General features: G+C 48.3%; 2 protein-coding genes across 4 annotated transcripts; both read left to right on the forward strand.

Moving 5' to 3' along the window:
* The first annotated feature begins 17,485 nt into the window (after positions 1-17,485).
* On the forward strand, positions 17,486-112,994 carry PPARGC1B (PPARG coactivator 1 beta). Its single transcript, XM_074960599.1, has 12 exons — positions 17,486-17,632; positions 80,723-80,896; positions 87,054-87,266; positions 89,323-89,439; positions 93,506-94,688; positions 95,699-95,735; positions 96,430-96,494; positions 97,558-98,353; positions 99,781-99,856; positions 100,654-100,775; positions 101,179-101,330; positions 106,196-112,994. Exons 1-12 carry the CDS (start codon positions 17,549-17,551, stop codon positions 106,297-106,299), a joined length of 3,123 nt encoding a protein of 1,040 aa, XP_074816700.1. The 5' UTR covers positions 17,486-17,548; the 3' UTR covers positions 106,300-112,994.
* A 13,607-nt stretch (positions 112,995-126,601) lies between these two features.
* On the forward strand, positions 126,602-138,586 carry LOC141992044 (E3 ubiquitin/ISG15 ligase TRIM25-like). 3 transcript variants are annotated; one of them, XM_074960600.1, is made up of 9 exons: positions 126,602-127,360; positions 128,499-128,594; positions 129,498-129,731; positions 129,831-129,853; positions 131,241-131,377; positions 131,788-131,818; positions 136,206-136,243; positions 137,692-137,789; positions 138,243-138,582. In XM_074960600.1, exons 1-8 carry the CDS (start codon positions 126,737-126,739, stop codon positions 137,760-137,762), a joined length of 1,254 nt encoding a protein of 417 aa, XP_074816701.1. In that variant the 5' UTR covers positions 126,602-126,736; the 3' UTR covers positions 137,763-137,789; positions 138,243-138,582. The 3 variants fall into 3 exon arrangements, with proteins under 3 accessions (XP_074816701.1, XP_074816703.1, XP_074816702.1); XM_074960602.1 differs by lacking the exon at positions 128,499-128,594 and having other exon boundaries at positions 138,243-138,586; XM_074960601.1 differs by lacking the exons at positions 136,206-136,243; positions 137,692-137,789; positions 138,243-138,582 and adding an exon at positions 131,892-132,921.
* The last annotated feature ends 4,412 nt before the right edge of the window (positions 138,587-142,998 follow it).

Consider the following 142,998-nt stretch of genomic DNA (forward strand, 5'->3'; position numbering starts at 1 on the left):
CTGGAGATGCAGCAAAGACAGATGGTAGAGACATTTATGGCTATGAGCCAAATTCTATAGTCTTAACTGGCCTTTTTCCAGACTGCAGCTCTGTATGCATTCCTCCTTTGACCATTATTCCATGGGTCTCCTTTTAATTGGTTCTTCTGTGTGAGCCCAGATGGGTATGAATGGCAATAATCTTCAGGCCAGTTTACTGGGACACAAGCAGAGTACTAACAAGCAGTATATGCAGTCCCTGGACTTTGGTAATAACCTATATGTAGCTTCACCGTACTGTGCACATACGCAAAGCCCTATGCAGTGTACAGGCGTAGAGGGATACTCCAAGTGTATCACAACTTATTTGTCAGCACTTGGCATTCTAGCCAAAGACCTTCAGGCACAGCTGAGCAAACCCTCCACAACCCTCTGAAACAAAGGGAGGTAACTTCTAAGCACTGTGTAAATGTACGAACAGTGATGGGAGAACCATTACAATTTCAGAGGTTCCTTTAGGAAAAACACCTCATCATTTGGAATCTTACCTAAGGCCTTCTCTACTCTGGGGGTTTGGCCACTGGCATAGTTACACTGCTGTAGCTGTACCAGTGAAAGCCTTCATGTAGATGCACTGCATTGTATAAACCCTGACTTGAACAGGGGCAATTTACCCCAGTTAATGGTTTACCCCAGTTCTCTGCGCTAAGGATTTGCATTGCTGCAGCTACATCAGGGTAACTGCACTGGTAGCTAAAACCAGAATGCAGACAAGGCCTACATCTTCAAATCTGAACCTCTGGGTTGAAATTCACATAAGAACATCTGCTCTCTGCTTCTGGAGGGATGAGCAGTACAAGAAGAGCTGCCTTTCTTGGAGAGTGCTACATGTCTGTGCCAGAGAGAACCAACAAGAAAAATAAATTTAAAAGGCTAACCAAACATTTTGGAATTTAAGAAAAAAATGGTTCTTGTTTGTTTTAAGGACTGTATGGATGATGGATGTTCCTTATTTTGTTATTAATATGTATTCTTTGTCAAGCATTAACAATGTAAAATCTACTGAGGAAGAGATGGTCTATGGTCCAAAGAGTTTACAATCTGTTTGCTCCAGCAGAGCAGAAACTGCCATTTCTCCAACAGTGCCTTTCCCCCTCTTATTCTGGTGTCTGTAATGCTCTTCTTTGGTGGTAAGCTATTTTGAGCAAACCCAGTTTATCACAGCCTTAAGTTTTCTTTGTATCACCATCCATGGGTTGCTAATAGCAAAATTTCTATACCGTACACTCTATATTCCTATACCGTAGCTTGTAAGAATAGGTCTCACACAGTGGTGTTGCTTCTCTAGATCCTGTTTTTTGCATCTGTGCGTGTTGTGTGTGTGGGGGGCGGGGGAGGATATATATGAAAAAAGCAAGAGAGAGAGAGAGATCAGATTTGAAAAAGTTAGATGCACAAATGTGCGTGCAATTCCATGTCTAATTTATTCACAGAATTACCCCCAAATAAATATGAAAATTGGGTATTTGATTTTATGCAAAACACGATTGGCTTTGTCCATGGAAATGCTTGATCTGTGCCACAGTTGTGGTAAGTGTGCATGCAAATAGATATGCAATTGTCTGCCTAACTTTTTGACAATCAGGTCTACAGTGTAGAGAGGAGAGAGGAATAGATAAAGATATGTGCACAATGTTGTAGTGATGTGAGCTTGCTTCTGTAATAACATATTGCATGCAGAGGAGTCACCCACAGCAATGCTACTAGCTCCAGTGGTATCCAGCACATTATGTTGTGCTGAACATTATGATGTGGTTATTAGGAAGTTAGCCCATGTCATCCTTTGTACTAAACAGTAAATATTTATACCTACACACACATTATATATATAAGGGGTTTCTTTGGAAGGAGTCAGACAAACAGTGAATAGGGAAGGATTTGGGAATCCAGACAAGGTGGGTGGGTGAGGAAAAAATGATAATCTCTTGCAGTTTTTTAGTCACCTGGACAGGGTTTTTCTTGCAGTGTAGACATACCCTGCGACTTTGGCTGTCATGACCAGTGGCCTCCTTTTCAACTATGCAAGCTCTAGCCTACAAAAGTGCTCATGATACTGGGGTCTGGAGTGGTCTGGAGCGTAGAGAAGGCACAAGCGAATGGGATGGTAGGTAATAGCGGCCCTGGGACCCAAGCCCATCACTAAGGGAGGGATGGTATGTTCAGAGACCCTACTTAGAAGCCTGCTGTGCCAATAACGGCAATGTGGGTACCGGTCATTCAGAATGATTATTCTAGGTCAGCATAGTGATGGGGCAGGACTTTTAAGAGCAAATATAAAGAAAAGGGAAGCGAGGATCTAAAGTTGGGGCTAATGAGAGTCTTAGGCTCTTTGCTAAATGGGATACGGGCTAGCAACTGATAGCTCTGGGACCTGAGCCATAAGGAAATGGGATGGCGCCTAGGGATGGCATTGCCAACAATTGCAGTTTAAAGAACATGAAGTCCTTGTTCCACAGAGAGCTGGATCCCACCACTGCTTCCTTCATTTGTCTTACCCGTTCAGCACTTGCTGACACTGAGGAGGAAGCAGGGGTCTGTTCCATGAGATAATGATGCCTCTTCAGAGGGGGACAGATAAACAGAGGGAGGTGAAGGAAAACAGTGATCTCAGTACTCAGATAAAAACCAACCCAACCCCCCAAGGAGAGGTGCATGGAATTTCTGTGCTCTGGGGCCACGGTGATCAGAGAAGAGTGGGGACTGGGAGACAGTTCTTTGGGGTCCAAATTTTGGCCACAAATAAGCATCCCAAGCCCTAGAGAACACAATTAAAACCTGAAAGCAGATAAACAGCAGCTATCTCTATTGATAAGGACTGAGTTAAGTTTAGGCATGGAGAACTGGTGCACACTGGCGTGAAGATAGCACCATGCACACTCAGATATCGACATGCATGGAGACATCTGCATGCATGAGAAGATACCTGTGCACCCACCAGGCTGTCAGTGCACCCAAGGGTATTGGTGCAGAGAGAAATGTCAGCATACATGGAAAAATGGGAGCATGCACAGGGATCTCTATATGCACAAGCCTCATTTATACATTCACATATACACTGGGAAAACTTCCCCCTCCCTGTCCGCCCTTGGTGACTTCATCCTATTTGGCTGAGTGCTAGTCTCCACCCAGGGCAGGTCCCACCCGAGCCACCCGGAGAGGAAGCTCAGCATTTCGTAGCCTCTCACCCCACCAGGGCACTTTGCCTGTGGTTCAAATTGGCTGTGAAATGCTTTAGGTCATTCTCCAAATGGCCGTGTGTGCCCCTGCTGTGGACACCTGCACTAGAAATGCTGAGCCAGCCATGCAAGCTGCTTGCGCCTCCTGTGACTGATTATGAACTGGGCTATTATTATTTGCTATTATTTGTGGAACACTCAGTGGGGAGCTCAGCGCTCAACATGATTCAAAGGAGGACAAGGGCCTGGCCCTGAGCAATTAGTTTTGGAGTCCGATCTGAGAAGGTCTTCAGTGCCTCTTGAGAGCCCTCAACTCCCATTGAGTCCAGTGGGGTCTGAGGGGACTCAGTGTCTTGCTGTGTCAGGCCCAAAGGACCAGGTACTGCTCCTGTTGAAATCAAGGGTAAAACTCCCCCTGGCTTCAATGGGAGCAGAATATATCCAGAAAAAGGGTGGGAGGCACTTTTTTTCTGAGCTGCTCTAGCGCCTGTGGGATTTGAGTTTTATTCCTCCCCGGGCTGAGATAGCACGTTTATTTGCCTTCCAAACTGTCTGGCTCTCTGATGGCACCAGCGGGCCCATGCTGTGAGCAGGAATGCGGAGACAAGATCTATATGGGTTATCAAAGGGAAGGAGATTCCTGCTCAGGTGGGAGGGGCTCAGACTTTGCTGCATTGCCTGTCACTCAGCATGGTTCTCAGTAAGACGAGGACAAGCAGGTCAGCCCAGGGGGTTCCCAGGTCTCAGCACTGCCTGAATGAGTTGGCCTCATGCATTTAGGGACAGCTGAGTTGAAGCTGCTGATCCTCTGTTGCAGACAAATACAAAATACATGAGAGTGACAAATGGAAAGGTGATGTGGTTGCTGTTGCATGACATGACATTATTAACCACTGAGACCAGCCAGGTAAGCAATCTTATTGTAGGAGAAGCTAAGGGATGCCGCTTGGAAGGGACCTGCAGCAGGATCAAATGAGCAAGGCAGCATTACTAAGTTACAGCAAGATGACATCAATACAATATGACAGACACCGTAAGTCAAGTGTAACAGCCTGCAGTGGTACAGTAAAGCAGGGTAAGCAGAGTTTGTCCAGAGTGAGTGAGAGAGAGAGCTAGTGTAATGTATGCCGGGAGATTGCTGTGTTTGGTCACTAAAAGTAAATAGCTTTCTAGTTTTATCCACCTAGATCTCCTTCAAAGGAACAAATTGCTTTAAAGGGGTAGGAGGTCAGTGATCTAAAGCAGAAATGAAAGGGAAAGATCAGTGCCTTGGAGTCAGGCAAGGACGCAGAAAACTGCACAGATAAAGATGCGGCTGTTCAGTACCATTACAGCCCTGTAATTAGGGTAACATAAACCTCCCGATTTCTTCTCAGATTTAAAGAAACAGGCTGGAGTGAGCTGCATACTTTGATGGCCTGCATCCCTGGGACATTGCCCCTAGAAACAAGGGGAGCTTGTCTCCACTTACAAATCATGGAGAAGAATCAGCTGATGTCTGACTACTCTGATAGGGTAAATAAGATGGGAGGTATTGGTGCCTGGAAAACTAAAAGGGGACAGGGCAGGCATCTTGCTCTCAGGTACAGGGCAATTGGAGTTACCCCTCTCCAGGAATGACTGGCATCAAGAGAAAGGTGTGGTCTAGGGCCCAGCATTATGGCTATCCATTTATGCTGTCATATGAAACAAGCTTTGATTTCTACTGGCCTCCTCAGCATAACTGGCTTTCTAACTTGGCCTTTACCCTATCAGGAACTAGGGCTTCTTACCAACTGGGAGCTGTGTGAGATTTCCAGAAGAACCTGCCCCCAAAGCTTACTGAGAGCACATGGAGGGCATGACTGTACTGTAGTGGGAAAAGAAACACACCACGCATGGGGAAATATTCAAAAACGGGGCCAAATTCTGCAATGTGCTCACCACCTTCAACTCCCACGGACTTCATAGGGAACGGGGGGCTCAGCATTTTGCAAAATTGGGCCCTTTATTAACAACTTTGCATTGTCCCCTCACATATACATATCATCACCTACAACCCCAAGATGCGTGTATGCCCTGGTGTACCAGGCCAATGCTAGCAGACAGACTCATTAAGCAAGACCAGCCTTGCTTCAGCCATTGTTTGTTTCTTCATGCACACATCTGCGAGTCACTCAAATGCCATAAGTTGCCATTGAAAGAAATCAGTGGCCTCAGTGTAATCTCTCAGGCCAGATGGGTGGCTATTAACATGAGCTGTCACATACGAGCCAACTTCACTAGCCTTCTCCCCTGAAAACTCCATCATCCTGTGAACTTCTGCCTCAGGAACTCCCCATCTATTTTAATAGCTCAATAAAACCCTCTCTTAACTTTCTTGCCTCAGATTCTCCCCATTTCTTTTCTCTGTACATATATTATTTTAATGCTATAAACAACGTGTTGAGATACATTTTTGAGAAAGTCACTATGAAAAATTAGGTGACCTGTACTGTATGGCAGTGCTGTCCTGTAGTGTATTGTATTTGTGGCTGCAGGCTCTTCTGCCTTTGTTTTGGTCTTTCGAATCGATGGGTTTTGCCTCAAACCACAACCTCCAAGAGCTAAATTTCTAACATCCCACTAGATCATCCAGATGGAATCAAACATTAGGCCAGGTCTACACTGGGAGCGCTACGCAGATAGTGCTGTGCTGGTGTATTCTACTGGCAAAGCGCTCCGAGGGTGGACATGGTTTATTCTGGCAAAACTGTGCTTTTGCCAATATAATTTATTTCAGGTATACTGAAAACAAAGCCGCTTTGCCAATATAACTGCATCTATACAAGGGACTTTTACTGGCTTGTTGGTCACGGGTCATGCTTCTTCAGACCCCTGTTGGACATAAGTATGCCAGCAGAAGTTTGTGGTGTAGACCTGGCCTAACTGTTAAAGATAAAATGATAGCTTCAAAACAATTCAGCCACTCAAGAATCCCCAGTGCAAACAAGTGCTTAGACACAGGGCCTGGAAACAGCTGGCACGCACCTATACACCGGACTGTCACCTCTCTGAAGGGACTATCTTGTTCTCCAGATTTTTCATTTGTTTAAAAAAGCTAGTCTCTAGCTAATATGGTTGTGGAGAAAACCTCCAAAATATGAACGTAGGCGATGTCTACACTCCGGATGCTACAGCAGCACAGCTCCAAGTCCTGTCTACAAGAGTCTGCAGAGAACTTGGAACAATAGCACTGAGAGGTGTGAGCTGTCCCATTCTTTTTGCTGAGAGGTTAGCTCAGATGCTCCTTGGTGAGCATTTAACTACCAGTATTTTTGACTGCAGTGTTGCTGTAGCTGTGTTGGTCCTAAGATATGAGAGAGACAGGTGGGTGAGGTAAGTAATGTCTTTTACAGGACCAACTTCTGTTGGTGAAAGAGCCAAGCTTTCAAGCTTACATAGAGTTCCTCTTCAGCTCTGAGAAAGGTCCTTAGAGTGTCACACCTAAATACAAGATGGGACAGATTGTTTAGCCTAAGGAGTTAACATGTTGTAAGAGACCATTTAAGGTGAAGTGGGTGGGTAGTTAACACCTTCTGCATTCATACGAAAAAGAGGGTTAGTGGGTTACAGATTGTTGTAATGAGCCATAAATCTAGCTTCTTTATTAAGTCCATGATTTTTAGGGCTTGTCTCCACTTGAAAACCAAAGTGGTACAGCTACACCGCTGTAGCACTTCAGAGTAGGTACTCTTTACAGCAACCGGAGGGATTCTTCTGTTGGCGTAGGTAATCCACCTCCAGAGAGGCAGTAGCTAGGTCAACAGAAAAATTCTTCTGTCAGTCTAGTGCTGTCTACACTGGGGATTAGGTCCGTTTAACTATGAAGCTCAGTGGTATGGATTTTTCACTCCGCTGAGCAATGTAGCTGAGTTGACCTAACTTTTTAATGTAGACCAGGCCTCAGTGTCTAACAAAGTTGTGAATTTAATTTCCCAGGCTCATCTTTTGAAGGTGTTGTGCAGGTTTCCGTTGAGGACGAGGACCAAGAGGTCAGATATGGAGTGATTGTTTTGTGAAAAGTGTTTGCCCTGAGTGATACAGTGTTATCATTTTTCAGCATGAGTTCATTCGAGAGGGCGGTGATTGTCTTGTTTCACCCACAAAGTTGTTATTGGGGCATTTAGTGCACTGGATGAGGTACACTACATGTTGTAATAGGCATGTGTAAGACCCATGGATTTTGAAAGGTGTATTGCAAGTTGTATTAAGCATCATACAGGTCAGTGGAGATATGTCTGCAGATTTTGAATCTATTGTTGTGGCAGGGTCTGGTGATGCTTTGAATTGGTGGTGTAACACTGGCAGACCAGGTTCCAGCTCAGGCTAAAGGCCCAGGGAGCCTCACTGAACACTGAGCAGGAGACCAGTCTGGCTCACGCGTGGGTTAGTATAGTTAAAATAGATATGAGTGTTGTTAGAATGTGTTTAGACTTTATGGAATGCTCGTAGGATGCTGCATGTGTTAATCCTACTTATAATATCTGTATCCATTGGTTGAAAGTTATATTGAGTGTTTGCATTGTAAACCTCCATAATTATGTAACTCAGAAGTTCTCGAACTGTGGTCCATGGATCACCAGTGGTCCGCGAGCTCCATTCAGGTGGTCTGCGGATAGTTCCCTCTAAGGTGCAGAGCCGCACATGACAGAATGAAGGGCCACCCCTCTAATTAATGGAGTTGCGCAGGCATGCCTGGACCCTGGGAAGACGCACATGTAAGGTGAGGTGGTGGCCTTGGGGGAAATAGGGGGTAGGCGGGAGGGGGCAGTGGGGTGAGAAGAGAGGGTGGGGGGAATTTGGGATGTGCAGGGCTGCGGCGGCCAGAGAAAGAGGTGACTTTCCCCAGCTCCAGGGCTGTGGCTGCCAGGGAGAGACGGCCCTCCTTCCCAGCCTCAGCTCTGTGGCTGCTGTGGTGGGGGAGAGACGCCTCTCCTTCCCAGCCCCAGCGCGGGGGCTGCTGCGGTGGGGGAGAGAGGGAGAGACCCCCCCGCTTCTTCCCAGCATCAGCTCGGGGGCTTCCACAGCAGGGGAGAGAAGGAGAGACACCCTCCTTCCCAGCCCCAGCTCGGGGACTGCTGCAGCAGGGGAGAGGGCACATCCATCGCATTAGAAAGGTAAGACTACTGATATTAAAATACGAGTTGTGTGCTTTTATTTGTAAAACAAAAAAAATTATTATTAATTTTTTTATATATATAGTGCTTTTATCCAAAGGGCTTTACAATAGTTTGCTAATGATACAAACAACATTTGGAAAGATCATTTAGTGGTCTGCTGAGACGCTCAGCAATTTTCAAGTGGTCTGTGGGGAAAAAAAAGTTTGAGAACCACTTATGTAACCCACCACACAGGAAAAGAAGTGTTAATTAAGTGCTCATCCTGCACACAAGATGGCCCATTGAAGGCAAATGAGGCATTGTGTAGCATCAAAGGACAGAGACCTTATTGGCTGCATTCCTAACTCCCTCCAGGAAGGGGAGGCCTGCGCATGAACTCATACCCTCAGCTTGCATTCTGAGGTTGAGGGGATAAAAATCCCTGACAAGGAGAAACTGGAATCTTTATGCTGTCTGGACTCTGAGGGGCAAAGTTTCCTAAACGTAAGCAAGAGGTTGTATGCTGCTGGCATGGGTTAGCCATAAAGAACAATAGAGCTGCTTATTAGAGAAGCTTATATTATCTTTTTAAATCTGAAAGTGCAATTCATTTGTGTGTGTGTTTCCTGTTTTAACCTTCTAGATAACTCTCTTCTCTCTTTTCCTAGTTAATACATCTTTAGTTAGTTTACTACAGAAATTGCTACAGGAGTTGTCTTTGGTTTGAGATCTGAGTACAAATGACCTGGAGTATGTGACTGGTCCTTTGGGACTGGGAGTAACCTGAATATTGCTGTGATTTTTGGTGTAAGGTGATCATCTATCACATAGTCCAGCTTGCCTGGGTGGCAAGATAGTCTGGGATGCCCAAGAGAACTGTCTGTGACTTCATGGTAAGACTGTTCTAGTGCTTTAGGAGTTCACACTTGTTTCTGGGTTGGTCAAATCTAATTAAAGAACATACCACCAGCTTGGGATGTCTGCCCTGCTTTTTGACAGTCTGCCCTGAGGTTGGCACTCTCGGTTGTGAGCCACTCCAGACAGCGTGGCAGGTGGGTCCTGGTCTGTGGGGAGCTTGCTTCTGATGATGAGCTTGGCAAGGCTGGGGGGTTGTTTAAAGGCCAGAAAAGGGTGGTTGGCAAAGATTTCTTTCAGGATGTGTTCCCCATCATGTATGGATTATAATTGTTTAATGCTAACCTCTAAGGGTTCCAATGTGGGGTGGTAGGTGACAACGATGGGTGTGCAGTGGGAGATTTTTTTTTCCTTTATAGAAGCAGGTCATCTCAGGGTATATGGGTGGCCTGTTCCATGATGAGATCTACTTCTCTGGTGGAATGTCTTAGGTGAAAGCAGTTTCAAGTGTGTTAAAATGTATATCCTGGACTTTCTCCTCAGAGCATAGTCTGTGGTATCTGAATGTCTGGCTGTAGATAACAGATTTCTTGGTGTGTTTGGAAAGGTTACTGGATCTGTGAAGATAAGTGTGGTGATCTGTGGGTTTCTTGTAAATTGTTGTCTGTAGTGTTCCATTGTTGAAGCTGATTGTGGTACCCAGGAGGTTGATGCTGGTGTGGGAGAGAGGTTGATGAATGGGTGGTGGTTGTTGAAGTTGTAGAAATCTATGAGGGAATATAGGTCATGTGTCCAGATGATGAAAATGTCATCGATATATCTTAGGCATATCACTGGTTTCATGGTATATTTGTTTAGAAATTCTTTATCCAGGTGACTCATGAAGAGGTTGGCATATCGGGGAGACATCCTAGTATCCATGGCTGTTCCCATGGTTTGGGCAAAGTGTTTGTTGTTGAATGTAAAATTGTTATGGGTGAGGATGAAATGGATGAGTTTGGCAATGTGTTTGGGGTGGATATCTAAGTGTTGTCCATTGTCTTGTAGATATTTGAGGCAGGCAGCTAGGCTGTCATTGTGAGGGATGTTGGTGTATAGGGAGGTGCCATGGTGCCAAGGATGGTGTTCTGAGGAAGGTTGTTAATATTGAAGATTTTCTGGAGGAAGTTGATTGTATCCTGCAGGAAACTGGCCTTTTGCGTGGTAAGTGGTTTGAGGACGGTTTCTATGAGTCCCAGTATTCTTCAGTAAGAGTTCCATGGCCAGATATTATGGTTCTGCCTGGGTTCCCTTTTTTAAGAATCTAGGAAAGTCCCTGAGTGAATTGTGATGTGGTGTCTTTGAGTTCTTTATAGTAGGTGGTGTCAGAGAATTGTCTGTTGGCCTCCTTGACCTAGTCATCAAAGTTGAAGACCACAATGGTGTCCCCTTTATCTGCTGGTTTGATCACTATCTGGTGCTTGGATTGTACAGCAGTCTTCTAAGTGGTGGCAAGATTGTGGTGGATGTGATGTTTGTTAAGGATTTTCACACTCATTTTTTTTCCTGAAGCAATCAATATAATGAGGAAGTGTGTGGTTTTGTCCACTGTGATGTGTCCAGTCAGAGATTGTTTTTTTCTTATGACTAACAGTAAGGCCATGGTGGTAGTTGTGGGTGGTGCGTCTCTGTTGTGAAAGAATTCTTTTCAATGGAGTAGGCAAGATAATTCTTCTATATCTCCACATTAGTATGGTATCAGTTTCTGTGGTGAGGCAGAAGTTCAGTCCCTGGGAGAGTACAGATAATTCAGTTCTGGTTAGTTGTGGTCTTGATAAGTTGATGATGTTGGGGTGCCATTTAGTGTCCGTGTGATGGATCCTGGTGTCATGGTTTCTTCCGGAGGTGGTGTTCTGTGGGTTGCAGAGTTGTAGTTGGTTCCACTTCATATTTTTGTGTTGGATGCCTGTCATCAGTTTTTTTTTAATAGTTTTTTTGGGTTTCTTGCATGATCTGCAGGTAGGTTTCCTGATTTTTTCCTTCCAGTGTGTGGGAGTATGTAATGATTTCTTGTTTACAGTGGTCCCTTATGGAGTATGTGAGGTGCAGGAGATGGTTCCTCAATTTTTCTGAAGTCCCCACAACACACCTTTCAAGATTTATAGGTCCTACTCCTGCATGTCAGAACATGAGGTGTTCCTCATCCAGATCACTAAATGCCCCAGTAACCGCCATGTGGGTGAAACCTGACAATCACTATGTTCTCAAATGAACTCACACAGAAAAATTATAAAAGACAAAACCACCATATCACCCATGGGTGAACACTTTTCAGAAAATGATCACTCCATATCTGACCTCTCAGTCCTCGTCCTCAACGGAAACCTGAACAATACTTCAAAAGATGAGACTGGGAACTTAAATTCATAACTTGTTAGACACTAAAAATCATGGGCTTTATAAAGACACTGGATTTATGGCTCATTAACAATGATCTATAACCCACTAACCCTCTTTTTTACTACGACTGCAGAGGTGCTAACTGCCCATGTCAGCTTGGATGGTCTCTTACAACATGCTAAACCCTTATGTTACACAATTTGTTCCAACTTGTATTTAGCTGTGACACTCTGAGGGCCATTTCCAGACCAGAAGAGCTCTGTGCAGCTTGAAAGCTTGTCTCTTCCACCAACAGAAATTGGCCCAATAAAAGATATTATCTTACCCGTCTTGTCTCTATAACTTTGTTGACTGTTTCATTCTTCACCTATAGAGGAGATCGAGGATCACAGACTTGGACAATTTATTGGATCAACGGGATGGGGAGGGGGGATGACAGGAAGGTGGTGGTACTCTTGTTCACTCTTAGTAGGTGGCGTTTGAGCTAGCTCCATCCCTTTGTTTTTCCGACGCAGGAAGGAAAGCCGGAGCCCAGCCCAAGATGTCTAGCAGAGCCCATGGGCATTAACCCACCAAGGGGGAGCCAAGAGAACATATAGTATTATAATATGGACATCTGCATTTGAATGTCCCTGCATTTCACTGCATGCTGACTCAATGATTACAACATTTTCTATTTTACAAGTATCAGAAGCATCTGAGATATGAAACCAAAGCCAGAGAGTTCACACAGAATTTTGGGTGTTTCCCACTCAACTGATTTCCATTGGCTCTCTTCTTTACGTCCCACATTTGGCCTTTGGTAGGGCAACGGTATATATAAACTCTGTGTCCTCTCCTGACCAGTGGCCTAATGACATTAGTTGCTCCCTGTGTCCTGCTGTTTTGAAAGGGCATTTGCAGCCTTTTCCTGTCACACTTTAGATTGGTAATATTATACCCAGCCTCTCTGGGCCAAGCATCACATTGCAGCAGCTGGCTGTAAAGCTGGTTAAACTCTTGGAGATCACACTGGTTATAATCCATGACTCACACAGACACATATAATTGTGAACGAGGAAGATGCTCTGAATATTTTTTTTACCTTAAAATTCAGTGGGCTCCTGGGTCAGTATGGCCTGCAGGACCACTTGGCATGTTCCATGTAGAGCAAAGAATATATATATCACTGAATCTTGAGGCATCAGAAGTTCGCATGAGATGGACCCAGAGACATAACAGCTTCTTGCCCCTTTGTTTTGGATAACCCAGGAAATTTCACTGCTTTTCAGGAGAAAAAAATCTCTTTACAATACACTACTTATCCTGTTGCCTCTAGTACTTCTTCTATGTCTGCCAGGCATTCCATTATAACACTTCATTTCTCTGGGGTTTACAACTCATTCATAACAAACTGGTTTTGCCTGAAGCATGAATAAAAGGGAAAAGTTTGTTTTTAATTAACAAAACATTTTGTTTTATACATGAGTTTGGCTGTGCTTTCTTCAGTTACGTAAATGCACAAACAAGAGGTCTGACCACTGTCAACTACTTTTCTTTCCTTGTATAACTCAAATGTTTTTATTTAAAAAAGAGACGTGGCAACCAATTAGCTTGTAATGTTGTTGTATAACCACTCGACATACATAATAAGTATATATAATACCACATTATATATGATTAACTCTTTTGCCTCAACATGACATGCAAATGGCACATCCTAAACCCCAGGAGTTGAGTATTTTTAATGCAGCCATGTGGTTTATTTCTAAGGGGAGGAAAACAACAATCATAACTATAATAACTGGCTCTTCTCTACTGCTCTCCATCTGAAGATCTCAAAGCACTTTGCAAACTTCCGTTAATTAATTCTCATAATGATCCTGTGAGGTAGGGAAGTATCATTATTCCCATGTTACAGGTGGAAAAAATGAGGCATAGAACAGTAAATGACTTGTCCAGAATCACAGCTTTAATCACTTGCAGAGCTGGGAATGCAGAAGCTCTGACTCCCAGTCATGTAATCTAACGCATACTTCCTCATTCAGGAATCAATCCAGCTCTCATTCAAATCAATGGAAAGACTTCACGTGGAGAGATTTAACTTAAAAAGAAATCCACTCAGCATATGCTTTATCTAGCTTTCCTTCTATGGATTCTTCTATGCATTTACACCAGAACACTAGTTATGTATTAGATGTCCTTATGGGCTAGAAGTTTAAAAAATGTAGATATCTGTGTTTTAGCCCATGTCTGATCAATCATGCTAACTGTACACTTTCATGTTTAAAAAAAAAATCACACCCACACCCATACACACACAGAGTGTTAAATATAAAACTATGGTCTGGCTTTAAATCAACAATTTGAGGGAAATTCAAATGCAAGGTTGAAACTATAATTAGCTTATTCTTTGTGTCTAGGTATTGGAGCATACATAGAATATAAAAATCATACTTGGACTTGGTTCCCACTGTTGTGCATCAAATTCCTTCGTAAATCACATGTAACTTGTGAAGGCTTCCAGAACTGCTCTCCTCACTGGCCACGCTTGCCCTGTGGTGTCATTCTGTATATATAGGATTTAGGGGTGATGGTGGTAGCACAGTCCAGTTCATAGAGCACAGGACTAGGAGCTGAGAGACCTGAGTCTGTCAGCAACTCTCCATGTGACCTTGAATTTCAATTTTCCTCTCTGTGTCTTTTCCCATCTTTAAAATGAGGACATCCCTTCCTTTGTGAAACCCTTTGAGATCTATGCATGAAAAGTGCTACAGAAGTGCCAACCATTATTATGCTCTCTCAGACAGAAGTGGCTCCATCCTGCTCCCTGCCCAGCTGCCAGGGAGAGTGGCCGAATGTGTGTGTGGGGAGGCGCAGGGAGAGAAGGACAGAGTGCTGTGGCCCCAGGCTGGGCACAGGGCGGGAGGGGTCACTGGGCAGGGGAGGCACATGGGGTGGTCATGTGTCCTCCCCTTTAGCTTGCTTGTGCCCCCCCAGTATGGGGAGTCACCAGTCATCTATGCTACCCACCACCTCTTTATTGGTGTGTTGACATAGTTTTTTGTTTGTAGGCCACTCAGACTAACTTGTACTATTTTGTAAAATGACCATTGCCAAATGCTTCTTTTTCTTGATTTTAGTACATGGAATAGTGCCTAAAGCATGTGCTCTACAGAGAACTAAACAGTGGTGGGAAATAGTCCTTCCTTTGAAACAGCAGTGTGAAGACAAAGTTCAACAGCTACAAATTTTTATTGTTGATGGCCTCAAACAACAATAAATTTATATTGATCCATTTAGAGAAATACAACCATGATGCACTCCACCTAGATCAGTACATATCCCTTATTTGCATAATCAGCTTTATGTACATAAGTATCATATGGTCTCATCTGAGCACTTTGATAGGATTTGGGGATCTGGGCCCAATAGTTTGCATGTGCTGCAACTCTGATCAATTTCACATCGGTTAATTTAGCTGCCTGCACTGCCAGGCAGTGCTTTTCCCCCCTTGTAATCTTTGTGGCTATGTGAAGTTAGAATGTTCATGAGATTTTAGTCCAGTGATAAATTATTTCTGAAAGAGCTTTTAGTATGGGCAGCAAAATGTAAGCCAGAAAACTGTGCCTGCAACATGAAACCATTCACTGACAGAGAGAACACCACACATGCAATGCAGCACTGAGTTAGTGGCGACCTTTCAGTCCTCTTCATTCTTCACTTTGGGTCACTATGTACTCTGGTTATTGAGTGTATTCAGGGGCTAGTCACATGGCTATGAACATTGCTGAGGGCCCCGTGCAAGCAATTCTAATGACGATAAGCCTTTATATGCCAACAAGGTGCAACCCTCAGGCTCCTGGCACACTGCCAATGTAGTCTGAGGTGCTGTAAAGTTTGGTCTCTCCAGTTTAAAGGACCAATCCTGCCAACATTTTTACTGTTGGGCATAATGTTTATTACCATGAATAGGCTGACTGAAGTCAGAAGGACTTCTCACAGCAGTCAGTGCTACAGCCAGTAATAAAGGATTTCAAAAGTTGGAGTATGTCATTAAAGCAGCACAATATCCCAGTATAGTTAAAGCAGCACAATCTACCAAGTGCAGATGCAATAAAATCAGTATAAATGTGGCTTATACCAGTAGAGTTTATTCCTGTACAGAAGGAAAATAACCTCTACTTACTGCTATAAGGCACCTTTATACATATAAATTTATCCACACTAGGGTTGTACCCGTATAACTTTTTTGGTAAAAAAAAAAATCACATCACAAGCAACACAATTATCTCAGTACAAACACGGTGCATAGAGCAGGCCTTAGTAAATAGCTGGCCTTATCTCTTTGAATTGATTGTATTCTGTTTTCTGACCTGAAGCGGCATGTAACTAATGGACATTTTTATTCTTTTTTCTGCTTTTGTCCTGTTTCTGTCGAACATATCGATTGAGAGAAGGTGAGGGGAGTTGCTTTTCTATCTGCCGGAGACCTCAGGGCTCAGCTCAGCCCAGCCAGCTTTTGCAGTGAACTTTATGGAATAAGATAAACGTAAAAAAGCACAACTGGAGTGTCATCCGTTTGCTGTCGCACCAAAATGCAGCGGTGAGGGGACAGCATTGCCTTATGTCATTGATGTGAGATTCAAATAAGGGGATTTGCTCATCCCTGGAGAGCTCTCTTTAACATTATTGGGGGTTATCTTCAGTGTTATTCACAACCCGGCCAGGGCCCAAAGGTGTGACACAGGCCCCAACGTTAGAGCAGCTCTAGGAGGAGTTGGAAATTACATGATTTAGGCTGGTGTTGTGCCCAGATGGTTTGATTTTGGGGCTGCCTTCCTCCCACCCCATAGGAAGTGTTTTGCCCCTTGCCCTGGCTGCTCAGGAAGAGCTGTTCTGAGTGTTCTCCACCCCAGAACCCCACGGGTTCTCTCAGTGGGAGCTATCCTGCGCCCCAGAGGGAAGAGCTCTGCCCCCTGCAATGAGAAATGCTCTGCTGCCTGGCTTCCACACAGGGCTTGGCTTTGGCTCTGGTGGATTGCAGGGCTGTCACAGCAAGGGAATGGGGAGTGAGGTGAAGCAGGGCCCCTCCTAAGGAAGTTTCAGAGTAACAGCCGTGTTAGTCTGTATTTGCAAAAAGAAAAGGAGTACTTGTGGCACCTTAGAGACTAACCAATTTATTTGAGCATAAGCTTTCGTGGGCAACAGCTCACTTCACAGTATGCATCCGATGAAGTGAGCTGTAGCTCACGAAAGTTTATTCTCAAATAAATTGGTTAGTCTCTAAGGTGCCACAAGTACTCCTTTTCTTCCTCCTAAGGAAGGAGCCGATGGGAGGTGCTGTGGGGCTAAGTACCTGAATGGGGGATGCTCTGCGGTGGGGGCAGGACTGGCCCCTTGCGGGAGGCTCTTGAGGAAGGGATGCCCCTTTTGGGGGTGCTCTTGGGGAGGCTGTCGGGGGGTCCTATCCCCTGGGGGGGGATCTCGAGGGGGGAGGGTCCCTTGGGTGAACAATTACCAACCCTCCAAGATTGTCCTGGAGTCTCTCGGAATTAAAGATTAATCTTTAATTAAAGATGATATCACGTGATGAAACCTCCAAGAATAAGTCCAACCAAAATTGGCACCCCTACTTGGGGGAGGTGCTCTGTGGAGGGCTGCGCCTTGCCGGGGGAGGGGGGGGGTCCTGCCCCCTTGGGGACGCACAGAACAGGGACAGGCCAGGAACCACAGGACCCGGCCCCTCCCCGGGCTCTGAGGCGGCGGGGAGGGCCATTCCCACAGGCGGGCCGGCTAAGATCCCCTCCTCCCCGCCCTGCAGCCAGTGCCGGGTCCTCCCCGCCCTGCAGCCAGTGCCGGCTTCTGCAGCCGGCCGGGTCGTGGCTCCTCCCCGCGGTGCGGCCCGGCTCCGCCCCGCCGGCTTCCCGGCTCCGCGCTGCTTTAGGCTCGCCGCATGCTTGGTGCCGCCGCTGCCGGAGCCTGAGCCGGAGCTGGAAGATGGCGGAGCCGGCGCCAGACTGCAGCGCGCTCCTGGACGAGGAGCTCTCCTCCTTCGTGTTCAGCTATCTCACTGACAGCCAGGTACCAGGGCAGGGAGCCCGGCCCAGGCACCGGGGAGCCGCGGAGCAGGGAGCCCTGCACCCCGTGCACTGCGGGCAGGGAGCCCGGATCCCCCATGCACCGGGGAGCCCTGCATCCCATGCACCGGGATCAGGGGAGCCGCGAGGTGCAGGGAGCCCGGATCCCCCATGCACCGGGTACAGGGAGCCCTACTTTCCATGCACCAGACAGGGAAATCCGGGGGTGCAGAAGCCCCGCTCCCCCTCATGGACTGAGGACCGGGGAGTCTGGGGTGCAGAAACACCGGTTTCTCCATGTACCACGGATGGGGCAGTCCTGGTTCCTCGCATACAGCAGAGAGGGCGAGGGAAGTCTGCGGGTGCAGGAAGCCCTGACTTCCACTCTACGCCAGGGAGGGGGAGGTTGGGGGTGCAGGGACTCGTGATCCCTCCGTGCACCAGGCAGGCAGAGGGGGATCCGGGGGCTGCACGCTGCTGCTGCAGTCCCAGTGGGAGAAGAATGGGAGGCTGCAGCCGGCAGCCCTGACTGACGGGGGTGCGCGTGCAAAGCCCCCCGCGCAGCAGTGGGGGACCTGGCACCGGGGAGGCTGCTGCGCTGCGCTCCCGAGGAGGCTCGAGCCCTGGTTCGGGGGAAAGCTCGCAGCGCCCGAGCACTTTCAGCACCACTCACACGTGGACTCCTGGGTGCTGCTGCCAGGCACCTTCCCCATGCACAGCAGCCCGGCCGGGCTGGACACACGGGGGGAGGGGACGATCAAGGCACAAGGGCCCTACCTGGGCTCAATTAGTCCGTCTTTGCAGGGTTATTGTGTGTGATGGGGGGGGACGACGGGCAGTCTGAGGAAGTGCAATTGTTGGGGGAGGGGGTGACAGCGCCGGGGGGATCCGGTTGTGTGGGAGGAAGTGATAGTGTGTGTGTGTGTGTGGGGGGGAATGCTGGGAAGGAACAGTCTAGTCACAGTGGTTCTCAAACTTTTGCATTGGTGGCCCCTTTCACACAGCAAGCCTCTGAGTGCAACCCCACGTCTTATAAATTAAAAACACATTTTTTTATATTTGACACTATGATAAATGCTGGAGGTGAAGCGGGGTTTGGGGTGGAGGCTGACCGCCCACCACCACCGCTTAATAACCTCACGACCCCCAGAGTGGTCACGACCCCCAGTTTGAGAACCCCTGTGGGTGCAGAGTTCCTTAAAGTTGTCGGGTTAATGTATCGATTCCTGCTCACCCCCCATCTTCCCAAGTGTGTTTCCTTTCTTCTTCTTCAGACAAGTGGGGGAGGAAGGGGTGAGAGGGGAATTGGTTGTTGCCTGGGTTGGCTTCTCCCATCCCAACAAACAGCCTGGCCTGAATGCTAGGGCTGGCATTTGGTAGATGGATTAAACGTTGTGGTTGCCCCTGCTCGGTCCTCTAGAGATATGGTGGTAATGGGGTTGTGTGGTGTGGGGGCAGATAAGAATTGGACTGTGTGGATGAGTCATGCCGTGTGTCAGTTACATGTATGCAGGCTGAGATCTGGGGGATGCAGTGAGAGGGGTCTTACTGTTGCAAATAAGCGACTTAAAAACCTGGATCAGCTCCTTTTTGGACGGAGCTGGATATTAAAATCAGCTTGAGTCTCCTTGGCAGCTTCTGCATGATCACGAGAGGGTGCGTGCTAGATATATCAGAGGCTGCATGCTTTTCCATTTTGGGGGGTGGTGGAAAGGGGCTAAACAATAAACATTGCAATAGCTGAAACTGTGACTGATCTGGAGCACAACCACGCATTTTGCAGCCAGATTTATGTGCCCGGAGCCTGTTGCAAATCTAAAGAGTTTTGTATAGTTACTTATAACCCTCCCCCCAACACACCCTCAGTCTCATAACCACAGATTACAAAACAGCTTTGATTGTGGATCTGCCACATAAATGCCAGCCCTTCTTCTCTCACTGGTTTATTTGTTTTGACTGCAGGAGATGGGGAAGAATTGCTGTTTGGATTCATAACAAATAATAGTTGAAGACTTAGTATATCTCATTTGCCCCCGGTGCATGTGCCAGACAGAACTCGGCTGGTCTTGCCACAAGCTAGATTGATGTGGTCTCTGTGCCTCCCGAAGCGTACACCAGCACTGGAGATTTCCAGTTTGGCATGGGACATGGGGCAGTGGGGATGTGTGTGTGGCAACTTTCATTATTAACTGCAAGTTTGATTACAGATGAAGGGTCAGAAAAGGTGAGAAGTGGGGGGAGGACATTTTGTAAACGGAGTTTGTATTTTCTGGTTGGAAGGATTTATTATTACCAGAGGAATTAGTGATGAGGAACCTCTGGAGAATATGAGATTGTATAGATAGATGTCATTCTACAAAAACAAAGTATTTCAGAAAGGTTACAATCTGTAAAAGTCTGGTTTCTCTCTATGCAGGTGAAAGGTCTTGGGTACGAGACCCAGTAATAAAATGCATCTTTTCTGCTTGTTTAACCTGAAATAAATAATTATATTATATGCTGTGCATGCACTTTGACAGCTGAAGGAATTTAAAATGCAAAAACAATCTAAAAATGCTATTCCAATAAGAATCTTTCCCCCCTTCTTTTTTATATCCTGATGCAGACATTTTTGAGAGTTTGTATGTTTGCTGCAACACCACCATATCGTGAATATTTTCTGCAAAGTTTGGAACTGTGAAATGGCTTGTGATGAAATAAGAGTGTTTTTTCCCTGACATTTCTTGACATAATATTTGCTGAGTTTGCATCTCTCTCTCATATATAACATACACAGTAGTTTAGTAGTAGCACTATGTACATACATAGTGTTGTAGCTAATCTGTCATCTGTTGTGTGTGTAATGTGAACAGCAGCAAATAGATCTTTGCAGACTGCGCAGGCTTCCTCAGAAGTGTTATGCAGTCTGTGTTGGTTATAGGGTATGTATGGAAGGTGCTTTTGTTAATTTCATTTCGCTTCTCTCCCCCACATGTATAGAAGGGTTAAAGTCCCAGCATGTGATTTGTTTGAGAAATGATTGAAGTTGTAAGTGTGTGTCGTGCTTGTACCTTAACCTCTGATGAAACTGCAGTGAAGGCTCTGGTCACATGCTTTGCTTATAACTATAAAAGGGAGGCGGTTCCTAGGCTCGCCTCTGACGTCTCTCCCCATTACTACTGTACTAGCCTGTGCTTACAACTGGCTTACTGAGTTCTCAATGAAGCCTGAAAGCTGCTCCTGCAAAGTCCCCAGTGTTCTAGCACATGATCAGATTATCCAAAGAGGCTAAAATGTCAGGAGGCCATGAGATCATGAATATTATCCGTTTCCTTCATGGAAATCCTGAAGGACTCCAGCTCTCCTCCATCATCCCCCCTTTTCCTTTCTTTTGCAGCAGTATTGCAGAAATTCACAGCAAGGTGCACAAAAGCGGTAGGTGATTAGTGGCCCAGCCCAGCTAAACAGACAAAATCCCTGAGAGGCGCAGTGCAAGTTTAACATGGTTATTTGCATCAGTCTCTTAATTATTCAGGATTGTACTGAGGGTGCATGCTAACCTCTATTTACATATGGAAGGTAATGATTATTCTCATGATAACTGCATTGCTACACAAAGAGAATAAAGGGTTTTCTTTTTATGTTTTGCTTTTCTTACCACAATGGGCTTATTTTGAAAGTGACCTGAAATGTATGATTTATAGGCCAATTTAATGCGTTCTGTGCTGCTCATTTAATCTTAAAAGGATAAAGACAATTGCAGCTAATTTGTTGAGGGTATCAGGTGTTGGAAGGGACCAGGCATAGTGGACGAAACCAGTCGGGTTATGGAATCTTTTCTGATTCTCTGGAATAACAAGGCTCAGTCTGACTTTTCCATTTTTGACTTGTTTAAAAATTAGCATCGGAAAAAATAACACAGGCTGCTGCTTGGAGACGTTTAAAGATCACATGAACTGAAATACCTTATTCCCTATTTAGCTTCTCTGCACCTTGTTAACAGCTTAATTCATTAATGGGTGCCAAAGCACTTTGAGGTCCTCAGTTGAAAAGCAGTATAGCAACTTAATTATTATTGTTAATCATTAAGCAGTTTGCTCTTCTCCAGCTATTTCTCATAGCTCGAACCCATGTTCTACTTCTTGTGTGCTCCTCTTCTCAGTCTTGCTCAATAGCTGTTCATCAAAACTTTTTGTCTTGAGGCCTGGAGTAATTAGGCCAAGCCAAAGATGACCCTTCTTTGCACTTGTGTCAAGCATACCTTTTGTTGGACTGCATGCGGGTATGTTCCCTTGTAGTGTGAGTCAGTGAAAAGAGGTGGGAAGAAGGGTCTGAGAATAGTAGCCATGTACAAGTCTAGAGAGGTGTTGCGATGATTACTGAATCTGAGTTTATCGAAGAGCAGACTGATACATCCAAAGCAGAACACAGACATTTTGGGAAGGTGGCCACTGCTTGGAGTTGCAGCAACAGCTTATATCTCAGTGCTGAATGTGAAAAATCCAGAGTACAGCTTGCTGCTGAATTTGTCATTTTCAGTGATGAGGTACTAACTGCTAGGAGCAGAGGCAGAGAATTCCCACTGGCAGCTCGGGTGGGACTGGTCCCTTTTCAGAACCTATGCACAGGTCAGCCCATTTTCAAGCCTTGCTTTTCTGTCAATTTGTGTTTAGTATTCATAGTAGGAATGCACTGATTGCATCCTGGTGTGGGTTTGGGGTTTTGTCTGTGTTGTAGCACAGACAACCAGCACATTCCTTTCCTTGTTTCATCCTGTGATTCAAAGGCATCTACCCCACAGGTGAATAATTAAGGTCTTAACCTGCTGTCTCTAGCAAAGGGAACTTTTATCCCACATCATAGGTGCGGGAACTAGGAGTGCTGGGGGTGCTGCCACACCCCCTTGCTTGAGGTGGTTTCCATTACATACAGAATTTACGGTTTAGTTCAGTGGTTCTCATCAGCACCCCCACTATAAAAATTGTTCCAGCATGCCTGCCCACATTAACCTTTCCAGTGTCAAAAGCCTCTTTATAGTAAGAAATTTTACTTCCTCTAGGGTTTGGTTTGACAACCTGACGGGGTAAAAATGCACTGACATCCTCCCCCCCCCCCACCAAACTCCCCAGCTGATTTCCAAAAGAACCTCTTCTTCTTTCCCTTAAAGAGACTGGCTTTAAACCGCTGGGCCTCGAACCTGACATTGCTGTGTTGCTGAGTTGCATGATAGCACTGTATGGCATAGTCTCTGCCATGCACATATTCCCCTTTCCTTGGCCCAATAAGTGACTCCTGCTATTTTGAGCTAATTGGAGGGTTAGGCTGGAAGCGAGTTGCTGTGCTTTTTATGCGACTGTTCTACTGTCTAGCAGGCATCCATCTTTTGTGTTTCTCACAGTGGAAGACACTGAGGTTTCATACATTGCCCTTTGGTTTCCTTCAGTTAAATTAGGGACTGGCCCAAGAGCATTCTGTCATGTGGCAGTTCGGCATTCATGTTCCAGGCTAGCAGAGACAGAAGGCAGGGAAGGAGCATTCCATGACACTTAACAGTGACCTTCTTCTGGGCAACACACAGACTAGGATTAATGGGCTCACCAGTGGGCAGGATTCACCCCACCTTGGCTGGAGGGAGGGTGGCTCTGACATGAGGGCATTATGACTTGTGTTGGTGAAATGGGGGAATTGCAGAAGACCCTGATCTTTAGCAGGACCTCTAGAGTGTGTTGTTTTTGCTTCACTCAGTAAACCAAGATATATGCTCATTTGGCTTTCCCCTCTGCTCTGGACCAGTCTTCAATGAGTGTAAAGAACTGAAACTAACTCAGAGTCCCATGGTCCTTTGGAAGGCAGGGGGCAGAGTGCAGGAGCTCTGATGGGAGTGTCTGTGTGCAAAGTGCCACTGCAGTGAAACTTGTATTTTCACCGCGGTGCCACTTTCAGGTTGTGAATTTAGTGCCAGATTGACAGCCCGCGAGGCCAAATCCCTCTGTTCCCCACAGAGCAGGTACAGCAGCCGGGCACGTGTTCCCTAGAAGGACTGCCTTTAGGGTAGAGACCACAGCTCATGCAGTTCTTGGCTTCTCTCTGAGACTGCCAACCAAGGAGCCAGACGTGATGAGGTATGGATGCCTGTCTACAGAAATCCACCAGACTCCTTTCATGTGCTCCACAGAACAGGCCTCTGTCGGTAAATGCTTTTGGTCAGAGGAATCCCCTTTTCAGCTTCCGCTTCCATGGCGTAGCTGCGCTCCATGGCAACACTGTAGAGGCTTATGTTTCTCGTGATGGTTTGGCAGAATAAAGTGATTTGTACAGAGAGAGATGGCTTCTAAACCCTGTGAACTGCAGATTGCCAGGGAGCCAGCCTTGGAGCTGGCTTTTTGAACAGCACAGCTGTCTATGGCACACAGCCTTGACAACACAACACATTTCTCTTCTCCTTGGCCACAGAGTACTCAGTGGAACATGTGATGCGTGTTCCACAGGGTTGTATTTTGGATGGTGCGGTGCTGCATGTATTGGGGAGAAGGTCCCTAAAATGGGGTCTGGTGAACCAGCTTCTGTGGTCTCAACAACCATATCGTAAATGGCATTATAGTCACCACACTTTTCCTTGCAAGTTTAAATGAATAGGAAGGACATTCCCCATCTCCTAGCCCAGGCTGCATGCTAGACAAATACCAGGTTGTAGAGGCTTAGAAGAGGGAGAGAGATTTTAAAAAAATCGTTGAAGTTGTAGTGATAAAGACCGCTAACAGGCTAAAGTTAATGGGCCAAATCATCAACGGGTGTAAAGTGGCCTAGTTTCATTGAAGCCGTGCCCATTAGCACCAGCTGTGGATGTGATGCCAGACATTTCCTGAGTTTGTCACTATGTACTGGCCGGCTGGTTTGCTTGTTCACATTTCTCTCAGCCTGGACTACGAAAAGACACAAATGACTGTTTGTTTATTTTGGATGAAGTGAGCTGTGGCTCACGAAAGCTCATGCTCAGATAAATTGGTTAGTCTCTAAGGTGCCACAAGTCCTCCTTTTCTTTTTGTTTATTGTTTGTGTTGCGGTAGCATCCAGGATGTGGCAGGTATTTTATGCACGCACGCCCACCGCTATGTCTATATCGCCTTGTCCTGCAAGTGCTTATGGTCTTGTCGGCTCCGCTCTTGCTCCTTGGCCTTTCACTTTGGGGCTCGCATGCACCAGGTTACAATGATTTAAAAACAACAGCTTATTTACCTTAGAGTTGAAAAAGGGAAATCAAACCCTGCAAACATTTCTGCGGACCTTAGTTTCTGTAGAAGCTGAACAGGGTCAGGGCTTCCCCCACACTCCCCCGTGCTTGCTTTGGAATACCAGCATGTATGCAAGCAGCTGTGGGAGCATGAACTTGGTCGTAGCCCCCGGGGCCAGGTGTGCTGGGTGGACCGTCACCTTCCACTGTGGCTAGCACTTGGTTAGCATTTACTGGGTGGAAGTGCTAGGGTGCGGCTTGGCAGTGCTTCATTTATCCTCTCCCTGTTCTTTCCCCCTTGTCCCAAGATGGGGCAGAAGTTTGCCGCTAACACTTCTTTTGTGCTTTCCACTTTCAAAATGTTCAGTGTTATAACCCAAGTGGCAGATCACTGCTTTGTGTGTGTGTGTGTGTGTGTGTGTGGGGGGGGGGGTTGCAAGTCCACGTCTGAGGTATGGAGCGAATGAAGGAGCAGTGAGAGACAGGGACTGCTGGTGCATCTCTAGCAGCTCTTTGAATCCCTTTCTGTGTCTCCAGATTCCCCTCCCAGGCAGTCAGAGCCAGAATCTTTCCCAGCCTTGGGAAGGGAAGCTAGAGTGGTTGAACATGATGCATATTTCCCTTCACACTGGAACAAGAGGCCCCTTGCTATTGTTGTGTGGAGCAGCAGAGAGGTAGAGGAGTCCCAGATGGCTGTGGCTGCTCATCTCCCATCACAATGTAAGTGGGAGAGACTCTGGGGCATTGGGAACACTGATGTGACGCTTCCCCTGTGTTCCTCCTGGGACCCAACGACATATTCTTTACACAGCTGTTTTCCTTTGCTGCTGAGGGGAGCAATAAAAGGCAGCTTAGGATGAAAGCAGTGCCTCCAGCTCTTGCAATAAAATCATTGTGGGGAATTATATTTTGATTAGACGGACTTGCTAAATTCTCTCTCTGTCGTGCTCCTAAGCTGTGAACTTGCTCCCAGCAGCAGTACTGAGCCTGCTGGAAGAAAAAGCCCCTTTCTGGTGAGAAAGCCTTTGCTGGTCAGGCAGCTCAGTTCTTGTTTCAGTTTGTGGAGTTCATTGCTGCTGCAGCTTCCAAATTTGTTATTCAGAAAGAGCTGCAAGTAACCTATTAATCCCAGGCAGGGTGGCCATGCATTCACCAGGCTAAGAGCCACCTTCACCTCCCCTGAGGAGCCCTAGTTTCCCTGCAGTTCAAGGGCAAGGAAATCCTGAAACTGACAGGACTCTCCAGGGGACCAGAATACCCTTGCCAAGCCACAGGATCGAAGGTCCCTGTGTGTATCAAGCTGGTGTGGTCAGAGCAGTGTGCAGAGGAACACCATTGCTGAGATACATGCACACACCAGGAAGCCTATCACCATCAAATCAGGTTTCTTTTCAATCCCTGTATGGTGGTGTTTGCAAGTTTGCAAGTTGTCTGAGCATAGCCTCCTGCTGCCCTGAGTCTGGGCCTGTTTCTGCTTTCATTTCTTCCGGTGTAAATGAGGCGTAACTCCACTAAAGTCAGTGGAGCTACACGGGTTAAGTGAGCTCAGGATCAGACCCTCCATGAGCTGCTGTTGGGAAGAGGAAGTGTTGCTTGCTGTCGTTGCATCTGGGCGGTTTTTTAACCTAGTTGAGTGCTTGGTGGTAGAAATTACTTGTCATGTTTGCATTATGAAAGTGAAAACGTAGCACTGAAATGTTGCAATAGGTGTTGCAGAGGCAGGATGCCATAGTGACTGCGCTTTTTGCATGCACAGGAGAGAATATCCAGGGCAGTATAATTGTCCATTACTGGACCAGCTGGATTGGTTTCAAGCAAACAGTGATTACTATTTCATCTAGCCACGTATACAATAAGGTAACAGTAATAATCAGGCTATACAGTATCCAGCTCCCATGACGCCCACTGAAGGCAAATGCTGAGGGAGCCTTGGTTTTACATCTCCTTGGGAAGATAGCGCTTCTGCTAGGATTAAGAAAGAGCATTTCAAGGTGGACCCTGTAGACTCAGTAGGCTGCCTCTTTATTGAAGACAGCACTGCAATTTGCTCCATGTTATGCAGAGGAGATGTGGTTCTTTGGCTTTGGGCAAGTTGACAGTGCAACCCTAATTTGGACAGTTTGATTGTCCTAAGTACATGCATTGGCAAAGCAATGGAAAATGTGCCATTTCCTTAAGGCAATGCTGTTACCCTTCAACGAGGAAACCCACTACTGAGAGCAACATCTTTAGCCCTGGTTAATCATTTCGGTCTCTGAGCCCTGCATAGCCATCCGGGTTTCCATCACCACTTCCTCAGGGGACTCTCAGGCCACATCCACAGCAGGGGAGAGGGATTGCGTAGTGACTTGTGCTCTACCAGCTGACAGAGCCCTTTCCTGCTTCATGAATGCTCTTCACCTGGCATCCAGTGAGGCTTTGGTGAACTATGTTCCAGTCTGTTCTCCATGTTCCCTGAATTCTTGGGAATTGAACAGGCTGGATACTAACAGGCTGGGTTCTCCTTGTTTAAAGAGCTTTGTTTTTGTTAATTAAGAAAGCTTTGCTTTGTTTCTCATGGGGTGTGTGTGTGAATTTAGTGCTGGGGAAAGGTGCTGCATTGATAGACCTGTTGACTGAAGGCACGTCTTTATCGACCAGAGCAGGTATCATACAGACAGTACCGGTGAAAACTCCCTACACTGTCCCACCAATTTGACTGTAAGCTCCCCTGCCCAGAGACCTTAGTTCCCTATTTGTTTGTAAGGCACCTAGCACACAGTGGGTGTTAAATACATAATGTTAATTAAGAAATGATCAACATCACCCTCAGCTAATATATGCATGTATTTACTTTTTTGGAGGATACTGTTGGCCATATGTTCAAAAGAGCCCATTTTCCCCATTGGTACCTAAATAAGGTGGGAAGATGTTCAGAGGTACTCAGCATCCAGAATTGGAGTACTGAGCTCTTTTGAAAATAATAGAAACACAAAATCATAGAATCCCAGGACTGGAAGGGACATTGAGAAGTCATCTAGTCCAGTCCTCTGCACTCAAGGCAGGACTAAGTATTATCAAGAACATCACTGACAGATGTTTGTCTAACCTGCTCTTAAAAAAATCTCCAATGATGGGGATTCCACAACCTCTCTAGGCAATTTATTCCAGTGCTTAACCACCCTGACAGTTAAGAAGTTTTTCCTAATGCCCAACCTAAGCCACCCTTGCTGCAATTTAAGCCCATTGTTTCTTGTCCTATCCTCAGAGGTTAAGGAGAATAATTTTTCTCGTACCTCCTTGTAACACATTTTACATACTTGAAAACTGTTATCCTGTCCCCTCTCAGTCTTCTCTTCTCCAGACTAAACAAATCCAATTTTTTCAATCTTTCCTCATAGGTCATGTTTTCTAGACCTTTAATCATTCTTGTTGCTCTTCTCTGGACTTTCTCCAATTTATCCACATCTTTCCTGAAATGTGGCACCAGAGCTGGACACAATACTCCAGTTTCAGAGTAGCAGCCGTGTTAGTCTGTATTCGCAAAAAGAAAAGGAGTACTTGTAGCACCTTAGAAACTAACCAATTTATTTGAGCATAAGCTTTCATGAGATACAGCTCACGATTGCTTATGCTCAAATAAATTGGTTAGTCTCTAAGGTGCCGCAAGTACTCCTTTTCTTTTTGCGAATACTCCAGTTGAGGCCTAATCAGTGCGGAGTAGCGCAGAAGAACGCCTTCTCGTGTCTTGCTTACAACACTCCTACTAATATATCCCAGAATGATGCGTGCTTTTTTTGCAACAGTGTTACTGTTGACTCATATTTAGCTTGTGATCTACTATGACCCCCAGATCCCTTTCTGCAGTACTCTTTCCTAATCCATTTTGTATGAGTGCAACTGATTGTTCCTTCCTAAGTGGAGTACTTTGCATTTGTCCGTATTGAATTTCATCCTGTTAACTTCAGACCATTTCTCCAGTTTGTCCAGATCATTTTGAATTATAATCCTACCCTCCAAAACACTTGCAACCCCTTGCAATCCCAGCTTGGTATCGTCTGCAAACTTTATGAGTGCACTCTCTATGCCATTATCTAAATCACTGATGAAGATATTGAACAGAACCAGACCCAGAACTGATCCCTGCGGGACCCCACTCATTATGTCCTTCCAGCATGACTGTGAACCACTCATAACTATGCTCTGGGAACCATTTCCCAACTAGTTATGCACCTACCTTATAGTAGCTCTATTTAAGTTGTATTTCCCTGGTTTGTTTATGAGCAGATCATGCAAGACAGTATCAGAAGCCTTATTAAAGTCAAGATATACCACATCTACCGCTTTCCCCCCATCTAAAAGGCTTGTTACTCTGTCAAAGAAAGCTGTTAGGTTGGTTTGACACGATTTGTTCTTGACAAATCCATGCTGGCTGTTACTTATCAGCTTATTAGCTTCTAGGTGTTTGCAAATTGATTGCTTAATTATTTGCTCCATTATCTTTCCGGGTACTGAAGTTAAGCTCACTGGTCTGTAATTTCTGGGCAGTTTGTTGAGCTGTGTAAAGGGGAGCTGGGCAATTTTGAAAAATCGGGTCCTGTGTTATTTCCATGCTTCGGGATTATTCTCATTGCTATTACCAGCAACATCCAGCATCCTAAATGGGGGCAGCAGATAAAAAGCTGCCTTAAAGGGGAATTGTGGATTTATTTTTCAAATATCTAAATATAATTTGAGGCAAGAGTGCAAGTTTGGCCAACTGTTTTGTTAATATTTTATAGGCCAATGGGGATGAAATAATCATATTCAGAAATACACAAGGCAAAATTGTGCTGTAGGATTAAATAACTTCACTTCCCTGCACCTCTGCAAGTTCTGTGCTTCAGCGGGGCTCTAATGGGAACGGTGGCTGTGACATCTCAGGATGATGAATTCCAGGGCATCAGAGCGGAGCCAGCAGGCGTGACATTTGGGGGTGGAAAGGGAAACAATAGTGAAGGCGAATGCCCTTTGTTGCCCTGGTATTTGTGGCACTGAGCACATTAAAAATACATTTAGCTCATTTAATGAAAAAATGTGCAGTATGCCCTTTAAAACTGTGGGATGGAAAGAGTCTTGACGTGTGTGATTTCTATTCGTCAGAGATGGCTTCATAACATCTTGTTTGTGGCCCTTGGTTTACTGCACCACTTGGCTGAATTAGTTGAGTGGCCAGTGGAAGGAACTGGAATGCACTGTCAGACATATCAGAAAGGCAGGTCTATGGGAGCATCTGGAGTTCCAGTCCTATCTGAGACACGGTCATCCAGTGGAACATGGGATCGGTCGCTCCCGTTCCTTGAGTCTTGGTCACTCCATCTGGAAGGAGAGCGTAAAAGTGGACGCAGCCTGAAGAAATAGATTGAACTCTGGTCTTTTCTGCCAGCTGGGCCATTAGGGTGGCCTGCAGGCTCCATTCTTATTTCAGGTTAACAAGTCTATATGCACCCCACATGCAGCTCCTGAGATACATACTTGGGCCAAATTCTGCCCTCAGATACACATGGAGAGCTCCTGTTGTCTTCAGTGGGAGTCACAAACAAGAAAGAACCTGAGCGCAGGATTTGACTGCATGTGTAGGTCAGTGTTGTACAGTCATCTCCCCAAATTGCACTGCAATATGCAGTTTCTCTCTTATATTATCTGGGGATTCTGCTATAGCAACATGCAGATGTAAAATCCTTTTGAAGTGTGAACCAAATGTCAGTGGAAAGATAACTCCCCATAGTTGTGTAGTGTGGTCTCTGATTTAACCTGTGATCTCTCTGATCTGATTTACGACTGGGCTGGGCATCATGATTATATGGGCTTGACCCTTCCTGTGGTGGCATCCTCCATTTGTGTATATCTGTGTTGCTGTCCTAAGAACATTGGGTATGATGAACAGTGTGTGCTGCATGATGAGTCTCTGTACCCATCTATTTATAACTGTATAGACAGAGACACCCACACGTGCCCCCTCCTTTCCAGAGCTGATATTCAAACCCAGGCATTCCTGCCATAGGCTCTGTCGCTCAGCTGAGCTGTTTGAAGTGCTAACTGATCTGACTTGTGATCCAGTCTCTGACTGGAACATGCATAGGATGTGGCTGCTATATCTTTTCCACAGGGATGTGGAAGGTCCCTTAGCTACTTGACTTGTTATGCTCAGTGAATTTCTTATTGTTTCCTTTTCAAGGCACGCCTTACTAAAGGAAAAAATACGCCCAGAATTCTGCTGCTGGGTGGCTTGCTGACCCTCTGAGGAGCTGCAGTATATACATGGCATTGCCCACAGCACATGCTTCCCGAGCACTGGGCTTCTGCTGTTTGTATCCAGACTCGTTTTTTATCATTAGCCAATGATTTACATTAGACAGTCCCATGTTTAGTTTTTAGAGTCAGCAGTGCCAGTTAGCCCTATGTTGCTGGACCCAGGAATGGTGCTGACAGCTGCTGTCATGCATGTGTGTGTACAGAATGGCTGAAGGCTTAGAGTGAATACCGATCTGGAGCTCTGCCATGGGAAGGGCTGCCTCTGCTGCTTTCGCTCAATCGCCGGGCACCAACCCATTCCCAGTGGACCAGGAACGAAGACCTGCTGTGCCAGTGAGCTTCCTGCCTGTTGAATCCACGGTCCGAGGGAAAGGCCTACCCAGAGCATGAGTTTTGGAGTCAGTGTGATGCCCCACATGGTCAGCTTGTGTTGTGACCTGGTCTAAAGAGTACATAATGTGTGGCGGATATGCCATACGCCATATAAGAGTTCAGTGTGTTACCTTTTGTTTCAATCCACATCTTTGCTTGTGTGCGCACTCCTTTAGCAATGCAAGATACTGACTGTAATAGACATCTGCCAAGGCTCTGCTGTCTTCGCCACTACCTACCTGTCCATCTGTCTGTCTGTCTTGGCACAGAGGCAGAGAAAGCAACGACTGCAATGCATTAAATGAGGTATTATGCTGTAGTGTTGGGATCCATCATGCGTATAATGTAATAAATAGGGTCATAAGCCTTTTACGAAGTCTATTTCCACTCTTGAATCCAGGATTTAATGCATGGCTGCTTAGAGAGGCTGAGGATTTCAGAGGTCAGCAGGGCTAATTGCAATGCTGTAGTAAAAGGGAAGACTGCAGAATACTGCACATGCGAGTAAACCGCTCTGGCAAAAGAACTTAATGAAGGGTGCTAACTGGCTGCGTGATCGTCCAAACAAACAGGCATAAGTACACAGTGTTACCAGTGTTTTGGGAAAACAGTGGAGAGGGTTGTATGGGAGAGAAGGGGCCTCTCAAAATTGCCTCTCAGCTGGGTTCAGGTGACTTTGCAGGATCTGTGGGGGCCTGTGCCAATTTCCTGAGTCATGTGCTGAGAGCAGAATGTAGTGCATTTGATTTCCCCTGTCCTCCGGCACACATGTCTCTGAATATCAGTTGGATACAGCATTGCTGGGATTCTTGACCTTAGGTTTCCAGGAGAACCTGAATGCCTCCTAAGGAGCTCTTCAGTGGCTGATGATGGCAAAAATCAGGGACTCATGGAGGGACCGTCTGCTCCACTCTGCCATGTACTCTGCATCCTTTGTGTGGAAAAGGTGCTGGTTGGGCAGCCCTGGAGACCAAAGGCCTGCATTGATCTAGGGACGAGGCCCAGCCTGGGCTGTGTAGGTGCCTCATGAATGTCCCTCAGCCCAACCTAGATGGGCTTCTCTAGATCTGCCATGGCCCATCCCGTTCTTGGGCTTCCTGCCAAGCCTGTCTGCATAAAGGCCAGTTAGTGCCAGGCATGAAGTGAACTCCTGTCTGAGTGCTCAGACACCATTGTGCAGAACAGGGAACTAGACAGAGAGAGAGTAGGAACTGAACTGAAACCCACTGACTCATTGCTCATATATCATCATCATTGTTATTATCTAGGCAGGGACAACAGGGTGACATGGTCCCTGCCCTGAGGAGCTCATTGTTCAAGTGGAGATCACACAAATGCAGGAATGAGGTGGATGAGCAGTGCAATGCACCAAGCGGCTGATTAGCTCCATGGTGTTGTCAATGGGGGCATTGCCATTGTTTTCCTGAGAGTCGGGCTGGGGACATGTGGCTTGTTGGAAGAGAAACTGGCCGGAGTTTTTACACAGAACTATGTGAAGCCCTGGAAGTGGCTTAAATCCTTGGAGGTAGGGTGTGGAGCAGTAGAGCCACATGACTGTGCTGTGTATACTTAGGGGCCCTTCCCAGGGGGCAGGGGGCAGGGCAGAGAGATGTACCTCCCCCAGCAGGGGCATGGTGCTCACCTTGTTCAGCAGAGAAGCAGAGCTGCCAGTGAGTGTGTTAATTTACACTAGGTGGTGCCCAAACTTTGCCACATCGCGAACTTGCCAGGAGTTGGTGGGCTGTGCCTAGTCAGCATAAATTGGAGCAAATGTTAGCCACTCTCAGACTCACTAAGGAGGTATGGTCCATGCGTGCTGCAGGTCCCAGTGTGCAGTGCAGCAAGGCTGTTTGGAGTGTTGCATGCTGGGGGATCACTTATGCAGCCTACACTTTGGCATCTCCCTTCATTAGAGAGTAATTGAGGTTGGGAGACTGGAGCAGTGGGGTCCCTCACTCGCAGGGGAGTTGCCTGCCAGTAGAGCTGTCAGGGCATCCTCACTCTTTCTGAGAGTTTTATCCATCTGAGCAGTTCCCCGTGGAGGGTAACTAATGGCAGTGGGTAGCTCCGTGGAGCTAGCTTAGCATGTGGCCAACTGAGCACAGCCTTGGGTCAGCTCCATCACTTCCCTTCAGGATGAAGGATAATGCCAGCTCCTTTCAGTTACTTTCCTTGCCGATCCTGTCATCTCCATCCCGAGCAGGAGCAGTGATGTAGTCATGGTAACCAGCAGGGTTGCAGTCTCACTGTGCAGCTCCTGTGCATGATAGACCAGTAATCTAGAAATATTGTAATGGAGAACTGCTCGTTGGTGGGGAGCTGATCAGAACCCTCCACCAGTTACAGTGATCAGCCATTTGTAACTGGGGAAGCAGCCTTGTCTGGTGGTTCTACTGGAAATTAGGGCTCTTGGGTTCCACTCCCATCTTTGTCCGTGACTTGTTGTGTAGCCTTGGGCAAGTCATTTCACCTCCCCGTGCCTCAATTTCCCCATTTATGTCACAAGGATAATGCACAGATTCATAGACTAGATTATAATGCCAGAGGGGACCATTGTGACAATCTAACCTGACCTCCTATATAACACCAGCCATTGAACTGCCCTGAATTAATCTCTGTTTAAACTAGAACAGATCTTTCAGAAAAACGTCCAATCTGATCTAAAAATTGCCAGTGATGGAGAATCCACCACAACCCTTGGTAAGTTGTTCCAATGGTTAATTACACTCACTTAAAAATGTGTGCCTTATATTTCCTCATTTCCAGTCTGAATTTGTCTAGCTTCAACTTCCAATAATGACACTTACCCCTACCCACCCACAGAGAACTGCAGTGAGGCCTGATCTATTAGCATTTGCCAAGCAGTGCGAGATCCTCATAGAAAGCTGCTATAGAAATGCAAAGTATTACTATTAATAGAGTCCTTTTGCAAAGTTATCTTTAGCAACCCTGTTCCCACCTTCATTCGTAAGAGCAGTGAGACAGGCCTGATTCTTCTGTCCTACGCTGGTGTAAATCAGGAGGAACTCCACTGAAGTCAATGGGATTTGCATTGGTGTGGGTGAGATCTTCCATCCCATCCCACTCGCCAGACAGGGTTCACACTTCAATATCTTGCCAGCATATTTTGGTGCTTAATAAAAGTTCTGACAAATCTTCTTTCCCTGTAGTGGGAACAGACTGGTTTTTTTTCTGGTTGTTTTACCTACTGATGATTAACCTCTTGACTCTCTTCGAGCTCCCCTCCCCTTTCCTCCCATCCCATGCAGCCTCTGCCCTGACTCAGACCTAGTGGGGAGAAACTGCCAAGGACTTTCTCCTCTGAGTGTCTCTGAGGAAGTCCAGCATGTCATCTTGATCAAAGGAAGGAGCAGTGTCTGAACTGCTGGGAAGGATCCGGCAGATTTGATTGGCTGGGCTGGGATATGCCTTCTCCATCTTTATTTCAGGGGGTCTGTGATGTTAGGGTTCAGACCTTGGCTGGCCCTTCCCCAGACTGTCTGCCTTGAGGACCCTCACTGTAGGACAGCCAGAGCATAGGCTGTGCGTGCCTACAATGTGGCCTGGGGGTAGCCAGATGTACACTCCACAGAGAGTGTTTCCAGCCTGCCAGATCAGGACGGAGCATTGTGTGCAGCACTTAGCATCTCCACTGGCTGCACTTCCGTTGCAGAAGTGCAGGTGATTGCAGTATGCTCCCTTGTATGCACATGGCCCCTGAATTACTGCTGCAGTTCTCAGCTGGGCAAAGTCTCAAGGCCCCTTCTTGCTTGACTCTGCAGTGAGATCAAAAGAACTGGTGAGGCAATGAAGCTGACCCACAGAGAACATGCCAATTCCCACTCCCACAGCTCAGTAGAACTAGTGCCCAATTTTACAAGCCCCAGCAGACTGAGAGGATGCAGCAGGAGGAGGAGAAAGGATGGGGGTCACAAGGGGAAACGTACTGAATGGGAAGAGCTGTACGTCCCAGGAGAAGAGTGAACTCTGTGGATAGAACCTTTTTTCAGTTCATAAGCTGCTTCTCAGTCATGCAGGGTCGCAGCCTCTCCCTGGAATTCTCTTAGCAGCTTAATAATCGTTTTGATCTTGCTTTCCTTTTGTATTTTAAGCGTGATATCATGGGTCAACCTGAGCACAGGCTGCACCTTAGTGGGTGTGTATTGGCAGAGGTGCATGCACCAGTGAGGGTGGGTGGGTGTGTGTGCATCAGTCACTGAATTCGAGTGTCAGATCAGACTGACAAGGTCTGAGCTGTGATGTCCACTTGTGTTTTCTCCTGTTTGGAACGTCAGTCGGTCAACTGGTTTTAAGAAACAGCAGCGTGTGTTGCACTCTTGCTGTGCATAGGCGCGCGCGCACACACACACACACACACACACACACACACACACACACACACACACACACACACACACACACACACACACACACACACACACACACACACACACACACTGACCAGTTTTCAAACATGGAGGCCTCAGGAGAACCCCCGTGTGATGGATTTGGACACTCACACCGGCCCTCCACCCCAGAGGCAGTGCTGATTTGTAAAGCTCTCAGGGTGAATATTGAGAAAGCCCATTTGTGTGCAGGCCAGTGTAAATTAATTGAAGGAATGCATGCGGAGCAGGCTTGTTTCCTCCTGTCCATTCCTGGCCAGGCCTCTCCCCACCCTGCCCCCACTGTTCTGGCCCTTTCAGCCACATGACGGACTGGAGTGTTGCATGTGCCTGTCACAACATATACCAAACACAGTCTGACTTGATGCCCCATCATTTTCATGATCACATGGTAGAAATGGCACAGGCAGGTGGTTGGATGTTGCCCTGATTCTGGGTAGGTGGGTCTGATGTAACAGCACCTCCTGCTACAGGGAGTGGGACAAGAGGTGGTTGGAGCATGTGACATTCTCTATCCCTTTGGCCCCGTGGGCACATAGTGTGCTGCCATCCTCATCCCCTGACCCCCTTTTTCTTGGTTCTGACCTGTGGATGTAACATGGGCACGTGTTAGCAGCAGTACAAACTTTTTGAGGAGGTTTTGGCAGCCAGGGCAGAGGGCTGAGTGCTTACCCTAGAGGGGCACCTTCTTGAGGATACCTCTTCTCCCCATTCCCCCCTTTCCTACAGAAGTCAAGTGTCTTCCAGCCTCCCCTGCGAACACAATTTCTCCTCCTTTCTCCAGCAGTATTTCCTTCCCCTAATTAAAAACTGAACTGGGGGCTCTTCTTCCCCTGTGGCTGCTGGCATTTGAAGAGAACCACCTTAACCATTAAACAGTTAACCGTCTGTGTGAGACAGAGGGTCCATCTAGCCCAGGATCCTGTCTTCCGACAGTGGCCAATGCCAGGTGCCCCAGAGGGAATGAACAGAACAGGTAATCATCAAATGATCCATCCCCTGTCACCCATTCCCAGCTTCTGGCAAAAGAGACCCCATTGCACACAGCAGTTCAACCCCACTGGAAAGGTGGGAGTTGTGGATCTGTGCAATGGGAGTTGTGGGATGGTGGGTCTGTGCAATGGGTTGTGTATCCCAGACCCACTATCAGCATCCCAGACTTCCCTGCAGGGGCCACCCACCTGTAGCTTCTAACACTGAGAGTTGCATTTGCATGTGGAGTTGCTTGTACATCTGTGTGTGTGTGTGTGTGTGTGTATGTTTGTTTGTGAGTCCCAGTAGGGGTGTGCATTAGGGATGTAAATACCATTTAAAAAGCTAACCATTTAAATTGTTAAAATATATTTTGTTTAGTCAGTTAACTGTTTAAGTGGCTGGGGCCCATCCGGCCGGCACAGCTAGGGCTGGAGCTGCTCTGGCTGGGCCTGCTCTGGCCGGACGGTGCTGCTTTGGCTGGGCGCCGTGGCTGGGCCCGCTGGCCCAGGGGTTAACGGTTAAGGTGGTTAGCTGGTAAGACTGTGCTCACCAGTTAACCGGTTAACATTTTACATCCGTAGTGTGCATGGAGGTGCGTATATGTTTGTGAGCATGTTTGGAGGGGTGCATGAATGTGTTATTGCTTTGCTAGTTGTAGTTTGCAGCCTAATATATTGGACGGCTCAGGGAACTCTCTCTTCCAAGACTTAATGTGCTGCCTGCTTTCCCTCCCACAGAGCTATGCAGCTGCCCTGCCATCCTGTTAGATTTTTAGTCCAGCCTGACAAGCCCTTGATTTGGCTTCCCGATGAGGGTAGCCCAGGCAGATAGCCTGACAGGCACTGAAGCCTCCAGGGTTTTCCCTAGATCCAAGCAAGACACATGGATTGGAGCACATGGGCGCACCCAGGTGAGGAAGGGCCATGGAATCAGGTCTCGGAGCAAAGGGCAGACTGCACGTGGGAAGAGCGGAGAACTTGGAGAAGATGTGAATTCTACTCCTCCAGAGCCCACCATCTACCTCTTCCCAGTTCGGCATGCCGTTGCATGTACTGACTATGTTGGGATACACCCTCCCCATCCCTGTGGGAGATGACAGCTCCATCAGTTACACACTCAGCTCACGCCTTACACCGAGGTGAGATGCCCCAAGCCCCCATGGTGGGAAGGGCCTTTAGCTAATGTCCCTGTTGTGGAAGGAAAGCACTGTTTGGCTGTGGTGTGGAGGCCTTAGACACAGAACCTGTGGGGTGAACCCAGGGTCTTGTTCCAAGGCAGCATGTGGGTGGGGCAGAGACCACAGTGCTACTGCCACACGAGGTTGGATGCCAGGAGAGCGTAACCATGATAAGCTGATTGCTGGAGGTTCCCTGTGAAGAGAAGCTGGAGCGCTAGGGGTGGGAGGGAGGGAACCGGAGTCTGGGTGTGGTGCTGTAAGCAGAGTCCTCCTCTGGGGATGGGAACCTCACAGAGATGATGCTGCTAGGATGGGAAGGCTCCTGGCATCCTCTCTCTAAGGCTCTGTCTGACTGACTGTCTCTCACTCATAAAGCTCCCAGGTTGGTACAGAACCAGCAGCAACGTGGATTCACTTTGAGGTTCCCGGTGCATTAGCACTCAGTGTGGTCTCTCAGCTGCCTTGGGCTTAAACTGTCTTCAGTCTTGCGACCTCCTCTCAAACTATCCAAGAAGGTCACTCTGGCTCCTGAGAATGGGGTCATGAAGCTGATAGTATAGGAGGAATCCAGGCTCCAGAAAGGTAGCTGGTTACGGTGCCTGCTGCTCTTCTTTTCATATGAGAAGTGTGTGTGGGGAAAGAATAGGGGGACAAGTACACTAAACTCTGTCCTGGCTGTGTGGAGACTGGCCACCTTGCACACAGGTTCTATGCACTGCTGCCGTCATCCTCCTGAACATGCTGTGACACACAGAACATCCTACCCTGCCCATTTGCAGGAGAAGGATTTTCTTAGAAGTGATGCAGCAGACACTGTCTCTGCTCTGCTGTCCATGCCTTTGTTGAATGCTGGAGCGGTTCCTCTGGTGGTTCCACAGCAGGGAGTCTTGCCCACTGTTGGGGAGGTTGGATGTATTGCAGCCTCCCTGTTAATTAAGGCACCTCATTTGTCTCTACATCACCCTCTTTCAGCCCTAGTTGTGAGTTCTCTGGCTATTGCACTCAGACCCTTGCATGCTGTGCTGCTCAGTGCAGCTCACCTCATCTGTCTCAAGGGCACAGCCCAGGGAAGGGCAGCAGCCCAGACTGGTGGCACCCAGGGGTCGGATTCCCACCGGGGGGGATACATTACAAAGATGAGGACTAGCAGAGTAATTGGAGACGGAAGAGTGGCCTGTAATCTAAAAGGTGAGATGGAGCCAATCCATGGGGCTCATGTTTACCCTGGGTCATAGAGAGACAGAAATAAGGAAGCAACACTACACTGATATGTGTAACCCTGTGGCGCTAGAGACAAATCTGTCCTCTCCACCTTTGCACCCCCCAGCTGTTGCTCCCTCCCCCAAGCAGAATGGACCCTTCCAGTCTCCATCAACCTTGCTGGATCAGTCCCCCAGTCACTCACCTCTCCATTGTCAGCAGGGACTGTGCTCCTTTCCCACCGGCTGCTGGCTCAGCCTCCCCAGCTCTATACCAGTAGCTTCCTGTCTCTGCCTCCCATTGGTTCCCAGCCTGAGGGGAAGGTTGGGAATCGCAGGGAGTTGTGCAGAGAAGGTGAGTCCTATCAGGAGGATAGGCCTTTGGAAACAGCCAGCCTCTTGGTGACATACACCTGGAAGTTAACTGTTTTCCTAGGGTTAAAAAAGGGTGTAAGGAATTGGCTCTGGAACTTACTGTCACAGGACATTTGAGGCTAATAGTTTAGTGAGGTTCAAAAAAAGGTTAGAAACACGTCCAGATAAGAACAGCACTGGCAATGACACTAGCTAGGCTGAAATCACAAGGACTGTCCATTCTCATGCTTCATGATTCTGGTTGCCAGCTTTGGCCCAGAAGGAATACCACCCTGGCAGAATATTGCACATTTAGACACATAACGTGGGGAGGAGTGTGTTACACTTCCAGCTCTGTAGCATTCAGTCCTGGCCGCTATTGAACAGACATCAGATAGAAGGAACATTGGTCTGTGCTGGTGTGGACTTGATGGACCATTGTCCTGCTTCTGCATGGCAGGAGATGGGATACTGGATGGACAGGGCACTGGTTAGCTCCAATACATATTGGATGGAAAGTTGATCTGCTGTGATTTGGCAGGAGATAGAAAGGGGGATTGGGCTTCTCCCACTTCCTATGTTCCTAACCTAGGTCACCCCACTGACATCATTGGACCCTGTTTTGATGTATGTTGACCTACAATCGAATCAGTGACCTTCTGAGATACCGAAAGGAGACGGCCCAGGTCTGTTTGAAAGCTGGGATATTCAGGGATTGCTGGGGTTCCTCCATGCTGTTTGAGTGCTGCCTATTTTCACAGGGCTCTTTGCTGGTCTGTTCAGTGGGGATATCACAGATGTCTTTCCCAGTGCACTGGGCTGAGTACTCAGCACCCACCAGATTTTGTTGGGACAGGGCTGGGATGCCAGGGCCCGCCCTGCATGGAGCGATGGCCCTGCCACAGCCCAGACTGGCAGTTAGCACGTGCAGTCACTCCCAGCAGTATCAGAGGGAGTGTTGCTGGCATCGTAGCAGGTGATTGCACAATCACACACTTCTTTTTTTCTTCCTTTTGGCTGGAAGTGCTGGAGGGTGTGTATATGTGAAGGCAGGTTTGGACAAGGTCAGGCAGGCACTGAACTGCTAGTCATGTGAGGCCACTTGCAATCTTGTTACAACCGACTAACACTTTGGTAATGTTCATTACAACACCAAATGCCTGTACTCTCACCCAGAACTAGTTGCTCCGTTAACCCATGCCAGGACATTAAAGCATAGCAACGGTTGAAAGACAAGGGGAAGGTATGGCTTTTTGGGCTATTGGATGGCCTCTTCTGCTGGGCTATAGTCCGTCACTCCATTGAATGGTAGTCCAGGTATCCTAGTCTGATCTTGAGAGGGCAGAGCTCTGCTCCTAAAGTTGTTTTCTGTGGGACTAATGTCTTGCAGTTCCTGTTGATAGTACCATTTATACAGGGTTTGTTATGTTCAAAGCACTTCCATGGCAATACCCACTAAATGGTCTTAACTCCCCAGGAGGTAGGTCAGTATTGCGCCAGTGTTGCCGGTGGGGCAGGGTGAGTTACACAGAGGAGAAGGCATTTGGCGAAGGTGTGGAGGGTAGTTGGCTTTGGTGCTGGAGTGAAGACTTGAGAGCAGAGCTGTGCAAATAATTGATTTTTTGGTTCACTGACAATTCTGAAAAATTGAAGGAAAAAAAAAAAAAGGTTTCGGATTGACCTGAAAACAAAATTTTTCAAAAATTCTTTCAGGTTGAACAAACATTTCACTTTGATTTTGAGCATTTTAAAAAGGTTTTAAAATTATTTTAAATACAATTGAAGGAAATTTCAACATGAAAAGTCATTTTGAATAGGAATATCCAAACATTTAGGCTTTTTTTTTTTTTTTTTTTTTTTTTAAAGATGAACAATTCAGCAAAAGAAACAGGAATCCATGAAATGTTTTGGTGTTGCTGAATCTGCATTTTTTCTAAAAAAGATTGTCAGTTGAAAATGTTTGCCCACTCTGTCTGGGAGTTCCTGAACCCCTGCGTTGTACTGAGACTCTGAATTTATTTAGCGCCCCTCATTTGAAGGAGCCAGCCATGCATTGGAGACTGGCACCTAAACAATATATGGGGTTCACCACAGCCAGCACTGATATGCAGCCACTCCTGGGATCGAATGCAGCAGCCCTGCTGCATGGCAGTTGAGGCAGAAAGTGAAGAGGAATCCTGCCTAGCAGGAGAATGTAGGTGAGCAAGATGTAGGCACCCAGGTTAGAAGTTTGTTGAGGCGGCTCTCCCCCAGCTACACCGGTGTGACCACTGGAACAGGGTTACACATGAGAGCTAGAATTATCCCAAGGATATGTGCTGACTTTCCTTTGGGAAGCAGCCCATAAATGCTGGAACTAGGAGTGCTGGGGATGTGGCCGCATCCCCTGGCTTGAAGTGGTTTCCATTATATACAGGGTTCACAGTTTGATTCAATGGTTCCCAGCCGCCGCCCCATTATACAAATTGTTCCAGCACCCCTGAAGCAACCTGTTGTATGACTGCACTGTTACCCTTTACCCTGTTCATCCTCCTCTGCATGCCCATCCAGTCTGCCTTCAGGAACTGTCTCTTGCTTCTGAGCGGTCAGATGTGGAGAATGCTCCTGGCTGTTCACCCAGGAAGGCTCCAGATGTTGACGCTGACGGAATGAATGTTGTTGGGGGTCCTTGCCGGTATAATTTAAATGGAGCCAGGCGGCTTTTCAGGGTGTAACTGACACCGGGAGTTACAGATGGCAAAAGCCCACGTACACTCTCTCCTGGGTGACCCTGGAGCAGCGTGAACCCTGGAGGGTTAATTCTCCTGCTGCAGCTACACAGCCATCTTAGCACAGCTGGGGCCTTAGCCAGTCCGTCCCTGTTCCCGCTCCTTTTACAGTATGGGCTTGCTGGCGAAGGAAGCCCCGTAATCTCCTCTGTCCTGCTTCTTTCCTTCTTTGGTCGTCCTCCCTGCTCTGTGCACCACCACCCGCTCCCTCCCTCGTTCTTTCCAGAGCCCATGTCTATGTCTGTTGCCTCACATTGAAGCAGACAGAAAACTAGCAAGAGCAGAAATGGTCCCTGACATCTGGTTGTCTACAGTGAAGCCTGGCGGGTCCCCTCATGTTGATTGTGGCCAGTATGGAGGCAGTTTTGCAGAGGTTTCTCGTGTATCAATCCTCAATCAGTCTCTGGCAGAATTCAAGATGGATGCCAACCGGCTTTCCAGGCTTATAGTGCTTAGCACTTAGAAAGCCCTTCACAGCTGCAAAGCCCTTTACAGCCATTTACTAATTCATCCTCCTGGTGGGAGGTCAGGATCATTAGCCTCATGGTATGGATAGGGAAACTGAGGCACGACAAATGAAAGTGAAGCATTCAGGGTCATAGAGTGAGTCAGTGGCTGAGCTACTCATGTGGTGTCTCCAACACTTGTGGATCAGGATCAGAACTTGGAGCATTCCAGCTCCCACTCCCATTCCTTGTCCACTCTCTCATGCTGGTCTCTTGACTGGGCATGCTCCCTGCCGGGGATCTTCCTTGAACGGAGAGGAGATATTCCTTGATTGTTAACGGTGGCAATGTCTTTCAGGCCAGCAGCCAATAATATGTGAGACTGATACAGACAGAGATACTCCACTGGAGCAGCATCAGTGAGCCTTGAGCATAGATTCGTATATTCCAAGGCCAGACGGGATCACTAGGATCATGTAGTCTGACCTCCTGTATCACACAGGCCATAAAACTTCTCAAAATAATTCCTAGAGCAGATTCTTAGGGAAAAAAAAATCATATCTTGCCAGTGATGGAGAATCCACCATAACGCTTGGTAAATTGCTCTAGTGGTAATTACTCTCACTGTTAAAAATTTACACCGTATTTCCAGTCTGAATTTATCTAGCTTCAACTTCAAGCCATTGGATCGTGTTATACCTTTGTCAGCTAGATGCAAGAGCCCATTATCAAATATATGTTCCCTATGCAAGTACTTACAGACTGTAATCAAGTCACTCCTTAACCTTTTCTTTGTTAAACTAAATAGATTGAGCTCCTTGAGTCTGTCACTGTAAGGCATGTTTTCTAATAATTTAATGCTTCTCACGACTCTTCTCTGAACCCTCTCCAATTTATCAACATCTGTCTTGAACTGTGGACACCAGAACTGGGCACAGTATTCCAGCAGCCAAATACAGAGGTGAAATATCCTCTCTGCTCCTATTCGAAATTCCATTTATGCCTCCAAGGAACGCATTAGTCCTTTTGGCCACAGTGTCGCATGGGGAGGTGGAACGGAGCTGACCAGAGCTGTAAACATTGTTTGTCCTTGGACTGACATCTAGAGCCAGTTGAAACTCAGAATTTCTGGTTCATGGGAAATTTCGACATATTGAAATGTGTTTTTGAAATTTATCCAAATTAGACGCTTTATGTCAAAGTATCAAACTATTTCATTACAACACAAAAAGAGACACTTTGATCTAGAAAAGAAGATGAATGTTTCAATAAGTACCAACTGCCTTTAATTATTTTTAAAATAAAAATAATAGAATATTTCAACTAGTATATTGTGTTATATTATGGCAGGAGCCTCACATTATGCACCACAACTACTGGCATATTATAAAGCAATGTACAAATAATTAAAATAATATAAAAATTGAAAAACAATAAAATATTGGAATTTCCCCGAAACTAATGATTTTTATGAATTTCGAAATATTTTTTTGGGCAGGAATGTTTATAGAAATCAAAAGACATTTTCCTAAATTTTTCAGTGTGTGTGAAAATGGCATATTGCATTAAAAAAAATAATCTATTTTGATGAAACATTTCCAGCTGGCTCTGCCTGCAGCACGTTGTCCAGCAGCAGGGCTGCAGCCCAGTGAGAGTCGCCCCGGAACGCCTGGCCCTGGGCTGGCCCGAGCATGACACTAATGCGGAGGTGAAACCAGTATAAACACTGACGGTGAGCAAAGCCTGAGTCACTTTGCAGGGGGTCAGTCCAAGCCCAGCAGCTCCACAGAGCAGGCCTCTGGGCAGCGGTGCGGGGAGAGGCGGAAGGTGTCCTTTCAGCTAGGATGAAGCAGAGCTCAGGCTTCAGCCTGCAAATGTCACTGTCTGAAATAAACAAAGGTCAAGATGAGCTCTCAACATGAAAACAGTTTCTCTGGGTGGGGTTAAGCCCCCCACAGCCCCAGCCTAGGGGAATTAGTGCCAAGGCTTAGAGGTGTCCCAGCACAGGAAGGTCCGAATCACAGACCCTTCCTGGGACTGCACCATGAGCCTGGAGCTGTGTTCTCTCTATCTGCCCCCTCTTTCCCCTTTCCCCCTTCTGCCGCCCTGATTCTTCCCCAGCACTCCTCCACGTCTCCCCAGACAGCTGGATCCCTGAGTGTCCCCGGGATGTTTACTTGCTGACCGACCGTGGGAGAGTTTCTGGAGCATGCGCTGCTGCTGCTTGAGCTGCCGAAGGAGGAGTGGAAATGCCGGACGGGTGGCCATGCAGCTGCACTCCGATTCCAGTCCCGTTCCCATCCTGGCCTCGCTGGTCCCAGTGTGCTACCCATTTCTGAGCCTTTTCCTGGACAAACCTGCATGCCTTGAGGGTCAGAAGCAGGAAGGAAGGGAGCCTACGGGTGGGTAGGGGGAGTTAGGACCCCAGGGGGTGGGTGTGGGGAAAGTGGCTGTGGGGTGAGCACAGGAATATAAGCTCATGGCTCAGACCCTGCCTGTCTCTTTTAAGGGAGCCAAATCTCCCTTTCTCATCCCCTCCTGCTCCGAGCGTCTCCCTCAGTCACTGCCAAGCCTGGCTAGGCTCCTGCCAACTCTTATTTTAGTGCATTGTTTCTCCCTGGCTGGTGTCTCAGTGGACTTACCCAAATACACTGCCACAAGGGTTTCTCTCCCCGTAAATGAGTGGAAATTGGGGCAAAGGCCTCAGGGGGAGGAGGGGAGGGAATGCTGGCCACATTCCCGGTTGCAGTGCCTGGGTCCTGTGTGCTGATCCTTCCCATACCCTTATTGCTACCCCAGCACCATTCAGTTGTGGGACCTAGTAGCCGCCTGTGAGGCCAGGTGTGTTAGTTTGTGTGTGAGGGGTGCAGGGCCCCTGGCTGCCCTGGCCATGGAGCTGGGCTCAGAGAAGGCTTTTTTGTCCTGGGTTGGGTGTGCTGTTGTGATCACGTGTCCACATGCGTGTGCCTGCTCATGTGTGATTTACTGCATGGGCCATAGATTTAAACACTTCTCTCTGTGTGACAGAGCTTTACAAGAGAAGGCTAGTGAGGGAGGCATTGTCTGGTGGTCTGAGCGTGGGATGGCGAAGGAGTAACTCTCCTGAGATACAGCCCTGTCTGTGTTAGAGATCCTTCTGAACCCATGGGCCCATCACTGCTTTGTGCCTCAGTTATCCCCCTCTAAAACCACAAAGACACTGCCATCCCAGAGCTGGCTGAGAAATGGGGGGAGGAATTTTTGTGGCCCCCCCCCCCTTTTTTTTTTTAAATCCACTCCCTTCCTCACCCTCATATTTTAAAAAAGCAATTTAGTATTTTGAAATGTTGTTAAAATTTGAAAAATGAAGAGCTGGGTGGTAGAAACGCAGGGAGGAAATTCAGGAAAAAGAAATCATCCTTCAACATTTTTTCCTTTTTTAAAAAAAAGTCTAAAATTAGAAATTTCAGCTGAATTTCAAAACTGGAAAATTGGTGCCCGTCTGTGCAGTCTCTGTGCCATGCAGGGGTGTTCTGAGCATGAGATAGGCGTATTGTTTGTCAGTGCTGATGGTATTTTCAGCCTTGTGCAATGCACAGAAGCACAGACAGTCTCCACCTCTAGACACTGACAGTGTAAAAGGTGGATGCGCAGAAGAAGGGACTTGCTGGGAAACTAGATTGTATATCACTTTGGACACATAAAGGGATCTCTTCCATCACCATTGTAATGTAGCCGCCTCGGCGGTGGAGTGTGGCACCTGTAAAACAGTGAACAGCAACACTACACAACAGTATAGGCTGGAAAGAGAAGCAGAATTCTGCATCCTGCTGACATCCAAGGGGACTGTTGGGAGGCAGAATGGAATCATGTACCTGTGTGATCCTTGGGAGGGGTGAGAGGGTGGGCCAGACTGGGAGGGGACAGGGCAGATGATCCTTGGCTGGTACAATGGTTCCTATGGTACAACTGCAGCCATTATCCAGCGACCTGAATGTCTCCCATTTGGGCCAGGATCAGTGAAACAGAACGTAGCTTAAGCCATCTTTCCTCCCGCTCTCCTTAGCTTAGCTAGATCAATCAATGTCGCATAGGGGTGTGAAAAATTCACACCCTGGGGCACTGAAGTTAAATCCACCAAACCCTGGAGTAGACATGCGGGTGGGTCAGACTTTTAGCGGGTGCAGTTACCTTCTTTTCCCATGGCCATTGTGAACACTGCGTGGAGTGGAACGTGGCCATTGTGAACATTGTGTGGAGTGGAACATGGCCCCGGCGCCGGGGCGTTTCAGAGAGAGAACATTCTGCATCAGGTAGCTTCCCTGTCCCACCTATGCTGCAGCACAGACATTGCTACAGACCCTTGGGATTGCGTTTATTGATACAGTGCACCACTCGAGCATGCCCAAAATAAAGTTAGGAGGGAGAGACCGCTGTCCCGACATAGGCTCCCAAGCGCTGCTGTGGAGCTGTTTCTCAACACCAGTATCCTTCCACCAGGGAAAGTAATGCTTGCATGGCACTGGGCTACTTCATTAGTAGCTAACCATTACCTCTGAGAGAACAATACCGTGCCCTGACTTTCAGCTCTCAAAGGTACTGTCGTGTGCAGCACTGAGGCCGTTGTTGGCATTTTAGAAACAACAGGGACCTGCCAGCTGGTTTGCAGCTTTAGTGTAGGTGCTGGGATTCAGTGAGTCTCAACAGGGCAGGAATTGCTCTTCCATGCATGTCTCTGGACTCAGATATATTTTCTTTAACTCTGTGTTTATTTACGTAGGAAGTATTAACAGGTTCACAGATTCTTGCCATGTAAATATCAGAAACGAAACAATCACGGCAACAGTGAGCTTTTGTTTAACTAGACACTATCCAGGAATATACTCATCAGACCTTTCTGTTTAACAGGGTGTTACCATATAGCATCATTCCAACACCTGTAATATGTCGTTTCTAGTGGTTTTAATAATCTGAGTGAAATCTCTCTCTGTACGTTTTTAACAGATCTGGCATGTCTATTGAATGTTAATATTCCAAAATATTGGACAGGTGTGCTGTGTTTTTGCAGGTGAATGTGCTTTGGGACTCAGATATTTTTAGCGCAGATGATTAATTGTTTAGCACCTTCTCCTGTGTCCCTTTGGCTTTGACCATTGGTTGGATGCATTGCTTGGGGGCGTTCCTCTTGGCTGGCCCCACAGTCACAAGGCAGGAATATTCTGAGTGGAGATGTTGCCATGGAGTAGCAGCACTGCTGGAGTCTGCCAGCCAATTGGAGCACAGGGCCACTTGGACCTCCTGTATAGCAGGTGTCCCAAAGTGAACCAACGTTCTGGAAGCCCTGGCATTAGGAGGCAGGATGACTGGTGTTTCCATGCTCCTTGGCCCTGAGTCAATGAGACTGCATGCCAAGAGCAATGGGATGCTTACTCTAAACATCCAGCAGAGCGTCTTCCCATCCAGGCTTCCGAAGTTGAGCAGCATTGCAGAGGCAGCAGCTAATTTCCAGTGATGTTCCCTGTTTTTACCCACCAGTTGGAATGACCAATGTAGAAAGAGTTCAGCTCACCTGGCCACAGTCCCACATGGCTCAGGAAGAATGTGAACCCAAGGTTCTTTACTTTATAAACACAAAGGCCCAGATCCTCAAAGGTATTTAGGCTCCTAACTTCCACTGATTTCAGTGGGAGTTAGGAACCTCAGTAGCTTTGAGGATCTGGGCCTAGATGTCTGGGCTTCCTTTCTGTGACAGGTGGGTTTTCTCTGGGTGTGCTGGGTAGCAGAGAAGGGATTTAGGACATCTTTTTGGCTTCCCCATATTCCTGACCAACCATTTTGAGGACCACTTTCCTCTCTGAGGTCACATGTAGGGTGAAGGCCATTTTTATGAAGGCCCCTCCATGTTGTAGGGCATCTGGCAAAGAGTCCTTATTCAGCCTAAAGGAAACTGTGCGGGACAAACCACGTGTGAGAAGCCAGATTACAGATACTCCTAGAGGGCGTGAACCTGGTTAGTGCTAACACAGACAAGAAAGACTTGGAGAATCCAGGTAGAACCATAATGAGATTCAGTCACATTGTGACCAAAATGGAGAATGTTTCCTACCCGCTCTGCACTGCGAAGGGAACAGGCTGAGGGGAGATAGTCCGGCTGCTGAGACTCAGGATGGGGTTCAGAATGTACAGTCACTCTCCGTAGTGCCCAGCCTATGGGGTACGGGGTGCCTCCCTCAAGGTACTGAGCACTGACAACACCCTGTGAGTGGGCTCATAGGGTGCTGAGCACCTGGCATTTCTCTGCATCCTGAGGAGAGGCTGCCTTGCCCTGGTTTTCAGCTCCCTCTCTTTGTCTTGGCCAAGGGTTAGCTGCTTACCCTGGGAACTGGCTGGAAGCAGACGTGGGTGAGGGGAGTTTCATGGCTTGATCTGTAGTTAGTTGTATTTCTCTTGTATTTCTTATGGGCCAGGGGATGCCCATGCTCCCGTGCTTTGACAGGGCTCTAGATATACAGCTCAAGGTCTCCAATTTAGGTACCCTGCCCCCCTGCTCAACAGCACCACCCATCACTGCAGCCCACTGTGTTCAGGTAGCTTTGGCTCTGCCTGGGCATTGGGCTCACACCGTGCAGCTGCCAGGGGTTCACTCTCTGGCCTTCCCTGTTTTAGAGGCAGGGCGGTATGCCCAGGTTGCTGAGGCCTAGCGGTGGTTGTGTAACTGACAATGGTATGTAACCTGTGCCCTCAGGCCCAGAGCCCCAGGAACCACCACAGCTAGCTGAGAAAGGGCAGGGGTCTCTCCTCCCCCAGGATGAGGAAGATCAGTGGGATTTCCTGCTACGTGCTGGATCAGACCGCAGGCTGAGAGTCCCAGGGAATGAGGTGTAAGTGGCCCCAGGTTCACTTCTCCACAGCATCCTCCTTCTCACTCCGGTGACACTGGGGCTCCCTTCCGGCTCAGCCACCCCCAAAAAGACAGTGAAACTGAGCTGATAAATCTAGAGGCCATTCTCCTGTGGCTATAGGAAAGGGCAGAGTTAGAATTACACTCGTGGCTCAGACCTGCCTTTAATTTCCCCCACAGCAAGAGGCAGAATGGACCCTTCTATTGTTAGAACAGATTTGGTCAGTGATAGCAAGAAAACTCCCTGTCTTTTCCTCCTTCCCTCCCAAACACAGAGAGCTGAGGGACCCTCTGGTAAAGGCCCCATCAGACAATCTGCTCTCACTGACAGGAAGGAATAGACAAGTACAGCTGGGCCCATGTGGGGCAGGGTCACCTGAGAGATGATCCCTATTGGAAGTTCAGTGGCCACCTCCCTGTGTTCTCACTGTCTTTTGTCTCCAAAGTGCGTGGTTTCAGTTTGGTCTTCTCTAGAGTGTCAGTGAGTGATGTGTGACCACCCCCTCGTCTGTCCTCCCACAGGGGAGATGTGAACATTCACCTGCAACATGAATTTGTTGCTGCTGCGAGGAAGCTCTGCGCTAGAACCGGAGGAGAGGAGGCTGTGAGTCATGACTAAGGTGTATCAGCAGAGCCGGGGGCTAGGGATTGAACAGCAGGGCATGATGCAGGTTAGGAGTGAGCAGAGTTGGGGCATTCATCTAGGATGTGTTAGCTGGGGTGTCACAGGTCAGGAGTAAGGGGCACTGTCAGAGCTGTGTCAGGGGAGCCCTGGATTGGAATAGCCTTGGGTGCTGCAGATCCGCTCCAAGGAGCTAGCAGAGCTGGGGAGCGGGGTGTGTTTGGGCAGTTTACAGAGTGCCTGCCTCTTGAGCTCAAGCCAGTGATATGTAAATTTCCCCACCCTCCTTCCTCCACAGGCTCATCACTTCTGGAGTCAGACAAGCACATCCCTGGCTTGGAAATTCCCCCAGGTTGCTTTAGGCATCCTTTCCCTAGCAGCCTGAGTTGCTGTAAAGATGATGTTGCCCAGGTACAGAGGCTGGACCCTCCTTCAGTACATTGTGTTTCCTTCCTGGGTTGTTTCTCTGGGGAGGAGGTTGTGCATGAAACAGCCTCACTCCCTCCCTCCCTCCCTCCCAGGGTTTGGAACTGGTTGTAGCATGGAACGTGCCTCCAGCAGAGCTGAACAGGTGCCCAATGCAGCTGAGAAGGATGCTCTGCTGTAGGGAGGATTTGATGGGAAAGGCCTTTATGCAGCACATGTCGAGGATGATGTTTGTTTTAACCCGTTGTGCCCACTTCTGGCAACTCCATCCAGATAGGCTCTGCAGAACCACGCCTGACTTTTGTGTGTTGTTGCTGTGAACGCCTGTAACTTGGCTTTGTGCCATCTCATTTTGTTACTTCCTGGGGAATGGCCAATCCCTGTGTACTTCCTGTTACCCCCAGGGGAGGCAGGCACCACGTCTCTGTGCCTTTGGCTCTCTTGCGGTTGGGTGTGGGACACAGCAGTAACTCGTCTCACCTGCTGCTGCTAAGTTTTAGGTGTCCTGAGTGTCATGGAACTCTGCCACTGCAGCAGGGTAGTGGTTTCTGCCGCTCAGAACTTGCCTGCAGTGAGTCTGATCAGGAATCCGGCTGTTTCCTGATTGGTGCTAGGGTTCTGCCCATTTTCAGCTTCCCCCGCCCTGTTCCCAACCTCCTCCCAGGTGAGAATGGTGTGGGTCAAAGGGTTTGGCACTTTAGGGCATATCTACACGGAAAAAAAACTTGGCTCAAAACAGCAGTGAAGACACGGCAGCTTGGCTTTAACTTGATTTGGTCAGTGATAGCAAGAAAACTCCCTGTCTTTTCCTCCCTTCCCTCCCAAACACAGATTGCTGAGGGATCCTCAGGGTTAGCAGTTTGACTTCAATCCTAGGCTGCCCTATAGGTTGACCTTGAGCTGCTGACCTGAGTTAGAAGCCGAATTACCCTGTCTCCACTGTTACTTGAACCTGAGTTAGCTAAGCTGAGGTAAGAACACCCCATTATTTTGCAGCGCAGACATACCCGTTGATGGCAGGGAGGCAGCTTTGCTCTCTTACCGGGTGCGAATGAGCCACGCGGTTTGCCTCATGGTGACTCATTGAGCCAAATGATTAGTGCAGTTACCCATGCATATTTATTTCTGATCTGTTACATATTATCTTGGAAATCAATAGCGAAGCTCAGTCCCAACCCAGCGCAGGGGCGTCTCTTTTGTTCCCAGGCCAGGGTCTCCCACACCCTCCAGATCCAGTCTCAGATCTGCATCAAGAACCACTTTGACCTCCCTTTCTCTGCTGCAGCAACACAGATCTCGGCCTGTGGCTGACAGATCATTATGGAGGGTGTAGGATGATGCCAGCCCATCTTCTCAGTCTGTCAAATTTGAGAATTGCCCCCTTCTGCCTCCCACATCAGGACTTGCCCTGGAACTTTGAAGAGGCCTAAGACAGCCAGTGAGCAAAAATTAACCCAGTGATTGCGAGTATCATGATGGAAGAAAACCCAGGAAGGAAGTCCCCTTAAAAATGCAGTTCACATTTTCTCTCTTACTGTGGGATCTGAGATGTAGAAACAAAATTATTGCGTGACTTGAGCAATCCTAGGAATTTGGCATAAATGATTCCTAGCTCCACGTCCTGGATGGACGGCTGATTCCATCAGATTGACCCCTGGTATCCTGGCTTTTTGGATTGTGAAATGTACCAAGGTGCCAAACCTCATCAGCAGAAAACAACATAAAACGGGTCTCTGGGGGCGCTGGCCCAGGCTGGTTAGCTAGCGTCTCCTGGTCCTTAGCTGCTCTGCTCTCACAAACGGTAAAGGGAATCCCCTTTCCCTGCTACTTCCAATGCCTCTGAGGTGGTAAATGGCCAAGTGCTGTTCTGAGATATGGAGATGGGGTTCATTCTCTTGGAAGATGCCTACAGTGCGAAGCATCAGGGTTAAATCTACAGCTCTGGGGCCTTCTTTAAAATGCTGCAAGTGCCAGGGGGAGACCCCCAAAGAGTTTACACTGTCCAAACAACTATGTTTAGTACCTGCGCTTAAGCAGGACAGTTTAGTGCACTTGTGGTCAAACTGGATCATAACTGCAGTTCTGGGCAGGGCCAAAGCAAGTTGTATCCCAGCGTGAGGTTTTAGGCTGGGCTATGTACCTGGTTCTCTCCCATCTACACTGGCAAGACCAAGTTGTATTGTCACTATGTGGGGGAACACTCCTGTCCCCCAGCAGGCTGGTTTTTATAGCCTTGATCTGTGTTTATAAGTGGGACCATATTTAACATTTTGTGCTCTTTGCATCACTGTCCCTCTCTCAGAGCAGTGGGGACCCTAGATGGGGTGCTGAATGCAGAACCAGTAGACAGTGTTTTCCCCCTGTTCAGCTTTGACTAATCCCAACGCTGCCCACTGTTTATTTTTATACTGATGAATAATGAGGTTTTTCTTGCTGCTGCTACACTTGTTCCTGGCTGTTTCCAGTTAGTTTAGATCACTTAACGATTGTCCGAGTGGCTAACAGACAGCAGGTTCTAGACACGCACAGACATGGGTGGTATTTTAAAGACAGACTAACCAGTGAATCGCAGAATGCCTTGAAGCTTTTATATGGCCTTTCCGATCATTCTGGTGTATTAAATGAAAGTGTGAGACCAATCAGAACTCTCCGTAGCTACACACAGGTTGATTTTTTCTCTTTAGGGACAGATTTTTGATGTGCCGCCAAAAATACATACAACTACTCTAAAGGCCCCAGCACAAGTACCTGGTTTTCACACACCAATATGTCCGGCTGATTGCATACTCTGCACCAGAGTATCTGAGCACCCTGCACCCTCCAATCTGAAGAGGTCTATCCTACAATTACATGTGTAGATGAATATTGTTGGCATGTAGTTAGTGGCTCCTTGAGACTTCGGCCTTTGATTTGTGCAGGCAGCACTGTATTGGAAGGTGTGGCCGAAGGGGGATGCTGGGGCCAGACACACACCACTACCTTCCTTCTAGCTCTCCCTTCCTCCCCTGCCCGCCCGTCTTTGGTGGCTTTTGTGTTCCTGGCATAGCAGCTCGCTCCTCAGTGAGACTGCCAGAGAGCAATGCAGCGTGTCAGTGCCTGTCCCCATGCACGTGGCTGATTGCTCCCACTGGCCAAGGGCTGACGGAGGGCAGGGAGGTGTTGTCACAGGCGCCCTGGCTCCGCTTGTACCGAATCCAGCAGGAGGCCCAGTAATAAATGAGGATGCTATATTTAGAGGCGCAGTCTGGAGGAGCATCACATTGTTGCCAGCAGATTTACTACACAACACAAGCAGGTTTCCCTGCCTGGCTGCTGCTACTTCTCTCTCACTCAATATCACCTTTCCAGAAGGATTTTATGGGAGATCCAGCACCAGCTGGAAAAAAACACACCTAGGGTTTAGTGCCCAGTCAAGGATGGTCAGAGCAGGATCCGCTCCAAGGAGCTCTGGGAGGCGTGACGTGGCCAGGAGCCCATTTGCTTTTGCAAAAGCCTCATTTACTTGCACGGAAGTTTAGTAGCAAAGAAACATATTCCTGGGACAGATCCATCTTCTGTGTCACACTCGCCTGGTGGTCATCCTGCTTTCCTGGCACGTTCGGTAACTCAGCCAGGCGGGAATCCTCCTGCCCTTCTTCCACCATGGCCCTCGCTGATCGATTTCTATTCCTCTTACAAAGGGCCGCGCAAACGCCTGCATTACTGCTGCCCACAGCCTTGTGCAGAGCTCTCAGCATAAGTTCAGCACAGGGGAAATTCTACACTAGGCAAAAATAAAATTTCCCTCCATTGCTACTGTGGGTCCAGCAACTCTGGGAGCTTCTAGTGCAGATGGGCTGCAGGATTCCGCTGCCATTTCTGCATTGTGTCATCTAACCCAGCACAGGCTAGTCTGTAGGGGGCTTACAACGCTGGCAGCAGCCCATGTCTCCAGCGTGGCTCACAATGAACTGGGGTGAGCAACAGGGAGATGTTTTGGCAGCATTTCCTTTGTATAGCCAGGGCCATAGAGGATTCTGCTAACCAGAATGCTAAACGCCCTGCAGTCTGTGGTAACAAGCAGATAAAGCGGGTGGAGAGGAGTAATTCATAGCGGGAGCGCTCAGCTGCTACCCCCCCCCCCCCCCGTGTCTCCAACTCACATCCCACACAGCAGATCTCCAATGGAGTCATTCTGGGGTCCAGTTAGGACAATACCACCAAAGGCTTTGGTCATGCTGTAGGATGAATCCAGGGACCCGCAATGGATGGACACCCCTTTAATGCTCAGTTACTTGTTCGTTTCACATCCCGACAGGGATCGTTTAGAACAAACACTGTCCAGATATTAGCTTGTTTCTCTCCTCTCCTCCACCACCTTTCTCTTAAGAATCTGCATCAGTTTTTCAAGTCAAAGGTTGAGGCCAGGTGTAAACTACAGTGTTTTGCCAGCCTAGCTCTGTCTGTTAGGAGTGTGATACTATCCTGCCCAAAGAACTTCTTTGGCTGGTATACACTGCGTCTCCTGGAGGGAGCTTTGCTGGCATAGGTGTACCAGCAAAGCCTTCACAATGTAGCCTAGCCCTGAGATTTTTCCAGGCACTGCAGATCTTCCAGTTGGCCTATGCACTGCTTTGGAAATCTCAACACAACAGCATTGCCTTAATGCAGGCAGGCGTCCTCACCCAGCTCTGCCTGTGGAGCTTAGTCCTGACCTGCAGCATTCATAACTAATCTAGCTCTGTGCTTCCCACACACAGCTCTGGCGAGGACCTCAGTCGTGACCTACAGCGCCTCTTGCTATTTGTTTTCTTCCTCACCTCTGCTCTACCAATGCACCTCTGTTTGCATCATGTTCCGTTATTCCAGTATTGAACCTCTCCAGAGCAGCTATCCAGTGGTTCATTTCCCAGCAGTTTGGTGGTGTACACAAGTGTCCTCTAAGGTCTCTGATTAGATTACTGAACATGTTTTGCTAGGAGTCCAAACATAGATGTGAACCTGGGTCCTCAGTGATGCAGTCAGTGAGTTGAGAGCCCCTGCAGAGCAGGTTGCCTGGAGCTGGTGGTGCATGGATGCTGCTGTTTTGTGTTGTCATGGAGTGAACACCCCAATGCAGCCATCTCTCCTCTCTGAAGCTAAGAGGCCCCTCATGATACTCCCCATCTCTATGGCATAAGAACATAAGAATGGCCACACTGGGTCAGACCAAAGGTCCATCCAGCCCAGTATCCTGTCTACTGACGGTGGCCAGTGCCAGGTGCGCTAGAGGGAGTGAACCTAATGGGTAATGATCAAATGGTCTCTCTCCTGCCATCCATCTCCACTGTCTGACAAACAGAGGCTAGGGACACCATTCCTTACCCTTCCTGGCTAATAGCCGTTAATGGACTTAACCTCCATGAATTTATCCAGTTCTCTTTTAAACCCTGTTTTAGTCCTAACCTTCACAACCTCCTCAGGCAATGAGTTCCACAGGTTGACTGTGCGCTGAGTGAAGAAGAACTTCCTTTTATTTGTTTTAAAACAGCTACCCATTAATTTCATTTGGTGGCCCCTAGTTCTTATATTATGGGAACAAGTAGATAACTTTTCCTTATTCACTTTCTCCACACCACTCATGATTTTATATCCCTCTATCATATCCCCCCTTAATCTCCTCTTTTCCAAGCTGAAAAGTCCTAGCCTCTTTAATCTCTCCTCATATGGGACCCGTTCCAAACCCCTAATCATTTTAGTTGCCCTTTTCTGAACCTTTTCTAATGCCAGTATATCTTTTTTGACATGAGGGGACCCACATCTGTACGCAGTATTCAAGATGTGGGCTTACCATGGATTTATATAAGGGCAATAAGATATTCTCCATCTTATTCTCTGTCCCTTTTTTAATGATTCCTAACATCCTGTTTGCTTTTTTGTCTGCCGCTGCACACTGCGTGGACGTCTTCAGAGAACTATCCACAATGCCTCCAAGATCCTTCTCCTGATTAGTTGTAGCTAAATTAGCCCCCATCATATTGAATGTATAGTTGGGGTTATTTTTTCCAATGTGCATTACTTTACATTTATCCACATTAAATTTCATTTGCCATTTTGTTGCCCCATCACTTAGTTTTGTGAGATCTTTTTGAAGTTCTTCACAGTCTGCTTTGGTCTTACTATCTTGATCAGTTTAGTATCATCTGCAAACTTTGCCACCTCACTGTTTACCCCTTTCTCCAGATCATTTATGAATAAGTTGAAAAGGATTGGTCCTAGGACTGATCCTTGGGGAACACCACTAGTTACCCCTCTCCATTCTGAAAATTTACCATTTATTCCTACCCTTTTGTTCCCGGTCTTTTAACCAGTTCTCAATCCATGAAAGGATCTTCCCTCTTATCCCGTGACAACTTAATTTACGTAAGAGCCTTTGGTGAGGGACCCTATCAAAGGCTTTCTGGAAATCTAAGTACACTATGACACATGGATCTGTATCCCCAGCTAGGAGCGGTGGGGCCACTTCACTATCAGCCGTTCGTGCACAGCAGCACGGTCTTTCCTCCAATCACCCTTGGCGGCACACTGCTCGCATCATCAATACCGTAAAGCTCGAGGACACCTCAAGGTCTGAGAAACCTGCTGACAGGGCTGGTTTCCAGCTGCCTCACTCCGTGCCTCCTACCTTTCATAATACCGTGCAAAAAGCAGAGTGCTGCCACGGGGCACCAAGCTGCTCCTGACACTGCGAAGAGTGTTGCAGAGAGAGCATCTTTATAGCAGTAGAGAGAAACTGTGGAACAGTGGTTCCCAGCCACTGCTACATGCCACATGGTTGTGTCCAAGCACGAAGGTGTATCAGGGAAAGTAGGGAAGCCTGTGCAGTGATAACGGAAGAGGCTCTGCAGTGCCCATTCAGCACAGAGGACAGCAGCATCCAGGGGTGGGGGGAGGAAGAGCCTGGTTATCCCAGGAGAGACCATTTCAGGAGAGGGGGGAAGTGCCCACCTGACGGAAAGGCAGAAGCCCAACTAATTCATATGGTTACAGTTGCCTCTGTTTACTGTAAATACTGATACAATTAAACCAGCCCCTAGCGGTTATGACAGTTCAGATCCTCCAGGTGGTCCATGATTTGAAACAGAATTTCAGAACTTTGGGGCCCGATCGTAAGCCAAGTTGCCCAGGGTAGGTGCAGCCACATCGCTGGAGAAATGTGCTGGCTTCCTATGTGCTGCAGGAGAAGCTTTCGGCTGGGCAGGGACATGCATCCAAGACCAGAACCTACGGCCCCTGATTTGGCTGCAGGATCACCACTGGGCACAAGCCTGATATGTCCTGGCACTTGAATTCACAGCCTCGGAGTTCAGTCTGTTCTCCACCTGCATTGCTTGCCTGGCAGGCAGAGCGGGGGCTATAGATGATCCCACCGGTGTGTCCCTGAACGGTAGCAGGGCCTGATCACTGTTCCTGTCGCTCTTGCTTTCTCTGAGCAAAGCTGGGAGTAAAGCACAGAGCTCTCTTTATCTCCTCCCTACTCCCCCCTCCCCTTTTCTCCAAAGTTTGCATTGCAGCGTTTCTTTCCAAGGTGACATTGGAGGCGAAACTGCCCATTCAAGGGCACCCAGCTGCATTCTGAGTCCAGCCGCCCCCTGACACAGAAAGCGGAGGCAGTGGAGAGAGACTGATGGCTTCCTTTGAGTGGGGAGATGGATCTGATAAAAGCCAGGCTGCACGATTGGGTGCCGGGTAACTGGAGCTGCTCACGTGACTCGCAAGCAGCTTTCCCTGATGCCTTTCAAAGTTCTTGAAGGTGGCATGTTGAACAGCCACCTTAACCCCTTATAGTGTTGGTCGAGGTGACCAGGCATGTCAGGAACTGGTCTCCTCCAGTGCAGACCTCATTGCCAGGCCTATACACTGTGTTGGTGCCTTTGCTTCCAATTCACTCAAGCCAGAGATGGGCCCACGCTGCAAAGACTGGATCTAGATTGAAACTTCTTCAGAGTACGTGGATCCAGGTTTTAGGTTTGTGCCATTATAGATAAAGGGGCCAAGGGCAGAGTTTGGATCAGGGTCCTATCTGTTCCAATGCCTGTGGCTCTGAGGTTTGATCCATCTCTGATTTAACTGGACATGATGTCAAAACCTGCTGTTGGGGGACCTGTGCTTTTGGGTGGCTGTGAAGAGGCTAGGTCAGGAGCCAGGGTCGGAGCTGGGAAGATGGAGGGGTACCCCTGTTTGGGAGCCCATGCCTCGCTCCAGCTCAGCATGCAGCAGCTAGGGCGGGTTACGTGGGTATGGATTTGTCTCAATTCTGGGATGCGGCGTGCACTGTGCTGCCAGCTGGGTTAGCACTTGAAGCCACATGTGCTGTATTCCGGACTTCCATCAGCTCCCACTGGATTTCTGCTTTGCAAACAATGGCAGCACCCAGGGCGTGGAGACACAGCTCAGCACCATTGGGGCTGACCCCGCTGGGAGAGAGGAATGTGCTTTGCGTTCTGTGGAGGTGTTACACACTACACTAGCATGGATGGATGGAAGGATCACTCGATGATGACCTGTTCTGTTCATTCCCTCTGGGGCAGCTGGCATTGGACACTGTCAGAAGACAGGATACTGGGCTAGATGGACCTTTGGTCTGACCTGGTATGGCAGTTCTTATGTTATGTAGCATCTAGCCCAGTAGTGGTTACTCACTATGTCTACCTGCCATCCCGTACCATCCCCTAGAGAGGGGGCCCCTCATCGCCCTTCAGCCCCACTCCCCAGATCCACAAGCCTCAGTCATATTTCTGGACTATGCTGTAGCCTGTTGTCTTGTCAACAGTCAGTGGAAGCCAGTATCCCTTATCTAGGCAGTTGCAGCAAGAAACCAGCTTTGGACACAACTAGCAGGTCTTCACCTTAGATTTCTTTCCTTTTAGGCTCTTCAGATTTGTGGGGAGTTGTTTGTTTTTAGGTTTATATGGATTCCTGCAGGAGGGTAATTTTGAATGGAGGGGAGCTCTGGGGACCTGTGTGTGTCTCGTTTTACATAGAATTATAATAATAAATGAACATTTGACCCTGATAGTGATTTTCCATCTGTAGATCTCTAAGCACTTTCCTAAGCCGGGTCAGTGTCAGTGAGGTGGGAGCGAGGCAGGAAGATTACAGGATCCCAGAGCATTCAGAGGTACCTAGCTCCGGCTCCCACTCCCAGGCCAGAATACACCACTGTCTAGTCCTGTAACCATACCAGTAGCAGGAGCAGCTGGATGAATGGCCAAAGCCGCCGATCCCTAGTTGCTGTGCAGACTCCTTCTCCCCAAGGCTTGGCCCAGAATACATGGCAGCCTAGTTCTAGCCAGTCTTTGCTTTCCCCCACCACCTTCCTATCCCTGTGCATTGTTATCCTGCCTGCAGTGCCAGTCACTCAAGTGCTGGGTATTGAAGGGCAAATAAAAGGTTTTACCACATAATGTAATCATCCAGGTAAATGGATGGAATGAGAAGGGTGTTTATGTATAAACAGATCAAAGGAATTCCCATGAAACCGGATTATTGTCTCCTTAAACCTAGACAACCGCCCATTCATTCCACCAACTCCTATGGAGTCCAGACATGGCTGCGAGTTTGGGAACCTGGCAGCAGATCAAACTATAATGTCTGGTCTCCTGCCTCCAGCATGGCCATTTGTGCTGGGCACACGGGCACACATCTGTTCTGACCCCTAAGGTGAGCAGCTGGTGCCCTGAGGCATGACTTTGGATTGTCCCCGTCTTAGCTATGTTACTGCAAGTAATGGTCAGATATCCATCCTTTAAAAAAATCTAACCACAGCATTTGTCATGCCCTTTCCTCTATAGTGTTTGAGCCATAGCTACCTAGTGTGGACAGGTGTGAGTGGGGAATCATAGAAGACAGTGGCACTGTCACACAGGGGCCATGGAGAGGGGTACAGTCTCGGCACCTAAATGGAACAGCCTGGGGAATGGGTGCTGTTAGTCTCAGTGGCTAATTCCAGTGGGCTCCCACTCCTCGGCCAGGGCTGAGAAGAGGCTAGTCAGGCACTAGGCTGGGCGTTGTCTGTTGCGTGAAGCACTCTCGGTCATGTTTCCTGGAGATTCTGTGTCATGCTGAAGCAGAGTGGAGCAATAACCACTCCGGCTGGTCACGTGTCTGCTTGTGCCACGACATCTCCAGGGGCTTTGCAGAAGATGGACACTAATTTGATGAGAAAGACTGCAGTGCCGAGCTAATGAGGGAAACCACAGGGGGAAACAAGGGAGTCTTCAGCTTTGATTGAAAGAGGGTCTGCTGTCCAGATTCCTCTGCACTGGGAGCTGCAGAGAGAAGCGACTGTCCCACTGCTCACCCCCGGCGTGTGGTATATTGAGACCACATAGTGCGATAGGCAGGGGCACTGCTGCCGAGGCAGAGCCTCCCTTGCAGTGGAAAGTGACCTGAGCTGTTAGCTCAGAGAGAGGTGTTTTCCCCTGGCATTATGCGGAGTAGAGTGCCGGAGCCGACAGCAGGCAGCTCCCAATATGGTGCCAGGTTTTCTCCGGAGCAGTGGAGGTGAATGTGATGTGGCACTTGCAGTGTTGTCCTTGGCAATTGGTCATCCAGGGAACAGCACTTCTGTGTGCCTCATAGTCAAAAATGGGGATGGCATGAGCAGGGCTTTGTTTAGGCTTGTACCGATGAATAGGCCTCCATAGGAATACCCTGCAGGGAGAGATGGGATGCGGGGGTGGAGGGGCACAAAAAGATGCCAGTATTTTTCCCTTGCAGCTCAGCCCTCAGTTGTAATGGTGCAACGGACTTTAATCCCGAGACGTCTTGTGACTCGGTCCCTAACAACGCCCTTTAACGTGGGAGCTCTGCACAGCTCAGGATCCTCTGGAGCCGCACACCTGGGAGTGGGGGCGGGGGCAGTGCCTTCTCAGGAGCTCTGGCACGCCAGTTCGCCTTTGTCATTTGTCTTCCAACAATACCTGCTTTTTAAGGCTTGCGAACTGTTCAGCCTTTTCTCAGGAGGCACCTGGGGAGGGGAGCAGGGAAGGGAGCGGGGTTCAGAGCATGACAGAAGAAATCATGCCAGTTCTGAGGTCATCATGCTTCTGGGCCCCGGGGGTGTGTGTTGGAGGGGCTAGCTCAGCCCTCGCCAGACAAGTGCTCTGTTCTCCTGTGGAAATGGTGGACGAGCCCCCAGAGTACCTGTGCCCATGCAGTGCGTGTGGAACTGAGTGCTCCCATTGTGCGATTGGAGCCAGCTCTGAGACAGTGTGTTTTCTGCATTATACTCCGAGTGGAGGTGTCATCACGGGGCTCCGTCTCCCGGTAGCCTGCCTTGTGCAACTAGTTCTCCCCAGCTTGGGTGGGTTCCTGCTCAGAGGCCGCAGGCCTCTCGTGGAAATGGACAGGGCCAAGCAGAACACTGAACTGGAGACTGTAAAGCTGATTGCAGCAGATACCGTTCAGTAGCCTAATAAAGGGGTCTTGCACTTACAGAGAATGGGAGAAACACTCCCCCTTCTTCCCTGTTTCCTTTCTGCCTCCTTCCATCGATGTCATAGGAGGGATCCCTTGGAGGCTGGGGGAAGACAAAAATGAAAGAGTGGACCAAAGCCTAAGGGGAGATGAGTGAGCAGGGACACTGTAACACTGCCAGGCAGGGCTGACCTGTGGGGGGAGAGAATGGGGAAGTGGGTGGGCTCCTGTTTCGCTGCCCAGTAGGGCTGATCCGGGGAGTGGAATTTGTGGGGAGCTGTGGGGCAGCGGTGAGCTTTGCAGCTCTGGTTCATTCAGCTGTTCACAATAATTCTTCTCCCTCCTTCCTTGCTTCCAAAATTTTCCATTTCCTGCTTTTGGCATTTGTATATTTTTTCCTATGGGGGAAAATGGCCAGATTCCAGCTCCCTTCTACTCTGGGAGAAGGAGGAGGAAAGAAGACAGAAAGCTAGGAATTGGCTGGATTTAGATCTGTTGGGGCTCGTGCCTGGTGCTGCTAGCCAGGACCTGGCCAGATTGCCCAGCTACCAAAGAGGATCATGTTTTGCTGTAAACACGCCAGGTTTCTCTCTGTTCCTGGATCTCGGCCACAATCACTGCTTTGCATTGCAGCTGCAGGGTACATCCGATGGACCTGTGGGTACTTATAGCACCAGGTGCATTGGGGTTTTCATCCCGTTGGAGGTCACGCTAATGCTAGGAAGGACAGAAGATGCTAAGATATTTCTTGTGCTTTCTTAACCCGAGTGCGAACCTTCTTTGTCTCGTTGCTTGTCCTGATTAGCACTAAGGAGACAGTGCTCCATTTCTTTATCTCTCAGGTGATGACACTCAATGAATGCAGGGCTCCGTATTTTATTCTGGACAGTGAGGGGACTTTAGAAACCTGGTACCTGACCACAAATGACACAGGCAGCCAGGAGAGATGCTCTTCCTTACCAGTCATCAAACTTTCCAGCCCATGTGCTACCAGTGCTTCAGGAGTGAGGCAGGCTAGGGGAGAGCATGGTCTAAATGCACAGATAGATACTGGTCTGGGTTTAAGGGAATGCAAGATTTGAGAAGGTGCAGGCTGCTTTGGGAAGTTAAAGGAATCCACGAGATTATGGACCATAGTCCTAACAAAGTGGTAGTGCAGCTTTTGTTGTACAGCTGCAGGCGGCTTATCAGATGTATGCAAAGGGCCTGGATTTGCAGCCTGGTCTCAACCTAGTCTCCCTGTCTGTGCTGCTGGTGTGCTGATTCAGAGACTGTTCCATATGGAAAAATCCCAGAGAATTTAAAGGAGAATTATAACCTTTCCCTATGGTTGTAATGGACAGAGAATTAGGGTTGTGTGCTGAACTGTTATACCCCTTTATTGGGATGTTGCCCATAAAGTCCTGTGCTAAGTTTCCCAAACCGGAGTAGAACTATATATAAATAACGTTAGCACCTCCTATCGTTCCTCAGTCGAAGATGGAGATGCCAGGCATCCCGCAATCTGCATTTAGACTGTGATTCTCTGGTTCCCCCTCTTTTTCTAGGCCACCTGCGGGAGTGAGAAGCTGGGCAGGATACAGAACTGTTGGCATTGCAGGCACAACTTTTCCAGCCTCACTTTGGAATGGGATTTATAGGGAAGAAATCACATAGCATGATAAGACAAGACTGTGCTTCTGGAGGAAACACACACACACACACACATGTAGCATATGCTTGGGAATCTGACTCCCAGTGACATTCACATTTTGGTATTTCCTGGCTACTCACCCAGGACCTCAGGCATTTCTTCAAACTCAGAGGAATTGCACAAGCACACCAAGAATAGGAATCTCCCCCCACCCTTCATGTGGTTATTGCAGCGTCCCTGGTGTGAGGGTGTATATAATCCCTCGCAGAAGGGCCACACTGAAAATTGGTAAGTGTGATAAGTGATGTCTTCTAACCACACTCCCTGGGGAAACATCACCCGTTTCCCACAAACACGTGCTCTGGTTCAGCTCCACCAGTGGTAGTGTTGTTAGGCACCGTAGCGTTGCGTGCCTGCTGCCTTCTGGCACCGTTTTACACACCATTGATTTGGCCATCTGGGAGCAAGGTTAGAAACCCAGGGTTACAGTGTCAGAGACCTGTCTATTCCAGGGCTCTCAACACTGCCGCTGAACTGGTGTGAGCCGGGGGAGAGGGGAAAAGAGATTTTTGCTAAACACTGTAGACAGGGCCCTGGATGACAATACAGCTCCCATGACCTCCACGGTCATGGAGGGGCCTGCAGTCCAGTGCATTTGCACTGTGCTGGCAGGGTAGTGAGCCTCACAGAGCACAGCTCCTCAGCGGCTCCCTGTACCACATGGCAGAAGGGTCATGGACAGCAGGTATAATAGGCCGGGGAGGTTAAGCCCCCCCAAACAGCCGCAGACCCGCCACCTTTGAGAGTGCAGATGCCTGGGCTGTGGCCCCACCTGCACTCTGCCTCGAGGCCCCACTCCCATTCTTCCCCTGTGGCCCTGCCCGCGCTGCTCCAGCCTCCCCAAATGCCGGAGCCATGTGCCACTCATGAGGGGTAGTTTGGAAGCAGTGACCCAATGACCAAACCCCACCATGGAAGGCAGGAGGGGGCTAGTATGGTGCCTGCAATAACGTGAGCAGGGCCAGCAATTTCCCCTTGCCCTGCCGGTTGGCTAGCCCCTCTCCGCCCACAGTTATCATGTGGCCATTTGCTCCAAGACGGTCAGATGAGGAAGGTCTTAAAATATTTCTCCAGTCATTTGTTCCTTTCAAAACAAGGGAGATGCTTGGGTGGGGGAATTTCTGTGACAGATGAGCCTGGCTAATAGCTCCTGCATGAGTCAGACATTTGCCCCCTCATCCACGGGGCTAGTCAGGCTCAGCTCCCTGCCTCTGGCAGAGCTGCGGAGATGCAGTGAAAGCTCTCCCAGCTCTGGCTGGGCGCTGGGGCTGGCTGGGGACTCAGATGCCGTTATCTTGTTTGGTTTTATTCCCCTCCAATCTGCTGCTGCTCCAGCTGGAGCTTTCTCTGGAGCTTTACAGATGTGCGGGCTGGATCTGTGAATAGGGCTGGCGTCGTCCATCACTCACGCAGGTGCAAGAGAGAACCTGGTCTGCTGCTTGGGAAGGAGTTGTCCTGATAAAACAGGCCCAGCTTCCTCTCATCTTTGGAGCGGCCAACGGAAGGGTGCTGGGCAGCCAAGGCTATCAGCCCCAGCATGGGGATGGTGACATCTCTCTGACTTTTTCCTCACTCAGCACCGATTGTGTGCATGGTGCTGTGTTAGCCAAAAGAATCAGGTGGACAGTTCCTGCTCAGGGAGCTGCAGGAAGGGCCTTGGAGGAGGAGCTGGCTTTAAAACCGGGGTAGCATGAGGCATGGCATCCTCCTGGCTACCTCAAGAACACAGAGCACTGTCCCCTGGCCCAGCAAGGGCAGGCCAATTGTGAAAGGTTCAGGCAAGGGATGGGCAGAAGCTTTGGCTGATTGGTTTTAACCTGGCTCCCTATCGTGGGATTCCTGGCTTCCAGCCTCTGGGGTGGTCTCAAGGGGGATCTGCCTACCCAGCAGCCTCAGCCTTGGAGCCAGGAAGCTCTGCTCTTGAGTCACCGTGGGAAAGCCTAAGGGTGGAGAGCCCTGCTAGGCTGAGCACAGGGCACCAGCTGGGCTTGGGAGTCACTAATCACGTCAGACATGTCTTCAGTTTAAAGATTCAGTCCAAAATAGGCTGGATCCCGGGGGCCTTCTTCTGTGTTTATACAGACTTCACTTAGCTAGATACTGGCTGGCATTAATGGGGTTTTGCCTGAGTCCAGGTCCTCATTCAGGACTCATCTCTACAGAAATCATGCATTCAGAGCTTCTGTCTTTCAAAAAACAAAACCTGATCTGCTTGCGTCACTTCCTTCATCCCTCCCTTCTCCCCGGGGTGTCTCAGCCGTGGACAGTCTATGCATCCTTACTGGAGAAAGGCCACGCAAAGGGCTGAGTCTTGCACTGGAACAGAAGAGTTGGATCTCCGTCTCTGCTCTGTTTCCAGGGCTAGTGTATTCTGCAGCTGTGGGCTCTCGGCTGAGAGATCTTTGTCCCTGGCTCTTGAAAGTTTACCCTGGAGACAATCAAGCCTAATGGGTAGGAAAGAGATCCCTTGTTGGACAGATTCCCCTGACCACATCTGATTATTTCCCAGATCTACCAGTGTCTTCTCTCCTTACCCGCTCATACCCAAAACCTGTTGCTGCTGCAGGGCTTGGCTGCCTGAGCCAATTTGCTCCTGTTTGAGGTTCCAGTTTGCACTTGCATTTTTGTGCCTTACCCAGCACATACTTACTGTTATTGCTCTTTATTTATCCTGCTTTCTTTTGTGTGGCTGATAGCAAGGGATTTATTAGAAAATACCATTAGGGCTCAGAGGCATGTCTGGGAATCTCAGCAATTCGATCTCAGGACTGGCCCCCTTTGCAGTGCGTTTTTGTCAGTATGGGTGGAATGGACTCTGACCAATGGAGCTGTGCCAGTCACACTTGGATTGCGATCACAAGTTGCCTCCTGCCTGAGGGATAGAACTGGCATGTCACATTAGCACAGCAAGGTTTGTGTCTGAGTGCATGCAGTGCTCCCCTCGCTGGGGGAGATCAGGCCTGCACGAGTGTCTGAATGCATTCAGAGAGAGGGGATGCTGCTCTCCAGCACGCTGAGGAGCAGCTGTCGTTATTAGCCTGCAGTTACACCTAGGGCTGAGTGTGTTGCTGGTTTTCTGCAGTGCTAGGCTACTGTTGTATTTTTCCCCCATGCAGGCTGGATAAAAAGTCATCCTGTGTAGCCAACGTAAGCCAAACTCACTTCTAGTGGAAGCCCCCAGACCTCAGGGGGAAGCATTTGGCCTTTTGTCTTCCTGGTGCGCTTGCCCATCTTTGACAGTGTATTGTATTTCTTTGAATGCGCTCATTCTGCCTGGATGGCCTGTTCCCTCAGTGCTGCATATCCTGTGGAAATCAGGGCAGAGCCAGCAGCAAGCTTCCCCCCGCAAAAGCAATAGGTCTAATTTCCATATGCTGCTGTTCAGACTCCTGCTTTGGGAATGTCCTTTTCACAGTTACATTCTACCTGACTCACTCCTGCGGTCTCCTCGCTCTCTGTCCGAATGTGCTGTGCAGCATTGCCGCGTGCCGTTAAGCAACTGCCACATTCCACTGCAGAAGTGGCTGCGTCTCAGTGCTGGGTGAATTGAGCCCCGAGCGTAGTCTGATCTGTATATCGGTTTGGGTTTGTAAAGCAGGTTGGGATCCTCTGGGATGAAAGGTGCTAAACAAACATAACTGTATTATTACTTCTCTATGTTAGTCAGGTCTTTGCTGGGGGGAAGTCAGGAGGGGCTGTGGGTTTTGTCACCAGTAACCTTGGGTATACCTCATCTCTTTAACTGTGGGTGTCATTGTTCACACAGCGAAACAGAGAGGAAAGTGTGATGTGGAAAAATATGAATAAATGGAAGTTTAAATCCCTGTAGTAATAAAATGGGGCTGTTTAATCTGTGACAAAATATACTTTCCTTCAACCCTTCCCAAATTCAACACACCTTTGTTTAGAAATGGTCTTCTTCACCTTTGCTTATTCAGCATGTTTTACCAGTATTTTAAGCCCTGTTTTTTTACTTTCTGAGATACATGGTATGACTCAGGGATGCTCTAGTGCAATTATTTCCATCTTTCCTCCATGTCAAAGATAGAACTATAAAAAAAAATACTTTGCCAGGTAAAGTTAATGTTTAATATTTTCTATTGCTCATATCTTGTGGTACTTTTCAGTGTTGTCTTTTTCTATATAAGGCAAAAGCCAGTACACAAGGACATTGTATGTGTTTGTGTGAGTTGTACTATGGGCGAAAGCACAGGGCTGAGAGTCAGATTTGGGGTCTGTTTCCAGCTTTGCCACTGATCCATTATGGGACCTTAGGCAAGTCACATAATCTCACTCTATGCCTCAGTTTCCCTGTCTGTAAAACACAGCTAACCTGACAATATGTTGTGAGGCTTAGTGTTCAGTTAGGCAGTTTGTGTGTTAAGACCACGGGCCATCATACTGACGACCGTCGGTTCCTTGTGCTCCCCATCTGTCTGTCTTTCTCCATCTCTTCCTTGTTTTATATTTAGGTTTTGAGTTTGTTGGGGCAGGGACTGTTTTTGTGTTCTGTGTTTGTACAAAGGGGCCTGGTCCATGTCTAGGGCTCCTGGCTGCTATGATCATATAAATGATAGCAATAATAAGAAATGATATTTGAGATCCTCAGAAGGAAAGCACTAAGAGGGGTAAAGCATTATCATGTATTTGCGTAGGCCCTACATAATGTGGTAGTATTTTTCCTGGTAAGCAATTTGAATCTTTAAAATAAATTATTATTTAATTAAAAACAGTGAAAATGCACGGGTCCAACCTCCCCAGATTCTAACAGGGAAGTCTGATCCTGGAAATCCCTGTATGTAAATATAGGAAGCTGGGAATTCTGGCTGCTCCTTCCACATTAGCCTAAGGGCGAGAAGATCCATGTGTGCGTGGGAGTTAGCATCCTCTCCTCTCACACTGTGCTTCCTGCACCACCACTTTCGTTGCTTTGAGCCTCTCCTTTCATGTCCCCTCTTGGCTGGAGGGTGGGAACTTAGTGCAGGCCTAATGAGAGAGCTCCCTGCTCACCGGCCTCTCGCATTTACAGATCAAAACCCCATGGGGGCTCCTGGCCCAGTCTCCAGTTGGCAGGTTTGCATTCTGCCAGGAGAGGGGCACAGCGGAAGCCCTCAGCGGTGGGCTCGCTCCACACCAAGGGAACCCGTCTCTTCTTTCCGGAGCCCAGCAGGGCAGCATTCCTGCTGCCTCCGCCCCCCCCACCCCCCGCGTCAAATATTTATGTTTGCGAGTGGTGCAGGCTGGGTCTACGGCTCCTATCGCTGCCTCTCCAGGAGGAATGACTGCCCTTGGTGTTTGAGACTTCAGCTATAAATATCCCACCGTCAAGAGGGGCAGCCTGACAAAAGACACAATCCGACACCACGGCTACCCATTCGGAGTGACATTTTGTCAAATGCCATCGCGGGGCTTTACTTATCTGTGGGCACATGCCGCGGTGACCTTCATGGCTCCGGCTGGGTGCCTTCTCTCCCTATTTACATGTATTTATAACTTACTTTTCCATCTCCAGGGCTACCCTGCACCAGTCACTCCTCTCCTCCACCCCCCACTTCCCAACACCATATTCTGACTCAACCAGAGAAGGGTGCAGGAGTGGGACAGCTATGTCCTTGCCAAACGATGGCCCCTTTTCTGGAGCCAGGGAGGAGGAGGAGGCCTGGGCCTGAATCCCACTTGGGGTGGCTGATAACAAGGCTCACAGCCCAGGAACCCTGAAGATGCCAGCAGTCCATGGAAGCCCAGCAGAGTTCTGCTGAAAGCAGCTTTTCCCTGGACTGGCTGATGGGGGCTGGCAAGAGTGGGGCTCTGGACATGTGAGACAGGCCTTCAGTTAGGTAGGGTTGAAATCACTTCTCTCTAACGCAGGGGTCGGCAACCTTTCAGAAGTGGTGTGCCGAGTCTTCATTTATTCACTTTTAATTTAAGGTTTTGCGTGCCAGTAATACATTTTAACATTTTTTAGAAGGTCTCTCTCTGTAAGTTTATATATTATATAACTAAACTATTGTTGTATGTAAAGTAAACAAGGTTTTCAAAATGTTTAAGAAGCTTCATTTAAAATTAAATTAAAATGCTGATCATACGCCGCCGGCCCGCTCAGCCCGCTGCCAGCCTGGGGTTCCTTTCACCTAGGCCAGCAGTGGGCTGAGCGGGGCCTGCAGCCGGGACCCCGGCTGGCAAGGAGCCGGCAGCCAGAACCCCAGACCGGCAGCGGGCTGAGCGGCGCCGGCGGCCAGGACCCCAGACTGGCAGTGGGCTGAGCAGCTCAGCCCGCTGCCACTCAGCCCGCTGCTGGTCTGGGGTTCAGTCTGCTGGCTCCTGCCAGCCAGGGTCCTGGCTGCCGGCCCTGCTCAGCCCACTGCTGGTCTGGGATCCTGGCCCTGCCCACATAGAGTGGGTACCTGCCTTCTCCCTGGTTCTAGCCCATTCTCTTCCTCTCTCTCTGCACTGAGCTGAGGGTGGGAGTGCACTGAGCACAGGGCTGGGGGTGAAGGAGCAGGCTGGGGCTTGGGGGGAAGGGTCTGGCCAGGAGCTAGAAGGAGGGAGGGGACTCAGGGTTGGGGCAGGAGGTTTGGGTGTGGGGTGCTTACTAGGGCAGCTCCCATTTGGTGCGAGGGGTGCAGGTGGGAATGTGGGGGGGGGTTCAGGAGCTCCTGTTTGGTGCTCAGGTTGGGGGTGAGAATGTGGGGGGTGCAAGAGTCAGGACATGGGGTGAGGGGGCTGGGCATGGGGTGTGGGGGGTGCAGGAGTCAAGGCGGGGGGGCTTGGGGGCGGGGGGGTGCAGGGATCAGGGTAGAGGGCTGGGTCATGGGGGGGCAGGGCAGGAGGCTGGGGGGTGCAAGGGTGAGGGCAGAGGGCTGGGTGTGTGTGAGGTCAGGAGTCAGGGCAGAGGGCTGGGGGGGTGGGCTAGGGTCGTGGGGGTGCTCCCAACCCGCGGTCCAGAGCGGTTCACGGCAGGGGGCTGTAGGGGATATGCCCTGATTCCACCCCCTTCCCCAAGACCCCGTCCCCACCTCTTCTCCACCTCCTCCCCGCCGGCTCCGCTTCTCCCCCTCCCTTGCTTCTCCTCCTCCGTCTTAAGGGCCATCAGCTGATCGGGGGGGGGGGGGGGGGGAGGAGGAGGAGGAGGAGGGGCAGGAACCCAGCAGGCTGGAGGAAGAGGCGGGGGAGGGGGAGCTTGCCTGCCCTGTAGCAGCGGCCCAGCAGGACCAAGCTTCTTCACCCTGCCCCCGTAGCTGGGGGGGGCGGGGGGGGGCGGCGACAGGCAGGATTCTTAATGGCATGCTGCTGCCTGCCGGGGTCCGGCCGCCGGCCCTGTTCAGCCCGCTGCCGGCCTGGGTTTGGCAGTGGGCTGAGCGGGGCCGGCGGCTGGGACCCGGCAGGCAGCAGCGTGCCATTAAAAATGGGTTTGTGAGCCATCTTTGGCACATGTGCCATACGTTGCCAACCCCTGCTCTAACGGATTAGGAGGGTTTTGCAAGCTCTTTCTCTCCTAGCAAATGTGCAAGTCATCAGGGTGGGAAAGCCTTGGACAGAGGGAAAGGAGGACAGTAAGGTTTCTCTCCTGTCTATATGGCTGTGGCCCTGTACAAGCTCCTCTCTTTTATAACGCAGCTTCAGTGAGGCTGGGCCTATTCAATTCCCAGCTTGGGACACCTTGCACATTCTAGATGTGCAAAAGCCACAGACTTCTCCAGTGCCTCTTGGTTGTGCTCTAACATGGCATGGCTGTTTTGGCTGCCCTTAGCTTTTCCCCAACACTCCTGGGCTCTTCACTGCAGTGGATGAGGAGGAGACAGACCCAGCTCTGACATTAGTCTGCGAACGCTGCTCTGAGCCCCAGGAAGAGGTGACCACTCAGGGGTGACACAAGGTGCTCCCCCGCGCCGGGCTACGCTGGCTAGCTCTGTGAAGCTCCCAGTCCCTGCTGCCCCAGGGAACGTGGGCCTCAGATATAACCCTTCAGGAGGGGTACAGACTAATCAGGCCAAGTTCAGTGCTGGTCTGAGCGTGGGCTCACTTTGACTGTAGTGAGAACTGGGTACACTTACTCCGGAGCTGAGATTGGCCCACTGTGTCCATTGAAGGGCCCCGTTTCCAGACTCATCACACTCCTTGTGTGCACAAACCCCTGCAGCCGCATGCACATGTCAGATCCCCAAGTGTACTAGCCACACACTTACTCTGGTCACTTCGCGCCCCGTTCCTCCCCACCTTCACCAGGGCTAAACATCTACTTCTCGAAAGCAAACCCATTCAGCAGAGCAGCCCTAGGAAGGTATGGAGGCCCCGCGGCTCCCATCTCAGCCAGTGGGGCACTCAGCACATCTTGGGGTCAGATATGTGGGCTGGAAGCATCACACGAGAGCTCATCCTGATAGCTGGGTCAGAAGTTCATCAGAGTGAAACAATCTCTGTGTCTGTCTCCCTGGATGTCCGTAATCCGCATTTCAAACTGTCGGTAATTACGGATTTCCCTGGTAAGCCCAGACGGCTCTCGCCAAAACCCCTGCACAAGGATTTTCTGTCCTTTTTAGAAACAATCCAGAGTGGGGCCAAAGCTCCCCTGCCTTTCAGACACACAGACATTAACCTGCACCCGCGTGTGCAACCCTTCCGGTGCTGTTTCCAGCCCTTGGGCTCTGAGTGCGTCACTGAAGGAGCCCTGCGTGGTCCGTGTATTTGGTCACCTTGTGTCAGTTTGTGACCCAACTAAAACGCTACTGGCTAATTTGGGGCTCTCTCCTGAGTGCTAATGTATATTTCTCTCTTAATGCTTCAAGTAGGCACTTAGTCATGAGAGGACGGCTCTGGGTGGGATGAGTCACCGCAGAAGCTGCAGCTCTTTGTGAGTAGATGGCTGCTTGTTTCTGGCTGGGGTTATTGCTTCCTACAGCCTCTCCGGGGTACGGTCACTTTTCTTCCTTTTTCTTGCCTAGAGAGCCGCAAAGCGGCGTTTGAATGACAAGCCTATTGCAAAGCATCCTGGGGACATTTATGCAAATGACAATGTAAATCTGGCCTTCGAGGCTTAAACTGGATTAAGTTATTGAGAAGCTGTTGCAGTCAGTCCAGCAGCATTTTAGCAGCGGCAGACTTAGAAGCTTAAACTTTTGCAGCCTCGCTAAACCTGAGCGCAATTTGCATGTGATTACCCAGGGCACTTTGAGCTGTACTGCAAAGTACTTTGCCGTGATTTAAGGTGCTAGAATTAGGGGTTTCCTGGACTAGGGAAATTTGCACCAGTGTAACTGTAATGATATTGAGATTAACAGACCCACTGCACACTAGTGCAGTGGGATTTGTGCAGCATATCAACACGGGGTAGCTACATGGGAGCAGGAAATCCCGGTGTAGGCAAGACTTACATGCACCTTGTTCCGCTAGATCCCTCAATGCAGTGTAGATAATAATACACTATAGATTCAGCTGTCCTCATGGTTGTTTTATACACCTCGCTCTGAGAGGCAAGGCTTTTTTCCTGGTAGTAAGCATTTTCAGAGGCTAAAAGCTCAGGTAAGCATTAACATGGGGAGAAATTGAACACTGATTGCCCAGTGGGTTCCAGCAGCAGGCAGAGCAGCTGGCTCGATGCTCCTGAAATGCTGGCCTGCACTATTTTAGCTGCCCACGTGGTAGCAGAGTTACAATTCTTCAGAGATCATGTAGAAATAGTACGGGAATTGTGTTTCTTTCCAAGAAAGTGCACAGATTACAGACCGGGGCCTGCGTGCAGATACCGTCTTGGAGAGGCGCTGGGTTAAAGCTTGCCTTCTGCAGTCTGCCTTCGGTAAAATGAAAAAGTGCTTGTCTTGAAGGCTGCAGGATGGGTGGTTTGCTTCCAGATGGCTGGACTCCCTGCTTCCCCTCCACCTCCATTCAACTCTAAGCCTTGCAGGCAAAGGCCAATTTATATCCTCTGAGCATGTGCCATCATCTGTTCCCTGGAGCTGGCTGATGGGGTAGAAATGAGCTAGGCTTCCTGTCTCTGATAGAGGTCCCTCCTGAGCTGTAGCAAGGAGGCTGCAGGCCCAGTTTTTCTTACTGATCCCAGCCTGGTTTGAAGGAGCCAGCACATTCAAAGCCCCTGGATATAGGCCCAAAGCCTAGCACACTCCAAATAAGAGGGAGGCCTTTGTGGAGCTGCCTAATCTAAAGAGCCCAAGTGCACATTTAGTTTTGAAAGAAGGGAAAACATTGTTAATCCAATCCCTTGTTAATCCAATATTTGAATTGCAGTTGGTCTCAGGGAGACACTTCACTTAGCTTTCGAGAAAAGGCCTCCCACATGGTAACACGTGGGTTAAACAGCTCCAGAAGGAGAACATTCAGAGACTTCGGGCTTTCCAGATAAATGTCCTGTTCCAGCCCTGTGACCAGGATGGCGAAGAGAACTGAGACCTACTCTTCCCGTTGTAACCAGGGTAGAGTTTGGGTCAAAGCTCTGCTGAATCAGGGACTTCTTGGGGCATAGCCCTGATCAAAGGGGCATGTCTGCCACAAGCCAAAGAATTCAGCAATCAAGTAACTTGGCCTGTCAGAGCAGCGCAGGCTGCATTTCTCAGCCCTGTTCTCTCTGTTGTAACAGCCCACAGCAATTATGTCAAATATTGTTTTTCTCTTTAACAACATTCAAAATTGCTGCTGGCGGGCTGTGCTGATGAGTGCTGCCAGGCGGGGAACTAACCTCGCCACTGGCTTCTCCTCCTGCCCTGCTTCTAGGAAGCCAATAGGATAGTTGGCACTAGCTAGTTTCTTAGACAGTTCAGCACCAGAGTGCACATGGGGGTGGGGGGTGGAGAGGGAAGGGGTCAGAGGGAATCACCGGCTAGAGAGAGATATTACCCAAATAATTAAAAGTGAGGGCCAGATCTTCCTTTGGCGTCAGCGGAGCTGTGTCAGTTTACATCAGCTGGGCATCCAGCCCACACTCTTTATTTGGCTCCCCTGAGAAATGGAAAGAAACGTCTACCTCTCTAGTTCTAGAACTGGCTCTGTCCTGGCCTTGGACGCATGAGCCTCTCTTCATTCATCTCTCTTTAAAGATAATACCGGCTAAGCCCCGGGCAGTTCATATGTCACAGCCTTAAAGGAGGCGTGGGCACGCTCTCTGGGTCATGCACATAAGGGGCACTCGTGCAGCAGAACTCTGGTTTTGAAATCCTTCCCCGGAGCCCACCTCAGTCTGTGGAGCCCAAGTCCACGTATAAGTCCACATTTAATTCTGAAAGAAGGGAAAACACTTCCTGCCTTGTGAATCCACTATTTGAATTGTTTGTCTGTGTGTGGCATTAGCTGTTCCCTGGAGCAGGCTGGTGGGGTAAAAGAAGAGCTTGGCTCTCTGCTGCAGATAGAGGGGGCCATCGTGGGCTGTTACCCACTGGTAAGAATTAAAAAAACAAACACAAAATGCCCTAGGACAGAGGCTGCCTCTGTGTCTGTCAGGGCATTCTGTGTCGTCGTCTATTTAAGTTATAAGCTCCTCACAGCAGGGAGCCTGCTCCTGGTGCTTAACAGTAAATTAATAATAGTTTCAGTGCTCTGTCCATCCGGTAACCAGAGTCTCTGTTGAAGTAAAGCTCTTTGCAATGCGTATCCGACTGTCGGCAGCTTCTCTGTCCTACTTTAGTCAATAACCGAGATCTTTTCTCCCTGAAAGGAGCGTGCAGGAAACTCATGATTTCAGGAAAGCCATGGAAGCCATCTTAAAGTCACTGTCATGTAAGCCACCGAAAATTGCATGTCTGGTATTCTTGACAGGCTGCTGGGTGCTCTGCGGTAGCCTTGATCCTCACGTGCCAGTCAATCATGGCTAGGGTCATCCTATATGATCTTGAATTTGACAAGCACAAAGCCAGCCCTCCCCCCTCAAAACCCCTCTATTAGGTGAGAAATGGAAACACCAACGTATATATTTCTGAGTTACCTTCGAAGTTTTGCTTCTGCCTTCACCTCTCCACCTTTGTGGTCATGTGGTTACTGCCCTCGTGATACCTACACAGTGCTGACAATGGCAGCATTGTGAGCACTCCTGCTGGCTGTTACCCCCATTCCCAGAGGGTTGTAAGAATCTGGAGTAATTTCCAAAATGAAGTGAATCCCACTGTGCATTGGTTCCCAGTCCCAAAGTCAGGTGAGTTTTCCCCATGGATCTGGAGTGGTGATCGGTTGATTCTCAAATCCCCTGGGCAAGTCTCTGAACTTTGCTGAGCTCCAGTGCACACGAATCAGTTGTCTCGAGTGACAGATGGCTCAGAATTTTCACATCTCTCTCCATGGGTGTTTGCTGGCCACACACCAAGAACCAACGGGCTGTTTTCCCTATAAACTCCTGAGTGAAATTAGAACAAAGTTTGTTCCTCCCCAAGCCAGCAGGAAGGGCACAGACTGGGAAAAGGGAAAGCTGGACCAGCCCAGATCCAGTCTCCGTGGTCAGTAGACCCAGCATAGCCAAGTCCTACCTACCATTCCCCTACCCCTGACTAGGATAGGGGGAGGGGAAGAATTGAAAATACTATCACCTGCCCTCCTGCCAAGTGCCTTTATTCTATTTCTCCATGGCAGGCAGCCAACATGGGATTCTTTCCTCATTGCTGAAGTGAACTTTGTGCTGGGCAAAAGTGCTGGGATTGATAAATCCCCTGGAGACAAGTTCTTCCTTGACAGAGCTGATACCACACTGGCAGCGCTATCTTCTTTCTACCCCACCTCAAGTGTGGCCTGGATAATACGGTGTCACAGCAGGGAGCTCATTCAGTCCTTGGTTTCCATGTGGCGATTGCCAGCCAAGGCGCGAGCTGTGGTGGTGGTTTGTGCTGTCCGTCTGCTAGGAACTGAACTAAGGCTCTCCCCACTTTTCACATATGGGGTCCCTCCATCCAGCAGTCAGATGGGGATGACTTTTGGCCACTACCAACCTGAGCTGGATACGAAGTTATTGTGGTTCCTATTAGCCTGAGCTGGCCAGTCCCTCAAGCAGCAGCATGGCAGTACCAAGACACTGATTTCATTCTCTCCCCCTGCCCCCTTCGAGTGCCAGCTGGGCAGCTCAGCATTCCAAGGAGGCATTAGGTTGCAGGAGTTTATTTTTACACCGCTCTGTTAGGAATGGGTACGTGTCGCATCTGTAGAGATGATCAAAAGATGTCCCAAGTGCAGGTGTCAGCTGCTCCTTGTGATCTCAACACCAGGATCTTTTTCCTTGTGGCATATCAAAGGGAACAGGAGAATCAGACTGTTGCTTTTTTAATTGAAAATATATCTAAAACGGGGGTTTCTAAAAATAAAAACCATTGCCTCTGTTCCCATGGGAAGAATTGGGGGACAGAGGGAGCCAGAGCAATTGCTGGAAACAGACATTTTTGGGGATAGACACAAGAAACACGTAAGGAAATCAGGACCACACTGTAACAGGCGATGAGGGAATCTGAAGGCCCAAAGGGCACCAGTGCCCCAGAGCTAACCCATATCCATTCGAGAGCAGATGCAGAAAGGGGAGGATAAAGGCAGGAAACTGTATCCCTGTATGTCTACAATGGGTTGGCTTAGGGGAAATCCGAAGCTTCTGGTTTGAAATCCTCCGATTCCCTGGTCCCACAGGTTTGACTTGACTCTTCGTCCTAAATGAATTCGGGCCATTTACAGCATGGGAGGTCAGCCGGGTGAGGAGTTAAAAGTCAAAGCCCCAGCAGGCCTGGGTAAACTTGAAAGATCCTGCAGCCCTTCATGGGTTTGCCCTGGTGTCCTTGTCAGCATTTCTCCTTCCCATTCTCTTATGCAGTTTGCTTCTGGCACTTGGCTGTCCCTCTTGATGCGATGGTGCATTCCAGAGATCTAGCAATGGGCCCAATCCTGTTTGCCTTACTTGCTTGAATCAGACTTATTGGCACCACTGGGGTGGCAAGGCAAGTAGATGTTGGCCCTGTAACTGTAAAAAACTTCTGGGATCCTTTGACATGAGCGTGCTTCCTACATACAGAAACACACATTGTAATGCAGCCTTGCCAGTGGGAAAGACGATGGAGAACATGCTTTCAGAGCCATTGCTTGTTTGAAACCAGGTTCTGTGCTGCTTGTTGGAATTTTGCCCTGTGTTGAGCAGGATGAGTGCAGCTGTCTGAAAGTACTTAGAGCCTTGTTATAGTGCTCGGTGAGGATCTGTCTCTCTGTAAGGCTCTGGTGCCTCAGCTCCCAGACACATGAAACCCACTCAGAATGCTCCTCGTGGTTGCCTCGCCTTGCAACCACCCTCCAGACAAGTTGCCCTTTCTTTCGCCTTCCCCGAGGGTGGTGTTGATAAAGAGAGAAGGAAGCTGGGGGGCTTAATGTTCACTCCTTGTGGAACAGTGTCCTAAACCAGCCTGGAAAATAGGGACAGGACACACAGTCCCATTCCCTGAGTCTCAGGAAACTAGACCAGTTATCCCAGATAATCCCAATTAAAAAAAACAAAACAAAAAAAAAACGAGTGAAACTGTCTATTCCATTCCTGTAACTTCTTGTGAAGTCGATTTTACTTCCACTTGTTGAATCCTGAAAAGATTATTTAGGGCACTTTAATGCAGCTCCTGGGATGTTTTTTCTCTCTTCACAGCCTCTCGGATGCTCAAATGTTTGTCTGATCTGAAATGCAGTCACTATATAAATAAACTTGCTTCCCCATTCATCAGAAAACACCCACGAATTGGCCAGTAACAGCAAGAATTGTGTCACACCTTTCGCCTCCAGATTCAAATCCTGCCCCGGCCATTAGTAGAGGCAGACAAACTATGAACCAGTTAATGACTTGTGGTGAGTGACATGAAAGGAGTTGGTGACCTCAGCTCAGAAGGGAAGAACTGAGAGCCTGCTCCGTTGAAGTCAGTGGGAGTTGGGCCCTCGACTTTAGAAGAGGCAGGATCAGAGTATGAATGGGCCATGGAGTCTGACAGACACTCACCCCAGTGTAGGAGGGAGACCTGTTTGCATGGGCAGTGTGTGTGGGACTCTCAGCTTTCCACTAGGGGGCTATGCGTGCTCTGTGCGCAGAGATGAGGCCTTCAGCCTTCAGGGCTGTCAAACGAAGTGCTGATTTCAAACCAACCCTGTATTAGCCAGCCAGGCTTTTTTGCAACCACAGCGGGAATAGGACCCTGTCTGGGGCTCTGTGTGTGTGTGTTGCAGCTGGAACAGAAGAGGGTCAGGAATGAAGAGACTCCTCTCTGTACTCAATAATTAGAGCACATTGACTGAGACACCCAAACTGTTTGACACACTTTCAAATTAGCATTTGCCTGGGGATCACTTTTTGCTTTAAACAAATCCCCCCCTTCACATTCATTCCTGGCCCCCACAGCCAGTACCTTTCACATACCCATGCTCTCTGGTTGGCAGGGCATTGGCATAATGTCAATGGGGGCCTTGCCCTTGGCCATTTTTGCGTCCGTGGTGCCGGTGTGTAACGCAGTCGTATGTTCTGCCCCTCAGAGAGCCGTGTGGCTTTGCAGCAAGGCAGCCATCGGGAAGGAGGTGGAAACGGGGCAGGTCTCAGCTGCTTTTCATGATTACATGGATATTTTTAGCTCTGTTCCTAGAGCTTAAATTGGCCTGGGTGCGCCAGGAATTGATTCCTCTCTACACTAGGTTTTTTGAGAGAGTGTGTGTGTGTGCACGCGCGTGCTGCGTTGGACACAATGGAAAGAGAGATGGGGAATTAAGAATCTGTGTTGCCTTCCTCAGTGATTCAGCCGCAGGGGGAATGTGAAACTGACTCGACAGGATTGTCACTGGAGGTTGGATAATTTGGAGGTGATACAGTGATGGCTGGGGTTACAGCGTTTGAGTCACGTGACAGGTGGGAGGATGTGGAAGAGCAGAGGGGCCAGAAGATGGGTTTGGGAGATGGAAGGGCTGGCTTGTCTAGCTGTGAAACCACCCACTCAAAAGTCTTGCCCAGAGCAGGGCTGTCTTATGTGCCCTGTAAGCCTCTTGCTCTCCTCTCTAGTTGCTGACTTATCAGGGCAGTGGGATTAGCCCTGGCTGTCTGCAGGATGTCACCAAAGGCTGGAGTGGCTTAAGTTTCCCTGAAGAGCACGGACTGCTGCTTTGCCAGCATCTGGCCTGTATGGTTTTGAGCTTGTGCTTGCTAGAGGAGACCAAGGTATTCCCTTGCAAAAGCACCCTGTTGTGACACTGGCAGAACCTGCGCTGGAGCTTCTGACACACGGATACGGATACCGTGTTCTGACACACGGAACACAGTTTTGTGGCAGTTTTTGAATTGCAGCCTTGTAGGGCAGCTTTCCAAAGTTTCTGATGTGAACTTGAAATGATGTGGGCACTCCCAGTTGAGTGGCAAAGTTCACAATGAAGAGAATCCCCTGTGCTACCTCACTGCCATGTAATTGTTCCAAACTTGGCCATATGCCAGTAAGCTGCTCCTGGGGTAAATATGACCCATAATACTCAGTAGTGCTTCCCTCTGCTGCTCTCAACTTTAATATTGGGGGTAGCGCATCAATACTACAGCTCCCAGTGTGCAATGCTCTGTCTTTATATCAGCCCCTTGACTAGAGATGGAGCAGTGCATGCTGGGAGCTGAAGTCTGCAGGCCACATCTCTACATTCAAGTTGAAGTCTGTTGAAATCTGCTCATTTTAAGCAGATGTGGTTTGGTTTTTGGGCTCCTGTAAGTTGCCAATGAGGCCCGTGGTTGGGCAATGTTTCGGTACCCTGAGTCAGGTGCAACTCAACCCGCATGTAACAGACAGGCATTTTATGAGACCCTGGGCTTTGGCTGCTGTATCAGGCTTTTCTGGCGCTGGCAGGTGGAGGAGAAGATGGCCGGGCTCACCCCCTCTCGTCTCTTCACAGTATGAGGTGTCTGGCGAGGAGCACCTTTACTCTGATTTCCCTGAGATTGACCTGTCCCCGTTGGACGCCAGTGACTTTGACTCTGCCAGCTGCTTCAGCGAGCTGCAGTGGTGTGCCGAGCACTCAGAGACCGAGTCCAGCCAGTACAGCACGGACGACTCCGAGCTCCTTCAGGTACCGTGTGCCATGCAGCTCCCTGGCCCAAGGCAGAGGCCACCAAGCGGCGCTTTCACTCTGGGGCGAATCTTTCCTCCTGGTCTCCCTCTCCTCCCCTGCCCCCCACCTACAAGTAGAGGGCATTGATGTTGTCCCTTCAGCCCACTGAAAGGAGGAAGCCACCTCTGGGAAGGGGCAGGGAATGCTGTGTTGTCCCCTAGCCTAGCCAAAGAAGAGCAGTAAAGACTGAGCGATCTGGGGTTAGTCTGTCCTGGCCATTCACTATGGACCCTATCCAGGTCCCACTGATGTCAGTGGAAAGCCCCCCATTTATTCCAGGGGGCTTTGGAGCAGGTTCTCTCTGAGGAGCGCGGTCACCGAGAACAGATTTCCCACTCCCCGAACTGCCCTCCAGCCCCTGCCAGTCAAGAACAATGCAAACCGTGTTGAACTGCAGGGAGGCGGCTGTGCTGGACTGCAGCACACCCCTCCCTCCACCCTCCCCACCCCCAAACACACATTCCCCTGCAGCACGGGGAGCCAGCACAGGGCACCCAGCCCATGTGCACACACCTCACTACACGGACGCACAAAGTCACTGCCCAGTGCTGCATATCCAGCCCATTGAAGCCAAGGCAGCTGAGGTTCAGGACGGGGCCTCCTGTGGGCTTCTCCCCAGGTAACATCGCCTCATCTCCTTCCTTTTCCTAGATCAGCATGGGGAAGCAGAGGACAGGTGGCGGGATGAGGAGGGGAGGGGGTCCGGGCTATTAGTCTCTCTTCCCCAGCTGATTAGCGCTCCATTAATTGGCACTCAGTTTCTAAATGGGGCAAGCGGAGTAAGGCTATAATGAGGTGGTGGAAGAATAGAAGAGGGCTGCTGAACCAACTCTCCTGTGATGTATTATTAAAAGGAAATTACAGCGGAGTGCCTGGTGCGTCCTGTTTGATTTTAGGGCTGACAGGTTGTGCTGGGGTGGGTGGCAGCTGTGGTTCCTAAGAGGCTCAGCAGCAGCACGGAGCGGAGTGGCACAGGAATGTTAATTTCCAGCATGCAGAAGACAGCTTCCCTTTTATCTGACTCTCCAGCTTCAGCATCACCTCTGCATTCTGCGCACACGTTTATTTATAGCAGAGACTCCCTCTCAATGAATTGCGCTCTGAACAGACATGCGAGCATCATGCTCATAGCTGATCTGCATTTGGGGGGAGGCGCTCTGGATTGTCTAATGAGCAAGTAGGAAGTGGCCCACTCAGGCCACTCATGGGTCACACACAGGATGTTAGTTCACCCTCTCTTCCCCACAGCACTGTCACTCCAGACTCCGCTCCACTATTGTGCAGTCAGGAGGCAGCGTGGCAGTGGATGGGAGGGACATGGGGCTGGGAGTCAGGAGATGTGGTTGTGCAGCCCAGCTGTGCCACTGGCTTCCTATGTGACCTTAGGCCAGCAGCTTTTCCCTGCCTCAGTCTCTCCATCTGAAACATGGGGAAGATGAAGGGTGTTCCCCATCCAGAAGGCTTTGAGGTCTATTGTTGGGCAACGCAGTATTAGTGCTAAGCTTTATCATTGTCCCTGTGTGTGTCTGTGCCTGTGTGTATATAAACGGGGGTTAGGTGGGTAGATTACCAGGCGCACCAGCCTGATGGTTGTAAACAAACACCTTGCTTACAAAGTAGAGCTGGACCCAAGTCACCAAGTTTGGATCCAGAATCAGATCCAAATCCAGACTTCACTGACATTTGAGGTGCTTCTTACAGACACACAAATTCATCTCTGGATCTGATCTTCCAGTGCAAGGGGCATGCTGGTCCAGCGTCCTGCTTCTGGTCTCTCTAGTGCATATACACTAGTTTGCAATAGAAAAAACAGAGTTGGTGCTTTTAAAACAAGTCAGTGGGGTGGCCCCTTTAACAGGCAGGGAATTTGCATGTGAGAGTCACAGAAAGCCATAGAGTCAATTGCTGGATTTAAAAAAAAAAAGAATGGATTGTTTTTGTCATCAGCCCTGACATTTGCAGTGACGTGCTAAGAAAAGGTACTCAAACCTCATTCGGCAGGGCGTCTAGTAATCGACACAAGAGGTGGGAAGGAATCACAGGACTGCATGGAGTAAGGGCACTTTTTCCTGAAGCATCAGAGATTGCCACTGCTGGAGGTGGGACAAGAGACCAGCTGGCCCATTGGTTGGATCTGGTGTGTAGGCTCCACGTAGCTAGAGGGGGATTGTGAGCTCTTTGGACACACTGGCTGTGTCTCCCGCAGAAGCATCTGGCACCACCGCAGGCAGCACCTCTAGGCACTTTAGGAGGAACATGATGGTAGGTTACAAGTGCTAACAGAATGGGGGGAAAGGCAGAAATGGGCAGCAGGTCCCCTCCCTTCTGTAAATACCTGTCTGTCTATCTAGATAGCTAAGGTACTTATATGGTCCCCATTACCAAAGTATCTGAGCGCCTCCCCAAACCCCTGAGACTTAGGGCAGGGCTATTATCTCCATTGTAGGGAGGGGGAACTGAGGCACAGAGAGACTAAGGGACTTGCCCAAGGTCACCCAGGGAGTCTGTGGTTGAGCAGGGAATTAAACTTGGGGCTTCCAAGTCCTAGGCTAATGCTCTAACTGCTGGACCATCCTTCATAGAATCATAGAATATCAGGGTTGGAAGGGACCTCAGGAGGTCATCTAGTCCAACCCCCTGCTCAAAGCAGGACCAATCCCCAATTAAATCATCCCAGCCAGGGCTTTGTCAAGCCTGACCTTAAAAACTTCTAAGGAAGGAGATTCCACCACCTCCCTAGGTAACGCATTCCAGTGTTTCACCACCCTCCTAGTGAAAAAGTTTTTCCTAATATCCAACCTAAACCTCCCCCACTGCAACTTGAGACCATTACTCCTTGTTCTGTCATCAGCTACCACTGAGAACAGTCTAGAGGCATCCTCTTTGGAACCCCCTTTCAGGTAGTTGAAAGCAGCTATCAAATCCCCCCTCATTCTTCTCTTCCGCAGACTAAACATCCCCAGTTCCCTCAGCCTCTCCTCATAACTCGTGTTGCAGTCCCCTAATCGTTTTTGTTGCCCTTCGCTGCACTCTTTCCAATTTTTCCACATCCTTCTTGTAGTGTGGGGCCCAAAACGGGACACAGTACTCCAGATGAGGCCTCACCAATGTCGAATAGAGGGGAATGATCACGTCCCTCGATCTGCTGGCAATGTCCCTACTTATACATCCCAAAATGCCATTGGCCTTCTTGGCAACAAGGGCACACTGTTGACTCATATCCAACTTCTCGTCCACTGTAACCCCTAGGTCCTTTTCCGCAGAACTGCTGCCTAGCCATTCGGTCCCTAGTCTGTAGCGGTGCATTGGATTCTTCCGTCCTAAGTGCAGGACTCTGCACTTGTCCTTGTTGAACCTCATCAGATTTCTTTTGGCCCAATCCTCCAATTTGTCTAGGTCCCTCTGTATCCTATCCCTACCCTCCAGCGTATCTACTTCTCCTCCCAGTTTAGCGTCATCTGCAAACTTGCTGAGGGTGCAATCCACACCATCCTCCAGATCATTTATGAAGATATTGAACAAAACCGGCCCCAGGACCGACCCTTGGGGCACTCCACTTGATACCGGCTGCCAACTAGACATGGAGCCATTGATCACTACCCGTTGAGCCCGACAATCTAGCCAGCTTTCTATCCACCTTATAGTCCATTCATCCAGCCCATACTTCTTTAACTTGCTGGCAAGAATACTGAATACATGTCAAGGCCACAGCTTCCTCTTGTAGCTGTGGCCTTGACATGCCCCATCCCCGCTGGACTGGCAAGGAAGTGTCCCCTTTCCCCTAGGTGATGGTCGCACACAGAGAGAAGCCTTGACTCTTCTTCTGCCACTTAGCGACGGGCCTACATTGGAGTCCAGCTCACTGGTGCCTGTTAGCAGCCAGTTGTGGATCTTGGCACTGGTTACATTTTTTGGAGACTTTTAAAAAGCCCCAATATTTCTGAACTGAACCAGAACAATGCTAACATTCTGGCCTTTAAACTGCGCTTCTGCTGTGCTTGAAAAGGCTCCAGTGCAGCTGACAGACCTTCATCACGAGATGCATATTTTCCGCTGAACTTCCTGGGGAAAAGATAAACAGAACAGAAATATAAGAGACAGGCCCGTTAGCAGTGAGCAGGACACAGTGAAATGTATCCCACTGAACTTCTATGCACAGCAGCCCAAAATGGAGCATCCTGATGCCTTTTCCCTGGGTCTTGGTGTAGAAACTTCTAACAGGGTTAGCGGGTTGAAGAAAAGAGTGTTTTAATTCTCGTTAGCAGGTGCTAACATACATTTGGGCCTCATTGTAGACCCAGATTTATCCCTGTGCTACATGCAGAGCTGCAGTTATCCTACTTATTACTGCCAGTTATTTATATCAGGAATGCTACAGTAAATAATCCCATGGAAATGAATCCTCCTGAAGAAGTAAATCCGGGTCACTGCACTTATTCCTTTTCTTATGTCCAGCATTCTAAGGTTTTGCCCCAATTTTGGCCTTTGGCAATATGGTTGAAATGATGGTAGTTACAACAGGGCAGGGGCATCAGCAGAGCTGTGTGGGGAGTCCAGACTGGAATAGTTGGGGGTCGAGGCTGTAGGTTGGGATTGAGGTGCATCAGCGGAGTGGAGTGTGGGAGTTCAGGTCTGGAATAGCAGGTCAGGACTAAGGTGTCTCAGCAGAGCTGTGGTGGAAAAGTCTGCGGCCCTATCAGGTCTCTTGTGCAGATCAGGTCAGAGTTTAATAGGCTTGCCCTCTTCGTTTCCCTAGAGCCAGTGACAGCATCTTTCTCTTCAAAATATCTGCATGCAGTGTGACACAGTGTCATGACATGTGACAGTACAGCCTCAAGTCAATCCCGGTATTACCACCCCCAGGCATTCAGAAATCATGAGGCAGGAGCCAAAAGCATGAGAGTGGCTTAAAAATCTTGAGTTTACAAAATAATAATACATGTTGGGTTCTTTCTCCTTGCTTTCTGATTTCTGAGCCTTTAGCATTCATGCCAGTCTCATTTTCAACCTTTTTCTGCAACCGCAAAGGCTAGAAACTGCCTTAGTTTTCATTAAAAGCTGAGAGACTCTGATTCCACTCATCGGGGCTTTAAGAATTAAACAGCGCTTACCAAAAAGGCCAGCAGTAGCAATGCTGCCATCATGCAAGTGCCATTCCTACGCTCCCCCGGATCCGAGGGGAGGGGGTCACAGACTCCCTTCCATTGCACAGCCCTGAGCCTAAGCCCTCCACATACCCTTCCCGCATTTGGCTGTGTGCTCCTCCTCCCCACCCCTCTGAGCTCCGGTGCTGGTCGGAAGCAAGAGAGCGAGTCAGGTGGAAATTGTGGTCACAGTTTCATGCCAGCTGCCCACAAATTGAGGAAAGAACACATCACTGTGTGTCCTTCTCTGTTTTCAGAGTGTCTAAAATACACCCAAAACGGGAAGGGTGGAAGTTAGTTGGAGAGGAAGCTGCTGCTGGGGATCCACTTCAGCAGCTGCTGATTTAAAGGGGGGATTGAGTTGGGCGGTGGGTTTTTTTGTAAAGACACTTGTGCAAGTTTGATTCGGAAGGATACAGCGAAGCTCTTGCAACTTAAACAACATCCCCTCACCCCCAGTAGAGAAATAATACGCCTGTTCAGAGATGTGCAGTGAATCGAGAAAGAATGCATCAGTCTGTTCAAGGAGTGAGCTTTCCTTGCACCAAGCCCAAGTAAATTAATCTAACACTAATCTAATTCACTTGGAAGTGAGTGTTCACTGATGGTTGAGTAGGCCAGGGCCTCTCAAACTGGCTACTGTAGGGCACCTACACTTGGAGCTGCTGAGGCCAGCCGTGGCAACTTGCTGGGAATCGGAAGGGCACCGTAAATTGGCATAAAATGGACCAGATTCCAGCCGCTCTTGGGCCTGATTCTGCTTGCACCCTGGGGTAAATTGGGAGCAGTCTTGCTGAAGTCAGTGGAGTAGGACAGATGCAAATCTGGCATCAGCGCGGGAAGAATGAGACCCCTTTAAATAATACGGTGGGGCAGCTTGTGGGAGCTGTAGTTACGCCCCCTCGAGGTAGCCTGTAATGGAAATGTCTGCTGGCTCTCACTGCTATGTGCAAATCTCTCTTGCTTTTCAGATAATAGACAGTGAGAATGAAGCACTGCTGGCAGCCCTCACCGAAACACTGGATGAAATACAGGAAGATGACATGGGCCTGGCTGCCTTCCGCACTATGGAAGAAAGGGACGTGCCCAACCACACCTGTGCCTCGCCAGCCCCTTCCCCCAAACCAGTCGCCCCCACCCCGGGGGGGCCACCTTTGGCCCCTGAGGTTGATGAGCTGTCTCTAGTAAGAACCCACTTCCTACTGTTTAAGGTGGATTTGGATGAGCCTCTGATAAGCCGGCTGCATGGGTATGATAGGAAGCAAAGGTCTGAATCTTTTCATTATAGGCTTAAAACTCTTAACCGTCGATACAAAGCATATACCTGTATTGTATACGTATACATGTGCCGTGCCATCACCGTCACCTCCATCACCATCCTCATGGGAACAAGCTGATTGCTGCTGTGTGCAAAGGGCAGTGGGTGTTAGCAGATGGGCATAATCCATTTTCCAGCTCCCCAAACCAGGGGGGATTTGGACTGGGGCCTCACTTTATGTGAACCCCACCACGGTTGGGCTAACGGGATCTCATTGTGGCTCATTCCTGCCTCCACTCCATCCCAGAGCTCCCCATCATTCCACTGCATCCCAGTAGAGCACCTGGGAGCAGTACCCAGCCATTTCCCCTGATCCCAAACCTCCATCCATAGCCTGGTATTTCTCCCTCCCTTTCAGGGTGTGGGCTGAACACGCCTGCCCTAAAGGAGGCCTCTCTGTGGCTTTGTGAGGTTTCTGGGTTCCAGTCCCACCTCCGAGTCTTTTCCATGAATCCTGTGCTTTATGCTTCCACTCCTTGGAACCCTGCTTCACTCACAGCTTGAGCAGGAGAGCCCTGGCATTGCCGCCAGGTGGTACAAGGCTTGCTGGGCCATATATAAGAGCATCCCTGCTGGTCTGATATAACCGAGCTGTGTCTGTAGCTCACTCACCAGCCAGAGCAGTCAGTCCATGGGGGGGACCCCCCTACCTCTCTGCTGTGTAATGACGGAAAGGCATGGTTTATATAAAAGTGCATTGCGGCATCTAGTGGTGAAAGCGTGCATTTCCACTTCACACTAAAGTGCGTGTGTGGGGGTGTATATATCACACACAATGTGTATGTGTATATATAGGATGTATACGTTGCAGGGGGAGAGCACTTATACTTATTATAAATGGGAAGTGCACAGTTAAGCCACTGGGCAACCCCTGTTGCAATTTCACTGCAGAACCCAACCAAGATAGCAGAAATGCTGTTGTGTGAACCTCCCACTTCAATAACCATTGTCATGGGCCTGGTCTTAAAGGGGGCCTCTAAATTTGCAGGCCATCTTTGAAGACCAAACCCTAGATATTGCACTTCTGTACGTTCCCACAGAGCCTAAGCAGTCGCCTTGCTATTGATCTAAGCTTCAGCACTAGCGCTATGCGTGTGGAACAGGGAATGTTTTTTAAAAAATGTTTTGAACAGAAGAATATGCTAACCCTGTGATCCGAAATGAGTATGCCATGATGCTGTGTGACCTAAGGAAATTCCAGCTCAGCTGTTGTCACCAGACCCTCTTGATGGGATTACAGTGGAATTCACATCAGGGTCACCTTGGAGGAGATCCCCAATAAATACTTGACACGTACACAGAGCTTTTACACAGCTTCAAAACACTTTGCAAGCTGATTGATTCATTCAAGCCCCTTTGGATCGTTACTGCCAAATAATCCTTGCATGAGGACTCATGTGAGCTGCCCAAATCAGATGCATACATAGAACTAAAATCACCACCTGAAAAGGACAAAATTGTTTTGGTGGGTTATTTAAATGCCCCGGCAGTCTGAGTGACTATAATAGGAGGTGGCATGGTGTACAATGCAGTGTGGTTTTGGGCAAGCAAATTCACCTCTTTGGGCAGCCTTTCCCCGTCTTGCATAGCTACAGGGGTGTTATCAGCAGCAATGTGTCAATGCTTGGAAAGTGTTCTGAAGACATAAAGCACTTTCATAGGCTATAACATTCTTTACCTGCAGCCAAGTTGCATGCAGAGAGGCGTGAAATTCTTTCTTTCTTGGTTCTATGATCCTTACAGCTGGCATCCCCAGCCTGAGCCAAGAGCAGATGCAGGCACACCAATGGTTTGTGGCTCTTGGCTTCAGAGGTTGGATATCACTCAACCCACCTCACATGTGTGCAGTAGAGGTTAGCACGCGATCGATCGCTGTTCGCGCTGGAATTCCCATTCTTTTTCTCAACACTTCTCTTTTTTAGCTGAAGAAGTTGCTTCTTTCTCCATCCCACGTGCCTCCAAGCTGTGAGGCTCAGAGAGAAGGGAGAGCACGACGCCAGGGGCCCCCAAAATCCAGACCCCAGCGACCCTGCACAAAGGTATTTCCCATCCCAGCTGCCATGGCCCCGTCCCAGCAGGGAGTGCCTGGGATGCCCCTGCCTGCCCATCTCCTCATTACCCAATCTCAAGACTGGCATTCAGAAAACAAGCCAGCCAAATGATGGTTCCATGGAGGGATAAATAACCTCTGAGTGAAGCTACTGGGGGATAATGAGCCCTGGGGATGAAGCTGGTGGAAAACACACTTGGTCTAAGAGTGTCACGATCTGAAGGGGAAGGGAAAGTGCTGTGCATGGGGAAATAGTCTGTCTCAATGTGGTCTGTCTAACCCCGAAAAGGTTCTGGAGAGACCCTAACTACCCCTTCTGTGCATTTGGGGCAGCTTGTTTGCAGCAGGGCTGAGGGTGAAAGCCTCTCACAGTTTCCCTGAGGTCAGTTCTTTGGAGTTCTGATTTATAAAATCCCCCCCTCCTTCCCAATAAATTATAGTAGAATTTGCTCTTGGTTGAGTTGACTTATCCTGGGGAGAGCTGCAATCAAAATTGCAGAGCCCAAACCAATCATTCAAGCTAATCCTCTGAAATTCAACACAAGCCACCATCAAAGATTTTCCATTTGGATAATGGAAATTGTGTAGTGCATTAGATAGGTGGACTTAGATTGCCTGGGAAAGGTAGAAAAATTTCTGCCAGTGCATTGTTCCATATCAGCTGCAATGGGGGAAGGACTGCTGTAAAAAGAAAGAGCTGGTGTTGTCACGGACCCCAGCTACAGCGATCACCTGTGTCTGACGGAATCCATGTAACCTGCCTATCTAGCGGATCTCTCTAATAGGTTTCCATCGTACCTGCACTATTTTCTGCCACATAAACTGAAGGGTGAGAACTGACTCTGCTCAGAGGCCCAAGAAGAGCAACCACAGCGTGTGAATGTGTTACCGGGGCTCAGAGAGACGAGGTGCGTGAGGTAATCTCTTTTATCAGTCTAACTTCTGTTGGTGAGAGAGACGAGCTTTCAAGCTACACAGAGCTCTTCCTCCCTGTAGCTCGAAAGCTCGTTTCTCTCACCAAGAGAAGTTGATCCAATAAAAGATATTACCTCACCCACCATATCTGTCTAATATCCTGGGGCTGACACAGCTACACCACCACGGCAGACACAGTTGGGCTGGTTGGACTGAGTCGGTGACAAGAGATGCTAGTCACCCCTCTGGAGTCAAGTGAGTGCTTTAGGGCTTTAGCTGCCATGCTAGCCCTGCTGCAGGGTGAGGGAGATGCAGAGAGCCTGAATGGTGCAGGAAGGAGGCTCTGTATCCCAGTGCCTTTCTCCTCTAGGTAGCTGGTGCAAACTCAGCCCAGGTCAGTTGTAACCAAAAGCCAGTTCCATCTGCCGGCTCTTGGGCAGCTTGAATGAAACAAATTTTGGAGCGGGATGCTCAGTCTGTTCAGACCAGAGAGACCACCATGTCAGTGATGGGCAGCTTGACAACAAAGTCAAGCATGGAAGGGCTATGAAGATGGAGCTCCCTCATTCAGAGAGGTGCTCTTAGAAGGCTGAGGTTTGCCCTGCGTCTGACTAGATATGACATTCCAGGGTGCAGTTCAGACCAGAGAGGGGCTGTGCTAAACTGCAGATTTGCCTGGTCTCTTGGCTGTCTCAAGACTTTATATGTAAATTGAGATAGGCACACATTCCTTTGTTTAAGATAGGCCTGCTTGACAAGTTTTGCCTAATCAGGACTACGTGAGTTTGAACATGTGCCACTGTCAGCATTCAGGGGGAACTCATAACTTTGCATATAATTGCTACACACATTTCACCATGATATTACTGACCAGCAAGTTACTAGTTTTCAAATGATATCTTACAAGGCATATTTTGTACAAAGACTATTACAGTAGTAAGAAAAGGAGTACTTGTGGCACATGTTAGTTAGAGACTAACCAATTTATTTGAGCATGAGCTTTCGTGAGCTACAGCTCACTTCATCGGATGCATACTGTGGAAAGTACAGAAGATCTTTTTATACACACAAACCATGAAAAAATGGGTGTTTACCACTACAAAAGGTTTTCTCTCCCCCTACCCCACTCTCCTGCTGGTAATAGCTTATCTAAAGTGATCACTCTCCTTACAATGTGTATGATAATCAAGGTGGGCCATTTCCAGCACAAATCCAGGGTTTAACAAGAACGTCTGGGGGCGGGGGGGGGGGACAAGGGGAAATAGGTTACCTTGCATAATGACTTAGCCACTCCCAGTCTCTATTCAAGCCTAAGTTAATTGTATCCAATTTGCAAATGAATTCCAATTCAGCAGTCTCTCGCTGGAGGCTAGTTTTGAAGTTTTTCTGTTGTAATATCGCAACTTTCATGTCTGTAATCGCGTGACCAGAGAGATTGAAGTGTTCTCTGACTGGTTTATGAATGTTATAATTCTTGACATCTGATTTGTGTCCATTTATTCTTTTACGTAGAGACTGTCCAGTTTGACCAATGTAGTGTACAGGGTGTGAATACAGGGGTGCATTCCGTCACATTAAGCCACCCCAGTTCTCTGGCTAACGAAAAGCTTGTGGTTTACAAGATGGGCAGGCTAGCACCAGTGACCATGATGAATTGGGATCAAGGCACTATGGGTGTGTCTACACTGCAGCTGGGAGGTGTGATTCCCAGCATGGGCAGACAGACTTGCACTAGCTCAGCTTGAGCTAGCATGGTAAAAAATTGTGGCCTGTGCCCGAGTTCAGAATCAGGCCATTGGGTGGGCCTGGATTCAAGCAACCAATCCAACCTGCCACTGGTGCTGCAACATCCACGCTGCTATTTTTAGTGCACTAGTTCGAACGGAGCTAGTGCAAGTCTGTCTGCCTGGGCTGGAAATCACGCCTCTCAGCTGTAGTGTAGACATACTCTCTTAAGCCAAGTCCGTTCCCTCATCCGTTTGCAGCCAGTTCTCATAATCCTCCCAGAGGCATCACTCAAAAGCTGTTCATCATCCCTGTCTGTTCCAAAGAAGGAAAGCAACCTTCATCCACTCTCCCCAAAGAGCAAAGGCTCCTTGGTGCACTGCCTTGCCCGACCCATGGTCTCAGCTCAGCAGTAGGGGCCCAGGCAGCAGATGAAGGAACCGTTGTTATGAAACGTTCACGTGTCTCCAGTGAGATATAATGAGATGTGATTCGGCCCACTCAGCTGGCTGTGATGAAGTAGACATACCTAGGGCAGAGATCTCCATAACCACCTTGAGGACAGATCCCAGTAGACTACTGATGCCAGATGCGCCTTTCTTCACTGCTAACAAACAACCCCTGAAACACTGCATTGTTTGCCAGTTCTTTGCAGGGATGACTGAGCCTGCCTTAGTAACGGTGCGCTTACCATGTTTGGAAGGGCCTGGGGCTGGAGAGCTGGTCTCACTAAAAATTACTCAGCCCTGGTTTAAAAGTGACCTTGTGAAGCCTGCCTAATGGTAGAGCATGCCTGGGTGTGTGTGGGGCAGAGGGTACGGGAAGCCACTGCAAATGACTGCATTTAGAGCAAGGATAATACACGGAGCGCCAAGTATCCTCAGCCCTTTCATTATCACAAGGACAGCGCAGGTTAATTATTTACAATTGTTCAGCATGTCCTAACAAATGTTGTATCCTGTCTAAATCTGGAAACATGGGAACTCGCTGCAGCCTCTGCAGTGGAGACTTTGCTGAGAGCCGAGGCTGGCAGCCTGTGCCATTAGGGAGGTCCTGCTGTCACTCGGTGCTAGCCTGGTTCTAAAGACGTTCAGTGAAGCAACTGCTCTGTCCATGTAAGCAGGCAGTGCAAACAGCGGCTCCTCACACCGAGGGCTCAGAAACAGGCCCTGCTCCCCAGAGAGGGCCCACTTCCTTACGCTGCTGGGTGAGAAAATGGGCCCAGGGTCTATTTCCCCCGTAGCATTGTTCAGTGAAATAACTGGACCTGGCACGTGTCCCTAGTGGGTTTGTGGCTCCCACAGAGTGTATTTCTGTAGGTGGGGAGTCTTGTGGTGCACTAGTTAGACAGCCACATTTTAAGGCTCGGGGGCTAAGTCTGTTCTCACTGGGGCATCTCTCTTCTGTCTCTGAAGGTGGAGGGTCCCCGGGACAGAAAGTTGAGCTCTCTCCAGGCTCAAAGTCGGAGCTGCACAGAGCTGCACAAGCACCTCACCTCCACCGCACGCTGCCCACAGACCAAAGCCACCTGGCCGCCAGACGAGCACCAAGGCAGCAGCAGCCGCTCCCCTCTGAGTCACTCTGCAAACAGTGGAGACGACAGCGACTCGAGTGAAGACTCACTGAGCTCCAGTGAGGACCTGGTAATGCCTCGTTCCTCCAAGGATGGCACCAGCGATCAATTGGCCAGCGAGAAGGCCATGCACACAGTGGTGAAGCTTATCCGCTACATGCATACCTATTGCCTTCCTCCGAGGAAGCTGCCTCTCAGAGACCCTGCAGATGTGAAGCACCAGCCCTGTAACAGCCCCTACAAGAGAGCAAAGCCAGACTGCCCTTTGCAGATACCTCCCCTTTGCAGCCAGGAGAGCCGGACAGCCTGCACCTTGCAAACAACAGCCGGCTGCAAGAAGCCTAGAGCCACATGGCCTGAGTTCTCCATCCTGAAGGAGCTACTGGCCCGGGACCTGCTGTGTGACGTGAGCAAGCCATACAGATTGGCCAAACCCGTGTATGCTTCCTTGGTCAGGCCTCATGGCTCCAGGTCTCCTGGAGCATCTGCTCAGGAGGCTGAGGGCTCTCCTGGGAGATATCAGTCCAGAGCCAAAATGCCTCTGGAGAAAACAGAGCTAAGGCAAAGCCCCAAGGCCGAGTGCGAAGCCAAGAGAGAGACCAGCAGCCCAGAGGATGCCATTGGGAACCATGTGGCTCTCCCAGCCCAGCAAACCTCAGGGAAAGTGGTACGGAAGCAGGAGAGCACTATTTATGCTGTCCGGCGCTCCAAGAGACTCAACCCTGAGCTCGGCCACTGGCTGTCATTTCTTGATGAGCCGCCCCCAGAGCCATCTGTCCCCAGAGAGGCAGCAGAGAGCCGGGCGAAGGATGCTCTTGCCTCTCGGGAGCCCGCATTGTGCCCAGCCCTGGAGAACTTCAATGCAGAAGAGCCAGCGGCAGAGGTGGAGGTGGGCGGTACAGACGAGGGGGACAGCAGGTGTCAGAACCACCCAGAGACCCGGACCCCCCCGCTTGGGAGCCCAGTTGAGGGGGAAGGATGTGAGGTGGATGAGAGCCAGCACTGCACCCCGTTGCATGAAACAGGTAAGGAGGAGAGAGAGTACAGGGGCCTAGAAGTGAATTAACCCCAGCATTGACCTGGCATTGCCAGAACTAATGCTCAAAGGTACTCCTGCTGACTCCGTTCTTCCCAGGCCGTCAGCGCATGAGGGGCTTAGCACAGGCTGAGCTGGTCTGTGGTGTTCTAAGCGCTAGCCCTGCATGTCAGACCCTGTGCGCTCGCTGGGCGGTGAGTTACTTGTAGCAGTGCTGCTGCCTGGCTGACGTAGGAAGCATTTGTGCATGTGCCCGTGAATGGCCGTGCACTGCAGACCCCAGAGCCAGTGGGGCAAACACCAAACTTCTCCAGTGCTTTTGGGTTTTCTCTGTGCAACTTGTGGGGTGCATAGTCCAGTGGGCAGGGCGAGGGCTGAGAGACCAGCTCTGCTATTGGATCAGTGTGCCCTTGGGCAAGCTGTTTCCCCTCTCTGTGCCTCAGTTTCTCCATCTTTAAAATGGGGTAAGGACCCAGATCCTCCTTTGTGAAGGACGTTGAGATCTATGGCTGAGATCTGTGGCAAAATAAGCGTCAAGTAGTATGTGTTCATCAAAAGACACTGTCTACTGAGTGAATCACTGCAAAACCACCCGTGAAGGATCTCCCCATTTTCTCATCCTATAGAATACTTCCCCTCCAGCTGAGGAGCGGGCCGGAGCTCCCCCTGGAGCCCCTTGTAATACTATTAATTATTAGCAGCACCTTAGCATGTGCATGTTGAAAGCGCTGTACAAATGTTATGTGATTAACCCTCACAACGCAGGCAGGTATTATCCCGTTTGGTAGATGGGGAAACCAAATCACAGAGAGGCAAAGTCACTTGCCTAGTCACAGCAAGCCGTGGCCAAACTAGGTCCAGAATTCAGAGCTCCTGGCGTCCAAGCCCTCACCTAATCTGCTAGCCCACGCTGCCTTCTCTTTCTGGGTGTGATGCAATCAATCAGTCTGAAGGGAATGCAGCCTGTTCGGTAATTCTGCTTCTCTCCGTGTCTTTCAGAAACACCCACGTGTCTCACGCTGTCCTTGGCACAAACGTAAGTGTAAAATAAAATACCAGCAATTTAAACCGAACCCGGTGGCAGTCTGGGCCAGCATGACTGCCAGGTGGCCTGTAGTTTTGCCTGGATGGACACTCATTTTAAATTTCAAAGTTAAAACAGCCAGCCAGGCAAAACTTCAGGACTTTTACCAATCAGACGAAGACGAGGTGCAGCAGGGAGGAGACATTTGACTAGCTGTGGCTTGTGTTTGAAGCACAGTGTCTTGGACTGGGATCCTAAATGCAAGTGATAGCATAGCTCCAGGCCCTCAAATTCAGGGCAGGTTATGCCTATGGATTTCTCTGCTGAAGTGCCATATGCTGGAGAGAAGATAGCGGGGGCACTTCTCTGACTCCTTTCCCTGAAAATAAGGACTTGGAGCTCTGGCTGTGAGGGATACATTTCTGCTGGAGTGTCTCTCTAGCTGCCTGTTCCTCTGTCTCAGCTGGGAGGGAAAATGGAAAAGCTTCAGAGGCTTGGATTTTGGGGCCCCCTACCCCCATCATGTACTATCCTTGGTGCCACAGAGAGTCGGAGAGGGACACAGTAGGCATCCTGTATAGGTGACATCTCCTCTTCCTGTTCCCCCTTTGGTCGTGGTCTCTGTGCTGCTCTTTCAGCAGTACTCTCAGTCTCTGATGTTCATATAAACACCTCCCCGCTCCTCTAATGTTCTTCTCCTCTCCAGTGATCCTACGTTTGGGAAGAGGAACTTTGAGCAGGTGCTGACTGTAGAGCTGTGTGGGACTGCCGGTAAGCCACTCATGTAAAGTGCTCCCTTCCTCTGTTGTTGGGATTCTCTCTGTGTACATTGGAAGGTGAGGGGAAACAATACCAAAAATTCAGTGTGAAGTAGTCTAGCGCTAACCGCTTCTAGATATGGTGGGGATGGTGGTAATCTGAGGAATTATTTAAACAGTGTAAATATAATGGATTTTAGTAATAAAAACCTACATTTCTGTAGTGCCTTTCATCTGAAAGGACACCTCAGCACTTTAAAGGTACTTATTTAAGCAATTCAGATACCACTGAAATGCAACCACCTCCGGGGTGGAACATAGCAGCTGTTCAATGGTGCACAGCAACACTGCACAACAGATCCATCCAGGAAGTGAGAAGGAATCCTGTATTGAACTGAAACTATGGAAAATACAAGGAGCCAGATTGTACATTCTCCTCTTGAATTTGGTCAGAATCCCAAGGATAAAGTTAACTGTTAATGGGAGCATTTCCATTGACTTTAGTAGGGGTTGGATTAGGCCTCAAATCCTTGCTTTTCCAAAAATTGCTATAGGATTGACAAAGACTATGGGAACTGGGCTCACGACTGGTCTGCTGTTGAGGGCATTTGCCAGGGAAGTCTCCCTTCCAAGCACTGCCCAGGTCCAGATCTGCTTAGCAATCTAGATGTAATGATACGCAACAACTACAGGCTAAATGTATGATGTAACAAGCGCCTGGGCTAATTTTCAGAGGTGCAGCGTGCCTGCTGACCTCCACTGCTTCATGGGTGCCCAGCTCCTCTGACAATCCAGTCAAAGGCCTTTCTCACCAATGTGTTTTGAGGAGGAGGCAGGAAGGGGATCCTGTGGGCCTCTCTATCTGCAAACCACTGTGGTGTTGCAATGACCCTCTTCTGAAGACAGGAGGCTAGTAGTAACTATCAGGGAGCCCCTCGCTACAGAGTAGAGGGTTGGTGACTCTCCGTAGAGTTACCCAGACCTAGCTCCTTTTGCCATGACCAGTTGTGGTAAGAGTGGGAAAGCTCTGCCCAAAGAGTTTCACTCTTGTGGTTTGTTGTGGGGGGGGGGTCTAGGTCTCACACCGCCTACCACTCCTCCGTACAAGCCTGCTGAGGAGGACCTGTATAAGCCGGACATTCCCCATGGGTCAGTAAAGGAGGAAGCCACCATCACCTCCTCCATCCCGGGGCCAAGAACCTCAACAGTGGCAGTCGACGTGTCAGCCTCCAGGAAACTCATGAAGAAGCACCCAGAGCGAACAGAGCTTTACGCACACCTGAGCCGAGCTGCCGTGCGCCCTTCCTCCTCGGAGCAGCAGGGGGTGCTGAAGCGGCCATTTTCTCGCTCTTTCGGGGACCATGACTACTGCCAGGTGCTGAAACCCGAGGCCATGCTCCAGAGGAAAGTGCTGAAATCCTGGGAGCCCCAGAGCCACACGGAGGGTGAGCACAAACGAAGAGTGCCAGATGCACACTATCAGGGGTCGGGCCAGGGCAGCAAGGAGGGGAAGGGTGAGGTCCTGTGGAAGGAGTGCAGCAAACAGCTCAGAGACCAGGAGATCAGAGCCAGCTTAACCAAGCACTTCGGCTTCCTGGACAGTGCCCTTGAAGATGAGGACACGGCCTTCTGCAAGACCCCCGAATATGACACTGTCTTCGAAGATAGCTGCAGTGAGAGCAGCTCCCCCGTGGAGGAGGAGGAGGAGGAGGAGGAAGACGAAGAACATTGCGAGCGTCCATTGGAATCCAAGCTTTGTTTGCGCAGGAACCCACTTGCCAGGTCCAGTTTGCACCACTGTTCCCGGAGCAGATCCAGTTCTGGGTCTTCGTGCTGCAGGTCCAGGTCTCCAGCAAACAGACGGACATTCAGGTATAGTTGGGCAGCTGGCAGGAGGGGAAGGGTGGGACTGATGAGTCCCAGCCTGCAACCACATCTCAAGCAAAATAAGTTCCTGGGGGTTTATACTGGCGGTATAAGAGAGGCAGGTGAACAGAGCAGTGGCCTGGGCTCTGCCACCAAATCCTTGTGTAACCTTGAGCAAGTCACTTCTCCATCTCCCTGGGCCTCATTTTCCCCATCTGTCAAATGAGGATACATTTGTTTTCCTCTGTGAAGCACTGTGAGATGCCAGGACAAAAAGCCGGTGCTAGAGACGTGCCAAGTGATGTTCTCGTGTCAGTGTGACGAACACAAGGACCCCAAAGTGAAGCCGAGGTGGTCCCCCCGACTCCCAGGGATACATCCAAGCATTCAATCCCAAAGATCACTCAGGTGTTAAGCTTCAGGTGTCAGCCCTGACACACCGTACAGTGCAGAGTTAACACTGAACACCTCCACAGAGCACAGGCACCGACGCCGTGGGTGCTCCAGGGCTGGAGTACCCAGGGAACAAAAATAGTGGGTGCTCAGCACCCACCAGCAGCCCTGCGGATCACCTTCTCCCTCTCCCCCACAGTGCCTCCCACCTGCTGGCGGGCTCTGGTGATCAGCTCCTCTCCCTCCCTCACAGCGCCTCCCACCCGCCATGATCAGCTGTGCAGCGGTGTGCAGTGGGGAGGAGCAGGGCTGGGGTGTGCTCAGTGGAGGGGGCAGAACGGGGATGGAGTGGGCACGGGAAGAGGCAGAGCAGGGGCAGGAAGACACAGGGCAGAGGTGGGGTCTTGGGGAAAGGGGTGGAGTGGTGGTCAAGCACCCGCTGGCAAATCGCAAAGCCAGCGCCTCTGCCACAGAGCATGGGTGTGCAGAGCACCTAGTCTGCGCATGGCATACACTGCATATCAATCCCAGGCCCTTCCAACCATCCAGCCCAGCAGGGGAGAGTTCTGATGAAATCGTCTCCAGTCATTTATTTAGTTCATTAAAAGTAAGTGATAATACACCAGTGGCTGCTTGGCACTGGTCAGTCAGGCAATGCTTGACCTGTCTGAGGGTGGGTTTCTCTGGTGGTACAAGGAGGAGAATTGGGGAGGCGCCAGGAGCTCCTTGAGAAGGGGAGAGCTACAAGGAGATAGGGAGCCACATCAAGTATCTGTAAAGAATGATTTCCCTTGCGGCTTAAGTCCCGGAACCAGGCCTAAAGCGGTTTGGTTTGGGAAGCCAGGCTCTTCTCTGGAGGATCCACACCTGGCATCAGTGGAGCCTACTCACCAGGAGTCTCTTGGGTTAGAGATTTTTTAAAAGCTTGTGCCAGACACGGCAACTTGATTGTGCCTCCACGTCCTTTTGACTGCCAAAGCTCCCCCTGCAGGATCCCTTGCTCCGCACTGAACTCCTCTCTCGTGCTTGCTTACAAACAGATGTGAATACAGCGAGCAATGTCAAGGGGGAAACGCGAGCTGGGACCAGATTGAGAAGAGACGCAACAAGGCCATTGTAAGTGATCTGCAGGCTCCACGGGGGTGCTGTGCTGAACGAGGTGGGAGCAGATGGTTTCATCCTGCTGAAGCCCGTTTAAATCTTGGGACAAAGCAATTCGCAGCCCCTCAATTCATCTCCCACTCCAGAAAGGAGATGGTGGAGTGTATTGGTCCTGGCTGTGGCATTCCTGGGGGTGGGGCCAATTTTAAACAAGGGCATGGGGAAAAGATAAAGAGCAAGCTATTGACGCTGGCAATATTCAGAATCCCTGGCACTGGAGGAATTCAGAGCACCCTACATCCACTGCACTCGGAATTAGCAATTAGGGCTGGGAATTCGGGGAATACCTGGAATTGCTAAGAGATTATTGAGCTGAGCCTCACTGCATATAAAAAGCAACAGATATACATAGAAAGCCTCTGTGTGTGTAGTGGTAGTACTTTATTGGTCTTCTGTGTTGCCTTGTACACCCCCATACATCTCTGGCATTTTTAACTCAGCACAAGCTGAGTTCCACAGACAGGAATTCTCAGTAACGTTCTTACAGTTACACTTCCACAAGGAGAACGCTGCAAAAGCTGAAAGGATGCAGTAGAAGGATAAAGGAAAGAAAATGTGCATGAAAAGAAATCAGCTGTTTGAGGTTGCTCAGAGAGCTGTTTGCGCAGGGGGGCCGGATCTTTGCTTTGCATGTGCTTAGAGGCTTGGGGGCATTGTCCAGCAGTGGGATTCCCCAATGGGTAATGCCAGGGGAGCAGCAGGGAGGCCTGGTAAGAGGGCAGGCCTGAGCTGCATTGGTTGTGCTTGTACAGGGTGAAGGCCGGGTGGTGTACATCAGAAACCTCTCCAGCAGCATGAGCTCCAGTGAACTGAAGAAACGCTTCGAAGTGTTTGGGGAGATCGTCGAGTGTCGGGTTCTGACCAGGAATAACAGGTGTGTTGAGCGCGAGCTCAGGCCCACACCTGGCAAAGCAATGGGAATTCTCATAGGGCTTTTCGGACATAGGACATGTGCTGGCTAACTCATCCTCATCTTTTAATGGGACGAATGGGGATGGCCTTAAAACAGCACAGTCCCCTGGTGTACATCGCATCCCAGGGCTCACAAGGTTCAGAGGAGCTGTCTGTAAATTCCCCCTTGGGCCAAGGTGGGTGTGGGAGGCCTGTAGAACTGTTAAGATACCACAGGTGCAAGCGAGATGCACTGTACAATTCCTGCATGTGCCCTCCGTAAACCAAGCTACACGGTATGTGGCTCTCAGTCCCTTAGGAGATAAGGCTCATCAGATCCCTCTCCCTGGTCAGTCACCTCTTGATTCCTCTCTTTGGCTGCTCAGGGGGGATAAATACGGCTTCATCACCTACCGGTGTTCGGAACACGCCGCCTTATCGCTGAAGAACGGCGCCTCGCTGAGGAAGAGGAACGAGCCCTCATTCCAGCTGAGCTATGGTGGCCTTGGCAACTTGTGGACCAGATACACTGACTTGGGTGAGAAAGCAGGCGGGCCCCACTGGTGAGCCAGGCTCTCATTTCCTTACGGCAGAGGGAGTTTTATGGCCCTCTGTGAACGCTGAGGCCCAAACCTCTCAACGGGGCGCTGCAGCTCTTCAGCTCAGTGTCCCCTGGTGAAGTCACGTGGGAGGCACTTGCCTTATCCATTAAACCCTCGTGGGTCTGGATTCTTCTTGACTGGGAGTTTCCTTTAGTAATGTGCCACAGGGGGGTCATTTAATCGCCACAGCTTGGAGGTGCAGCAGCGCTGGGAAATCTCTGAACATCAGGGAGCACAAGGGGAAGTGCAGCAACAGAGCTGCAAGGCATGCCTTTCCCAGGCTAGTTGGGGGGAAGCGTTTAGTCTTCAGAGTGGAGGAAAAAACAAGGTGCCCGTAGCCCACACTCCAGCTGCTCCTGCTAAGTGCTGCAGAGCTGCAGGCCAGTCCATGGCAGCCAGCAGGGAAAATGGCAGGAATAGATAGACACATACGCCTGTGGAAAGGGCTTTCCCTGGGAGCTGCTTTGTGAAGAGTGGCCACATTATCCTGGCATAACTGTAATAGCACATTGCACTTTCCAACTCATTTCATCCCGGGACCGCAAACCACTTTACAGACATTAATTAAAGTCTCACAACTCCCATGTGACGTGAATAGTTATTAGCCCAGTTTCACATACTGGGAAACTGAGGCACAGAGAGGCAAAATGACCTGCCCAAGGACACAGAGTTAGTCTGTAGTAGAATCAGGATCAGAAACAGGAATTACTGAGCCTTCGTCCCAGGAACTAACCACTTGATCACATATCTTTCATCTAAGTTATATGTAGCAACTGGAAACCTCCCCCGTCCCATGATTGTGTGATGCATCTGGCAGTGTCTGATTCAGAGGTGTTCCAGGCCAAGTATTTGTGCAGTCATATTCCACACACTTTATGTGTATGTTTAATCCAAAAAAAAAGTTGTTAAAAGACCATGAAGGTCGCAAAGCCAGTCACTCAAAAATTAGCTCAGCCCCTTGGTGTGTCTGAATTATGATACAATCTTTAATTACCTGATCACAGACTATTTTCACCACAGGATCCCTGCCTCATTCAGTGAATGAGTAGTTCTTCAATATTTCTTTTTATCCTCTTCATTCAGTCTATGGGTCCCAGTCTTATTTAGTGCACACCATTTGAACTCCGCATGAATACAGAATTATTAATATCCCTCTGGGCATTTCTGTGGTCCTTATTGCTATAGTGGTGGAGTGCATCACAAATTTTAATGCATTCTTTTCACAGCCCCCCTCTGAGGGGAGAGGCCAGGGAGCATTGCTACGCAGGGAACCGAGGCACAGAGATTAAAGCCAAAACTATCAAAGCAGCAATGAATTTGGGCTTGAGGTGCCCAGAGCCCGATTTTTCAGAGCACGATAGAGGTCCAGAGGAGAGCTCCCCTCGACCTGAGTTGCTGCTGTGAGTGCTCAGGGCTTCTGTAAATCAGATCCCAGGGTATCAAGTCCAGCCCCCAGAAAATGAGGAGCACACAGTGGCCATTGGTGAAAATATTGGTGTACGTGACTTGCTCACATCACACAGGAACTCTGTGGCAGAGGCAGGGATAGAACCCCGTTCTCTAGGCCAGCATTCAACTGCTTTAATCGTGAGACCATCCTGTCTCTTCCTTCAGTCCCCTGCCTCATCCACTGAACAGCTTCCAACTTCTGTACTGAGTGACGCAGGGGCCCTGTAGGCCAGAGGCTCTCAACCAGCTGGGGCTCAGGAGTCATTTGTAAACGTTGATAGCCCGTTGTGACTTAGTAAAAAAGGCCGGGGGAGAGGGCTGGGTACTGCCGCTGCAGCAGGCGGGAGGCCCTGGGGGGCATTGCAAAGCCCGCCCTGCATTCACCCCACAAAATTTGGCCTGGCTGGCCCCCCATCATCATGACGGAGAGGCAGCTGGGCCAAACCTGAGTGCCACTATGACCTGGGAGGTTGCAATGTCCAGAGCAGGTAACTGAGCCCAGCCAGCCCTACGGGACCAGAGCCTCTGGAGCGGCCACACAGCCCTTTAAAACATACTGGTGACCCAATTTTGAGTCGCGACTCATGGGTTGAGAAACCCTGCTGTAAACAACAGCCTCATTCACCCGTGACCACCGTCCGTCCTGTGAACTGAATGATGCAGGGCTCTTGTGCAAAAAATAGTATGTAATCGAAGACTATATCATAATGCATACACAGGAGTGGACTGAATTAAGGGGGCAGGGACAACTTTAATTCTGGCATTTCCTAACTTTTGGAAGCTTGGCTTTGCAACCTCAATGTTCTTTTAGTGTAGGGTGTTTGGGTTTTTTAAAGTAATCTCCTACATTGATTAAAAACTTAAAAAATTTAAAAAACAAACTTCATCCTGTGGACATATTGAACCCCATATAGGGCATCAGCGAGGGCTGGAGTTTTAGATCCCCAGCACAGTTCTCCATCACTAAGGCTAATGGAGTAACTGGTAGCAGTAGAAGGCTATTAATGTCCCTCAGGGCCTGCCACTACCAGGGATGGAGATGTACTTTGCCAGTGAGTTTCACAGCTATTTGCTAGCAGCAAAGGAATGTTAAGACAGAGGAATCCTGGGTTGTCCAGGTTTTATAGGAGAGTGTGTTCTAGTGGTTACAGACCCTCTGTCCTGCCTCAGCCTCTCCTGGTCCCCTCTTCTCTTATTCCACCATTTTCCCCTCTCCCATTCAAGTCAGGCGGCTTCTTCCTTCTCTTCCATGCTGCACAGGAGAGAGAGTTTCCCTCCTCTTAGTTTCAGTCGCCTGGCGCCACAGAGGAGCAATTGCTTTCTGTAGCAGCCAGGATGAGCAATTATCGGGAAAGCCCTGTTCAGCCCTTCCATCGCTGAGCTGGAGCATGCTCGGTCAGGCCGGTTGGCACAGAGGAGCCATGACGGGACAGAGATATTCAGTGCAGATGGAATCTTCAGAGAACTTAGCTGCCAAACTCTAACCAAACTGTACTGATCATGTCTGAAGTGAATTTTTTCAGAGGCTCAGACCTCGCCCAAATTTGGGCACATTTCCATAGGGATGGGGAAGGGTATGGCCCTGACACCAGGGTAACTCCCCTGTTCAAGCCCTCGCTCCAAAGCATGGAGCTGTGAGCGCTTCTTAATGAATCAGCCGTAAGAATTTTTTTAACCTGGGCAAAACAGTGTATTTTTTCCTTAGTCTCATTCTCAGAGATGGCTGGACTGTTTTAGCTGAAACTTTTCAAAAAAAATTTAGCTTGAGTCAGACACCCAGCACGGGAAGTTTCAGACTCAAGTTTGGCAAAGTTAGAATCAATTGGAAACAGTTTCTTATAATGGGAAGCATTGAGCAATCTTAGCTATAGGGTCTGCTACGAGTTCTGCCTACAACAGAAAACAGGTAATTGCCCAGGATTTTGATGGAGAAATCCCTCTCTGCTCCGTTGAAAAGAGAAGGCTTTTCTCTGAGATGGAGGGGAAAAACACTGCACACTCCACTGCATTAGAGCTAAGAGAAAGTGAGCTCATCTACTGCCAGATTTGTTCGGGTGCTCAGTCAGGTGGGGACAGATTGCTGTTGGGAGTGAGAGTCACGGTCTAATTTACATCTAATTAAACAGAAAACCCAAACCCACTTTTTTGACGAGGCAGCATGGACTGATTATTTGACTAGAACCCTGGAATTCCTGAGTTCTAATTCCAGCTGCTACTACTAATTCACTGGAAGCCAGTTTGATCTAGTGGGTGGGGCAGTGGCTGGGCCTCTGGAGAGCTTGGTTCTGTTCCTGACTTGCTGTGTGAACTTGATCAAATCACTTCACCTGCTTTCCCTCTCAACCTTTGTCCTATCTAAACTGTAAGCTTTTTGCTGCAGGAACGGTCTCTCACTATGTGTTTGTACAAATACTTAGCACAGAAGGCCCCAGTGGCTGAGGCCTAAAGGTCCTACTTTAACACATCATCATAATAATGTGAGAAAGAGCAAGTCAGAACACCGCTCTGTGCCTCAGTTTCCCCATTTGTTAAATGGGGACAATTCCTGCCTTATGAGGGAGAGTGCAGATTAATTTGTCCACCCATGTGAAGTGCTTTATAAGTCTTAAGTATAATTAAGTAGCTATACTGATCTTCAAAGAGAAGCATGTTACGAATTACACCTGGTAGGACACGCACACAAGTGCTACGAATTACACCTGGTAGGACACGCACACAAGTGCTGCGAATTATACCTGATAGATCACGCACAGTTCGAATCTAGGCTGAGGCACAGAAATAAAGTCCACAACTGCAGAGTTCCCAAAAGACACTAAGTTTATTACGCTCGAGCGTGGTGCCCCCCTGCTAGCCAGGAGGGGACCCTGACTGCAAATTATACAAAGGTTATATACTTTTTAGCAAAGCATGTTGCCCTCGTGCATCGGAAACCTTAGCCAATAAACAAACCCTTGTCTTATCTACCACCTATCCCTGCTTGGTGCATTCCTCGTGCTATACCAGTATGTTAATTACACAGCATGGTCCTAAAGCCATGCATCAGTAACTTTTATTATCAGGATGGGAGGCCTCACATCAAGGCCAAAAGACAGGGAGTTAGAGACTGACAAAAACCAGATACTGCAAATCAAGGCAGGCTGGAGACAAGGAGGAGGATTTTCACATGGATTCAGTATCTAAGGATTACTCCTCCTGGTGTATGATATGCTGGCATTTAAACAATGGTGGGTCCCAAACCAAAATGGAGTCACATGTGCTAACTTTTCCTTAACAAGCAGGATGTCAGTGCTTTGTGACCCCAGCAGATGTCCTGCACCCTGACTATCTCATACTCTGTCCTTGCCTTTACCAGATTCCAATGTGGAGGAGTCATCCCCGGCTCCAGTGAAAAGCAAGTACGAGACCATGGATTTTGACAGCTTGCTGCAGGAGGCCCAGCGAAGCCTGCATCGATAACAGCCTTAACCTTGGAGGAACACCTCAATACCTCAGTCAAGGCACTTCCAATATGTTTACGTTTTCAAAGAAATTATTACGTATATGAAAAAAGAGAGAGAGATTGAGAGAGACTGCTGTCCCTTTAAATTGATGTTTACATTGAACAAAGCTGCTTCTGTCTGTGAGTCCCCATGGTGTTGATGTTCCACTGCCACACATTAGTATCCTTGCTTCTGACTGGTTGTTTTGGAGTGAGCCTTCTCTTCCCCCTGCCTTCCCCGGGTCCCCCAACATCCACCCACGCTCCCGGAGTGGAGTTGCAGCTGTGTTCACCATAACATTTTTTGTCCGTAGTGTGTGATGATGAAACCGTTAATTGTGAATAGAATCAGGACTATAAACTAATTTTTAATAGAAGAAAAAAGTATATACTTAAAAATGTATTTATGGCTCAGATGTACTGTAATTCAGATTTATTGTATCGCTTCCTTGATTTTTAACTATGCACTGTAATGAGGCACTAGCCACTGAGCAGATGGGGGTCAGTCCGGGAGGGCATCCTGGATTAATCACTGAACCAGAGTTTGCCCCTTCAGCTGTGGAGTGAGCCAGCCCGGGCCCCAGCCCCTGGTGAACTGGAACAGAATAGGGTTGGAGTTTGGCACTCCAGTGTGTTGGAAAAGCCATTTTTCCTGCTTGCATGGCTGAAAGTCCTGGGTCTCCAGCTATCAATCTCGGGCTGCCTGAGACTGAACATGCTGGAAAGCGATGAGTTTAGTGGTTTGGCACTGGCTGGTCCGGAGCTGGCGCGTTGTACAGTGGTGCAGCTTTGTGGGACCGGGGCAAGGGGAGTTATAAGGATGTAGTGTTAGGACACTATCAAACTGGGCACCATGGGAGTTAATCGCTGCCGGCCGCTTTGGTGATGGAATCAGTCACCATCCAGTGAAGCTGCTGTCCTGCCTTGAGAGCCTGGGAGAGAGTGAATTCTAAAAGCCCCCAAAGGGCCATCCCTGTTCATCCCCCCCCAGTACACAGGCAGGTGCATTGGTCTTGCAGTAGGTGAGGATCACAGCTCCACTTAGATGATCAGCTAAAGCCTCTGTGAGATGCTGCTGGGCCCTCCCCAGCTCCATCCGTTGGCTGGCTCAGCTGGAGCAAAGCGACGGGCTGGGTGCGTCGCGCACAGCTACTTCCACACCATGCAGGGGAATTGGGTGAGAAAAGTCTCCTTTCACTCAGACTGGCAGCTAGGTGGCATGGCAGCATGCCACCCTTCCTTTGAGTGGTGTCTGATAAGCTATAGACCTACCCCGTCCCACTAGGAAGTTAGCAAATCCCATCTCCCTCTTGACCCCTCTTGGGCTATCACAGTCTCTCCAGTGGTCCTCATCTCTCCAGGCTGCTGAGTAGCAGAATGCCAGTGATGGAGGCACTGCAGCCCTGGTGGGTGTTTGCCTGCTGCTGTCACCTCATTGCCTGCTGGGTAGCACTAACCCTGGCCTGCCTCTCGCTGGTTCCCAGAGATCCCCAATCACGGGGGAGGTCCTTGCAAAGCCCATCAGCAGGGCTGGGTTTAAGGCACACAGTCAGTATGGTCAGCAGCTTCACTGGAGAGTTGACCTAAAAACTTTAAAGCCATTCCACATCTGAGCCGGGGAGAGACCGGGCAGTCAGAGAAGAAACAAGCCAGAAACCGTGTTTAACAGTGGGGACTAAACAACCTTGCTGACGCCACAACCTGCCCCCACATTTTCAGTTTGTTTTTCACACACAGGTGAGACCGCAGGGATTGAGCCATCCCTTGTAGATAGAATAATAGCCTTAAATTCTGCCAATAGATAGATTAGATTCCCTTAAGGTCTCCCCTAGTACATGGCACTGACATACTGTGATGGTATTACTTCACCATATGGGGCACATATGACCAGAAACTAATTCCACGGGACTAGATTCTAAGACTCTAATTCCTGCTGAATTGTACTGTGCTCCATTGACGCCAATGGTATCGCTTGTGATGTAAGATACTATTCAAAGGGGGAAGGGTGCTGGCTCTGTGTGACCCTAGGACACTTATCTGATTAGTTGTCTTATAACGTGGAGCTCAGGGTTCTAAAAATATCCAGTTACATGGTAATTACCTATGAGCTACCTGGTGACTTAAACGACACTTCCCAAAACCTTCATTTAATGGGTTTATTATTGAGCACTTACATGGCATATTCCTCATGCTACTTCAGTCTTGTTCCAGAGTAGTTACCTGATTGCGTCCCTACTGTAAAACAGAATCATGGGCTTTTCCTCTCCCAAGCTAAATTACACAAGTAATTCTGACCTAGACTGAGCATCTGCTATTGGCAGTCGCCTCATTGTAGCTTTGCCTTTTTCTGTCCTAGTATTTCCTCACAACAATGATGTTTACATGTGATTGCTATAGAGCTTACTGTAGAATGTATATAGCGACACATTTAGGGTGAGTAGTACTGTCCTGTGCTGTGCTGATGTTTTTCAGAAAACGATCAATCAAAACCGATACGTGTAATTCTTCCATCTCCTTGCTCAAGACAAGGATGGATCAAAGCTCACAACGCTGGCTTTGGTCAGAGATGGAAAATGCATCAAATGTTAAGAATGTGAAAGGGTTGAATGCAGCTATAGGGAGAACTTCCTGGCACCTGGAAGGAGCCTCCTTCAGTGTGAATCACTCACTCGCTTCACAAACTTTGATTTCAGTACACCCAGTTTTAAATCTCGTATTGCTTTCATGAGGCTGGACTTCCTGTGTTGGCCATTGGCCAATGACAGTTGCAGAACGTCAGCGCATCAAGTGAGATACTCTTGAAGAGGAAGGAAGATCCCGTGATGCACAGGGTCAATCAGTACTGCAATCCTAGGATAGGAAGAGATGCAATAAGTGGTCTTCGTGTTGCCTGAAGCCTATAAATTATTTTTGCAAGAAGTGTCTCCAGGACTTATGCAATTAGCACTCAGGTGCACAAACGCACACACCTATGGTTATGGCCTGGGCTGGGCAATGAGCTCCTGTTTGTGCTGCTGGTGACCACATACGCAGTGAAGCCAGTATTGCTGAATGTAAAGCCAGGGGGGGCTATGGTTTGGAATATACGCACAGTTTACGCAGGTTAGCTCAGACCAGTACCTCTTAGTGGCTGCCGAGGGTTGGATGTTCAACCTGAGAAGCATAGCCATGAATATTCGCTTTGTTTATGTCACTCACACTAGGTCTAGTGTAAAAATTGTACCCTTTGGACTGTGGCTTTTTTAAAGCTCCCCTTGGCTTGCAGTGCTACACTCTGCAGCAGGAGATTCTAGGGGAGGGAGGAGTTATATAGTACGGTGTTCTGGATGGGAATGCTCTTTGCCAATAGAGTGTGGATCCTTTCCTGGCTTTGATAGGGGAATGATTGCTCAGAGGCCAGCCACAATCAAAGAATGCAGTTTGATTCCTAGTATGCTACTGATCAAGGCTCAATCCAGGGAGGTGCTGAAGTCACCCAGAGTTGGGGGCACTCCCCATCTTTGAAGGATTGTGTCCTAAATTTGGAGCCACATATTTTCCTTGGGATGGGAGAGGGTTATTCTGAGAATGTGGCTTCAACTCGAGGAGAGGAAAATAGCAGTCTGAAAGGAATAGCATTAAGTCCCACGGAGCCGGCACTCTACAGAGAGGGAGAGAGTCTCTGTGGGCGTTACACCATTCAGCTGAGCAGAGGCTATGGCACATTCACCGACGCTTCCCATACAGAGTGGCACAGTGCATACCAGCCAAAGAAGGGACTCCTCCCCAGCAACACCCCTCCTTGTCTTCTCCGCCCTTCTCTGCGCACAGTCCCACATTCTACAGGAACACTCTCCCACTTTCCCCCACATTTGCTTTTCAGGGTCCATGTATCTCTCTCTTCCTCCCCCGCCCCCAGTAATAACTACAGTGCAGCAATAACGCCAACATGCAGAAGAAGCCATGCATCTATGAGGGAAGCAGAGACTTATATAAGGAAAGAATTTAGTTTCTGCATGAGGGTGGGAGTAAAAATGGTGTGTTAAAATAGGCAATCAGGAAGGGGCATTTAGTTTTTTAATTAATTATGTGTGTGCACAGAAAATCCCTTGATGGTTTCCATTTGCTATCAGGTACAAAACCTGACATGCAGAGTAAATGATAAAGCCCCAGTCCCCTTTTCTCATCCACTGACCCATTAAATCTCATTGTTTTGCATGAGATACAGTTCTTTGTGGCAGAATCTAGTGCATTCCCATGACCTCTCAAGATGAGGATTGTTTCTGAATGTCTGGACTGGGGAGGGACAGCTGGGGAATGCAGGGTTTCAGAGCTGATGTTGCCCATGGGAAATATCTATCCCCAGTTCCTACTCAGTGCAACTTTGAGCTGCATTATCTGCACAAAGCGTAAGCAGCCGCTCAAGTCCCTGTGTTGCAGTGTTTGCATTAGATTTCCGTACTGGTCCATGTAAAGAAGATTTACAGAACCAGCTTTATTTTTTTTGTACTAATATTCTTTTGGGAAATCTCTTGAATTCTTAATATATCATTATGTGTAGCTGAGCCTTGACGTGATAGTCCATCCTTGACAATTTTGAGCAATACAGAACCAAGTAAAGCTTTCAGGTTTCCATTGCTCTTCCTATATAGATTCTGTAATCAGGTAGTGGCTTAGAAAGTCTGGTTGCAATACACCAGGTGGCACTGCAAGGGGCATTATTTATCAGAGAGCTGAACAAGGTTAATCTAATAATCAGGTGTGTGTATGTGAATGAGCGAGAAGGATTAAATTGATGCATTTCTTGAGGAAGGTGTAAGAATTTCACCTAAAAAGGGGCACATCTGCTTTGTTATTTATAATAAAAGCTAAATTCTACTTTTTGTTTAAAAAAGGAAACTGCTAATAACTCTTAAGGACTCAATTTTGCCACCCTGCTCGTGCTGAGTAAGTAGCACCTTACTCCTGGAGTAAGTAAAAGTAGCAGAATTGATCCCTTTGTGATTAAGAATCAAGGTTTTAGTTGACTGCATTTTTTGTTTTAAATTGGTAGAGGTTTTTTATATTTCACTTAATTTCTTTCCCAGTTGTGTTCCGTTGTGTCCTTATTTATGTAATATACTTTAACCTTAAAAATGGCATGGATTCTTATGCCTTTCCTTTATTCTTATTTTTAAAAAGAGATTTATTTCTAGTGTGATTTAACTGTCTAAACGAGAGAACGTTTTCTTGTATTTTTACATTGTCAGATTCTATAGTTTCATAGATAATTTAACCAAATCGCTCAATGTATTATCTATATCTATCCGGTGGGTATAAAAGTTCTATTTTAAATTGTGTAAATACTTCAGAACTGGCTTCTTTTTCCAGACTCCCCTTGCTGCGGAGTTACTTGTTTACATCACAAAGACTGTAGAATCTCTACGCTCATGTACTGTAAATAGTGAAGTGATCTGCCTATAAATAAACTATAACAAATACACTATAACGTAAAAAAACCCAACTCTGTCCTGATAATGCTTCAGTTTATTAGTGCAAACCCATTTATACATGTTCAGGGAGAAGGTGACTTTTGTTGCAAAGAAATGCTTTCCTCCATCTTTCAGACTTTGAAGAATGATTAATTACAGAGCAAAATATATATGCCCCTTCACAAACAGGTGTTTCCTATGGCCACCCACTCATTTTAGGACTTGAGTATTTGCAGTAAAAGCGATAAAGGGTAATTCCTTCACTTGGTGTTGCTAATGGAAGGAATTGTACATTCTGCCAAGAGTGGTTCTTTATGGAATTGATTGATTTTTGTTGCTTTTTGCCTTTTGTTACACAGAAGTTGCACTTCTTTAAATTGGGAGTTTAAATTGATTTTGTTATAAACCAGTACAAACCCCTGTGTAAGAGTTGCTTATTTCAGTTTAGGTGAATCCATTTTATTTGCTGTATTAAGCTACATCGAAATAAGCCACTCTTACTGCAGAATAAGAAGGTCTGTATGCCATCTTTTACTGGTTTAAGGCACATTGGCTGAGCGCACAGGACAGTTGCCCTGCTACTACCTGTTTCGTGGGCTTTGATTGGTAGGCATGTCAGATGGACACATTTCACCAGCACTAAATTATCTACGATTTGGTAAGAAACAGTTGAACTTGCCCATGCTAGGATAGAGAACAACTCTCCTCTCCCCCCTCAAAAGCCTCCTACACTCCAGCTGATGTATGTTTTTACACTAGCAGAAGGGAAAGGGAAACATCACGATAAAAATGGGAAATATCTGGAGCTTATCCAATATGTAATATTCACATTGACCTACATTTTCTGTCCACACTCATAGCAGTGTGAACCAGGAGTAGCCCGACAAAGTCAATGCAGCTGGAACCAGTGTGAGGTCAGGATCAGGTCCTTTACAACTAAGTACCTGGCCTGCACATATGTTTTGGAGTCTTCTCATGTCAGCAGTCCTGCTGACTCCAATGAGACTACATAGGTGAGAAAAAATTGCTCAGTGAGTAAATTGTTCGCAGGATCGGTCCCTCCTTTGGAGTATTCCTTTCTAAAACAAACAAACCGCATCCATCCTGATAAGCGAATGGAAATATTCACAAATAATTTGTGACATCTCACTGATGGGAGAAAAATATTTGTGTCAAGTACGTTTTTTGTTGACTGTCTGGCCATCGACTGAGTTGATTAAAGAATGAGAAGAAATGGTTTGTGAATAATGTATTTAACAACATCAATTGGTGAGATAAATTATTTGCAACAAATATCTCCATCAGTTTCATTTGTTCCCATTGAAATTAAAATAATGGAGTTTCCCTATGCTGGTTGCAGTTTCTATTTAGTAAAATATCAATTTATTGCACACCTAGAGGCCTTTTCTGTTAGTTCATATATTTTTCACCTCCTGCATTAGTCAGTGCTCTCTCTGTTCCCTTCAGCATAGAGATAGATTGACACATTTCTGTTGGGTGATGGGAAGAAAAGGCAGGAGTTTGTTTTTCTGACTGGGGACAGTTTTTACAGCTGACTTGGACTTGTGCCACACTGCCTCCATGTCTTTGCCTACAGCAGGGACAAGTGAGGTCTTGGTTGAAAATAACCAACTGCTCCCTGGTACTTTTCGTAGTGGCGAGCGTGTGTGCTGTACTGCTGTCTGTGCACATTAGCTGAGCAGGTAGTGCGGTTTTACAGAGCTACAATGCCCACACTTTTTGGATGACTGTGCTCGTTTATCAGGCCAACACCTCGGCAGCACCAGCTGCCTCCCATTCAGTTGTACAGGATCTAGTCTGCCATAGTCAGTGCCAGATTTACAATGGCTCCAGTGGCTCCATGGAGCTGGGCCCATGCTCAGAAGGGGCCCTGGCCTGCTCCGCTTGCACTGCACCCCGAGACCCCGTTGGCTCCCCCAACCCACCACTTGCTCCTCTTGGCCTGCCTGCCAGCTGGCTGAGAGTTCCTCTCCGCCCCCTGGCCCCACTCCAGGCTGCTCCTCTCAGCCCTCTCGCTGGACCCCAGTGCACCTCCGGTTCCGGGCAATCTCTGCTTCCCACCACCTGTGGGGCCCCGCCTGTCTCTCCGGAGCTGAGCCACCTGGGACTGGTGCAGAAGCCTGGCCAGTCTCAGCCAGGTATGTGTGGGGGGAACAGTGTGGAGGGCTTGGCTGGGCCCCTCCAGGCAAGTGCATCTAGAGGGACCCCGGCCGGAGCAGGTCCTGGCTTGGCACTAGGGAGTGGGGGTTCTGTGTGGGGGGTGCTGGGCATAGGGAGACGGGAGGTGTTGGTTGGGGGAGGCTGTGTGGTGTGACATGGGCCTGCCCCTGAGGGGAAGAGGCATGCTGGCAGCACAGGGACGGGCAGGCCACTGTGCGCCTGGCAACTGGCGGTCTGTAAATAGTGCCCTCGCGTTAGCCCCTGCCATGCCATGCCCATTGCCTCTGGCTGGCCCCTTGCTCCGGGGACTGACCTCCCCGTGCCATGCTCCATTGCCTCCATGGGGGCCCACAAATATATTTGGTGCCAGGCCCACAAAAGGTTAATCCGGCCCTGGCCATATTGCTTGGGTGGCTTCTGCTTTCATGACTCTGAACTTTGGAGCAGTCCCAGGCATGTTAAAATCTATAGGACTGTACAGGAGATGAGGGGTTGTAGTGCAAAGGGAACCTGGCCTGGAGACTTCTCATTAAGGCCTTGCTTAGAGTTCCTGCCCAGAAAACGTGAAGTACAATGGAAGGAGGAGGCAAATGGGGTTCACATGCAGAAGAAGTTGAAGTTCTTACCAGGAGCCTCTCCACCTCCTAATTGAACGTCTCCTGCAGAAATTGAAGGCCTTGTGTGTAGAGGCTGGGGCCAGACTGGACACGGGAAAGCTGAAGTTTGCCATTTCGGGGCCAACAAATGGAGGATAATGTCAGAGAATGGTGAGAGAGAAAGAGAGAGAGAGAAACATAAATGGCTCATTAACCCTCCCTGCAAGAGAGAGACACTTAAACTGCACCTTTAAAGTGGAAGCAGGATGAGGGTGCTGCCGCTGGGAAGGGTGCACATGTCCTGAAAAGCAAGGCTCCCCAGTAGAATACACTTATCCTAAGTTTAGTACCATGACGTTTCACTGAAAGGTGTGCTGCAAAGAGCTACCCCCTCAGAACATGCCTCTGCAAAGCTCCAGCCCTCAGATCTAACTCAAAGCCTGGCAAGAATTTGTCCAATAAACTCTTGTGATTTAATCTGTAGCAGAGCATGATCCTCTCCTGCCTTCTTGCCACAGAAACTTGCTCAGACTCCACTGGCTGGATCTCCACAACACGCTGTTCATTCATGTTCCCTCCACCAACACCTTTACAGTTTTGTGTAGCAATGCAGTGTCCCTTGTATCTTCAGCCCTTTTCCCAGGGTCCAGGAGGAGGAGAAGCCTCCCTTCCTGGAGATCCCTCTGACTCTGGGCTCAGCCAACCCTGCTCCTCTCCCTTCCTGTGTTTTTCTTAACAATCCTGAGCTCACCCAGCCGCCTAACCCACCATACCTGATTAGATAATTAACTGCAATACTCAGGTTGGTCTTCGGGGGGGAGGGGCATGGACAGAATTGGACTATGTGGTGGCAGAGTGATCAGGGTGCAGGCTCACCTGTTAACTCCCTGCACTGTCACACGATCCATTTGCATTTTGAAAATGTGGCCGCTTCGCAGCAAGGTTTGCGTGGGGTATGTTGTGAGCTGCACACAAAAGATATACTCACGTGCTCACTTTACAGCAATGCAGGGAACAAGAGGACTAGAAGATGTATGGTTTTAACCCTTGCCTCCACAGATCCACTTTTCTTTGCAACTTTAAACCCCTTTTAATTCTGAGAATGTTCCATTAAAACAACTCCGTGAAAAAGGGTCTGATCCTCCAAACGGAGTGGATCTTCTGTTAAAAACTACTGACCTGGCATGTCTCAGAGCTCAGATGTGGACATCCCTATCTTCTAAAGATCAGGGGGAATTGCACAGTGTTTTCACTCACAAGTATCTCCTGTTGCTGCAGATTCACTCACCAACAGACTGTACAATCTTTTTTTCATTATTTGGGAATAAGGCAGAGGCCAGCTAGTTTCCTGCACAGACATCCTTTATGAGTCTCTGCTGCATATGAAGTGGGATTCCTGTTGATCCCAGAATTGTTGAACACATTCAGTCTACGACTCTGGTAAATACCGATTTTTTTGGCTGAGTTTTTATTTCAGCTTCTTTCTCTCAGAATTCCTCCAGGTCTGGCCTCTTAGCTTAAAGTTATATCAAGTGTCTTAGGCCAAGATGTCCTAAGTCTAATTCCCACCTGAAGTTTTGCCAAGCATAGTTCTGAGGCTCTGCTCACCAAAATGCCCAGACTGCTTTATAGGTTTACTCCTGCTCTCCATTGCTCAGGGAATGATATGGGTACTAGTGCAGTATTTAAAATCAAAGCCTTGATGCTTTAAATTGAGGTCAGAAGAACTTCAGGTCTCCACGTCTTGGAAATACTAATTTTAGCTTCTACTTGACATAAATTCCAGTTGATGAGGTCTCTGAAAGCTTTGCCAACTCAAGGCATGTAGAAGTCTGGAGAGAAATCAATTACGACAATGTGTGCGCGTCCCCATTCCAGTATAAATCAATCCTTGCTGGCTGCCAGGAGCAGACAGGTAACTGCAGGGAGCAAGGCATGTTGGTTTCTTCCTTTTGTGAGGGCTCTCTACTCGGCCTTCAATTTGCCTGTCCAATCTGAGCCACCATGCTGATTTCTGTGCCCTTGTCACACCCAGAAGGTGCTGTTCCTTCAGGGCCCCACTGTTTTTTTAAGGAAAACGAACCAATTTGCTCCTCTCCCTACAAGGCAGTAGAAATGCCTGCTTCTATTGTTGCTGCTATATTGGCTATATTATTGGTTGCTATAGAGATGGGTTCTCTCTGTGCCTGTGCAGCCAGCCCTGGATCTCCATCTTACTTCCCTTCATGGTTTATTCAGTCCCCGGTTGTACTTTTTCCCCCTTCATGGCTCCTGCCCAGGCTCCTTCTCACATTCAGACTTAGATTCCTGGTTTCCTCTCAGCAAGTTTCCAGAGGTCAGGAGGGAGCTTTCCCCCCTCCGTTTCTTCTTCTGAGAATCTCCATCATTTCCAGCTACTTTTGTGTCCACCACTGTGCTAACTCCCTCTTCCATCTCTCCTTAACTTTTCTAACTTTCCTCACTGACTAGCCCCGTCTCCTAGACCAAGTGAAGGTTTCTGTTTCTTTAAATTCCTCAGGTCTTTGCCACTCATCTTTCATTTCTTGTAGGGGAAGAGGGTTCCCTTGTGACATTGTACGGACTGCATTCCCCAAGGCTATAAGTTCACTAACTTCAATCGCACCAGGGATGAATTTGGCCCCCACATCTTGTGTGCTGCTACAGCTAAGTCACTAGCAATGGGCCAAAGTACATGTACAGGGACCCTGGTTTGTATCCACATTCAACACAGTTAGATGTCACGTTGCAACCATGCTCAGAAGCTGGGGAGCCTCAAGCATACTTTTAGGCCAACAGGGTTATCTGGAACAAAGCCCTGCCCATGTAGGAGTTCCAGACCACGCTAGCTGTTTGATAATAATCACTATATTAAGCAGAACCAGGCGTGGCAGCTGCCTCTGGATACACCTGCAGCTCGTAGGGATTTGGTGTCCCAGCCTGGACAAGACTTTAGGGAGGCAGGTGTTAATATACAAACTAGGTAGTGGCCCTGCTGGCATATTCACAACTCGCTCTGTGCAATCAGCATTAAGATGTTCTGCTTCCTTTTCAGCTTTGCTTCACTGCGGCTCAGTGGGGAGCATTTCTGGAGCCAGGGAAGAGGCAGCAACAGAAAGCTTTGAAGAGGAGTGCAATTACTCCCTGAGCCTTGACATCTACAAGGACCCCATGTCTCTGAGTTGTGGCCACACCTTCTGCAAGGAGTGCATCCAAGAGGTGATCAATACAAATCAGCAGAAGCCCTGGGACACCTACTCCCACTCCATCTGCCAAGTCAACCTCCTACCCTTCCCAAAGCTGCAGAAGAACTTCCAGCTGTGCCGCATTGCGGAGAAGTTCCTGGCCCCACCTTCCAAGGAGGACTGCTGGCCGGAGTTGAAGCCAGCAGCACCCAGGCAGGAGGAAGGTATCCCCTGTGATTTCTGCCTGGGGCAGCCTCAGCACGCAGTAAGGAACTGCCTGAACTGCGAGGCATCATTCTGCCAGGACCACTTGAGGAAACAGCATCAAGACTGCCCAGTAAAGCCATGTCCAGTGGAGCCTCATGACTTGAGCTATCTATTGTAATGAATGTTAGCAGCTACTGCTTCCCTTGTTTTATGTGCAGCAGTGTGAGTCTGCCACATTGTCTGAAAGTGGCTAAGGGACCAGAAACAAAGGGCAATGCAAAGCAGCCATGTTATCTGATTTGGGAGTAGCCTATAGTGAAGTACAGCAGGGATCAGTTCCACTTTTACTTAACATCTGTGTTAATAATCTGAAATTGGACAATAGCAGCACAGTCATTACATATGCAGATGATATTGCACCAGGAGATGTCGCAGACACCGGTGAGGACAAGGGAGTGTATACAAGGGGACACAGAATAGGCATAAGAAAAGGAAATACAATATTCAACCTGGAAATCATTTAAATCCTTTTTGGGTGGGGGAGAAGGAGGAAGAGATCAGCGGATGCATCATACCAGACTGGATTGATGGCTTGTTACTATCTATAAGAAAATGGATTTGTCTGCTGGATAAAAAAAGTTAAACTCCATATTCAAGGAGTCCTGGAGTCCTTGTCTGGACACAGACTCAGGACTCTTTATTGACAGAACCAGTCCCAATCTGCTAAACTCTCAGGACTAGACAAAGGAGGTAATCAACTCTATTCTTTGCAAGTGGATCACAAACAGCAACACCTTCCATTAGAAGGGTATTGTGGTCTCAGTAGGAAACCTCTTTGTGCTGCAATAATACCTAGCTCTTATGACAATATTATTAGGAAACCTTTGTACGTAGCACCATAGGCGTGCCAGGCACTTCAAAGAGAGTGTTTACAATCTAACTTCTGTGCCACACAGAACTATGAGGAGAAATGATCGCAGGCAAAGGGGAAGGGAAAGAGGGAGTAACACAAAGGATTGCAGACAAAGGCGGGGTGATGTTCTCTGGACTTATAACTAAAACTAAACCAAAACAGTGTAACAAGAAAAGCCAATGTAGTTGTCAGATCGATAATAGAGCTGGGTGGAAAATTAAAACCAAAAATGTTGGGGTTTGATTTTTTTGCCAAAAAGCCCAAAATTTCCATGGGAAGCAGAAACTTCTCATGAAAAATACCATTTAATGGAAAAAACTCAAATCAGCTCTACTCCATAAGCCAAGGCATCACGTCTCTGTCCAGAGCAGTGTTCGTCCCCATCTCTGTGTAGCTCTGGTAAGAACATAGCTACAACACTGCTTTCAGTTTGGGGAGCCAGAAACAAATTGAGATACTGGAAGTTATTCAGAGAGGAATAACTTCAGTGATGAAGGAGCTGCAGAACCTGAGTTATGACACTGCACTGGGTCAGACCTAGCTGGTTACCTAGTGCACCTTCCTGCCTATATAAGAGTTTTACTGTAGTGCAGGGGTTCTCAGACTCCATTGCACTGCAACCCCCTTCTGACAACAAAAATTACTTCACGATCCCAGGAGGGGGGACCGAAGCCTGAGCCTGCCCAAGCCCCACTGCCCTGGGTGGGTGGGAGGGAGGTGAGGGGCCAAAGCCTGAGTCCCACTCTGGGCAAGGAGGCCAAAGCTGAAACTCAAGGGCTTTAGGCCCAGGCAGGGGGCCTGCAACCTGAGTCCTGCTGCCCAGGGCTGAAGCCCTCGTGCTTTGGCTTCGGGCCTTGGTAGTGGGGCTCAGGCCCCAGGAAGTGTAAGCCAGCCCTAGTGACCCCATTCAAAGGGGGTCATGACCCACTTTGGGGTCCCGACCCAGAGTCTGAGAACCGCTGCCTTAGTGTATGATTTCTAGTTCTTTGCCTGGCCAATCTTTAAATGTCTCACACACTGAGACTGTTCCAAAGCCTATATCCTAATATTCACCTACTTTTTTCATCTCTTTTTAAATTTAATGCCATTTTTCCTAGTTTTCTGCTCCTGCATTGCCCTAAATCAATCATCTCCCTGCTGGGGCTTTCCACCTTTCAAATGTTCAGCTGCTATTATGTTTCCTTCCACACGCATACACTAATTGCTCAGCCAAGCTACATGTGTTTGGATCTTCTCATAAACCCACCAGCTTGTGTTGCTCTTCTCTGGACTCCCTTCACTTGGTTTATGTCTTTCAAGTACTGAGTGCTCAGGACTGCAAGCAAAAGACTCTGACTATACCATGATAAGACATCTCTGTAGACGTATCCCAAAACTGCATTGACCCTGCGTTTATGGATAGTTTGTTGATCGCCATCAGCCATACAGTTCCTTTGGCATCACTGCTTGTTTTCCCCCCCCATTCCACAGCTGTGGTTTGGATTATGTTCCTCCAGATAAATTAGTTCACAATTTCTCTAAAATGAATCCTATTCTCACCTATCTGTGTTTCTAATCTCTGTAGTCTTTCCCACTAGTCTTTCCTGTCTTCACTAGTATTTGCAAATCCCTGCAGTTGAATATCATCTGCTCATTTCTTTAACATGTCAGTAGAGACTAGAAAAAGACTGAGTATACCTAAGCTTAGGGAGACCAGTCAGGGAGCCCCACCGAGAAGGGAACCTCTACAATTTGGGCTTCCTGAATTCCACCTGAATGCAAAGGCCAAGGACAAAAGTACAGCTATAAAAACAAAACTCAGCAGGAGCCTGTCCCTGAAACAGTTTTAAAAAAAGTCAAACCAAGGAAAAGGGGAACCACTGTTTCCTATAGTATCAGGAGAATCTAGCCGCTAAACCTGGCAAAAGTTCAGTACCCTAAAGCACTCACCTCTTTTAGTTCCCTGGAGGAAGTAACTCATAACCCCCAGCTGGGCTGGTTCTCCAGCAATCCCTGCTGAGGGCAGGCAGCTGTGGCATCTTGCCCTGCTCAGGAGGAGAATATTAACCCTTTCCCTGCTTCCATCAGAGCCCCATACAGAGGCCCATTATATCTGTTCAAAGGGGAGCATCTATTATTGTATGTAATTATTTTGAATTATGTCTCTGTGTTAAAGAGCCCTAGAAACCCTGACACAATTTCTAAAAACAATATAAATAACTAGCATTTAGCCTCACCACAGGCAGCAAAATTCAGCCGTCTGCAGAACTCCTCCAAAACTCTGCACCCTCAGAGGCCTCCCTCTGCAGCAGCCTGAGCAAGCAGCTGGACCTTCCAGCAAGCCCATGTTCTTTTGGACCAAGAGGGCCGGAGTCATAAGTGCCGACTCTGTGGGTGCTCTGGGACTCAAGCACCCACCGAAAAGAAAAATAGGGGCTGCTCAGCACCCCCCAGCCACAGTGGCTCCAGGCCCCGGCGGCTGGCTGCCAATTAGCTGTTCGGTGGGGCCCTCAGGCTGGCCCCCGATCAGTACTAAAAACAAAGCTTTTCCATCTCTGGGTAGTTTCTCAGATCTTTTCTGGGTTTCTTCTTAAAGGTGGGTGAAACGGCTTCACTCAGATGTTTAGGTACATTTTCAGTTTCCAAAGATCTCCTGCACTTTAGAGCTCATGTTGCATTTGACCACCCTATCACTCTACGTATTTAAACAACTACCATACCCCTGTGAGGTAGCTAAGTATTGTCTTAATTTAAAGTTGGGAAACTGAGGCACAGAAAAGTTAGGTGACTTGCCCCAGGCCACACGGGAGTCAAATCCTATACTCCAGAGTCCTGGTCCAGTGCTTTAACCATAAAACCAGTCCTCCAGACAAGGAAAGCTGTCTGTAACCTCCCCTGTTGTCCATCAGTGCCCCTCTTAAATTTGCCCTGGGGCTCACTGGAGAAGCAATCGGAGTCATACCCACCCTTCCCCAGGTGAAGAGGCAGAGTGTAGAATTTTTAGTTTCCCAGCAGCCATATTTCATATGGGAACTATCCAGCTAGCGTTCAGTGTCATGCATCTGATGCACACATTCCTGGATATAATCTGTATCTAACTGCAGTGGAGATGCTGGTGATCATTAAATGTGCATTGGCAGGCCTACCATGGGAGATGATAGGGATCCTAGTCCTTAAGATGTACACCAAAGTATTAGTCCTGTTCCCCACTCCCTCACCAACCAGGAGTTGCAACCAGCCCTAAAAGTGGTCAGGGTGGGGCTAGATTGTGAAAGAAACTTGGTGTTATTTTATGACATGTCTGACCAGAAGAAGTTCCCTGCAAAGAATCCTATACATATAAAAACTTCAAGCATTTGTTTGAAACAGAAACACCCTGTCCATGCGTTAGTCTTTCTAATGGCTCTCAGACACTCTTGTAGTGATATTAGTGAGGCCATTACGTATGTTGTTGGATCTTAGTCATATATGAGTAGGGCCCTACCAAATTCACGGCCATGAAAAACACGTCACGGACTGTGAAATCTGGTCTCCCACCGTGAAATATGGCCTTTTGTGTGCTTTTAGCCTATACTGTACAGATTTCATGGGGGAGACCAAACTGGGGGTTCTGACCCAAAAGGAGTTACAGGGGGATCACAAGGTTATTTTATGGGGGTCGTGGTATTCCCACCCTTATTTCTGTGCTGCCTTTGGAGCTGAGTGGCTGTAGGCCAGGTGCCCAGCTCTGAAGGCAGTGCCCCACCAGCAGCAGAGCAGAAGTAAGGGTGGCAATACCATACCATGCCACTCTTACTTCTGCGCTGCGGCTGGCAGCGGCTCTGCCTTCAGGGGTGGGATCCTGGCCAGCAGCCGCTGCTCTCCAGCTGCCCAGCTCTGAAGCCAATGCCACCGCCAGCAGCAGCGCAGAAGTAAGGGTAGCTGTACTGCACCCCCCCACACACAATAACCTTGCGACCCCCCCCACCGCTCCTTTTTGGGTCAGGACCCTTACACTTACAACACCATAAAATTTCAGATTTAAATAGCTGAAATCATGAAATTTATGATTTCTTAAATCCTATGACTGTGAAATTGACCAAAATGGGTTGTGAATTTGGTAGGGCCCTATATATGAGCAAACCCACTGCTATGCAAAAGCTCTAAGCTGACTTGAAGTATTTGAAATAGAAGCTTGGGGTCAGAGTGGATTGCAGCCTGCTAAGGCCCTGATATAACCCTGTGGCAGATATCTAGCTGGGAGCTATAGGGAGGCACCTGCTGTTGCAAGTGTATCAGACTGAAATGGAGGACAAAAATGTGTGTGCGGGGGAGAAGATGGGAGAAGTGTATTGTGGAAATAGACCGCCAATCATTTTAATGTGCCTTTCTTTTGGTGCACAGCAAAGAATGCACAGGAACTTTAACAGCAATATCTGTTACATATACAACACAAACATTCACAGTTTTCTATGACTGTAGATCTATGTGAAAGTTAAATGGTCGTGGACTATATTATAACACTACACAACTCGCTAAAATCATCCCCATTTATTTAATGTGCCAGTCTTTAAGGAAATATTTTTACTGTCTGATGTATTTGCTTGGTGGCATAAACTGCTGTGTTGGGTGTACATTTTGAAATTATTTAGTTTACAGTTCAAAAAGATGCTTGCAGGTGCCATGAGTTTACAAATGTACAGCCACGGTCTGCTCAGATTAACCGCTATGGGAGGAGCAAAGCTGATTTTAAACCTCCAGCCTCTCACTCCTGGACGGTGCCTCTTGTGAGCATCAGCACAGAACCCTGGCGTCCAGCTAGCCTAGTGGCGAAAGCAGGAGCCAGACACTGAGCCAGGACACCTGGGTTTCTTTCCTTGCTCTGACACTAGTTGTCTGCGTGAAGCCTTAGGCATGTCACTTCACCTCCCTTTTTCCTCAGTTTTCATCTCAGGCATAAAAACAAGGCCGATGATGATCTCATCCAGCCTTACCAAGTGCTCTGAGAGCCTCTGTTGTAGAAACAGGAAGTGTCATGGCTCTGTTTTGTACACCTTATGGCGCTTTTGTCTTTGGCCCCACCCTGCAATTTTCTACACGACAGCCAGATGAGGCACCGTGTTGTCTGTAGGAATTGTTTAGTTATTTTTGGCATTTGTTTTAATTCTTTATTTAATTGTTTTTCCTGTTCAAAGCAAAGTTTACACAAAGCATTTAATGCACACTGCAAAAGTGAAGGAGTTCAGATGGTGCCAGGTCCCCAGATTGACTCAGTTTCACACAAGAATATATAGCAATAACCCCTGCAAAGGGAAGGAAAGGAATGTTAATATCTAAGCAACTTCCCTTTGGATAGCTCCCTTCTGCACTACACCTGTGGGGAAGAGCTTAGAAGGAAGAAATCTCCGCGAGGATCCCCTTGCAGAGTTCCTCCTCGCTGATTATTCCATTCGGGGGGCAGGGTTTGCTGCACTGCAGATTGGTCACTGGGACCTATCCCCAATCCCTTTAGGTCCTGAGGGATCAGAAGGAGGCCAAGGGTCATCTGTGCAGAGGCCCTGTTGCTTTACACCAGCTTTGTGCTGGTCAGGCTTGCCCCCTCCTGGCAGCTCTGATGGAGCAGCACACTCCTATGGACTTTTCCTTGGCCCCAGGATTTCCCCTTAAAGGGAGACCTCCGTGAAGCCGGAGACTCCACCACAGTCCTCTTTCCTGGCTAAGCTCCATGGTGCCAGAAAGGAGAGATTACGTCAGGGATCGGCAACCTTTGACCCGCGGCCCGCCAGGGTAAGCCCCCTGGAGGGCCAGGCTGGTTTGTTTACCTGCCGTGTCCGCAGGTTCGGCTGATCGCAGCTCCCACTGGCCACGGTTCACCGCTCCAGGCCAATGGGGTTGCAGGAAGCGGCGCGGGCTGAGGCACGTACTGGCTGCTGCTTCCCACAGCCCCCATTGGCCTGGAGTGGCGAACCACAGCCACTGGGAGCCGCAATCAGCTGAACCTGCGGAAGCAGCAGGTAAACAAACTGGCCCGGCCCTCCAGGGGGCTTACCCTGGCGGGCCGCGTGCCAAAGATTGCCGATCCCTGGATTACATATATGCCCCTGACCCTTATCTGTGAGGATACATGCACCGTCCCTTTAAAACGGAAGCGAGACACTGGGCAGGAGGGGGCGTGGAAAGGATCTAGGTAGAAGCTCCAGAGCTAAGCCAAAGGAGAGGATGGATTATACTGTTTGCATAGTCCAATAAAGTTCCTTGTTCAGTGTTAGAAAATTGTGGCTGTGTTTGCTCTTTACACAACAAAAGACTATGAAGAAACCACCTGGGCATAGTTGGGTCCCAAATACCCTTGTTTTCTAACTGTACTGTACACAAACATACCACGCTTTGTCACATAGGTGCGTGCACACACACACACTAACTCAGGGGTTCTCAAACTGGGGGTCAGGACTCCTGCTGGGCAGTGCGGTGCTGTGGCTGGCTCCGGCGGGGCTGCGAGCTCCTGCTGCTCTGAGCAGCATGGTAAGGGGGCGGAGAGCTGGGGGGGGTTGGATAAGGGCAGGGGGTCCCGGGGGCAGCCAGGGGACAGGGGGGGGTTGGATGGGTCGTGAGTTCTGAGGGGGGTGGGAAGTGGGAGGGGGCGGATAGGGGGCAGCGGCCAGGCTGTTTGGGGAGGCACAGCCTTCCCTACCCGGCCCTCCATGCAGTTTTGCAACGCTGATGTGGCCCTCGGGCCAAAAAGTTTGCCCACCCCTGCCTCAGGGGGTCACATGGTTATTACCGGGGGGGGGGGGTCACGAGCTGTCAGCCTCCACCCCAAGCCCCGCTTTGCCTCCAGCATTTATAATGGTGTTAAATATATAAAAAAAGTGTTTTTAATTTATTAGGGGGGTTGCACTCAGAGGCTTGCTATGTGAAAGGGGTCATCAGTACAAAAGTTTGAGAACCATTGCACTAACTGTTGTTGACTAGTTTCACGCAGCTTACACAACACAGAAAGCACCACTAGAGGGCTCACAAACTATATAAAGCAGGGGTGGGCAAACTTTTTGGACCGAGGGCCACATCCGCATTGTGAAACTATATGGAGGGCCGGATAGGGAAGGCTGTGCCTCCCCAAATAGCCTGGCCCCTGCCCCCTATCCGCCCCCTCCCAACTCATGACCCATCCAACCCCCCCCCCCCGACTGCCCTGACCCCTATCCACACCCCCACCTTCAGACAGGCCCCCCCGGGACTCCCATGCCTATCCAACCCTCCCCAGAATCTCTGCCCCATCCAACCTCCCCCTGCTTCCTGTCCCCTGACTCCCCCAATGCCTGTCTACACCCCCGCCCCCTGACAGCCCCCCCGGGACTCTGCCTATCCAACTCCCCCTGCTCGCTGTCCCTTGACTGCCCCCGGGACCCCCTGCCCCTTATCCAACCACCCCCCTCCCCGCCCCCTTACCATGCTGCTCAGAGCAGCAGGCGCTCTCAGCCCCGCCCAAGCCAGCTGCGCTGCCTGGCAGGAGTGGTGGGCCGGAGCGCCGGCAGCGCAGCGCACTGAGGCTGCGGCAGACAGGGGCAAGCCTCCCGAGGCGGGGGCTCAGCTGACTGTCCTGTCAGCCCTGATAGTCATTTTAAGGACGTGTCAGAGGGAGAGAGACAGAGAGAGACGAAAAGGTCCAAAGCCGCAGATACCACCAAAGCAACCGGCACAAAGAAAGTGGCAAATCTGTTTGCTTGTGGGAGGAGGAGCCAGAGAACAGATAGCTCAGAGGGTGGGTGTCTCAGCCTATAAGGGTGGAGAGGGGAGGTCCTTACAGACTTTGGCATGGTTTTGCTGTTGTGTGCCTCTCTCTGCAGTTGGCACTAAGCCCAGCAGCTTCCTGTTTAGTTTAGTTTCATTTCTCGCAGACTGGCTAGGAGGGTGTTGTTTCTGAAGCCATGGCAGAGGCAGAGGAAGAATTCAGAGCAGCTGCTGACCTGGAAGATGAGCTCAGCTGCCCTATCTGCCTGTGCTTCTACAGGAACCCGGTCTCCCTGAGCTGCCATCACAGCTTCTGCAAGGAGTGCATCCAGAAAGCACTGGCTGCCCAGCAGCAAGCCAAGGCCACCTACTCCTGTCCTATGTGCAAGGTCCAGCTGGGGCCCTTTCTGGAGCTGCATAAGAACTTCCAGCTCTGCAGCATAGTGGAGAAGTTCCAGACCACCTCTTCAAAGGGAAAGCAGGGCAAGGAGAAGGCCTCTCCACAAGGGAAGGAGATAATCCTCTGTGATTTCTGTCTGGACCAGCCTCACACAGCAGTGAAAACCTGTCTGACCTGTGAGGCATCTCTGTGTCAGGCCCACCTGAGCAAACACAGTGCCAAGGCTGCACAGAAGGATCATGTCCTGGTAGAACCCAGTGACAACAGCTCCCTGCAGGAGAGGAAGTGTGGCGAACATGGCAAGCTGCTAGAGTGCTACTGTGAAGATGACCTGGTCTTTGTCTGCATGATGTGCTCTATCACAGACTCCCACAAGGGCCACAACATCATCACCCTGAAGGAGGAGTACGACAAGAAGCTGGTAAGGGGCTTTCTGCATCTCTGCTTGATGGGCACAAATTCCAAAGGAGATCTTTATGTACAGCCCCTTATAGAGCTACGGTCAGTGTGATAGTTCAGTTCAGGGTGGAAGTGCTAGGCAGGTAAGGGAAGGATTCCCCAGGTAATTCAGGACAGGGGGTAAAGGAGGAGGGCGGTGACTCATGAACTGGTCTTAATGTTCACCCCCAAAGTGAGAAAATTGTAGTAATCAGCAGGAAATTGTCCTTGATTGCTCCTTTTTTATGCTGTGTCAGACTCAGTTAAAGGCAGGAGGCAGATTTCAGTTCAAGTAATGATGTGTGAGGGTCAAAAGTATAGAAGTCCATTGTGGGCCCGTGTGGACACTGCTAGAGTGCAGTGATAGTCCCAGATAGCATACAGGGAAAGCTCTGCAGTTCAGCATACTGAGCTTTGAAGCAGTAGTACGTTTAGCTGCACTCTAGGACTTTCAGTGCAGCGTAGCAGTGTCCACACCTGACATTACCGTGTGCCAGGCCAGTGTGCTGGAGATTGACACCTTGGCTTGCTGTGCAGTCACTTGCCACGCAGATAAGTCCGGAGAGAGGTTTGGGATAAATATCCATTATTGCTACCTTATGTTCAGATCCTGCAAATGGTATAATAGGACTATTCACCTAGGTAAAGTTATGTACGTGTATAAGTGTTTGCAAGATCAGGTATTAAGTGATAAGATAAACTTGTACAACTTCTCTTTTTAACCTACCCGGTCACTGTGTGTCTAATGAATATGGGACTGTCTTTTTGTTCTGTGTTTGCACAGCACTTAGCACAATGGGGTCCTGGTCCATCCCTGGGGCTCCTGGGTGCTATGATAATGCAAATGATCAATTTCTAGGTAAAATTTAAAATCAGTTCTGCTTAAGGATTCCAAGAAAGTTTCCATTTTCCAACTCCTTCATGGTCTTACGCCTTTCGAGGAGGGTTGCAGGAGGCGAGAAGCACACAACTTATTATGTGGCTCACTTGAAACAAATGGGTGCACGTATTTGTTGAGAGGGGATCGATAAAAGGGTCGCTTGTTCATTTCATCAGCTCCATAAAAGCCATCAGTGTTGCTTTCCCGTTATAATGTTTAATGCTGGTTTTCCTTTAACTAGGTTGTTCTCTCTCACACTGTGAAACTGATGCAGGAAAACAAAAGTGCCATGAATAAAACCTTAGGGGAGCTTCAGAAGAGTGAGAATCAGCTCCAGGTTTGTCCCTGGATTATTCAAAGTATCTTTCTTTAATGGCATGTAAGGAAAAAAAAAAGATGGCATTCTGATCAATGTTCTCTAGCAACCCCTTCTGACTGTGAAGATGACATAATAATAAATCTGTATTAATAATACCCCACTATGGGGCTCTGCAGGTCATGGGACTGCAACTTAAAAAACAACCACCACCCATGTGAAGAAAAATGACAGAGGCAAAGAATATTTGTTTGCATTCTGTAGTGTCTTTCTTCCACAGATCTCCAAATACTTTGGGGCTGAATGTGCAACCCTAATTCACATTTGTGAGCAGTTACTCACTTAAGTAGTCCCACTGAAGAAGGCTAGCCATTTGCAATCAATAATTAATTTTCACAATGCTCCCAATGTAAGTTAGCTGCTTATTATTATTCTTATCCCCATTATTCTTATCCCTCATTTAAGAATGAGTAAACTGAGGAACAGAGAGGTTAAGTGTCTTAGGCAAAATCACACAACCAAGTCAGAAATAGAACCCAGGATTCTGGCTCCCAGCTCCCTTGTCAAATCACTACACACACTTAATCAATCCCATTGCTTTGTTCTTAAAGCTCTCTTTCTCTGTTAAAAGAGGAGCTGTACGTAAGTATGGGATTTTCAGAGTAAACCAATGCAATTCTCAGTCTATAATGACCTATTTGAACTTTCTCTGCTTTATTCCCTCTCATCACACCCAGATAATTTTCAGATTACGCTGATTACTTGGCTGTGCCGAGGAAAAGTGAAACATACTTATTGTCTACTTCATTCTTAAATCTGGTATTGCAAAATGTTGGGTATAATAATGATAATAAATAAATAAACACACTAACCTGTGGTACTGAATTCCTGAGCCAGCACCTTATTTCTTACCTGTTCTTTTAGTTGAATAAGAAAACTTTGAATGCTCAGCTGTCAAACCTCTTCAAAGAGATCAAGGCGGAGGTGGATCAGAAGGAGAAGCAGATCCTGGCTAACATACAATCCAGTGAGAAAAAGCAGCTGTCAGACATTGCCACGCTGAAGAAGCAAACAGAAAAGAAGAGAGATGAGGCTGTGAAGGGTCTTCAGAACCTGCAGATGCTGAGTGCGCAAACAGACCCTTTCCGCTTCCTCAGAGTAAGCAGCAACATTTAGCTCTGATTTAATAAATGAACATTCAAGCGGTTGCCCTTGCCCTGCATTGCACTAAAACTATTTTTTAAAATATTTTTATAGGAATTTAAACTGGCACAAGACAGGTAAGTTCTCCCCCAAAAGGTTTGTCTTATTCCTCGGCACAGTAGGGAGCTGGCAACTCTAAAAACTCGAAAGACTTCTCTGTGTCCGTAGTCTTCATTCTGTGTCCCAATGCCCCTCAAATCAAGGCCTGGTCTTGAGTCAGAATTCACCACTCCCAAAATATGGATGGATAGTGATTCACCTGTAACTTCAATAGTGCCCCATTAGTTTTCAATGTCCTAAGCCACTGCCTTGATTACCCACCTCTAAGGGAAGCCACTGGAGCTTATTAGCTCATAGTTGTATTTTCCAGAGATGAGCACAGCGTAGGGTTCAATTGTATTGAGAGTGATGCTTTGTCATGTGTATGCAGCTTTGTATAATGTGCTTGGGCAAAACTACTGCACTTAGAAGCAGGTACAAGGCTCCATTTTTGGGTTGGGGTTAACTGTCTCATTTGGCTCAGTTTGGGGTCTCATCGCTCTGCTTGAGGATGGTCATAGTAGTTTTAGTGTTGTTGATGCCTCCTGTTGCAAGTGGCACAGGTGGTTAGTAAATTTCTTATTGGCACACCTATCTGTTACGGTTATCAGTACAAAAAACTAATAATCATCTGAGCGATATCACAGGCTTGTTGTGGTGATAAAAAGTCCCCTTGAGGGTCACGTAACAATTTGGCTTTAACGTTGATTTGGATTTTAAAATGTCACCTTTGCACCTTGTAAGAATCAGGGTTAGACTGTGACTTGGACTATGTTTTCTGTTTGTTTATGCCGCTTCCAAAGTGACTTAAGCTACACCAGAAAGAGCACTTTTTATATCAGGATAAGAGTATCTACATGGAGAATATAACTATAACGGTACAATTATACCAGTATAGTAGTGTCAGTAAATTTCCCCATGTAGACAAGCCCTGATAGGGTATGAATTGTAGCACTGAGTCACAATGCTCTCCACGGCTACCTTTGGGACAGTGCACCTTACACACCTCAGAGCTCACAGCTGTATCCAAAATAAAAAGTCTAACCTTTAGAGAAGGTCATTTCCCGGAAGCTTGATGCAGTTTAATATGTCTGGCATTTTTCTTTCGTCACATTGGTGGCTACGCAGCTGTAATAATAATATTCAGTAATGTTTAGAAAAAAGGTGGTCCTATTTTTCATCAGACAGTTTCAAAATCTGAATGTTTCCCCCCAGTGGTAATCAATAGCAATACATAACGTTACTAATAATAACTGTAAGAGTTATCGTAATGCAAAACACTTCTTTTGTACTTTATGTTGCCGAAGCGCTCTCCTCTCTGTATATTCTCTGCTAATTACTACGTACCTACCTAACTTTAGAGATAGCCAACTTTACAATTGTTAATTGGTGATCACTGATTAAATGACTGTCTGGGTATTCTAGGATTAATAATCAGGATTTCAGCACTGACAGTATGGAAGTATTAGCATTGCAGCTGGATCAGGCAACAATTGCAGGTGTCAGAAGCTGGACACAGCAGTATATCTCAAACCTAGATTCACTGATGCAAGTGATGCACAGTAAGTAAACTACCCAAACTAGTAACAGAACATTACTGGTCTGTAGTGGAAAATGGCCATCTTTTATCAAGAATTGTGCAGTAACTCCCTGATTTATTCAACTGAGCATTGCTTGTGTGCTGCAAATTTTGATCCTTCTCCATAGGGGCCAGGGTGTGGATGTATGCCATCTGTCATGGCACCCTGTCCCCTCAGCCCCTCCCCCAACCAGTTTCCAGCTGCCCCAGCATTCCAAACCTCACCCTTTGTCAGACCTTTAGGGAACCACCCCATTTGTTTGCTCAGTGGACCCATATTTGCAAAGCTGCCTCTGATAATGGGATCAAGACCCCACAGCAACACATTCCAAATTACTGTTTATATTGCAAATACACTGGCAGCTTTCTAAGACATTCTCTCAATCCTTGCAGGTCAATTCATTAACCAAACACAGAGGAACAGGTAAATCCCTTTCTTCTCTTCACTTTTGAAATATTTACTGCAAATGCCACTAATCAGCCTTTGTATTTTCCAGAAGTTCACAGCTCTTCATTGCGAGGCCATTATGTATTGGGCTAAAGGGACAGAGATTTCACTGCTTTTATCCTCCTTCAGAACTGGAGCTGCACTGATGCTGGAAACATTCCCCACAAACATTTGTTCACGTTGTTAAACAGATTTGCTTTGAGTGTGTCTGTGCCTCTTTGCTTTTCCCAAATATGCTAGCAAAGGGGTTTGCCAGCAGAAGTGCTCCCCCAAACAGCACACTTTAATTCATACAGCAGAGTATTTGTGGAAAGTCGAGTGTGAATGCAAAAAGTGAGAATTCACTATGGCCACCTAATTCTAAGACTTACTGTCTGGAGTGGTTCATGACACTGAGTGCCAGCCTTAGGGCAGACTGTCTTAAAGCAGGGTAGACACCCCAGGCTGGCTATATGTGCTATAATTAGATTTCACCAACCCAGAAACAACTACTACAACTGGAGTCACAGACAGCCCCCTTGGCGCTCCAGTCTATCTTGCCACCCAGTCACGCTGGGCTTAGTGATAAATGGTCACTTACATCAAAGATCACAAAAGATTCAGGTTTCTCCCAGTCCCAAGAGACCAGTCACTTACCCCATGTCAATTTGTTCCTCAGATCTCACACCAAAGACAATGCTTGCAGCCAGTCCTATACTTAACTAACTAAGGATTTATTAACTAGGAAAAAGAAATGAGAGAGTTGTTTGCGGGATAAAGCAGGCAACATATACACACATATGAGGTACAGTCTATGGCTCCAAAAGGTGGCAGAGCTGTAGTAATCTGTCAGCACCGAATGTCTTTTAGGGCTAACCCAGATCTACCCTGGGGATCTCCACTTTTACTTCTTCGCGCCAGCCCTGTGAGAGTCCAAACAGCAAAGAGATGAAGAATTTTCATGTCAGTTATCTTTATTTCCTGTCTTTGTATTGTGATGGTTCACAGTGGCCCTTAGTATTGATAGTCCTCCTTGATGGGCTGGGGAACCACTCCTCCTGCCTGAGTTCACAAGTTCGGAGCAAGCATTTTTACAATTATAAAGCAAAACTTACATATGACCTTATTAGAGAGACCAGGTGGGGGAAGTAATATGTTTTACTTCTGTTGGTGAGAGAGACAAGCTTTTGAGCTTACGAAGCTTGTCTCTCACCAATAGAGGTTGGTCAAATTAAAGATATTACTTCACCCACCTTGTCTCTCTAGAATCCTGGGACCAACATGGCTACAAGAACCCTGCATACATGTTACTTTATAGCATGGGATACAGATATTACAAGTAAGATTAACGCATGCACAACTTACAAGCATTTTATAGAGTCTAAAACACATCCTGACAAGTCTAATATCTATCTTTGAACAATACTAATTGTGGCAAATTGCCAGCACTACTATGATTGGTCTCACGCTTTCTCTTCTGAGAGGGGGGGCATTCAGGGCACCATTTCTTGCCCCTGAACTGGGGTATTAACTGCCCCACTAGTGTCCTAGAGGAGGGGAATGGAGAGGGAGGGACCCAGGCCCACCCTCTACTCCAGGTCCCAGCCCAGGGTCCCTAGGGATAGCGGTAAACCACTTGAACTAGCAGTTCCTTCCCCTGGGCTACTTCCCTCTCCTGCCCTTCAGCTTGTGGGGCTTCCTGCCCTCCCTCTGCACAAACCAGGTGTCCCTTTACCTAGGGTCTTGGTCATTTTAGCCCACCGCAGCACTTCTCTAAACTCTCCTCTGCTTCCCTCCAAACTGCTCTCTGCTCCACCGCCAATCCGCTCTGCTTCAACTCCTCCAAACTGCTCTCTGCTCCACCGCCAATCCGCTCTGCTTCAACTCCTCCAAACTGCTCTCTGCTCCACCGCCAATCCGCTCTGCTTCAACTCCTCCAAACTGCTCTCTGCTCCACCGCCAATCCGCTCTGCTTCAACTCCTCCAAACTGCTCTCTGCTCCACCGCCAATCCGCTCTGCTTCAACTCCTCCAAACTGCTCTCTGCTCCACCGCCAGTCCGCTCTGCTTCAACTCCTCCAAACTGCTCTCTTCTCCACCGCCAGTCCGCTCTGCTTCAACTCCTCCAAACTGCTCTCTTCTCCACCGCCAGTCCGCTCTGCTTCAACTCCTCCAAACTGCTCTCTGCTCCAACTCCTCCAAACTGCTCTCTGCTCCAACGCCAGTCCGCTCTGTTTCAACTCCTCCAAACTGCTCTCTGCTCCAACGCCAGTCCGCTCTGTTTCAACTCCTCCAAACTGCTCTCTGCTCCAACGCCAGTCCACTTTGCTTCAACTCTTCCAAACTGCTCTCTGCTCCAACACCAGTCTACTCTGCTTCAACTCCTCCTCTTGTCTGATTGAAGCAGGGGATTTTTATCATGTGACTGGCTTCAGGTGGTTTAATTTGCTTCAGGTGCTTTAATTAATCTATAGCAAACTTTCTTCCCTCTACAGGGAATAAGCCTCCCTTCTAACACTCTCCTGCTCGCGGAGCCCCTGCTACACAACCCCCAGCTCCTTGTGCAGGCGGCAGAGTCCCGCTCGGTGCGCCAGAGTTTGGTCCTGGCGGAAGTCACGAGAGTCGGAGACCTCCTGGACTACGACTGGGGAGACTGGCTGGATCCCCTGACGCTCGCTCGGCGCATGGGGCTCTCCAGACCCCGTACCCCCGGCGCGTACTTCAGGAGGTGAAGGCCTCCTTGACACCCGCTGCTCGGGCTTATCTCAACCGAGCCCTGCGCGAGGGTGCACCCCGCCCACCCTCTACCCCAGGCCCGCCGGACCTTTCAATTGGGCCCCTACCCCGTAGATCCCAACAAACCCCTCACCCTTTCACTGCGAGCTGGCTGCATGAACTGCAGCCGGTCAGCTTCCAAATCGCGCCACGGAAATATCTATACACACTCACGCTTCACACCCTTCACGCCCACACCCTGGTGTCCCGCCCCGATACAAAGTGGCGGGACCTCCTGCCACCTTTAGAGGGTGAGCAACCCCGGTGGGCCAGCCTGTATTCCACCTTGGTCCTGAGGCCCGTCAGGGACATTAGTTGGCGGCTCCTTCATGGAGCTGTGAGTATGGGCGTGTTTTTGAAACGGTTCACCCCCATCCCGGATACTTGCCCTTTTTGCAATGTGAGGGAAACCCTGGCGCATGTATATTTGGAGTGTGCCAGGCTGCAGCCCCTTTTCCAGCTCCTCACAAATATTTTATTACGCTTTTGGCTACACTTTTCCCCTCACCTTTTTATCTACACACTCCCCATCCGTGGCCCCACAAAATCGCGAGATCTCCTGGTTAACCTCCTCCTAGCCCTAGCTAAAACAGCCATTTATAAAACCAGAGAGAGGAGGTTGGCTAATGAAGCGTCCTGCGATTGTAGGGCCGTTTTCCGATCCTCAGTACATTCACGTATCCAGGCGGAGTTCCTCTGGGCGGCGTCCACCGACTCCCTTGACACCTTCGAGGAGCGGTGGGCGCTGTCTGAGGTTCTCTGCTCGGTGACCCCATCCGGTTCCCTCCGTCTGACCCTTTGATTGAGGGGAAGAGCGAGAGACCCCAGCCCCAGCCGTTGCCGCTGTGGATACCATCATCACTGTCACCTAGGAGGGGTCCTATCACACGTGGTGTACGTCCCCCCCACCCCCAAACCGCCCACCCCGCAGCCGTGCCCATCTTGTCGGGCACTCTCAGGAGAGGAATAATTGGTGACACTGGGCGTGGCACTAGGTAACTCGAGGGGGTGGAAGACCATGAGTGTCGAGGAAGCCCCCCCGCTCTAGGCCACCAGGTAACTCAGGAGGGTGGAAGACCATGAGTGTCGAGGAAGCCCCCCCGCTCTGGGCCCAGGCTAGCCTGAACACTTCTCCCTCCTGAAGGCTGCTGTGTTATACCTTGTGTTTGCTTTTGTTTTGTTGCATAGTTTTGCTTTATCCTTTTTGGTGATTCCTTGTAAGTGTTACACAAATAGAATTTTTTTCTGCTTAAAAAAAAACAAAACAAAACACACTCCTGCTGTCCTCTGGCCAGGCTGTATCACATAACATACAGGTGAGCTGGTCTGGTTTCCAGCTAGGAATTTATCCATGCTCAGCTGGCACCTACAGCCTCGGGAATAGCTGGCACCTGGTCCACTGGTGTCACAGTTACATTCCTCCAACCAGACTAATCCATTGGCTTCAACAAGGGTAGGAACAGGCCCTAGGAGGTTGTTCTTCTTTTCAAAATAATGGGCTTTGCGTGTCTCTGTCTCTTAATGAATTTATTTCATACCCAACTCTGTCCCCAAAGTGCAACTTGTGTTTTAATGGGCACTAATATTCAGTGTTGTCTCCTGACATACAGAGCAGCTCCAGACTTCAGAGATCATTTCCATTATCAAGGTAAGGGTTCCAAAATTTTGTTGTTGCTCTTAAAGACTCTGGTCCGTATCTCCTCTCTCCAGGGAAAGTATCTCACCTGCATTTTGTATTGTGAAGCTCTGTCAGATCTTCCTGTCAGAGGCGAGACCAGTGGGAATGCAGAGGACAGGTACAGGGCATGGTCCTCAAAATCTGCACCAGGCTGACATCTGCTAGAAAACACACAGGAGACATCCTGGAATTTAGGCCTTAGGGAGGGATTCTTCTGCTTCAGTGCTCCTTCGGGGCCTGATCTAGCTCCCAGGAAGGACTAGGCAGACTCCCTTTGACTATAACAGAAGGTGGATGAAGTCTGTAAGGATCAGGCCTGGTTACTGGGTTGCCACTGAATAGTAATGTGGGTGGGAATATAGGCTCAGATTTCAAAAAGCGTCTGTGCATTTGCATGCCTACTTGATGTGCAAAATTATTACTATAACTGCCTTTTCTCTTTCAGTGGTTTTACTGCAAAGTGAATGAGGCAGTGCTGCTATCTTCCCTCATTCAGTGAGCACCTTAACAGCTTCTCAGTGATTGAGGCATTTCTCCTCCCTCCCCATTACACAGCTAAGTTAGCCATCCACATGGATGTTCAGTGCAGCCTTCTTTTCTTTAGCTACTCCCATGAGGTTCTGCTCACTAGTGGGAGTAAAAGATTTTTACTGTATTGCCCTTTATGCTTCAGAAAATACAGGAGTGACTTCAGATTGACTCTTGTAAAGGAGATGAGTCTAATCCAATGTTTCATAAAAAACAAAAGCTAAGTAGCAAAATGTTAACTCAAGCATATAAAGATCTTGGTGAAATGCTGGTCCCAGTGAAGCCAGGGGGGGCTTTACCATTGACTTCAATGAGGCCAAAATTTCACCCCCTGATCTTACATCCATGCTACTTTGTGCTGTTATTTTTGTCAAAATTTATAAATTTAGCAGGATTAAGCCTACTAGATAGGAGACTTCGAAGAAAAACCTAAGGGCTGCGGGCCATGATGTCGGTGACTCGTAGCATTCTCTTTCAGTTGTTACTAATCCAATGCCCAAACAGTGCAGCTGGTTGGAAAATAGTGAGTTGTTTCTGTAAAAATTTTTGCAAAAAAAAATTATTTTTACGGATGTTTTCCAGGTGTGGGGCAAAAAATAGAAACTGGAAGCCTTTTCAGTTTTCTAACAATGTTTCATTGAAAACCCAGAACGTTTAAAAAAGAAATGAAAATTTTCCTCAAAAATTTTGGTTTAGGGGAAAAAAAGTCATTTCCTATCCAAACCTGTTTCTGATGGAAAAATGTCAGCCAGTTCTACTCGACAGGGTGGTGGTAACATTTTATTTCAAGGGGCTACGTGTATGATAGCTGCTCACCAGTGGGAGGAAGGGTTCACAAACTAGTCATAAGTATGATTACATTTCCCTGAAATATTTGGTTGTTTTGCCAGGTAATCCGAACACTTTTTTCTTTAACACAAATTCGATGTTTTCTGGAACTTCCCCATTTTCATGGAAATAGACTGGGAACACAAGGCAGTGAATGCAGGTAAGGTACTAAGAGGAATTTATTAATTACACAGAGTAATTAAACAGTATCCCTGTCCTCTCTTTAGCATCCACCCTGCCGCAGACATGATAGTAAGTGTTTAAAACAGCTTGCCATATTTCTCTAAGACACTATTTTATCAAAACCCTATTTATCAGCTGAGCATTTTAACACAATAGTCTTGTGTAATTAACTGTCTTAAAGAAAGCCTTAGCTCATTATTAGGGCTCTGTGTTTATAATGTAGGTTTGGTTATGAGACAAGTTTTCTGTTGGTGTCAAACGAAATGTTCCATACAGAACAAGAACCTAACTGAAATGAGAAAGCAGGAGAAAACACTGGACAGGATGAAATGCTAAATAGCCCTTAAGAAATATTGCTAACATACTAATACAAATATAATTCATTATTGAGGGTGACAAAGTTAATCTTCTCAATCTTTTATATTTCTAGAACATACAACGAAAGGAAAGGATGTGGTGTCTGAAATAGTGGTTCCAGCAAGGTGCATGATTCCCAGAAGTAATAAAGAGACATGAAAAAGTTGGGGAAACTGAGACAAAGAGATTAAGTTCAACATTTGCAAAAATGCCCATTAATTCTGGGTACTTTTCAAGTGTCCCTGCCAGAAAAACTTCCTGCAGCAAATAAAAATGTAGAATATGAATGCAAAGAATTAAAATGAATGCAGTAAAAAAACCATGTTGCTTGGCCTTCTCCCTTTCTCACCAACACATGGAATGGCTTGTTTCAGAGTATTTATCCACCAAGCTATAGTCCTGTCACCACTGATGTCTGACTAAATAGTGGCTGTATGTGTGTAAGCTTTTGACTTCTGTTCAATGTGTTTTGAAGTAATCAAATAAATGATTAAAAACTTGTAAAGTCAGTGCTATAGTAGTTCATGCCATTAAGCAGATTTCTAGTATTCAAGACATGTCTACTTACAGTTGACTACAGTAAACAAGGCAGGACTTCAGGAAGCTGTGCAGTTCAGTACCATATAGTAATCCTATTAAGAAAATTTTGTAAAGGGACTCATCAGTTCACAAGAAGCATACTTCACTTACAGTACTGCAGGCTGGGAACGTGCTGCTTTATTTAACTATATACAAAAACAGGATTGTGGGGGGGACCACAGGAAATGAGGGGTGGAGCATGGCCCAAACCATAATACTCTACCCAGTTAACCCATGGATGACCATGGTACTACATCCCTCTCTTCTGAATTTACAGCCCAAATGTAGTCTTTTAAACAACCAGGGGCTCTTCTCTCTCTCACGGAATAGCGTCTCTCTGGGGCAGCTCAGGCAGACGGGGAACCTGCTGCTTTATTCAACTATATGTAAACGGGTGTGGGGAAAACACACACTAATTAAACAGGAATTAAGGGAATAGGGGAGCATGGCTCGAACCTATAATACTCTGAGTAACCCAATTAACCCCTAGATGCCCACTGTATTAGAGAAAATATTTTGAAAACTTGCCATAAAGAGTGATTATTAGCTCATGTTCACTTTAGAGCATCATAATTGTTTTTATATCAAAGCCTACAGAATGGGAACACACTGGAGCTTAGGCAGCCTCCAAACCAATCTTTAACACTATTGCTACAGACGAGTCAAAGAGCCAGCAGCAAATAAGGGGAATGTACCAAAAAGAACTGCTCTACCAGAGGTTTTCTTCTGGTCTGACATGCTAAAATGCCACTGTATTTCCTTCACAATCCGGCCCCACCTTGATTCCTTGAGAAGCATTCCGCATTTCAGTAGAAGTAACTGCTGCATTATTTGTAAGAATGTCTAGATAGTGCCCATTTAGTTCCAGGTAGGAGCTATATGAGTTTCTTTTTAGACATCAGAACAAAGCATGAAATTACTCCAAGACCCCTATTAAGTCCATGTTTAGTGTTCATGTCCCAGTAATGCCAGCCTGAAGAGAAAATGTGAACTGAGAATCCCCTTCAATTTGCCCAAACTGTACCTCTTCCTAGTAACTGTTGTCCGATTGTTTGAGATGGTGAGTCCTGGCTCTTGTTCCTTACTTCCAAAAGTCAGGTCAACACCAGCTGTAGAAGGAAAAGTAAATCTATTTTTTACCACTAGTCCACTCTGCTTTATTTGTTTAATATCAGATCTAGAATTAGGAAAAAAGTATGGGGAAAAATGAACAAACACAAATCTCCCATCTTAGGTTTGTAAAATACAGTCTTTGGGCCTGCTCCTCTGCTGGTGTGAACTGGTGGAGTTGCTTCCCAGCCGAGGCAGAGAAGGGATAGCAGCTGCTCAGAGCACTCCTGGCTCCCGCTGGAGCTGCTCCTGAAGTAGGGGCACAGGCGAGGTGGTGGGACAGCTGGGGAGGCAACAACCCTTTCCTCTTCCCCATAGTTATAGGGCTGATTCAGACACAACAGTATAAAAGCCACACTGCACAGATCAGGGACACGATTTCAATTCATAATCAAATACACAATTTCTTCCCACGCCATCACCTTTGAGGACCACAATTTAGAGCCTTGAGAGCTACAAATATTCCCCAGGCCACAGGTTGGACACTCTTGACCTAGTGGGAAATTCACCCCAGTGCAGAAGAAGGTCTATGCCCCATCTAAGTGCCAGTTAAGCCCTATTTTGGTTAAATTGATTCCTAGCTCTGTTAGCTACATGTGTGTTCATTTTGACTGAAATGGCTCGAGAGTTTATCTGAGTTCCAGAAATAGGCCACCTATCGAGAGATGTTACCAAATAATCGTGTAAACAATCAGGACTCTTGAGCAGGGCTAATGAAGGAACAGATTAAGATGTGTGCATGCCAGCAGAGATGCTAGTATAGAGTGCAGCAAGGTGACTCATTCTCTTACCAAGCATGTGGCACAAGCATGTTACAATTCCATCAAATAAAGCCAGATAAGGTGCTTCATGACCTCAGATCAGACCCTGGCCTCCATCGCTTCTTGACTAGGCTAGTGCATGGCATGCTGCCTGCGAGAGACTGTGAAGGTTGCACTGAGATGAACTAGCCCAGCATGCTGCTGTCTACTACTGCCTGAGTGGAATGAGCCAGAGAGAGAACATCACATGGGTTGCTGTATGCTCTGTGCTCCCTATCCAGTCTGAAGCCAATTCAAAGTTTTGTTCTTGATTTTTCAAGGCCATTAATGGATAGGCTCAGGCGATTTTGGGTGACCACCTTTCGCTGGATGACATACCATGGCTGCTGTAATCACATGGGCTGTCCTCCATAGTGACGTTCACAGAGGCTGGGGACATAGTGTTCTCAGTAATGTTCTTCTGGCCTGTGGAACTCCCTCCCAAATATTCAATAAAGACCCACCTCTTTGTGCTGGTCTAGTCCCAATGATACAGTTACAGAATGACTGAGGCGTTGAAGAAGTAGGGTGGGAAAGTTTGCCTTTGGAGACAGAATCAATGTGTTTCCTTTTTTTTATGGCACTTAGTGCAGAGTTAGTTGTGCTGGAAATGAAATGCGCACATAGGCAGAGAGACAGCTCATAACTGGATTACCTTTTGTTACATTTTAATTGTTTTAGGACACTAATTAATTATCTCAATCTTCTAATCATTTTAAAATGTAGATAATTATTTAACTATTTAGGACACCAAAGAACTGGGTTAATTTGTTCTACAACTTGCATGGTAGTCTTCAAATGAGATTTGACAGAGGCCCAACCACTCAAGATTAAGAGACAAGACATTTTCTGCCTTGGTGTTTTGAACCCTGCTGTGCTCTTTCCTCCTGCAAGCCTGTTACTATGCCTCCACAGCTGAATTCACAGACTCCAACAGCTCTGTTCACATTTTGGTCTGGATTCAACGGGCCACGTTCTTTGGAAAGTTTGTATAACAAGCAGGCTCACAACTGGGTATTGCTTCTTCTCAAAACCTGCCAAGTGACATGTTGAAAAACAAAAGAAAATAACATCTCCAAAACAAGATTGTGAAGAAATATTCCTCAGGATTGTCAATGGAACAATTGTTCAGAATTTAGTTTCTAGGGTTGATGTTTGCAGCCTTTATGTTAACCTCGTGCCATTCTCATTAAATTAGGGTTCAGGGACTAAACTACCATACAGAAAGCAAATTAACTGAATAATGCCTTATAGAACATGCTCAAAAATGTAAATAGAGAGTTATAAAGAGAGATTCCAGTCATTTTTCACACCCTCTTCATGAAGTCAACTTTGTTTTGTAACCGCTTTGGCATGAAATGTATTGAGCAGTTGAAATCAAAGCTGCAGATTTTCCAGCGACCCCACATGTCTCTGAATCACTACAGCAATTTCCTTAATTAAACTGAGATTGTAAAACCCAAAGTCCGGAAAAGGCCCCACAACTCATGCAGTAGTTTCCCTATCTATAAATGGGGGGCAGGGATACTGTCTTACCTCCCTCAAGGTTGTGACAATTATCTGGTCAATATTTGTACTGCCCCTTGCACCATGGGAAATGCTATCTCAGTGTTAAGTACGATCATTAGCAGCAATAAAAATAGTGACTGCTTTTTAATAGTCAAAGTGCTCTACAAAAGACAAATAAACATCATAACATCTCTACGAGGCAGACATTATTCATTTATTTGTACTACTGTAGTATTTAGGGGCCCTAGTCATAGACTAGGATTCCATTGCGTTAGGTGCTGTACAAACCCAGAAAAAGAACACAGTCTCTGCCCCAAGGGGCTTACAGTAAAGTATAAGACAAAAGATGGAGGCAGACAGACAGGCAGGCTGGGCATTACAAGGAAACAATGAGACGATATTACTCATCAGGTTAAAAAGTGATAGGGATTATCCCAACTTTACAGAGCAGGGAGGTTTAAGCGTTTGCCTGTGGTGACAGAGGAAGTCACTGATAAGAACTCTGCGGTTCCTGACTCCCTGTCCTATGCTCAGGCCATACCTACTGCCTTTCTTCAGATACTTCTCTTTGTGTTTATTGCCCTCCCCCTCTCCTCCTTGCCCATTTGTAATAATCCTCCTTGTGCCTGTGTGGCAATAGGCAGGGCCTACATAAATCCAAACTATCACTGCAAATACTAGAAAATGGACAGGTGGCCTCAAATGCAGCCCTGGAAAGTGCAAGGGTTTCTTTGACAGCATGTAGCTCAGTCAGATTTTACCAAGGTGCAAATTCATAAAACCTTAGCACACCCTTACTTCCTCTTATTTGTCCCTTGTTTTTTTAACCTT

Source organism: Natator depressus, chromosome 8 (genome assembly GCF_965152275.1).
Source record: "Natator depressus isolate rNatDep1 chromosome 8, rNatDep2.hap1, whole genome shotgun sequence".
NCBI classification, from domain to species: domain Eukaryota; kingdom Metazoa; phylum Chordata; order Testudines; family Cheloniidae; genus Natator; species Natator depressus.

Coding starts and splice junctions, on each gene's coding strand:
- PPARGC1B (XM_074960599.1), top strand. CDS start 17,549: ATGGCGGAGCCGGCGCCAGACTGCAGCGCGCTCCTGGACGAGGAGCTC. Junction 89,440..93,505: donor CCCAGCGACCCTGCACAAAG/GTATTTCCCATC, acceptor CTGTCTCTGAAG/GTGGAGGGTCCCCGGGACAG. Junction 101,331..106,195: donor GACCAGATACACTGACTTGG/GTGAGAAAGCAG, acceptor TGCCTTTACCAG/ATTCCAATGTGGAGGAGTCA.
- LOC141992044 (XM_074960600.1), top strand. CDS start 126,737: ATGGCAGAGGCAGAGGAAGAATTCAGAGCAGCTGCTGACCTGGAAGAT. Junction 129,732..129,830: donor ACCCTTTCCGCTTCCTCAGA/GTAAGCAGCAAC, acceptor ATATTTTTATAG/GAATTTAAACTGGCACAAGA. Junction 136,244..137,691: donor AGATCATTTCCATTATCAAG/GTAAGGGTTCCA, acceptor TTGTTTTGCCAG/GTAATCCGAACACTTTTTTC.